Source organism: Pelodiscus sinensis, chromosome 21 (genome assembly GCF_049634645.1).
Source record: "Pelodiscus sinensis isolate JC-2024 chromosome 21, ASM4963464v1, whole genome shotgun sequence".
Classification (NCBI taxonomy): domain Eukaryota; kingdom Metazoa; phylum Chordata; order Testudines; family Trionychidae; genus Pelodiscus; species Pelodiscus sinensis.
The window spans coordinates 18,980,547-19,116,041 of record NC_134731.1 but is presented as its reverse complement, the minus strand read 5'-3'; the positions used below and the strand labels follow the sequence as shown (position 1 = coordinate 19,116,041).

At 58.3% G+C, this 135,495-nt stretch overlaps 7 protein-coding genes across 19 annotated transcripts; 5 read left to right on the top strand and 2 right to left on the bottom strand.

The window, feature by feature from the left end:
• Window positions 1-1,494: 1,494 nt before the first annotated feature.
• LOC112546933 (claudin-4-like) lies at window positions 1,495-31,007 on the bottom strand. The gene is made up of 3 exons (XM_075905072.1): window positions 30,891-31,007; window positions 23,680-23,769; window positions 1,495-2,547 (listed from the first exon to the last, which is right to left on the bottom strand). The coding sequence occupies exon 3, from the start codon at window positions 2,520-2,522 to the stop codon at window positions 1,878-1,880; it is 645 nt and encodes a 214-aa protein (XP_075761187.1). The 5' UTR covers window positions 2,523-2,547; window positions 23,680-23,769; window positions 30,891-31,007; the 3' UTR covers window positions 1,495-1,877.
• On the bottom strand, window positions 5,772-7,887 carry LOC102455494 (claudin-4-like). Its single transcript, XM_014577001.3, has one exon. It carries the CDS (start codon window positions 7,762-7,764, stop codon window positions 7,135-7,137), a length of 630 nt encoding a protein of 209 aa, XP_014432487.3. The 5' UTR covers window positions 7,765-7,887; the 3' UTR covers window positions 5,772-7,134.
• On the top strand, window positions 30,846-38,878 carry LOC142819288 (uncharacterized). 2 transcript variants are annotated; one of them, XM_075905071.1, is made up of 2 exons: window positions 30,846-30,934; window positions 34,986-38,878. In XM_075905071.1, exon 2 carries the CDS (start codon window positions 37,682-37,684, stop codon window positions 38,654-38,656), a length of 975 nt encoding a protein of 324 aa, XP_075761186.1. In that variant the 5' UTR covers window positions 30,846-30,934; window positions 34,986-37,681; the 3' UTR covers window positions 38,657-38,878. The 2 variants fall into 2 exon arrangements, with proteins under 2 accessions (XP_075761186.1, XP_075761185.1); XM_075905070.1 differs by lacking the exon at window positions 30,846-30,934 and adding an exon at window positions 30,974-31,081.
• Window positions 38,879-39,074: 196 nt separating this feature from the next.
• On the top strand, window positions 39,075-41,039 carry LOC102454797 (claudin-3). The gene has a single exon (XM_006119776.4). It carries the CDS (start codon window positions 39,229-39,231, stop codon window positions 39,871-39,873), a length of 645 nt encoding a protein of 214 aa, XP_006119838.3. The 5' UTR covers window positions 39,075-39,228; the 3' UTR covers window positions 39,874-41,039.
• Window positions 41,040-46,746: 5,707 nt separating this feature from the next.
• On the top strand, window positions 46,747-52,531 carry ABHD11 (abhydrolase domain containing 11). Of its 6 annotated transcripts, none has more exons than XM_075905068.1 (6): window positions 46,747-46,914; window positions 48,179-48,314; window positions 48,404-48,577; window positions 48,844-48,942; window positions 49,144-49,325; window positions 49,532-52,531. In XM_075905068.1, exons 1-6 carry the CDS (start codon window positions 46,838-46,840, stop codon window positions 49,668-49,670), a joined length of 807 nt encoding a protein of 268 aa, XP_075761183.1. In that variant the 5' UTR covers window positions 46,747-46,837; the 3' UTR covers window positions 49,671-52,531. The 6 variants fall into 6 exon arrangements, with proteins under 6 accessions (XP_075761183.1, XP_075761182.1, XP_014427362.1 ...); XM_075905067.1 differs by having other exon boundaries at window positions 46,758-46,914; window positions 48,772-48,942; window positions 49,532-50,507; XM_014571876.2 differs by lacking the exon at window positions 46,747-46,914 and adding an exon at window positions 47,343-47,549 and having other exon boundaries at window positions 48,772-48,942; window positions 49,532-50,507.
• A 2,609-nt stretch (window positions 52,532-55,140) lies between these two features.
• LOC102454294 (caspase-1-like) lies at window positions 55,141-67,726 on the top strand. Its single transcript, XM_075905066.1, has 9 exons — window positions 55,141-55,300; window positions 57,211-57,483; window positions 58,103-58,257; window positions 60,060-60,233; window positions 60,512-60,746; window positions 60,833-60,985; window positions 61,832-61,941; window positions 62,841-62,945; window positions 64,235-67,726. Exons 1-8 carry the CDS (start codon window positions 55,294-55,296, stop codon window positions 62,931-62,933), a joined length of 1,200 nt encoding a protein of 399 aa, XP_075761181.1. The 5' UTR covers window positions 55,141-55,293; the 3' UTR covers window positions 62,934-62,945; window positions 64,235-67,726.
• A 3,234-nt stretch (window positions 67,727-70,960) lies between these two features.
• Window positions 70,961-134,125, top strand: MTMR4 (myotubularin related protein 4). 7 transcript variants are annotated; one of them, XM_075905061.1, is made up of 20 exons: window positions 70,961-71,057; window positions 78,740-78,797; window positions 89,721-89,798; window positions 107,553-107,642; window positions 110,047-110,163; window positions 110,790-110,872; window positions 111,087-111,253; window positions 112,690-112,786; window positions 114,876-114,989; window positions 115,655-115,851; window positions 116,135-116,263; window positions 116,551-116,662; window positions 118,215-118,410; window positions 124,411-124,596; window positions 126,201-126,371; window positions 126,529-126,683; window positions 127,975-129,223; window positions 130,128-130,238; window positions 130,649-130,737; window positions 131,826-134,125. In XM_075905061.1, the coding sequence occupies exons 3-20, from the start codon at window positions 89,793-89,795 to the stop codon at window positions 132,001-132,003; spliced, it is 3,447 nt and encodes a 1,148-aa protein (XP_075761176.1). In that variant the 5' UTR covers window positions 70,961-71,057; window positions 78,740-78,797; window positions 89,721-89,792; the 3' UTR covers window positions 132,004-134,125. The 7 variants fall into 7 exon arrangements, with proteins under 7 accessions (XP_075761176.1, XP_075761173.1, XP_075761174.1 ...); XM_075905060.1 differs by lacking the exon at window positions 70,961-71,057 and adding an exon at window positions 71,168-71,396; XM_075905058.1 differs by lacking the exon at window positions 78,740-78,797 and having other exon boundaries at window positions 70,992-71,057.
• The last annotated feature ends 1,370 nt before the right edge of the window (window positions 134,126-135,495 follow it).

The following is a 135,495-nucleotide window of genomic DNA, read 5'->3' as shown; positions in this document are numbered from 1 at the left end:
GCACACCGGGAGGGGCGGCACGCTCCCCTGGCCCCTGCCCCCAGCACAGCCCCATGAGCCACCCCCTCCACTCTCCATGGGGCCGGATGCTGCCCCGGAGCCTGCTGATTGCAAAGCCCAGCTGAGAGCCCCGGGGGCCACTGCCAGACCTGCCAGCTGATGCCAAGAGGTCTGGGGGGAGCAGGCCCCCAGGGGCACCCAACACCCACCCGAGGGCTGAGGCACTGGGTTCTGGATGTACTGGCCAGCCTGAGCCCTCCCTCATGGACATGGCTGCCCAGGCCTGAGACTCACGGGGGAGGGTATTTCCTGGACAAGGCGCATTAAGCAAAACTCCCCCATCCTCTCTGCCTGTGCCACTTTCCCCAGCTGCTGGGGGCAGGGAGAACACAGCTGGTTGGGGGGAGAGGCATGGCGGTCACATGGGGGGCCCTGGGACCAGCCACAGGTCAGGTGGGATGAAGCAGCGAGGGCACAAGCAGGGACAAGATGTGTCTGGTTTCTACCATCTCCGGCTGGCTGAGGGACAATGTGTGGGGGTGGGCTGCAGGCGAGGGATATACGTGGGGGCTGCGTGGACTGGGCTGCAGGTGGGGGGATACATGTGGGGGCCAGGTGGGGTTGGCTGCGGGCAGGGGACGGGTGGGACGGAGTGCAGGCGGGGGACCGGTGGGTGGGCTGCAGATGGGGAACAGGTGGGGGGCGGGCAGGGGATAGGCAGGGGAGCTGCACGCAGGGGGCAGGCGGGGGGCAGACTTTGGGCGGGGGACAGATGGGGGGGCTGCAGGCGGGAGACATGTGGGGGGGCTGTGGGCGGGGGATGGGACGGGGGCTGCAGATGGGGGACAGGTGGGGGGGTGGGCGGGGGACAGGCAGGGGAGCTGCAGGCAGGGGGTGAGCAGGGGACAGGTGGGGGGGCTGCGGGCGAGGGACAGGCGGGGGGGCTGCAGACGGGGGACAGGTGGGAGGGTGGGTGGGGGACAGGCAGGGGAGCTGCAGGCAGGGGGTGGGCGGGAGACAGGTGGGGGGGCTACGGGCGAGGGACAGGCGGGGGGCCTGCAGATGGGGGACAGGTGGGAGGGTGGGTGGGGGACAGACAGGGGAGCTGCAGGCAGGGGGGTGGGCGGGGGACAGGTGGGGGGGCTACGGGCGAGGGACAGGCGGGGGGCCTGCAGATGGGGGACAGGTGGGAGGGTGGGTGGGGGACAGGCAGGGGAGCTGCAGGCAGGGGGTGGGTGGGGGACAGGTGGGGGGGCTACGGGCGAGGGACAGGCGGGGGGCCTGCAGATGGGGGACAGGTGGGAGGGTGGGTGGGGGACAGGCAGGGGAGCTGCAGGCAGGGGGGTGGGCGGGGGACAGGTGGGGGGGCTATGGGCGAGGGACAGGCGGGGGGCCTGCAGATGGGGGACAGGTGGGAGGGTGGGTGGGGGACAGGCAGGGGAGCTGCAGGCAGGGGGGTGGGCGGGGGACAGGTGGGGGGGCTACGGGCGAGGGACAGGCGGGGGGGCCTGCAGACGGGGGACAGGTGGGAGGGTGGGTGGGGGACAGGCAGGGGAGCTGCAGGCAGGGGGTGGGCGGGGGACAGGTGGGGGGGCTACGGGCGAGGGACAGGCGGGGGCCTGCAGATGGGGGACAGGTGGGAGGGTGGGTGGGGGACAGGCAGGGGAGCTGCAGGCAGGGGGTGGGCGGGGGACAGGTGGGGGGGCTGCGGGCGGGCGGGGACTCGCGTGGGGAGGTGGACCATATGGCAGGCGCTACAGGCGGGAGGAACATGCCTGGGAGAGGAGCCCTTGGACATTTCACACTCCAGCCGGAAGCCAGCGTCCGTTTGGCTGACAGCCACGGGCCCTGCGAGCACCCGGGCCGGGCAGTGCCCCTCACACGTAGTTCTGGAGGGCATAGCTGCCCAGGCTGGAGGGCTTCACCGCCCTGTACTTCATGGGATACGGCGCCTCTGGGCCGGGGGCGCAGGAGCAGCACAGGGTAGCTCCCCCAAAGGCCAGCAGGGCGCTGGAGGCCCAGCCCACGTAGAGAGAAGCCCCCAACTCCCTCTTCAAAGCCTCTGGCACCAGGGGGTTGTAGAAGTTGCTGACGATGGTGTGGGCCGACCAGGAGATGGGGACGAGCAGCCCCACCCCAGCCAGGATGAAGCCGGCCCCGGCGGCGACGGAGACCTTGGCCTTGGCTCCCCGGTCCGCCATGCACCGGGTGCACTCGGCCCCCACGACGGCCAGGAGCAGGGCGAGGAAGGCCACCACAATGGAGGCCACCACCAGGGCGCGGGCGGCCTGCAGGTCCGCGGAGAGATCCAGCAGCGAGTCGTAGACCTTGCACTGCATCTGGCCCGTGCTCTCGTACACGCAGTTCATCCACAGCCCCTCCCAGAACACCTGGGCCACGATGATGTTGGGCCCGATGAAGGCCGTCACCCGCCACATGGGCAGCGCGCAGGCCAGGATGGTGCCCAGCCAGCCCAGCACCGACAGAGCCAGGCCCCCCACCTGCACGACCATCAGTGCCATGGCTGCCGGGCCGTCACGCTGGCACCTGGGGAGACAGACGGGGGAAGGGCGGGTTAGCGACGCCCCCGCAGGCCCCCACTGAGTGTAGGGGTGAGCGGGATCAGTGCCCCAGGGACAGAGCTGCCCTCCCGCCGGCAGAGCAGCAGCGTTGCAACGGGTCCCCTCGCCCGCCCCGCCCAGACGGCAGCGGTTCAGCCTAGGGACGTAATAGTGGAGTCGAGCAGCCCATTAACCGATAGGCAAAAGCTTACAGGTTAATGCTAGAACCACGGGCGCGTCCCCTCCCCGCCCCTGCCAGTACATTTGGTAGCAGCCTGGCCAGCAGCCCGGCTCCGTCCCGGCTCATGCCGGATCCAGGACCTACCCCCGTTGCAGCTCTGCATTTAAAGTGTTTGAGGAGCCAGGTGGGCAGGCAGCCTGGCTCAGTTACAGCTTGTTCCGGGTCCAGGAGCTCAGTCGCCGCCCCCCCCCCCCCCCGCAACAGGGGCTGCTGCCCCCCCTCGCTGCTGCCTTTAATTCGGCTCCCCTCATGGACCAGCTCCCGCCTGGCACCCTGCACTGCTGCCTCCTTGGGCCACGCTTACTGGGACTTGGCTCCAGCTTCCGGACTGGCTGTGGGGCATTTGGGGGAGCAGGGGCCAGGCCGGTGGAGAAAAGTGACTGGCCGAGCCCACTGCCTCCCTATTCCGTTGCCCCTGGGTGGGCTCCCATCTTTCTACCCCCGGATACTGATGCAGATGTCCGGGGCTCCTGTGTGCGCATTCGCATCTTGCATTTATGCAGAGCCCAGAAAGACTCTGGAGCGGTTGTGGGGGGAGAGGCGGGGCAGGGTGGGGCTCTGGAGGGGGAGTGTGGGGCAGGGTTGGGTCTGGAGGGGGCGTGGGGCTGAAGGCGGGGCAGGGTGGGGTCCGGAGGGGGTGTGGGGCTGGAGGTGGGGCAGGGTGGGGTCCGGAGGGGGCGTGGGGCTGGAGGCGGGGCAGGGTGGGGTCCGGAGGGGGCGTGGGGCTGGAGGCGGGGCAGGGTGGGGTCCGGAGGGGGCGTGGGGCTAGAGGCGGGGCAGGGTGGGGCCCAGAGGGGGCGTGGGGCTGGAGGCGGGGCAGGGTGGGGTCCGGAGGGGGCGTGGGGCTGGAGGTGGGGCAGGGTGGGGATCCGGAGGGAGCGTGGGGCTGGAGGCGGCGCAGGGTGGGGATCCGGAGGGAGCGTGGGGCTGGAGGCGGGGCAGGGTGGGGTCCGGAGGGGGTGTGGGGCTGGAGGCGGGCCAGGGTGGGGCTCTGGAAGGGGAGTGGGGCTGGAGGCGGGGCAGGGTGGGGGTCCAGAGGGAGTGTGGGGCTGGAGGCGGAGCAGGGTGGGGTCTGGAGGGAGTGTGGGGCTGGAGGCGAAGCAGGGTGGGGTCTGGAGGGGGCATGGGGCTGGAGGCGGGGCAGGGTGGGGCTCTGGAAGGGGAGTGGGGCTGTCGGCGGGGCAGGGTGGGGCTCTGGAGGGGGTGTGGGGCTGGAGGCGGAGCAGGGTGGGGCTCTGGAAGGGGAGTGGGGCTGGAGGCGGGACAGGGTGGGGTCCGGAAGGGGTGTGGGGCTGGAGGCGGAGCAGGGTGGGGCTCTGGAAGGGGAGTGGGGCTGGAGGCGGGGCAGGGTGGGGCTCTGGAAGGGGAGTGGGGCTGGAGGCGGGGCAGGGTGGGGGTCCAGAGGGAGTGTGGGGCTGGAGGCGGAGCAGGGTGGGGTCTGGAGGGGGTGTGGGGCTGGAGGCGGGGCAGGGTGGGGCTCTGGAAGGGGAGTGGGGCTGTCGGCGGGGCAGGGTGGGGCTCTGGAAGGGGAGTGGGGCTGGAGGCGGAGCAGAGTGGGGTCCGGAAGAGGTGTGGGGCTGGAGGCGGAGCAGGGTGGGGCTCTGGAAGGGGAGTGGGGCTGGAGGCGGGGCAGGGTGGGGTCCGGCAGAGGTGTGGGGCTGGAGGCGGAGCAGGGTGGGGCTCTGGAAGGGGAGTGGGGCTGGAGGCGGGGCAGGGTGGGGCTCTGGAAGGGGAGTGGGGCTGGAGGCGGGGCAGGGTGGGGTCCGGAGGGGGTGTGGGGCTGGAGGCGGGGCAGGGTGGGGGGTCCAGAGGGAGTGTGGGGCTGGAGGTGGAGCAGGGTGGGGCTCTGGAAGGCGAGTGGGGCTGGAGGCGGGGCAGGGTGGGGGTCCAGAGGGAGTGTGGGGCTGGAGGCGGAGCAGGGTGGGGCTCTGGAAGCGGAGTGGGGCTTGAGGCGGCACAGGGTGGGGTCCGGAGGGAGTGTGGGGCTGGAGGCGGGGCAGGGTGGGGTCCGGAGGGGGCGTGGGGCTTGAGGCGGTGCAGGGTGGGGTCCGGAGGGGGTGTGGGGCTGGAGGCAGAGCAGGGTGGGGGTCCGGAGGGGGCGTGGGGCTTGAGGCGGCGCAGGGTTGGGTCCGGAGGGGGTGTGGGGCTGGAGGCGGTGCAGGGTGGGGTCCGGAGGGGGTGTGGGGCTGGAGGCGGGGCAGGGTGGGGTCCGGAGGGGGTGTGGGGCTGGAGGCGGGGCAGGGTGGGGTCCGGAGGGGGTGTGGGGCTGGAGGCGGGGCAGGGTGGGGTCCGGAGGGGGTGTGGGGCTTGAGGCGGCGCAGGGTGGAGTCTGGAGGGGGTGTGGGGCTGGAGGCAGAGCAGGGTGGGGCTCTGGAAGGGGAGTGGGGCTGGAGGCGGAGCAGGGTGGGGCTCTGGAAGGGGAGTGGGGCTGGAGGCGGGGCAGGGTGAGGCTCTGGAAGGGGAGTGGGGCTGGAGGCGGGGCAGGGTGGGGTCCGGAATGGGAGTGGGGCTGGAGGCGGGGCAGGGTGGGGTCCGGAGGGGGTGTGGGGCTGGAGGCGGGGCAGGGTGGGGCTCTGGAAGGGAGTGGGGCTGGAGGCGGGGCAGGGTGGGGTCCGGAGGGGGCGTGGGGCTGGAGGCGGGGCAGGGTGGGGTCCGGAGGGGGTGTGGGGCTGGAGGCGGGGCAGGGTGGGGTCCGGAGGGGGTGTGGGGCTGGAGGCGGGGCAGGGTGGGGTCCGGAGGGGGAGTGGGGCTGCAGGCGGCGTGGAGGGGGCTCCGGGGAGGGGAGGGGGGAGGGGGAAGGGGTGCCCCCAGGGCAGCCAAGCAAACGCGACAGGCCCGGCAGGCTCGGAGCAGCTGCAGTTTAATGTTGAAATCCCAATGGCGTCTACGGACACTTCCCACGGGCAGGAGGGTCCCGGCACAGCCCCCAGCCCAGTCAGGAGGCACCCCCCTCCCGGCCCCCTCCCGGCTCACCCCCCCCCCGGCACCTGCCCTCTTCCCCCCTCTCCCGCCCTCTGCTGGGGCAGCCGGCAGGTCTCCACCCGGGAGCTGCCTGGGCCAGTCTGTCTGCTGGGAGCCCGCAGGAGGCTGGTGGACCTGCCCGGGGCTGCTGCAGTGATACCCCCACCCCCGGGGCTCTGGGCGGCCTCCAGCCTGCTCGGGTCAGACTCGGCCGGAGGGGCAGTGGGCGGCCGCAGGCTCCGAGAGCCGCCAGGAAACACCTTCCCTTTCGGCTCTCGCTCAGCCTGCCTGGCCCTGCTCCCACCTCCCAGACCGGTTTGCCCAGCTGGGCCCTGCCATCCCGCCCCGCCCGGCTCACGCAGGAACCACAGGTGCAGCTAAACAAACAGGGCCTGAGAGTGGCGCACTGCAAACCCGGGGCAGGGCCGGCGGAGCCCCGCGCTGCCTCTGGGGGTGCTAAGAGCAGGCCAGAGCCCCGTTTCCACGTGGGGCTCTCCAGTCTGGCTCGGAGCTGGGAGGGCAGAAGCAGCCGGGAGTCCTCTGCCTGCTCAGCTCTGGGGACGGGGCACGAGCCACGTCCGGAGTGACACTGCCCCCGAGCAGAGCTTGCCGGAGCCCTGGGGAGCGCGGGAGACGGGTGCCTGCACGACAGGCCCACACAGAAACCCAGCAGCATGCCCAGAGCTTGGCACACCGCCACCCCACACATACCCAGCCCCACACCGCCTGCGTGGGCCCAGCGCTTTCACTCTCCTAAGCCAGCTCCCGCTGGGACCTCCGCCAGGCCCCCCGGACGGACCCGAGGCCTGGCGCCGGAAGGAGGCCTCCCCTCAGGCACAACCCCTGAGCCTGGCTGCAGCTTCCCCTTCCTCCGGAGAGGCTGGGCTCTGCTCCCAGGGACCTGTCCTGCCCAGCCCCTCCAGCACGGGGCGTGACCACGGACCTGCCACGTCTGTTACTCCCTGCCCCCGCACGCCTCTCCCCCCTTCCCGAGCGGGCACAGGGGGCAGGCCTGCAGGGGCTCACAGCACCAGCTGGCTTCGCCCGGGGGCTGGGAGCAATTCCAGGAGCTCTCAGTGCCCTGGCCACACGCTGCAGGGGCAGAGTCTTAGCGCCAGGCCTGGCAGCCGCTCAGCAGCCAGGGATGTGCCGGGGGCGCGTCTGAGCAGCCAGCCAGTCCTGCACCTCGGGGCTTCTGCTCAGGAGCCTGCGCCCCCTCCCAAGGCCCCTTCTCCTTCGGGAAGCTCTGTCTGTTCAGCCCCTGGGCAGTGGGGGAGAGCTGGGCTCAGGCAGAGCAGCGGGCTGGGGCTGGGCAGGAGTCTCTCGGGGAGCTGGGCCCCCGCGCTGGGGAGGCCCAGAGCCCGCCCGTCCCTAGACGTAGTTGCTGACCGGCCCCGAGCGCGCCGCCGTGTAGTTGGCAGAGTAGGGCTTCTCATTCTTGGGGGGGCAGCTGCAGCAGAGCAGGGACCCCCCAATGAGCAGGAGCGCGGAGCCAGCCCAGCCGATGTAGAGCGAGGCCCCCAGCTCCCGCTTCTGCGCCTCGGTGACCAGCGGGTTGTAGAAGTCGCGGATGATGTTGTTGGCCGACCAGCACACGGGGATGAGGATCATGATGCCCGAGATGATGAAGATGCTCCCGGCGACGATCGTGACCTTGGCTTTGGCAGACGCGTCCTCCACGCAGTTGGTGCATTTCCCGCCCACGAGGGCCAGGAGCAGGCCCAGCACGGCCAGCACGATGGCGATCACCACCAGGGCGCGGGCGGCCTGCAGGTCCTGGGGCAGGGCCAGCATGGAGTCGTAGACCTTGCACTGCATCTGGCCCGTGCTCTGCACCACGCAGTTCATCCACAGCCCCTCCCAGATGATCTGGGCCACCACGATGTTGTTCCCGATGAAGGCCGTCACCCGCCACATGGGCAGCGCGCAGGTCAGGATGGAGCCCAGCCAGCCAATGACCGAGAGGGTGATGCCCAGCACCTGCAGCCCCATCGAAGCCATCTTGCCGTGCGCCCTGCCTCGCACGAGCCCGCACGGAGCTGACGGGTGTCCCTGGCAGCCGAGGTGCAGTGCTGTGCGGCTGGACCATCCGGACGAGTTATACACCTCTCAGGAGGCGGAGTGTCACTCCCCCCGTACAACCAGTTCCCCAGGATTCCTGGGCTCTGCATTCTCACCACCTCCGAGGACTCTTCCCTCCCCACGCAGCCTTCCTGCTCCCCCTGCAGTGGAGGGAGGCTGCTGCTGGAGGCACACAGCTGGGCTGCCTTACAGCTCCCTCCATTGTCCTGAACAGGCTTTTCCCAGCTTCGCCCCAGCCCCCCAGCGAGTGGGAGACAGCGGAGGGAGCAGGCTCTGTGGGTGGAGGAAGCTTGAGGGGCTGGGGCAGGAGTCTGGGCGCCAGGCCCGTCTCTGCCACAGCCCCACAGTGTGATTTTGGCCATGTCACGTACGCCATCGGTGCCTCAGTTTCCCCCTCTGTAGAATGGTGCTCCCAGGGTCACTGCTGTGGGAGGGCTGGGCTTTCCACAGCTGTCACTGCTCTTGGCCTTACCACGCTGGGCAGCCCCTGCTGAGCACAGCCCAGTGTGCAGAGCAGGGAGCTGTCACCGCGCCCCACCCTGCCCCAGCTGACAGAGCACAAGCAGCCCTCGGCTGTCCCATGGCTGGCTGTTGAGAGCATCCGGGTGTGAATCAGGCCTCAGGGATACGGTGTCCCCATTGTGCCTGGTCCCACCCATCCCCGAGAGCCCCAAACCGGTCTGAGCTGCTGCAGGCCGGCCAGAGGGGACAGGCTAGGGCAGGTCCCTGAGAACGAGCACGGCGCACGAGGGCTTTCGTGGCTGTCACCACAGCAGCCTCCTCCCCTGCACAGCGGTGCCAGGCCCTGACTCAGCCCAGCCTCTGCTCAGAGCCTCCCCTCCGCACCTCTCCGGCAGGGCAGGGGGCGGAGCGAACTGGGGCCGCCCTGCCTTTCGCCTTGGGGCTGCCGGCCGCTAACCCAGGTGCAGGACGCTGGCCCTTCCCTGCCCAGCCCAGCTCGCCGGGCGCACGCCTGCGCTCTGCTGGGACGCGAGCGGGATCGGAGCGATGCAGCTTCGGAGGGGACGCGCCCTAGAGAGCCGCCAGCTGGCCAGGGAGAGCCGCGGGCCCTGGGGCAGAGTGGGCAACGGGTCTCTCCCGTGAGCCCTCACCAGCCCCACAGGCCCCCGGCCTACCTAGGCATTTGCACACCCCTCGCTGTGGCTTCAGGCCAGCCAGGACGGCTGCGTGGACCCGGGGCAGTTCCTGGGAGAACGCCAGAGCAGGGGCCGGGACCTGGGTCCTTCCCAGAGAGCCGAGCACCAGCCCAGGCATTCGGCCAGTGGCCACTTGTGACACGTGTCTGGAATCAGAGCCCCCCCCCCCATGCCCGCCCTGCCTCTCGCCAACTGGGACAGCAGCAGAGAGGTGTGGGAAGGGAGGGGCGGGGCGATCGCACCAGCTTCCCCATGCCTGGGAGTCTGCCCCGCCATCAACATCCAGGGTCCCGCTGGCCCCACTAGCTTTGCCACCCCCAGGGTCCCACCGCCGGCCCACGGCTCTGCTACCCCCCAGGGTCCCACCGCCGGCCTGGGGCTCTGCTGCCCCCCGGGGTCCCACCACCGGCCCGGGGCTCTGCTACCCCCCAGGGTCCCACCGCCAGCCTGGGGCTCTGCTGCCCCCCGGGGTCCCACCACCGGCCCGGGGCTCTGCTACCCCCCAGGGTCCCACCGCCGGCCTGGGCTCTGCTGCCCCCCGGGGTCCCACCGCCGACCCAGGGCTCTGCTACCCCCCAGGGTCCCACCGCCGGCCTGGGCTCTGCTGCCCCCCGGGGTCCCACCACCGGCCCGGGGCTCTGCTACCCCCCAGGGTCCCACCGCCGGCCTGGGGCTCTGCTGCCCCCCGGGGTCCCACCGCCGGCCTGGGGCTCTGCTACCCCCCGGGGTCCCACCACCGGCCCGGGGCTCTGCTACCCCCCGGGGTCCCACCACCGGCCCAGGGCTCTGCTACTCCCCGGGGTCCCACCGCCGGCCCGGGGCTCTGCTACCTCCAGGGTCCCACCGCCGACCCGGGGCTCTGCTACCCCCCAGGGTCCCACCGCCAGCCCGGGGCTCTGCTACCCCCCAGGGTCCCACCGCCAGCCCGGGGCTCTGCTACCCCCGGGGTCCCACCGCCGGCCCGGGGCTCTGCTACCCCCGGGGTCCCACCACCGGCCCGGGGCTCTGCTACCCCCGGGGTCCCACCGCCGGCCCAGGGCTCTGCTACCCCCGGGGTCCCACCGCCGGCCTGGGGCTCTGCTACCCCCCAGGGTCCCACCGCCAGCCCGGGGCTCTGCTACCCCCGGGGTCCCACCGCCGGCCCGGGGCTCTGCTGCCCCCCGGGGTCCCACCGCCGGCCTGGGGCTCTGCTGCCCCCCGGGGTCCCACCGCCGGCCCGGGGCTCTGCTACCCCCGGGGTCCCACCGCCGGCCTGGGGCTCTGCTACCCCCGGGGTCCCACCGCCAGCCCAGGGCTCTGCTGCCCCCCAGGGTCCCACCACTGGCCCGGGGCTCTGCTGCCCCCCAGGGTCCCACCGCCGGCCCGGGGCTCTGCTGCCCCCCAGGGTCCCATCACTGGCCCGGGGCTCTGCTACCCCCCGGGGTCCCACCGCCGGCCCGGGGCTCTGCTACCCCCCGGGGTCCCACCGCCAGCCCGGGGCTCTGCTGCCCCCCAGGGTCCCACCGCCAGCCCGGGGCTCTGCTGCCCCCCCAGGGTCCCACCGCCAGCCCGGGGCTCTGCTGCCCCCCGGGGTCCCACCGCCAGCCCGGGGCTCTGCTACCCCCGGGGTCCCACCGCCGGCCCGGGGCTCTGCTACCCCCGGGGTCCCACCGCCGGCCCGGGGCTCTGCTACCCCCCGGGGTCCCACCGCCGGCCCGGGGCTCTGCTACCCCCCGGGGTCCCACCGCCGGCCCGGGGCTCTGCTACCCCCGGGGTCCCACCGCCGGCCCGGGGCTCTGCTACCCCCGGGGTCCCACCGCCGGCCCGGGGCTCTGCTACCCCCCGGGGTCCCACCGCCGGCCCGGGGCTCTGCTGCCCCCCGGGGTCCCACCGCCGGCCCGGGGCTCTGCTGCCCCCCGGGGTCCCACCGCCGGCCCGGGGCTCTGCTGCCCCCCGGGGTCCCACCACTGGCCTGGGGCTCTGCTACCCCCCAGGGTCCCACCGCCGGCCCGGGGCTCTGCTGCCCCCCGGGGTCCCACCGCCGGCCCGGGGCTCTGCTGCCCCCCGGGGTCCCACCGCCGGCCCGGGGCTCTGCTGCCCCCCGGGGTCCCACCACTGGCCTGGGGCTCTGCTGCCCCCCAGGGTCCCACCGCCGGCCTGGGGCTCTGCTGCCCCCCGGGGTCCCACCGCCGGCCTGGGGCTCTGCTGCCCCCCAGGGTCCCACCGCCGGCCCGGGGCTCTGCTACCCCCCAGGGTCCCACCGCCGGCCTGGGGCTCTGCTGCCCCCCGGGGTCCCACCGCCGGCCTGGGGCTCTGCTGCCCCCCGGGGTCCCACCGCCGGCCTGGGGCTCTGCTGCCCCCCAGGGTCCCACCGCCAGCCCGGGGCTCTGCTACCCCCCAGGGTCCCACCGCCGGCCCGGGGCTCTGCTACCCCCCAGGGTCCCACCGCCGGCCCGGGGCTCTGCTGCCCCCCGGGGTCCCACCGCCGGCCCGGGGCTCTGCTGCCCCCCAGGGTCCCACCGCCGGCCCGGGGCTCTGCTACCCCCCAGGGTCCCACCGCCGGCCTGGGGCTCTGCTGCCCCCCGGGGTCCCACCGCCGGCCTGGGGCTCTGCTGCCCCCCAGGGTCCCACCGCCGGCCCGGGGCTCTGCTGCCCCCCAGGGTCCCACCGCCAGCCCGGGGCTCTGCTACCCCCCAGGGTCCCACCGCCGGCCCGGGGCTCTGCTACCCCCCAGGGTCCCACCGCCGGCCCGGGGCTCTGCTGCCCCCCGGGGTCCCACCGCCGGCCCGGGGCTCTGCTGCCCCCCAGGGTCCCACCGCCGGCCCGGGGCTCTGCTGCCCCCCAGGGTCCCACCGCCGGCCCGGGGCTCTGCTACCCCCCAGGGTCCCACCGCCGGCCTGGGGCTCTGCTACCCCCCGGGGTCCCACCACTGGCCTGGGGCTCTGCTACCCCCCGGGGTCCCACCGCCGGCCCGGGGCTCAGCAGCTGGGGCAGCGAGGAGCTTGAGGTGCTGGCTCCCCAGGCCTGGCGGGCAGGGCAGGGACGGGTGTAAGGGGGAGGCTGTGGCAGGATGGCCGGGCCCAGCCCCATGCGGCCTGGCGAATGGTGGGGCCACAGCTGCAGCAGCGTGACCCAGAGGACGCCCCAGGCCTGGCAAGTGCCCTCCTGCAGCTCCGCGGGCCCCGGCTGGGCCTGTGCAGCGCCATGGAGACCAGAGACGTCAGGGTGCTAGACAAGCAAAGCTCAGTCGCCTTGGAGACGGTCACACCCACCGTCTGCCGCGCCCCTTGGGTCACCGCCTGGCCACACGTACTGACGGGGAAGCAGAAACTCCCGGGCTGAGCTACGGCCTCTCAGCCTCCCCGGGCTAGTGGGGACTCCCCTCTTCTGGCGCCAGCTGGGGAGGCTGAGGCCTCACGCCTGCGCGCCCCCCCGCGAGGGCCGTTAGTATTGCTGGACACTGCCCCCGAGCACGCCCGACCCTGCCGGCGGCTCTCACCGGCCTGCTGGGCAGAGCAGCTGCCTGCAGCGATGCCCAGGCTGCACTCTTCCATCGGAGAGAGGCGATTTGCGCTAGTTGCGTATCTTTTCTCGATTCAATTTCGAAAGAGGCTTTTTTGAAATTTGGCGAGTCTACACGGTGCCAAATTTCGGGAACCAGGGCTTTTGAGCCCTCCCTTATTCCTCGCAGAACGCGGTTTACAGGGATGGCGAAAGAGCACGTCCGTTCTTTCGAAAAGGATGTGAAGAGTGGACGCGTTCCTTGGACACAATGTTGCTTTTGGGGGATTCTTCCAGTATCCCGAGGAAGCAACGCCGTCTGGACGCAGCCTGAGAGAAGGGCTCCTCCGGCCCAGCTCGGAACAGGGCCCAGGTCTCTCCCAGACCAGGCCGAGGCCCCGTCAGGACGCCTGTAAGTGCACCAGTGTCCGTAACCGCAGAAACAGGCTCTGACACGGTCTCAGCCCTAGCGAGCAGACAGCAGAAAGAGGGTTATGAAAGCAGCCACTTCCACACCGAGAAAGCTGCTCTTGCCGGCTCCTGCCTGCACATGCAGCCAGTTAGGGCCGGGCTGTAGCGGACGGGGTGTCTGTGTCGTGCCCTGCCTGCTTGGTGCTCACACGGAGTGAGCTGCTTGCATGCAGAGAAGTGCCAGGCTAGGCAGGCAGCTACACACAGCAGCCAGGCGACCACAGTGGGCACCCACTGGCTCCAGATGTGCGAATCGCATGCTTCTCTCGGCCTGTAACAGCTGGATGCAGCAGAGGTTGCAGAGCTAACAGGTGGCATTTACACTCTGCGGGTATCCCATAGAGTGGTGACAAAATATGCACAAAGAAACCTGGAGAAATTGTTGGATCAGTTAGTGTAAAACTTCTGAGCTTAGAACTGAATTTGGATGCTGTTTCAACCCTGGAACACTAGAACTGGAAGGACCTTAAGCGGTCATCAAGTCCCATCCCCTGCCCTCTTGGCAGGACCAAGCACCATCTAGACCCTCCCTGGCAGGTGTCTGTCCAACCTGCTCTGAAATATCTCCAGGGAAGGAGATTCCACAACCCCCCTGGGCAATGTATTCCAGTGTTTCACCTCCGAAAGGCAGGAAGATTTTCCTAATGTCCAAGCCAAGGTTGCATTGTTAGCATTTGTGTTGTGGCTAATGGAAGCTGTCCTTTAAGAACATGGTGGGGCACCTTATGTGTGTTTGTGTCTGCGAATGGCAGCAGCGTATAGCAAATGTGACCCATCTGTCCAGATCGGGCCTATGCGAGCTCCCCAGAGCGCAGAACAAACCTTCCCTTAACAGTCTCCTGCATGAAGAGAAGAGCCCATGGGGGACTGACAGACGCTGGGCACTGCTATGAGCTCCAGAGCCCTGAGCGAATGAGCATGCTCAGCTCTGGAGCCCATCTGGATCCTCTGTCCTGCTCCTTGGGCCGCAACCCTCAGTTATGTGCTGGGGTGGGTGTGACGTAGTGGGGGGTACCTTGCTGGTTGCTGGGCAGTGGGTTGGGAGTGACCTCCACTGGCTGCTGGCTGCAGCACGGCCCAGCAGGGCCGGGGATGAGTCATTATGCAAGGGGGCTTCGAACCTGTCCGACCAGTGTCTCCCAGGGAGCGGAACAATGGGAAGAAGGGGAGTGGAGCCCTGGCTGGGGGCAGGGCTGGAAGTGAGGGAGTTAGGTTTCTGGCTGGGATCATGGAGGAAGCAGCCTAGGCAAGGGGCTGGGATTTAGGGGCCCAGGCTCCCCCATCTCAAGGGAGGCTGAGGCATCCTAGGCCTGCCCTGGAACCAGATGACATCTGTGCTGTGCTGTATCCTGGAGAAGCAATAAACTCGCTCTGTTCTACTGGCTGGTGGAGTCTGTCCGTGCCATTACGGGGGTGCAGGAGACGGGAAAACCCCAACGCGCCGTCACAGTGGGAATCTCCCATTCTCCTGGCACTCGGCTCTCCAAAGGGAGTGCAACTGGTACCGAACCTGGCTCCGAGCTTTCTCCCAGCTGAACTGACTGGAACTGCATCTGCAGAGAGGGTGGGATCAACCTTCGGCCCTCCCGAGCGAAATGCAGGAGCCAAAAGCCACGTGGCTCTGACCTAAGGCTGGAGCAGACTCACGAATCCCCACGAGAGGGGACACGGCCCCGTCCCCAGAGGGGCGTGGGCAAGACATTGGTTAAGCTCAATGATCTTATTTTCATGATAAAACAGAGCAGAGCAGAAGTGAAAGTGGGGGCCCACCTGTGCCCAAACTACGGACCTGCCCCCTTGTGCCACCCCATCCCCCCAGGCTTCACCCCGCCTTGCCCCCAGAGGCCCCTCCCCTAGAGGCCCCTCCCCCACCTCTGTTCACTCCCTTCCCCTGATGCCCCCCCCTTATGACCAGTAAAAGGGAGGGCACTTTTAAAGGTGGTGCGGCCATAGCCCCCGCAGCCCTCTAGCAAGATGCCCCATCGGCCTGTGCTGGTGGTGGGGATTGGTGGGCAGAGCAGCATGTGCTTAGCATGAGCCTTCCGCTTGCTTGGTAGCTGCTAGCGGCCGGAGAGTAAAGAGATCACGGGGCGAGGCTCCACCCCGGGAAGTGACGCCCGGAGCCCGAGGAGCTGGGCGCCCCAGGCGTGGGAGTGACAGAGGGCTCAGGGCAGGTACCAGATGGGCCAGTGTCTGCGAGGTTTCCCTTGGGGGAGAAGGGAGGACGCTCCCTGGTCCCAGAAGTAACAATAACGCTTCACGCCCAAGTGAACCGTAAGGGCTCCCAACCCTTCCCCCGCCCACAGCCCAGCCCAGCCCTGGCAGCGCCTGCCTCCAGCTGCCCCCCGTCCCAAGCCCAGAGGTTCTCTCCCCTCCCCAGAGCCGGGTATGACGGAGCAGCGGCAAGAATTCGCATCAACGAGCTTGTCACGTTACTGGATTGTGAGGGGAGCAGCCAGATCACTGCTGCACCCATGGGGGGTGTTTGCCCCAAACATTGATACAACAGGGGCCATGTGAGGTGTCAAACGAAAGCTTTCCTTCGACTGGTTCTGTATATGCTAACCATATACTTGAATGTTATCTGGGTGTGGAATTATGAATCTGTATTCTGTGTCAATACTGGAAACTTCTCTGTTTCTGGCTGAGCAATAGACAAGGAATGCTCAGCCCATAGACATGCTAATGAGCAAAGCTCCCGGGAACAATGGACCTCTGAAGGCCAAAGACACACCTGGCCACTGGCCATGTGACTGTCTCCAGCTTGGAAGAAGCCAGGGGTGGATATAAATAGGCCATGTGGCCGACTCCATCTTGGTGCTCAGCTCAGTTCTTCATCCCAGATGCAGCCTTGCAGGGATCAACGAGCCAGAAAGAACTGTGGACCCATCCGGACATAAGATGTACACCAAAGACTTTTAAGCCAGCAGCTGTAACATCTCTGCTAGAGCCTGCATTGAGAACTGGGAGATTCAATGCATGTAACGTGTGATACTTTAACAACCTCATTCTCAGGCTTTTATTTCTTTTAGTAATAAACCTTTAGGCTGTGTCTACACTGCACCCCTTTTCCGGAAGTGAATCAGTTAAAATCAGGAATAAGGGATCTTTCGGAAAAGGCTTTATTTTCCGAAAGATCCCGTCTAGACTGGCGCTTTTCTCCGGCAAAGCCCCGAGCCAGAAAAAAGCGGCAGCCATGTTTATACAAATGAAGCCGGGGATATTTAAATCCCCAGCTTCATTTGCAATTCCGACTTGTCTCATCTGCATCCCTTTTCCGGAAGAAGGGTGCAGTGTAGACACAGCCTTAGAGTTTAGATTCTAAAGGATTGGCTCGGCGTGGTTTGTGGGTAAGATCCAGAGTGTAAATTGATCTGGGCTCTGTGGCTGGTTTCTTGGGACCAGACAGAACCTGTTTGGGGTAGGTGAGATTGGGTTCTAAGACCCCTCACCTGTGGGCAGGCCTGGGGCTGTTTGGGGCATGGAGAGAACTGGGGTGTCAGCAGCGGCGGATTTAGGGCAGGGCGAGCAGGGAGGCTGCCCCGGGCCCCGCGCTTCCCGAGGCCCTGCGCATGCACTGTGTCAAAGGGGGGGGCCCACAAAATTTCACACTCTCATCCGCCCCTGGGTGTCAGAGGGGTTTTGCTTGTGAGGCTTCAGGCTGGCCAGGCAGGCAGCTGAAGCGCTCTGAGGGTATGTCTACACTACCCTCCTAGTTCGAACTAGCGGGGTAGTGTAGACATACCCTGAGGGATTGGTTTGTGGCCTATTTGGGAAGGGGCTATAGAGAGCCCCGAGTTTGAGCAATTCACCCTGAGCGGACGCCCTTGGCAGTGCCCAGACCCGGCCCGGCCCGGCCAGAGCTGATCACAGGACACAGGTTGACTTGACCATCCGGAAGCGCAGGCCAGGTGTAACGGCGCGTTGGGGAGCCCCCCGTCCTCAGCCAGATGTGACTCCGCCAGCCAGTAGAGTACAACTGGGTTTATTGCTTCCCCACGATGCAGCCCAGCGCAGGTTTGATGCCAGCCCTAGTGCCCTTGGGGGGAGGGGCTCACAGGCCCCTGAACCTCCGACACTGGTTTTTAGCCTCCTTCCTCCATGTTTCTCCACACTCCGACTGCCCAGCTCCCAGGCCCTCCCCCAGCCAGGTACCGTCTCCACCTCCCTTCCTTTGTCTCCCCCAGGGAAGAGCCTTGTTAACTGCTGGGCTGGGCCTAGGGGTCTGGACCAGTCCTCACGTGGGTGACTCATTGGGAATCCCACATCACAGTGCAGCCAGGTGGGGAAATCAGGTCACAGAGCAGACAGGCCCCCCCCCCCACTCCGTCACATCTCCCCCCCTCCGAGAGCGAACTGAGCGGGGTCACTCCCCGGGGGCCTGGGGAAGGTCGGGCCCCCCACCGGGTACAGCACCGCCTCCCGCCCCCTGGGCTTGGGCCTGCCACACGCTGCCCTGCAGGAGCCGGCTCCGCCCTGTTCGGCTGCTGGATGACTTTGGGGCGCTGGCGCGGGCCCACTCTCTACAGTCGCACCAGCCCTTCCGCTTCCCTGGGGCTCTGCCCAGGGTCTCTGGCCGGGCCCACGAGCTCAGCGAGCCAGGACATTCCCACCCCCGACGCTCCATCCAGGGAGGCCTCCCCCTCCCACAACTCTCTCAGCAAGCCCGGGGGGCCTCCCCCGTCTGCACCCTGGCTCAGTTGGGGAGAACCCGGCAGACCCTCGGGGCCCCTCCCTGTGCAGACAGCAGGGGGGCAGGAACTCGTCCCAGGCCTGCGGATGCGAGTACATGAAGGCCTCCAGCATCTGCTTCGGTGTCCCCTGGCACCTCCCCACCAGCCCGCTGGGCCGGGCGCCATACGCTGGGGCCCAGGTGAGCTGGGCCCCATGCTTCTCCCACAGGCACCGGAGCAGGGACGACATGAAGTGGGATCCCTGGTCCGTGAGGACTCATGGGGGAACCCCACCCTGCTGAAAAGGGCCAGCAGCGCGTCTGCCATCGTGTCTGCCTCGCTAGCAGTGGGGAGCCACGTTCACTGCTACCAGGGTGTATTTGTTCCCCATCCAGGTCGCCCGGCCGACAGGCCCCACTATCTCTATTGCTGCCTTCCGGACAGGCTCCTCGATGGTGGGCCAGCGCCTCAAGGCAGCTTCCCCCCGTCTCGGGCTTTCCACACCCTCTGGCAGGAGTCGCAGGCCCAGTGGTATCGCTGCACTGACACAAATATCTGGCCAGTAAAAGACCTGAAGCAGCCTCAGCCAGGGGCACCGGATCCCCTGGTGCCCTGCGAAGGGGGTGCCATAGGCCAGATACAGCAGCCTCGGGCAATATTTTTGGGGAACCACCAGCTGCCACTGGACCCCCCATGTCCCCACCTCCTCTGGGGGAGCCATTCCCGGAAAAAAATAGGAGCTGAAGGATTGGCTGGGATCAGTTCCTATTGGCCGGTTGTTTCCAGCCAATAGGAGCTGAGGATTGGGCTGAGAGCAGGGAGATCACACGAAGCCCCCGCCCCAGAGCAGAGAGGCTGAAGGGACGGCGCTCGTGCCTGAGAGTCCCGGCGGGGGGTCCGTGGGCTGGATGCGGTGGCTTGACAGGCTGATGTAGCCCCTGGGCCGTATTTTGCCCAGCCCTGAGCTATACAAAGTGGAACAGCTCCAGCAGGCGAGACTGAGACGTGTCCGATAACTGGCTCTCCCCACGCACTGTCTAATGGAGCCATTATCTTAAATCAGGGAGAAATGCACTCGGCAGCGGGCGCCTAAGGGTTCTGAGTGGCTCTGCCATGAGCCCCTTTCTGGACGTGGCTCCTCTGCCCTTTAAAGTCCTGTCTGGGGAGACCAGGTACAATCCAGAATAGGAGTAAGAGCCCAGCTGCCCTAGCTCCTTGAGCGATCCGCCTGACCGAACTCTGATCTAACACCAGAACCAGCCATTGTGCCAGTGACGCTGTGCTGGAGAACAACATTCCTACTGGTTCCAGCTTAGACAAGACGCAAAACAGCTTTCATCCATGTGACAGCTTGGTCATGTTAGGTGAAATGCTTCTCAGACACTGTGTGCATTGATTAAACCCTCTGACTGACTCAGACCTCCAGGGACTTGTCTTTCACTAGCAAGTTACATCTAAGCGATTTGTAAGTCCTGCTGATTCATGAACTCACAGCTGAGAGTGCTAGGACAGAGAAACCCGTCACTATGAGGTAAGAGAAAGTTGGGTTTCATCACAGCACCAGTTACTTAGTCAGTGTTTCGAAGGGGTCCAGCTAGAAACTACACCGTCCCAGGAGAGTGACACAAAAAGATGATGACGCCTTCAATTGGCTAAGTTGGCTTGTAAACTAGAGATGTTCCCGCTCTTGCTGTAATTCATCTTTTTACAGAGAAACAAACGAGAAAAGCTAGAAATCAAGGCCTATTCTATGACCCTTTGGCTCCAGTTCTGGTGACATTCCAGAGACGTCAGAACAGATTCACAGTTCTTGTGTGCACCTGGCAGGTTGGGCTTCATGTGGGCCTATCGCGGGCATGGGTCAGAGCCTGGCTCTGGTCACGGGCCGGTCATTCTGAACTGAAAACTGACAGCCTCTGAGAGCTGAGTCATTTGTCTGATTCTAAACCCTGCTGCAAATTGTGTGGTGGGACTGACGGGGGCACTTCCACCCTGTGAACCACCGACAGACAGACCTGCACCTCTGGAGCCTCGCCTGCCGCGGGCTCTCTGCTCAGGCTGTGGAGAAGACTCATTCTTCCCATTGTAAATGCTCTCAGGGCACTAGCTGGGACAGCGCCCACCCAGCAGGCGTGTGGCTTACAATTGCTCTGGGATATAATCTTGATGGGGAGTTGTGACGGCGCGTTGGGGTCCCCCGTCTCCTGCACCCCCGAAATGGCACCAACAGACTCCCCCAGCCAGTAGAATACAGGTGGTTTATTGCTTCTTCAGGATACAGCACAGCACAGATGTCATCAGGTTACAGGGCAGGCCTAGGATGCCTCAGCCCCCCTTGACATGGGGCAGGGGTCTCGGCTTCTAAACCCCCCAGCCTTTGCTGAGGCTGCTTCCTCCATGCTCCCAGACAGAAACTAACTCACTCTCCTCCAGCCCTGCCCCCCAGCCAGGGCAGCATCCACCTTCCTTTGTTCCTCTCCATGGGGGTTAGCTGGTCGGACTGGTTGAGAGATCTCTTTGCATAATGACCCATTCCTGTCCTTCTGGGCTGTGGTACCGGCGGCAGCCAGTGGGGTTACCACAGACCCATAGAAACCAGCAAGTTCCCCCCCACTACGTCACAGTTCTCCCCCCTCCGAGAGCGAACTGAGCAGGGTCACTCCGCTCATGACCTAGGGAAGTTCGGGTCCTCCGCGTGGGAACCCGCCCTGGGGACCTGGGTGCTCCCCTTGACTCGGGCCGGCCGCGGCGAGGCCCCACATGAGCTGGCCTCCCTCTGTCCACTTGCCGCAACACTACAGGGGGACTGGCACAGGCCTGTCCTCGGGGGTCACACCCACCCTTCCGCTGGCCTTGATCTCTGGCCAGGGTCTCTCGGGCCGGGGTCATGAGCCCAGCGAGCCTTCTCTGGGCAGCCAGGGCGGCTTCCACACCCGACGCTCCATCCAGGGGGGGCTTCCCCTCCCATAACTCTCTCAGCGAGCCCAGAGGGTCCTCTATATGGGGTAGGGACCCCCAAGCTGCTTTCCTTCTGTCTTGGGCCTTCCCGCCCCTCTGGCAGGAGTCACAGGACTGGAAGTACCGCTGCACGGCTGCAAACATCCCCAGCCAGTAGAAGTGTTGGAGCAGCCTCAGCCGGGTGCGCCGGATCTCCCGGTGGCCCCCAACGGGGACGTCGTGGGCCAAATACAGCAGCTTGAGGCGATACTTTCGGGGGACGACCAGCTGCCGCTGGACCCCCCATGCCCTCATCTTCCTGGGGGGAAGCCATTCCCGGAACAGGGACCCCCGCTCCCACAGGAATCTCTCCTGGCCACCTCCTCCCAGGGGCTGAGCTACACGGAGGCCAGCCTGGTCCCTCAGCCTCTGCAAGGAGGGGTCTGCCTGCACCTCAGCCTGGAATTCAGCCGCTGAGGCAGGTATGGGGACCTGTTCCCCACCTTTACCTCAGTCCGGAGTCCCAGCCTGGCTGGACCCCGTGTCCACTCGGATGGGACCCTGAGGACTCTGCCGGGAGTCCTTCCCTGGATCCAGGTTGCCAGCCCACCGCTGGCTCTGGCTCCGGGTGGTGACTAGAGCCCGCTAGGACTCATGGGGCCACTCCTCTAGGTCATTCCCCATCAGCACCTCCGTGGGCAAGTGCGGGTGCACCCCCACTTCCTTGAGACCTTCCTTGACCCCCCATTACAGATGCACCCTGGCTACAGGCACCTTAAACGGGGACCCGTCTATGCCCTTCAGGATCAGCTGGGTGTGGGGTAGTATCCGGTCTGGGGCCACTATGTCGGATCGGGCCAGCGTCACCTCCGCCCCCGTGTCCCAGAAGCCCGTCATCTTCCTACCATCCACCTCCAGGGGTAAGAGGCACTCGCTCCGCAGGGGCCGCCCTGCCCCCACCCGGTACACGGAGAAATCCGCCTCCTGAGGATCAGACCTCCCAGGGGAGGTGCACTGAGCATCCTTCCCCTCTCTCTGAGCTGAGGTTTGCCTGCCAGCCCCTGCCTCTGAGGCAGCCTGCCCTTCCTCCTGCCCCAGCCAGTTAACCCTGGAAAGTCCCCGGTCCTGGGACCTGGTGCACTGAGCCCTCTAGTGGCCTTTTTGCCCACAGCGATAGCAAGTTAGGCTTTGGGCTGTCTCTGTCCAGGCCCTGGCTGGTTCTCTGGGGCACAGACGACCTGTTCCTTGGGCTCGCCTCGTAGTTGACTCCCTCCGTCGCTCAGCCGAGATCCGGTCTCTGCGCGATTCCCTTTCTCTCCGGGACTCCCGTTCACACCCGGACCAGCTCTCCGTGAACTCATCCGCCAGCATCCCGGCCTCCTGGGGGTCTCTGGTCTTCGGTCCTCTACTTCCAATTCCTTGATCCGCAGCTAGATCTCCAGCCGCCGCAGCTCTGCTGGGCTGGCCCCTGCCCTAGATGGGCTACAGCTTGCAGGCCTCCTGGGGGAAGCTGTCTCATCTCTCTGGTGGGTTCCAGCACTCCTCCCACTCTCTGAGCCTGACACACTCTCAGGAGGGGGCTGGCTGCTCCCCCTGGGGACAAGATCCTGGCCCTGTGGCTGGTCATTCTCTTCCAGCTGGGCAATCAGCTGGGCCTTGGTTGCTTTCCGCACAGGCAAGCCCCTCTCTCTGCACAGCCCCACCAGCTCTGCCTTCAAGAGTCGGGCGTGAGCCATCTGCCCGCTGGGCCCCTCGGTGCAGACTCACCAGTCTAGTGCTGCAGCGCCCCATGATTCCCCGGAACCGCTTCGCTCTGTCTCCAGCATGCCTGGCTACCGGGCTCTTGCTTCTACTGCGCCTTGTCGCTCGCCGCTGGAAGCTCCATTCACGGGGTGCAGTGCATCCCACCGCTGCCACCAGTGTGACGGCGCGTTGGGGTCCCCCATCTCCTGCACCCCCGAAGTGGCATGAACAGACTCCACCAGCCAGTAGAATAGAGGTGGTTTATTGCTTCTTCAGGATACAGCACAGCACAGATGTCATTAGGTTACAGGGCAGGCTTAGGATGCCTCAGCCCCCCTTGACATGGGGCAGGGGTCTCGGCTTCTAAACCCCCCAGCCTTTGCTGAGGCTGCTTCCTCCATGCTCCCAGACAGAAACTAACTCACTCCCCTCCAGCCCTGCCCCCCAGCCAGGGCAGCATCCACCTTCCTTTATTCCTCTCCATGGGGGTTAGCTGGTCGGACTGGTTGAGAGATCCCTTTGCATAATGACCCATACCTGTCCTTCTGGGCTGTGGTACCGGCGGCAGCCAGTGGGGTTACCACAGACCCATAGAAACCAGCAAGATCCCCCCCACTATGTCACAGGAGTAAATACAGAACCTGTAATTAAGGGCCCATAATTCTGTCCTGGAACCAGAATCATTGTACTGCCTAGCACAGGACTAGGACAAACGTTCCCTTTGGAGCAAGGTTGTGCTGAGGCCTGGCCTGCATCTCCCTGATTCCGCGTCTCGTTAATACTCGTGTTACGTTCCATTTGGACATCGTGAACATTAGCCGCCAGCCAGCTGCATTCTCCTTCCCGTCCCCTCTCGTTAGCCAGCCTCCCTCCCAGCCGCATCCCATCTCCAGCTTGTGCTGTAGCCCAGGCGCAGCTCCAAGGAGTGAGAACGCCAGTGGAGGGACCTGGCCAGTCGTGTCACAGGGATGCTCTTTCCGCCTCTCAGCAGCCAAGAGGGCCACTGGCAGGTGAGCTCCTGTCGCACCAGCCTCTGGCTCAGAGCACTGGGCATGGCGACTCAGGCCACTGCAGCCCCAGGACTGTCTCTGCATCTCCCAGGTATGAGGCCTTTGCGCAGGGTCCCTGGCGTTCTGGGCAGCAGGGAAAGTTTCCTTCCCGCCAGCCCTCCCAGTCCAAGAAACCTGCCCCTACAGAGGCAGCTGGCATGGCCCTCTGGGGAGCAAGTTGCAGGGCTCACCCCGCCCCCGCCCCCGCCCCAAGCAAGACAGTAAAGGAGTGTGTGGCTGTCTGCATCCTGCCCTCTCCCTCCCCCCCCCCCACGCCCCTCCTGGCCAAGACAGAGCTGCCATTGATGCTAAAAGCTGATTTACCTGCTGACTGTGGAAGAAAAGGGCCCTCATGAGACACAACAACAAAGCGCCTGTGTGTTCTGGACGACAGAGGGTCTAGCAGGCCAGTTCCTGAAACACAATCAGAGAGGAGAGGTTTACAGCCCCTGCCCAAGGCACCTTTTCCAGAGCCGGGGCCACCAAATGAAACTAATGGGCAGCAGGTTTAAAACAAATAAAAGCAGGGGCAGTTGAGGATTTTGCGGGGCCCAGGGCAGCACAATTTCGCGGGGCCCCCGGCGCATGCGCGGGGCTTCTTGAAGCGTGGGGTCCGGGGCAGCTGCCCCGCTTGTCCTGCCCTATATCCGCCATTGAATAAAAGGAAGTTCTTCACACAGTGCATAATCAACCTGTGGAACTCCTTGCCTGAGGAGGTTGTGAAGGCTAGGACTATAGCAGGGGTTAAAAGAGACCTAGATAAATTCATGGAGGTTAAGTCCATCAATGGCTATTAGCCAGGCTGGGTAAGGAATGGTGTCCCCAGCCTCTGTTTGTCAGAGGGTGGAGATGGATGGCAGGACGGAGATCGCTTGATCATTACCTGTTCGATTCCCTCCCTCTGGGACACCTGGCACTGGCCACTGTGGGCAGACAGGCTACTGGGCTGGGTGGACCCTTGGTCTGACTCAGTACGGCCGCTCTGATGTTCTCTTGGGTCTTCCCTGAGCCCCCCCCCCCCCCATGTATCAACCTCCTTCCTGCTCAGTGGGCACTAGCACTGGACACGGCTCCAGCAGCGATTGCACCACTGCCAAACGCAGAGGGAACGTCACCTCTCCCCCCACTGCAGCCCATCCCCACGGCGATTAGCAGGAGCTGCAGCGAAGCAGAGAGAAGCAGGCTGAGTGCACCTGCTGAACCCGCGGCTCCTGCGCTGCAGAGAGGGGGCGGGGTGACCGCTGCCGCCACCTCGTGACAACGCCCCCCGACCCCGAACCCCGAAGCTGCTTCCCTCGAGGGACACAGTGCAATGGGGAGGAGAGGCTAGGGCAGTGGTAGGGCTGAGGGTCGGGGACAGTGAGCCTCGTGCCTCCAGCCTGGAGATGGCCTGCGGGCCGGAAGTCCGAGACCCCTGCTCTACCTGTTACATCCCAGGACATCCCCTTAGCCGCCAGCCCCTCTAGCCACATCCTGGTGCCCCTCCCAAATGGCCCGTGGAGAGTCCAGGCCAGACTCACACGCCCCCCGCTCTGCAGTGCAGCACCGGACGCAGCCCAAGGGAGGCACCCGGTGCCCTGCATGGGGAAAGTGAGGCTCAGGGAGAGGCCGGAAATGCCAAGGGCTCTGCGCTGGCCCCTGAACCAGGCCAGTCTTTCTTCAGGGAGAACTAAGGAGGAGACAGAGCCCCGTCCCACCCCACGTCCCAGCATTCAGCCAGCATACAGGCTAAGTTCAGATCCCCGCCCGGCCTGACGGGGAGCCGCTCGCCTGTCTCCTCAGGAGTGCCCGAATCCCCAGGCCCAGGGACCTCCCTGGCTGGCCGGCCCTGAGCTCTTCAAACCAGTCCCTGGGCCCAAGGGAGCCTGACTGTGTAGCTCAGTGCTGGGGGGGTGACTGAGTTCCTTGTTCTGTGTGAATACTCTGCTATTGGCCCCTTGGGCTTTAGGGGCCCAGCCGCCCCCTCTGCTCCTTCACACGGGGCCTAGCGGGACCGGGCCTGGCACACGGCAGCCAGGGGAACTCCTGGCTTGAAGAGCTAGGTGCCAAGCGGCTTGGGAACATCAGGACCCCAGTGGCCTGGTGCGCGGCCCTCGGGGCGCTGCCGGAGTGGGGCTGGGCCAGACCAGACATAGGTGGGGACGCTGCTCTGGGAATGTCTGGCCCCATGACCTTCAGGTTCCTCTGTCCTTGGGTGGCTTTGTCACAGCTTCCCACTGCCCATAGAGGAGGAGGCTCCGTGGACAGCACCAGACAAATACCTGCCAGTGTCCCGCGCCCCCGGGCCTGCAGGAGGGCCAGCCAGGCCGCTAAGCAACACAGCCCCAAACAGGCCAAGAGCCAACATGCGGCAAAGAGCAATTCAGGAGACAGGCTGAGCCTGAAACAGCCAGGAGAGTAGGAGACAGCCAGCCCCTCCCTGCCCCCCGGGGCCCGAGTCCCAGGCAGGACAGCCAGCCCCTCCCTGCCCCCCGGGGCCCCGAGTCCCAAGCAGGACAGCCAGCCCCTCCCTGCCCCCCGGGGCCCGAGTCCCAGGCAGGACAGCCAGCCCCTCCCTGCCCTCCGGAGCCCGAGTCCCAGACAGGACAGCCAGCCCCTCCCTGCCCCCCGGGGCCCCGAGTCCCAAGCAGGACAGCCAGCCCCTCCCTGCCCCCCGGGGCCCGAGTACCAGGCAGGACAGCCAGCCCCTCCCTGCCCCCCGGGGGCCCGAGTCCCAGACAGGACAGCCAGCCCCTCCCTGCCCCCCGGGACCCCGAGTCCCAAGCAGGACAGCCAGCCCCTCCCTGCCCCCCGGGGGCCTGAGTCCCAGGCAGGACAGCCAGCCCCTCCCTGCCCCCCGGGGCCCGAGTACCAGGCAGGACAGCCAGCCCCTCCCTGCCCCCCGGAGGCCCGAGTCCCAGACAGGACAGCCAGCCGCTCCCTGCCCCCCGGGGCCCCGAGTCCCAAGCAGGACAGCCAGCCCCTCCCTGCCCCCCGGGGGCCCGAGTCCCAGGCAGGACAGCCAGCCCCTCCCTGCCCCCGGGGGCCCGAGTCCCAGGCAGGACAGCCAGCCCCTCCCTGCCCCCGGGGGCCCGAGTCCCAGGCAGGACAGCCAGCCCCTCCCTGCCCCCCGGGGCCCGAGTCCCAGACAGGACAGCCAGCCCCTCCCTGCCCCCCGGGGCCCGAGTCCCAGACAGGACAGCCAGCCCCTCCCTGCCCCCCGGGGCCCCGAGTCCCAAGCAGGACAGCCAGCCCCTCCCTGCCCCCGGGGGCCCGAGTCCCAGACAGGACAGCCAGCCCCTCCCTGCCCCCCGGGGCCCCGAGTCCCAGGCAGGACAGCCAGCCCCTCCCTGCCCCCCGGGGCCCCGAGTCCCAGGCAGGACAGCCAGCCCCTCCCTGCCCCCCGGGGCCCGAGTACCAGGCAGGACAGCCAGCCCCTCCCTGCCCCCCAGGGCCCGAGTACCAGGCAGGACAGCCAGCCCCTCCCTGCCCCCCGGGGGCCCGAGTCCCAGACAGGACAGCCAGCCCCCCTCCTTCTCCCCCGGGGGCCCGAGTCCCAGACAGGACAGCCAGCCCCTCCCTGCCCCCCAGGGCCCGAGTACCAGGCAGGACAGCCAGCCCCTCCCTGCCCCCCAGGACCCGAGTACCAGGCAGGACAGCCAGCCCCTCCCTGCCCCCGGGGGCCCGAGTCCCAGACAGGACAGCCAGCCCCCCTCCTTCTCCCCCGGGGGCCCGAGTCCCAGGCAGGACAGCCAGCCCCTCCCTGCCCCCCGGGGGCCCGAGTCCCAGGCAGGACAGCCAGCCCCTCCCTGCCCCCCGGGGCCCGAGTCCCAGACAGGACAGCCAGCCCCTCCCTGCCCCCCGGGGCCCGAGTCCCAGACAGGACAGCCAGCCCCTCCCTGCCCCCCGGGGCCCCGAGTCCCAGGCAGGACAGCCAGCCCCTCCCTGCCCCCCGGGGCCCAAATCCCAGGCAGGACAGCCAGCCCCTCCCTGCCCCCCGGGGCCCGAGTCCCAGGCAGGACAGCCAGCCCCTCCCTGCCCCCCCGGGGCCCAAGTCCCAGGCAGGACAGCCAGCCCCCCTCCTTCTCCCCCGGGGGCCCGAGTCCCAGGCAGGACAGCCAGCCCCTCCCTGCCCCCCGGGGGCCCGAGTCCCAGGCAGGACAGCCAGCCCCTCCCTGCCCCCCGGGGCCCGAGTCCCAGACAGGACAGCCAGCCCCTCCCTGCCCCCCGGGGCCCGAGTCCCAGACAGGACAGCCAGCCCCTCCCTGCCCCCCGGGGCCCCGAGTCCCAAGCAGGACAGCCAGCCCCTCCCTGCCCCCGGGGGCCCGAGTCCCAGACAGGACAGCCAGCCCCTCCCTGCCCCCCGGGGCCCCGAGTCCCAGGCAGGACAGCCAGCCCCTCCCTGCCCCCCGGGGCCCCGAGTCCCAGGCAGGACAGCCAGCCCCTCCCTGCCCCCCGGGGCCCGAGTACCAGGCAGGACAGCCAGCCCCTCCCTGCCCCCCAGGGCCCGAGTACCAGGCAGGACAGCCAGCCCCTCCCTGCCCCCCGGGGGCCCGAGTCCCAGACAGGACAGCCAGCCCCCCTCCTTCTCCCCCGGGGGCCCGAGTCCCAGACAGGACAGCCAGCCCCTCCCTGCCCCCCAGGGCCCGAGTACCAGGCAGGACAGCCAGCCCCTCCCTGCCCCCCAGGACCCGAGTACCAGGCAGGACAGCCAGCCCCTCCCTGCCCCCGGGGGCCCGAGTCCCAGACAGGACAGCCAGCCCCTCCCTGCCCCCCGGGGCCCCGAGTCCCAGGCAGGACAGCCAGCCCCTCCCTGCCCCCCGGGGCCCCGAGTCCCAGGCAGGACAGCCAGCCCCTCCCTGCCCCCCGGGGCCCCGAGTCCCAGGCAGGACAGCCAGCCCCTCCCTGCCCCCCGGGGCCCAAATCCCAGGCAGGACAGCCAGCCCCTCCCTGCCCCCCGGGGCCCGAGTCCCAGGCAGGACAGCCAGCCCCTCCCTGCCCCCCCGGGGCCCAAGTCCCAGGCAGGACAGCCAGCCCCCCTCCTTCTCCCCCGGGGGCCCGAGTCCCAGGCAGGACAGCCAGCCCCTCCCTGCCCCCCGGGGCCCCGAGTCCCAGGCAGGATAGCCAGCCCCTCCCTGCCCCCCGGGGCCCGAGTCCCAGGCAGGACAGCCAGCCCCTCCCTGCCCTCCGGGGCCCGAGTCCCAGACAGGACAGCCAGCCCCTCCCTGCCCCCCGGGGCCCGAGTCCCAGGCAGGACAGTCAGCCCCTCCCTGCCCCCCGGGGCCCGAGTCCCAGACAGGACAGCCAGCCCCTCCCTGCCCCCCGGGGCCCCGAGTCCCAAGCAGGACAGCCAGCCCCTCCCTGCCCCCCGGGGCCCGAGTCCCAGGCAGGACAGCCAGCCCCTCCCTGTCCCCCGGGGCCCGAGTCCCAGGCAGGACAGCCAGCCCCCCTCCTTCTCCCCCGGGGGCCCGAGTCCCAGGCAGGACAGCCAGCCCCTCCCTGCCCCCCAGGGCCCCGAGTCCCAGGCAGGATAGCCAGCCCCTCCCTGCCCCCCGGGGCCCGAGTCCCAGGCAGGACAGCCAGCCCCTCCCTGCCCTCCGGGGCCCGGAGTCCCAGACAGGACAGCCAGCCCCTCCCTGCCCCCCGGGGCCCGAGTCCCAGGCAGGACAGTCAGCCCCTCCCTGCCCCCCGGGGCCCGAGTCCCAGACAGGACAGCCAGCCCCCCTCCTTCTCTCCCGGGGGCCCGAGTCCCAGGCAGGACAGCCAGCCCCTCCCTGCCCCCCGGGGCCCGAGTCCCAGGCAGGACAGCCAGCCCCTCCCTGCCCTCCGGAGCCCGAGTCCCAGACAGGACAGCCAGCCCCTCCCTGCCCCCCGGGGCCGAATCCCAGACAGGACAGCCAGCCCCTCCCTGCCCCCCGGGGCCCGAGTCCCAGGCAGGACAGCCAGCCCCTCCCTGCCCCCCGGGGCCCGAGTCCCAGACAGGACAGCCAGCCCCTCCCTGCCCCCCGGGGCCCGAGTCCCAGGCAGGACAGCCAGCCCCTCCCTGCCCTCCGGGGCCCGAGTCCCAGACAGGACAGCCAGCCCCTCCCTGCCCCCCGGGGCCGAGTCCCAGACAGGACAGCCAGCCCCTCCCTGCCCCCCGGGGCCGAATCCCAGACAGGACAGCCAGCCCCTCCCTGCCCCCCGGGGCCCGAGTCCCAGGCAGGACAGCCAGCCCCTCCCTGCCCCCCGGGGCCCGAGTCCCAGACAGGACAGCTAGCCCCTCCCTGCCCCCCGGGGCCCGAGTCCCAGGCAGGACAGCCAGCCCCTCCCTGCCCTCCGGGGCCCGAGTCCCAGACAGGACAGCCAGCCCCTCCCTGCCCCCCGGGGCCGAGTCCCAGACAGGACAGCCAGCCCCTCCCTGCCCCCCGGGGCCGAATCCCAGACAGGACAGCCAGCCCCTCCCTGCCCCCCGGGGCCCGAGTCCCAGACAGGACAGCCAGCCCCTCCCTGCCCTCCGGGCCCGAGTCCCAGGCAGGACAGCCAGCCCCTCCCTGCCCCCCCGGGGGCCCGAGTCCCAGGCAGGACAGCCAGCCCCTCCCTGCCCCCCGGGGCCGAGTCCCAGAGAGGACAGCCAGCCCCTCCCTGCCCCCCGGGGCCCGAGTCCCAGGCAGGACAGCCAGCCCCTCCCTGCCCCCCCGGGGGCCCGAGTCCCAGGCAGGACAGCCAGCCCCTCCCTGCCCCCCGGGGCCCGAGTCCCAGACAGGACAGCCAGCCCCTCCCTGCCCCCCGGGGCCCGAGTCCCAGGCAGGACAGCCAGCCCCTCCCTGCCCCCCGGGGCCGGAGTCCCAGGCAGGACAGCCAGCCCCTCCCTGCCCCCCCGGGGGCCCGAGTCCCAGGCAGGACAGCCAGCCCCTCCCTGCCCCCCCGGGGGCCCGAGTCCCAGGCAGGACAGCCAGCCCCTCCCTGCCCCCCGGGGCCGAGTCCCAGAGAGGACAGCCAGCCCCTCCCTGCCCCCCGGGGCCCGAGTCCCAGGCAGGACAGCCAGCCCCTCCCTGCCCCCCCGGGGGCCCGAGTCCCAGGCAGGACAGCCAGCCCCTCCCTGCCCCCCGGGGCCCGAGTCCCAGACAGGACAGCCAGCCCCTCCCTGCCCCCCGGGGCCCGAGTCCCAGGCAGGACAGCCAGCCCCTCCCTGCCCCCCGGGGCCGGAGTCCCAGGCAGGATAGCCAGCCCCTCCCTGCCCCCCGGGGCCCGAGTCCCAGACAGGACAGCCAGCCCCTCCCTGCCCCCCCGGGGGCCCGAGTCCCAGGCAGGACAGCCAGCCCCTCCCTGCCCCCCGGGGCCCGAGTCCCAGACAGGACAGCCAGCCCCTCCCTGCCCCCCGGGGCCCGAGTCCCAGGCAGGACAGCCAGCCCCTCCCTGCCCCCCGGGGCCCGAGTCCCAGACAGGACAGCCAGCCCCTCCCTGCCCCCCGGGGCCCGAGTCCCAGACAGGACAGTCAGCCCCCCCCTGCTCCCCCGGGCCCGGGGTCCGGCCGGCGCGGGGCTGGCAGGGCGGGGCAGGCTCCGGTCACTCACCGGAGCTGGGTCCGCGGGCAGCGACTCTCGGGGCTCGGCCGCAGGTGCGGCGGGGAGGGAAGCGGGGGCGGGGCGGGGGGGGGGGAGCGGTCTTCGCGGCCCCGATTGGGCGCCCAGGGGAGGCGGAGAGGACGCGGCGGGACCCCGCAGATCGACCCCGACCGGCCCTCGGGGCACCGCGGAGCCCCCGTGTGAGCGGGGGAGGAGGGGTCTGCACCCCCGCGCGGCTCTGGGCGGGGGGGGGGGGGGAGTTGCGGGGACTGGCCGGGCGAGGCGGGGGGGTTGGAGTTCCGGGGATCCTGGTGGGGCGGGGGGGGGGAGGTTGGAGTTGCGGGGATCCTGGTGGGGCGGGGGAGGGGTTGGAGTTGCGGGGATCCTGGCGGGAGGGGGTTGGAGTTGCGGGGATCCTGGCGGGGGGGGTTGGAGTTGCGGGGATCCTGGCCGGGGGGGGGGGTTGGAGTTGCGGGGACTGGCCGGGGGGGGTGGAGTTGCGGGGATCCTGGCCGGGGGGGGTTGGAGTTGCGGGGACTGGCCGGGGGGGGGGGGTTGGAGTTGCGGGGATCCTGGCCGGGGGGGGGGGTTGAATTTGCGGGGACTGGCCGGGGGGGGGGGTTGGAGTTGAGGGGATCCTGGCGGGGTGGGGGTTGGAGTTGCGGGGACTGGCCGGGGGGGGGGTTGGAGTTGCGGGGATCCTGGCGGGGTGGGGGTTGGAGTTGCGGGGACTGGCCGGGCGGGGCGGGGGAGGGGGGTGCGTGCGGTGGACCGGGCTCTCGGTTGAGAACCGATACCTGCCCCCGTGCGTGTCCCTGACTCAGGGGACAGAGGTCCCGACACCGGGACTCCCAGGGTGAGTCACCGCACCCAGAGCAGCCGCTTCCTTCCCGGCAGTTTCTGTGGCCCTGCGGGGAAGTCCCGCAGCCCCAGGCTCCTGGGATCCTTCTGGTCCAGGGGCCTCCCGCCCTCAGAGCCACCTGGGCGCAAGAAATCCAAAAATCAGGAGCCAGGCCTGCCAGGTCCTGCTTTGGAGTCTCTCTCCCGACTGTCACCTGCTGGAGCCCTGGGCCAGCCTGTTTCCTGTGTCCTGTGCCCTGTGCCTGTGTCTGTGTCCTGTGCCAGCCTGTTTCCTGTGTCCTGTGCCCTGTGCCTGTGTCTGTGTCCTGTGCCAGCCTGTTTCCTGTGTCCTGTGCCCTGTGCCTGTGTCTGTGTCCTGTGCCCTGTGCCTGTGTCCTGTGCCAGCCTGTGCCCTGTGCCTGTGTCCTGTGCCCTGTACCTGTGTCCTGTGCCAGCCTGTGTCCTGTGCCCTGTGCCTGTGTCCTGTGCCAGCCTGTGCCTGTGTCTGTGTCCTGTGCCAGCCTGTGTCCTGTGCCTGTGTCCTGTGCCCTGTGCCTGTGTCCTGTGCCAGCCTGTTTCCTGTGCCTGTGTCCTGTGCCAGCCTGTGTCCTGTGCCCTGTGCCTGTGTCCTCTGCCCTGTGCCTGTGTCCTGTGCCTGTGTCCTGTGCCAGCCTGTGCCCTGTGCCTGTGTCCTGTGCCAGCCTGTGTCCTGTGCCCTGTGCCTGTGTCCTGTGCCAGCCTTCAGCGCCACCCAACACAGAGCCCTGGGGAAGCGCAGGATCCTCCCCCTTTCTTCTCCTAGCCCTAACCGTGGCCCAGTCCTAGGGTAGGGAATGGCAGGGCTGGTGGGGACCAGCCCCCTGCCCCCACGGCAGGACTGGGGATTATCTAGAGCAGCGTTTCTCGAACTGGGCTCCCCAAGGGCTCTCCCGGGCTCTGCCGACGCACTGATCAACTCCTCCCCCTCAGTTCCCACCTTCCCCAGGCTGAGGCTGGCTCCCACCTGGTCTGCTTCTGCTTGGTGCACAGAACCTGTTGCCAGGTCTCTGGGACTGCTCTGCATAAGGCTGGCCATGGAGGCTCCGCACGCTGTCCCTGCCCAAGTTGCAGCTCTGCAGTTCCCATTGGCTGGGGACCATGAACACTGGGCACTATGGGGCAGTGCCAGTGCCTCCCTGGACACTCTTGCACCTGGGGGCCACAGGGACCTGGCCATCACTTCCTGGGGGCTGCAGTAAGGCCACCGGACCCTGCCCTCCCAACTCCCTGCTCCCAGAGTCCATCCTGTACTCAGACTGTCTCCCAGAGCATCAGAGCGGCCAGGTGGGGTCAGCCCAAAGGTCCATCCAGCCCCGTGTCCTGTGCCAGGTGCCCCAGAGGGAGGGAACAGAACAGGGAATTGCCCAGTGAACCCTCCCCCGTGACCCATTCCCAGCCTGTGACAGAGGACAGGGACACCCTCCCTGCCCGCCTGCCCAATAGCTGGGCCTGTCCTCCACGGATTTATCTGGCTCTTTTGGAACGCCGGGCAGCGCTGCCTGGCTGGCTCCGGGGGCTCGCTGAGGTGAGCTGTAGCTGTTCCTGGCAGATTTAGCAGGCGTCCCAGCCCAGCTCCTCACGCATGCAAGGCCAGGCTTAGGACCCTGCTTCGGCAGTACCGAGTGCAGGCTGGGGCCATTCCAAATGGAGATTGCTCTTCACCCTGCAGCAGAGCAGGGCAGCTAGGTCACCTCTGCCTTCCCCAGCAAACTCCTCTGCTTTCTCTGCTCTTGCATTCCTGCCTGCCGCAGACACGGGCAGGGACAGTGCCAGGATGCATGGAGCCAGGGTGGCAGCAGCCAGAGGATGCTGCCCGGGGCTGTGCAGGCCCTCAGCATGTCGGGTGTCTGGCGGACGCTGACTGAGCAAGTGCAGGTCTGACCTCTGGTGCGTTGGTTTCCTTGCCCAGAGAGTCCTTTTGGTGAAGGTGCTTCTCAGGGAGCAGAGAGCTGCTGCCCTCCCAGGAGCCAAACCCAGCATGCAGCCCCCGCCTTCCAGCTCAGGGGGCCCTTACTGTGGCTAGAGCAGTGCCGGGCAACCTACAGCCCATCGGGCTTGTCCACGGGTGGCCCACGAGACACTGTGCAGGGCTGCCAGATTTCCGTCCGTGTGGCTCCTGAAGTGACACACACGGAGAGCCAGGGCACATGCAGGGAGGCTGAGTGCACACGACACTGAGCGCCCTGCGCTCCCTCTGCAGCCGACCGTGGCACTGTGCCGAGTCAGTCGGCACCCCCACCTTCTAGGGCGCCAGCCCAGTTGCAACATGGCCCTGTCCCGGGAGGCCCTCTGGGTCACCACAGCCTTGCTCCGAGATGAAGAAGGCCACGCCTGCAGCCGCTCGCTAGCCAGGGCTGCCCATTGCTGCTCAAGGCCTAGGGACACTGGAAGTGCCTAGATAGACAGGAGGCTGAGGGTCACTCACGTTGGGCTGGAGACTCAATGGAGCTGGAGACAAGGCTCCAAGGAGTCAGCCGGCGCCTTGCCCCTCAGCAGACGGAGCAGGAGTCATCTGGGCGTGCAGGAGGCTGGCTGACACTCTGGCTGACACACTCCTGCAAAGTGTGGGTCCCATGGACCCGCTCAGTGCTCACTGCCTGACCCAGGGCATGAAGCAGAGTTCTGGCCCTAGGGACACCTGATTGCATTGCCTTCATGCTGGCGGGAAAGGGGGCCGGCGGTTCCTCCTCCCGTTGGAGACTGGCCAGGTCCGCGAATGGGGCAGTGAGTAGGAGAGAGCTGGGAGACAGTTTCTCTCTGCTGCCCAGAATTTGGGCTGAACCCTCGAGTATTGTGGGTTTTTAACAGGTCTTTTTGCTATGATCCTGGCATCTCTGGAGGGAGCAGCGCAGCAGGGAAGGGAAGGGAAGAGCTAAGGGGATGGAGGCCTTTGCTTGGAGACCCTCTGGTGGCTCTGCCATGTGATTTCTGACCTTTCAAATGTTTGTGTTCTTGCCACATGGTTACAGCTGTGGGACATGCCAGGCCGTGCCTCTAACTGAGGTTACATAGACTTAGCTGCATCTGTTAAACCCAAGGGCAAAATAAATAGAGTCCTGCAAATCCCTGGATATCTACTTTATATCCATGAGTATCTGCAGCTCACGAATACAACTGTTGTATCTAGAACCCTGCAAATGTGCAGATATCCGCTTTTGAGCTGCAGCGGTGGCTATCCACAGATCATTTTTGCAGTTTGCGGATACCAATTTGGTTTCTGTGCAGGGCTGTAAAAAGAAAAACACGGGGACAGAATAGAGCCGTGAGGATCTCCTGAAGAAGAGCAGCTGTAAATCCCAGTGCCCCGCAGTCTTCACTGACTCGCTGCGGGGCTGCCAGGATGAAGCCAGCAGGCCGGAGGGAGCAGGGAGCGAGCTGTCATTCAGGACAGTGCTCTCAGGAGAGTGGGGCCCGGGAAGCGTGCCTGCGCTGTGCACCGGGATGCAAAGGGAGCCAGCTGCTGCCTAAGTGCACCGGGCTGGTGGCAGATAAGGAACAATCCGTGTGTGTATAAGGTGATAGGACTGTAATCTTAAATAAACGGCCTTCGTTTTGGACAGCATGTTAAGTGCAAGATGTGATAAAGAACCACAGAAATTAAACAAATGCCACTTTAATACTGCTAAACCAGTCAGTACAGCGCCTCCTGCTGGGAGATCCCCCACAGCACCTCCTGCAAGTACAGGCTGAGCTGTGGGCTTCCCAGGCTGCCTGTCCTTCCAGCGGGGAGAAGCAGAGACTGGAGTTTGCGGCTAAAATACTGAGAGTGTTTGGAATTAGGCAGGAGCTCCCATTCTGCATGAAACCTCGTCATTTCACACAGTGATTCTGCATTGGAACAAACCCTCCCAGCTTCCGACTGTCCCGTGGGACTGAGGGGGGAGGGGGCAGAACTTCCATTTTGAAACATCGAAACGGTGTTCCTTATTGACGTGCCAAAGCTGCATGGCCCAGCCTGCCCACCTGGTGGCCTTTGGAGTCACTGGAAGCCCTGACAGCCGTGGCTGGAGCCTTCGTCTGGGCCCAGCTTCCAAAGGCTGGGGTTTGCCGAGCTGGAGCTGGGTAGCTTGCAACAGCCTCTCCAGGATTCCCCAGGAAACCCTCTTCACACTGACTGTCCCAAAAGGCCCCTCTTGCCAGGCGCGTTTCCATTATAACTGTTGGAACTGCCAGGCCTCCGACTGGCGCAGCGGCGCCCTGCCGAGGCCACGCACATGCCTGTCCCACTGTAACGTCCTTATGTCGCAGGAACTTGCCGCCTCTCATGTCTCCCCCGAGTGCCATTTTGCTGCCCCACTGAGCAGATATTAGGCTCCCAGTCCTCCTCCCTCTCCCCTCAGGCTGCCTCTCCTGCACCTCTGGCGCTGGGTTTCCAAGACAGTCTGTCTCTCTCCCACTAGATCCTCTGTTGACCTATCTGTCCCCGATCTGGATGGGGCATGGGTGCTGCCTCCACCAGCCTCTTCCCGGCTTCTGTCCAAGGAGCTGGCTCCAAGATTTCCTGTGCCCGCTGGCTCCTCTGGCAGTGGCTGGATGTTCCCTGCAAACCTGGAGCACCCTTCCTCTTCTGATCAACAGAATAGAGCAAGTCAGCTTTGTCCTCCCCTGGGGTGCAGCTGCCTTTCTCCGCTGAGCTCCTGCAGCCGACTTCTCCAGCTGCTCTGAACTCATCACACCCTGTCTCCCTTCACTGTTCCTTCCCCAAACCACTCAGAGCTTCCGCTGCGCTTTTTCCTTCTGCCACACATGCTTCGAGAGCCATTGGCACTAATGCAGGCCACACGGTCACAGCCCCACGTGTCACTAGCTACGGCAGTGCACAGTCACAGCCCCACGTGCACAGTCACAGACCCCTTGTGTCACTAGCTACGGCAGTGCACAGTCACAGCCCCACGTGCACAGTCACAGACCCCTTGTGTCACTAGCTACGGCAGTGCACAGTCACAGCCCCACGTGCACAGTCACAGACCCCTTGTGTCACTAGCTACGGCAGTGCACAGTCACAGCCCCACGTGCACAGTCACAGACCCCTTGTGTCACTAGCTACGGCAGTGCACAGTCACAGCCCCACGTGCACAGTCACAGACCCTATGTGCACTTCTCCCACCAGCTGTGGCAGTTTCAGGGCAGCTGTGTCTGTATCCATTCCACAGTCCAGCAGTGGCTCCAGCTCCCAGCCATGCCCCCGCTGAGTCCAGAGCAAGTTTCACTCCCTCCTGACTAAGAGCCAGGCCTGAGAGCTGTTCCCATTGTGACAGGGGCTTTGTCACGCTGGATGACTAGGCGGGAGCTGCCGTAAGGGCCTTTTCTAGCATCCTGTGTGATCAGGACTGGGCTCTGCTTGGCATTGTTGCCGGTCAACGTGAGTTACTCCACATAAGGTGCCTGGCTCCGGCTCTGCGGCGAATCCAGCGGCCTGTTAACACCTGGCCGTACTTCAAGGGGGCGAGATGAGTTTACCCCCAGCAAAAGCTGCAGCTGCAGCCCACCCTGACCAATGGGGATGGATCAGCCCATACGCCTGCTTGACCGGGGAGTTGTCCGGTGCTTTCCTCTGCCCTGGGGCGTCGTGCCCGCCTCACCCTCGTGTGGAAATGCCGCCAGTTTCTCTCCGTGCTCTCACGCGTGTGCAGGTGGCAACTCCTCGTGCTGCGGATGAACCAGCCGTCCTGCCTTGTGCTTCAGAGCGGTCTGCCTGGAGATCCGCTGCCTGGCAGGGAGGGAAGCTGCGGCAGGCCTCCAAGGTGGCTGGCTAAGCCAGGGAAGGACAGGGCCCTGCCGGGTACTTGTCTGCCCACCGAAAGGTGCTCAGGACGGGGATAGAGCTGGGCTGGGGGGCGGGGAGGGGACAGTGCGTTGGCTTGGTGGGAGCAGCAGGCACATTAAGGACCCAGCCTGGGGTGCGCCAGTGACGGGCCCCTATGAGGAGAGCAGCTCTGCTGGCTTGGCTGGGGGGTGCTGGGATGTGGCCTGGGGAAGGGCAGGGAAACAGTCCCCATCTGTCCCCAGCCCAGCAGTTAGTCCCTCCCCCCGACTCCCTGCCCTCCCATTGTGCTGGAGCTGCCCAGGCCACCTCGAACAGAGGAGAGGAAGCTGTGATTCCGCTCAGCCCGGAGCGAGGGTCTGGTGTGTCCACCCACACCACTGGGGCCACCGGGCACCCCCCAGCGCAGCAGGGCACGAGCCGGGCCTGGCTCCTCCCACCACTGGGGCCGCCGGGCACCCCCCAGCGCAGCAGGGCACGAGCCGGGCCTGGCTCCTCCCACCACTGGGGCCGCCGGGCACCCCCCAGCGCAGCAGGGCACGAGCCGGGCCTGGCTCCTCCCACCACTGGGGCCGCCGGGCACCCCCCAGCGCAGCCAGGGCACGGCCCAGGCCTGGCTCCTCCCACCACTGGGGCCTCCGGGCACCCCCCAGCGCAGCCAGGGCACGAGCCGGGCCTGGCTCCTCCCACCACTCGGGCCGCCGGGCACCCCCCAGCGCAGCAGGGAACAGGCCGGGCCTGGCTCCTCCCACCACTGGGGCCGCCGGGCACCCCCCAGCGCAGCAGGGCACGAGCCGGGCCTGGCTCCTCCCACCACTGGGGCCGCCGGGCACCCCCCAGCGCAGCAGGGCACAGGCCGGGCCTGGCTCCTCCCACCACTGGGGCCGCCGGGCACCCCCCAGCGCAGCAGGGCACGAGCCGGGCCTGGCTCCTCCCACCACTGGGGCCGCCGGGCACCCCCCCCCCCGGGCAGCAGGGCACGGGCCGGGCCTGGCTCCTCCCACCACTGGGGCCACCGGGCACCCCCCAGCGCAGCAGGGCACAGGCCGGGCCTGGCTCCTTGGCTGTGTCCGTATGGACTGTGCGTGGCCCCCAGCGACACAGGCGGGGTTTGGTGCCAGGGGAAGCCTGAGGCGCGGATGCTCGGGCGTGTGTCCGTGGGCCTCGCCAGTCAGCACGTGGCCTTGTCTGTACGGCCTCTGCTTTGTCCCTGGAACGGGAGCAGCCACTAAACGCAGTGTGTCCCACTGTGCCCTTTGCCAGCCCACTGGGACGACAGCCCAGGCCACTGGCCTCCCCGGAAGCACAGGCTCCGAGTCCCCAGCACTCTGGCTGCCAGCACCTGTCACGGCCTGGCCACGAAACCAGCAGGCTGGGACCCAGCACGGGTTTCCAGCTCCACCCCTCGCCACCTCCCGCTCGCTCCTCTCTCGCCAATGCCATCTCCGTAAACAAAGGGGAGGGGGGCCAGGGGCCGGGGAGCCGGGAAAGGGAAAGTCGTAGGTGAAACCCCGCCCCCGTGTGAGCAGGGCTGAGGTAATGCAGCCCAGCCCTGGCTCCGCTCCCTCATATAAGGCAGCCACCGAGGCAGGTGCCCTGAGAGCGGATCCCACGCAGACGGCGACAGGTGCCTGCAGGTGCCACCCGCTCAGGAGTCCTGCTCCCGTCCCGCCGTTGCCGTAAAAGCAGCTCCTGCCTGGCACCATGTCCATGGGGCTGGAGATCGGAGGAGTGGCACTGTCGGTGCTGGGCTGGGTGGGCACCATCCTGTGCTGCGCGCTGCCCATGTGGCGGGTGACGGCCTTCATCGGGAACAACATCGTGACGGCCCAGATCATCTGGGAGGGGCTGTGGATGAACTGCGTGGTGCAGAGCACGGGCCAGATGCAGTGCAAGGTCTACGACTCCATGCTGGCCCTGCCCCAGGACCTGCAGGCCGCCCGCGCCCTGGTGGTGATCGCCATCGTGCTGGCCGTGCTGGGCCTGATGGTCGCCCTCATCGGGGCGCAGTGCACCAGGTGCGTGGAAGATGAGACCACCAAGGCCAAGATCACCATCGTCTCCGGGGTGGTCTTCCTGCTGGCTGGGATCATGACCCTCATCCCCGTGTGCTGGTCGGCCAACACCATCATCCGCGACTTCTACAACCCCGTGGTGGTGGACTCACAGAAGCGGGAGCTGGGCGCCTCCCTCTACGTGGGCTGGGCCGCGGCAGCTCTGCAGCTGTTCGGGGGGGCTTTGCTCTGCTGCTCCTGCCCCCCCAAGGATGACAAGTACGCGCCAACCAAGGTGGCTTACTCTGCCGCCCGCTCCACCGGGCCCAGCTACGACAAGAGGAACTACGTGTGAGGGAGGCCGCCCGGCACCTCTCCCGCCTGCCCTGATCCATTCAGCAGACTGTCACGGCCTCCCCACCCGCTCTCGGGAGCCCTGAGGACCCCAGGGGGACACTGGCTGGCCACTCACCGGATTCTGACTGTCATCCCAAGGGCGGGGTGGAGGAGGAACTGTTCTGTCTCCCTCAGTGCTGCTGGTGGGGCAGCAAGACCCTGGCTAAGACTCTGTTTTGGTTGTGGCTGCTTTGTCTTTGATCTATTGCTCCCCAGCTCTGAGAACCCTCATCCCCGCCACTGGGCTCCGCCCCTTCAAACCCAGCCGACACCTCCAGCGGGCGGCTTGGCGGACGCGCTGCCGGAGACTCGGACGCAGGCGGGAGGGGCGGGTAGGTAACTAAGGGCGAAGAGGTGTGCGCACTCAGAGTGCTGGCACCAGGCCCTGGGTGGCTGGACCCTCCTCTCCCTGCTTCCCAGATTTCTCTGTGGCGCTGCTAGGAGCACTCCCAGCCCCCTTAGCGCAGTGGGGCACGCCGCGCAGAGTGGAGCTGAAAGGGCAGAGGCGGGCGGGGCGTTCCATGTCCTGCCCCCCGCGGGCTCAGCATTCCTGAGTCAGCAGTGACTTGTGCCCCACTGCTCTGCGCTGGCCGCAGGAGAGGCGTGGCACTTGTGGGGCCGGTGCCTGGCACGCCACTGCCCACCAGGGAGAGAGCTAAGCAAGCCGTATCTTAGCAGCCAAGGCCGAGGCTGGAGAATGGGGGAGGGGGAGAAATCCGGCAGAGGCTGTGGAGAGGGTCCTGGGAGGGGGGGATCCTTCTGCCAGCCAAGAGCACTGGGTCAGTACTGAGCTGGGCGGCCCACAGACTTGATGCCTGTGTAAATAAGGGTGGTTTCTTGTGCCTAGAAGAGATTTTTCACCATGGTTTGCTTTGCAAAGGAAGCTGTTGCTGGCACATGCAGCCTCCTAGCACCCACCGGCACTGCCGGGACCTAGGCTTGGCCTTCTGGGGGCTGGAGGCAGGTTCTGTGGGGAAGGAGAAGAAGAAAGAGCCTCCCCCCTGCCGGCGCGCAGCCCGTCGTCTCTCTGGGCACCTGCCTGCGCTCCCTGCTCCACGCGAGACAGTCCTGCTCCCATTGCTTTGTACGGGTTACATTTTTCAATAAAACTGTCCGGTTCAGTAACAGCCGAGTGACGTGTCCTTCTCGAGCGTCTGCAGCACCGTGCTAGGGATCAGTCACCCCCCCGGCGGCAGCCCGGGCCCCAGCTACTGTCTGGAAGGGCAGGGGAGAGCCAGCCACCTCAGGGGACTTGCTCCCTCCCCCATGGATCTGCCCTGCACGCTACCTTGGCTCACTATCCCCCCTGAACCCCGTCCCTAGCCCCTGCCCAGTGAGTGCACAGAGGGGGGCCATTCATGGGGGCCAGCTCCTGGCCGGGGGGGGCTCAGGGACTCTTCCAGCCAGGCACAGTTCACAGTGTCCTGCTCGCCTTGCCGAGGTGGGGACAGGTCTCTTCCCCGGTGGGGGAAGGGCCGGGTTGAGCAAGCTGTTTGCATTAGCTGCTTGCCAGCAGCACAGTGCGTGTGTGGGACCGGCCACGCCCTCCTACCTAAGCACAGGCAAACCTGCCCAGCCCAGGGGAGCCCTGCAGAGGGGAGGCAGGTGTCTGAGCACCCAGGACAGGGCTAGGGCTGAGGGGGTCCTGCTCCCCCCTCTCGCTCTCAAGCCAGCTTGTCCTGCCCTGCAATCTGGAGTTGAGCCAAACCTCCGGAGCAGCAGGTGCTGAGATCAGGCCCTGACCGGCTACGTCCTTCACCCCGTGCGGCATGCAGCCACCCCCTCAGGACGTGACTCTCCTTTGCCAGGCTGCGGAGAGCCCTTGGGGGGAGGGGAGAGTCAGGAGCCCTGCACTCTCAGAGGACTCGGGGGGAGGGATAACTCAGTGGTTTGAGCATTGGCCTGCTAAACCCAGGGTTGTGAATTCAACCCTTGAGGGGGCCACATAGGGATCTGGGCAAATCCGTCAGGGATGGTGCTTGGTGCCGCTGTGAGGGCAGGGAACTGGACTTGATGACCTCTCGAGGCCCCTTGCAGCTCTAGGAGATGGACTGGGCAGAGACCAGCTTGCGTGCCCCCAGGAGCTCTGCCATATGCTAATGGATTTGGTGCTCACCTGGCTCTGCTTCCCCACAGTACTGGGCAGGCCCACCTGCATGCCCAGTCCTTTCTCCTTTCCCCTCCTAGGAAAGCCAGCAGCATAGGTGCCTGTTGTTTGGGCTGACCTGGTACATGGCTTGACGTGAGCCCTGGGCAGGGGGAAGCAGTGTTCTTCTCCTGGGCCCAGCACCACCATTAGCCCTGGCTGGGAAGGCGCAGACCTTCAAGCAACTTGGCCCCTGCCCCGGTAACTTTCTGCTGTGGGGCCATGGGGCTCGGCCTCTCTCAGAGGAAACTCAGGACACCATGGTCAGCTTTCAGCATTGCTAGTTGGGATCCATAACAGCAGTACAAGCAGCAACACCAGCCTGGTTGGTTGCACTGCACAAGCCTGAAAAGGGCTGAGGTCCCAGCTGGCAAAGGGACTTAGCCACCTGAATCCCAGATGCATGACTGCAACCCACAGAACCTCAGCTTGACTGCCCCATGTCCCACAGGCACCTACATCAGGGTTGGGGAAAGCTGTCTTGACACCTGCCTCTGGGCATGCTCAAAGCTGCCTCCCTTTGGGTACCAGGGAAGACAGGCAGGAGCATGATGCCCATGCCCTGCTGAGCCTGAGCTGGTAGGTTTGCCACACTGCAATGGGGTAGTCTAGTCTAGCAAGCATGGCATGGCATGGCATGGCCCTGAGCATGCGCAGTGCCAGGGCCCCTCCCAAACCCCTCTGGAGGAACAGGTGCCTCAGCGCACTCCCCGGAGTGCCAGCTCTTTCCCTGCCAGGGCGGACCATGGGCCTCCTACCCTCAGGGGAGGCGTTAAGCACAGGGCTGGCGCACTGGGATGGGGGTCCAGCTGTCTCTCCTGCCAGAGCTTTTCCACTCTGGATACATAATTGCTGGACCCTGCATCTCCCGCCTCCTAGGAAGGTGCCTGGTCCAACAGCCTCCGGAGCCCTTCTCTCGCGCACGGCCCCAGCCGCTAGACAATGATTTCTCCTCAGTGGAACACAGCGGTGCTGACCCATGGGTGATCCAAGGCTAGTGCACCCTTGGGGAAAAATTGGTGGGTGCTGAGCACCCCTGGCAGCCTTGGGTCTGCAGGTCAGTAGTTCCCCTTCCCACCCACCCCAAGCAGCTGCTTGGTGACATAGGTGAGGAGGGCGGGCGTAAGGGAGGGTGGGGTGTGGCCTTAAGGGAAAGTATAGAGGGGGTGAAGGGCCTGGGGCAGAGCCCCCCCGACAATGGAAGTCAGCGCCTGCAATAGAATGTCACCAGCAGAGCCTGAGGCAGCTCCATGGCAGACTCCCCTGTAAGCCGTGGTTAGCGCACGCTGCTGAGAGGTGCTCAGGTCATTGTTTCTCCCCAGCAGGCAGAGGGGGGACTTGAAGAGGGATCTCCCCCTTCTCCCCAGCAAGTGAGGGGAGAATTACACCTGGGTCTCCCCAGCCCATGGGCGTGCCCTAGCCACTGGGCTACAGGTTATGACAGGGACAACTCCTCAGTCCGACTTTGTTGGGCCCCGCAGGGGCAGACGAGAGAGGCAGGAGAACACCTCTCTTCACCAGGTGTCTGGAGGCCTACCGCGAGGTGTACACATGCCCAGCAGCCCAAACCAAACCAGGGGGTGTGTACAGTGAATATTTAGCCATTGAGCAATGTCAGGTGCCTGCAGGGCTGGGCAGCAGCCAAGCAGGGGCTTGAGGATGGCACCTAATTTGCTGAGGCCCAAAGGTTCCTCAAAGGTTCCCAGACAGGGCAGGTCTACACTTCAGCCCGGATGGAATGAGAAGTGCAAGGGGAGTCAGCGGGAGAGCCTCATGTCAGCACACACCGCGAAGGAGGGCGATGTGCGTACCTTAGCGTGCTCTCCCCGTAGTGCAGAGACACCACATTGCTCCACTCAGCACTGCAACACCTAGCCCTCAAGCAGCCTCTGCTCCGTGGAACCCCCAGACCCAGACGAGGGGCCCAGCCCCAGATCCATCTGGGAGCAGGAATCATGGGGTGCAGGGCCCCAGTGACCCTCATACAGGACTAGGGACACAGACATGAGAGTTCCGCTCCGGGTACAGAGAAGGGCAACAAAAATGATTAGCAATATGGGCAGCTTTCATGCGAGAAGAGAGTAATAAAACTGGGACTGTTGTTCAGTTTGGAAAAGAGATGACTGGAGAATGATGACAGAGGTCTGTAAAATCATACACAGCATGGAACAAAGTGAATAAAAGTGTTATTTACCCTGTCCCAGAACACACAAACCAGATCACCCAATGACTTTAATAGGCAGCAGATTTATAACAAACAAAATGGGAGTTCACACTCGAGTCAATCTGTGGAACTCACTGCCAGGGGATGTCGTGAAGGCCAAAAGCATAACTGGATTAAAAGAATATTTAGGTAAATTCATGGGAGACAGGGCCATCAATGGCTATTACCAATAAGGTCAGGGACACAACACACCCTATATTCTGGATGTCACTAAACCTCTGGGTGCCAGAAACTGTGACTGGACAAGAGGGGATGGATCACAGGAAAACTGCCCCGTTCATTCCCTTGGGGGCACCTAGTATTGCCATGTTTGGAAGCCAGACTACAAGGCTACTGGACCTTCAGTCTGACCCAGTACGGCCATTCTGTTCCTACAAAAAAGTGTTCACATAACGGAGCAGCCAGCGGATGAGGAAGGTTTCCCATGGTAGGCACAAACAGGATTCCCCAGCCCCAGGCTGTGAGCAAGTGGTACTGATTCACCCCATAGGCCTCAGATGAAGGCTGGGGAAGCAGAGGGGTGCAAGGCCTGGGACAACATCTGCCTATTCCCCAAGCATCATCGCCCCTTTCCCCAAGCCCCTGCACTGCAGCAGAAAGGTTTTGTGTTGAGAACAGGAGCAGCCCTGCTTGCTTTGGAGCGAGTTATCCCAGTCTAGGCAACTTAATACTAGAAGTGTGGCCCCAAAGCCTGGCTCTGAGTGCTAGGTGGGAGACAAAACCTCCAAAAGCTGGACAGCTGTTTACAGAGGCGGGCCCAGCCCCAAAGCCCTGCCTCAGAAACCACCCACCCAGCAGATCCTGAGCCATGAGCCCTAGCGATACACTGGGGACCTGGGCAAAGGTCACAGAGCTAGTCTGGAGTGGCCCTGTGCACACAAAGTGCCCAGCCCTGTTCCCTCACAGGGCCTGGGGCCTTGGTCCCCTCCCCGCTCCTGGTTTTATGGCTTGATAGCCTCATAAACCCTGCCAGGCTCCACCTGCTTAGCTTGTTTCTCACTCTGCTCTCCTCAGCAAACCCTTGAAGATGATTAACACAGGCCCAGCCTCAGAGGGCCAGGCGAGATGGTGGGCAGAAAAGGTGGCACAGCACCCAGCCATGCTGGGGGAGCATGGGCAGGAACAATTTCACACAGATCCAAGGCTCCGTGCCACCCACGAGCTGCCAGCAGGAGAGGGGGGGAGACTGGTGGGGCAGCCAGTAACTGGCAGGGCTGGAGAAGGGGGCCCCTGGCCAGGGCAGGGAAGAAGAGGAGGCACCTGCCCAGGGGAGCTGGGGGGCTGTCTCCCCTTCCACACATGCAGGGCAAGGCCGGCCAGCGTGGGGCACCCCCCCACAATTCACAGAGACAGAGACTGGCCCTGCAGGGATGGCCCCTGGGCCCCCACAAAGGGGAGGGGTGGCACCCTGCCCTCAATGCCCTGGGCCTCATGGGGGGAAGTGGGGCGTTGCCCTGGCCCGATCCCTGTGGGGGGGGCACTGTCCTGGCCCTGATCCCTGTGGGGGGGGCGCTGCCCTGGCCCTGATCCCTGGGGGGGGCGGTGCCCTGACCCCGATCCCTGTGGGGGGGGGCGCTGCCCTGGCCCGATCCCTGTGGGGGGGGGCGCTGCCCTGGCCCCGATCCCTATGGGGGGGGCGCTGCCCTGGCCCTGATCCCTGTGGGGGGGGTGCTGCCCTGGTCCGATCCCTGTGGGGGGGGCTGCCCTGGCCCTGATCCCTGTGGGGGGGGGGCGCTGCCCTGGCCCGATCCCTGTGGGGGGGAGGTGCCCTGGCCCCGATCCCTGTGGGGGGGGCGCTGCCCTGGCCCGATCCCTGTGGGGGGGCGCTGCCCTGGCCCCGATCCCTGTGGGGGGGGCGCTGCCCTGGCCCCGATCCCTGTGGGGGGGCGCTGCCCTGGCCCTGATCCCTGGGGAGGGGGCGCTGCCCTGGCCCTGATCCCTGGGGAGGGGGCGCTGCCCTGGCCCCGATCCCTGTGGGGGGGCGCTGCCCTGGCCCCGATCCCTGGGGAGGGGGCGCTGCCCTGGCCCCGATCCCTGTGGGGGGGCGCTGCCCTGGCCCTGATCCCTGGGGAGGGGGCGCTGCCCTGGCCCTGATCCCTGTGGGGGGGCGCTGCCCTGGCCCGATCCCTGTGGGGGGGCGGTTCCCTGGCTCCGATCCCTGTGGGGGGGGGGGGCGCTGCCCTGGCCCGATCCCTGTGGGGGGGGGGGGGGGGCGCTGCCCTGGCCCTGATCCCTGGGGGGGGCGGGGCGCTGCCCTGGCCCAGGCGTTGCCTTGGCAACCGAACAAAGGCGCCTTGTGCGGCCGCGCCCTGGGGCAGCGAAACCCGCTTGGCGTCACGTGATCGATACCGGCGGCTGCGCGCGCCCCCGGCGCTCCAGGGCCTGCCCGACTCCCTGGGGCCAGCGCGCGCCACCTGGCTCGAGCCGCAATCCCAGAGGGTGGGCGTGGCTTGTGGAGCCCCGCCTCGGGATCGCGCTGACTCCGCCCCTACGTGAGGCGGGCCCGCGCAGCCGGTCGGTCACCTTGGTGACCGCGCCCCGCCTGGTCCCAGGATGCTCCGCTGCCTGCGGCGGATCCGACCGCCCTGTGGGCCGCGCGCCGCGTCCGGCTCCAGCGCCGCCCCCCCGGCGTGAGCAGCTCCCGCACGGGGCGGGGGGGCTGGAGGGGGCACCGGGGGCTGGGTTGGGGGGCTGGAGGGGGCACGGGGGCCTGGGTTGGGAGGTTGGAGGGGGCACAAGGGGCTGGGTTGGGAGGTTGGAGGGGGCACAAGGGGCTGGGTTGGGGGGCACGGGGGGCTGGGTTGGGGGGCTGGAGGGGGCACGGGGGGCTGGGTTGGGGGGCTGGAGGGGGCACAAGGGGCTGGGTTGGGGGGCACGGGGGGCTGGGTTGGGGGGCTGGAGGGGGCACAAGGGGCTGGGTTGGGGGGCTGGAGGGGGCACTGGGGGCTGGGTTGGGGGGCTGGAGGGGGCACAGGGCGCTGGGTTGGGGGGCTGGAGGGGGCACTGGGGGCTGGGTTGGGGGGCTGGAGGGGGCACAGGGCGCTGGGTTGGGGGGGCTGGAGGGGGTACGGGGGGCTGGGTTGGGGGGCTCGTGCTTGAGGCAGGGGCTGTCACTCCCTGTCACGGTGGCAGGGCTGCTGGCACAGGCCATGGAGGCAGCGTCAGTCCATCAGCACATCCCTGAGGGTCTCTCCCTCTGCTGGGTGGGGAGCTATGTCCTGGTGTGACACCTTCCTAGCCAGGCTGGGAGACTGTCCTGGTGCAGGTAGCCCAGTGGAGAGGCACTTGGCAGCTCCATTTGCCTAGCAGGCGGGATCTGGGAGATGTGACTGCAGTTGGGGTGTGGAGGTGACTTTTTCTGAGCTGCAACATCTGCTCCACAAGTACAAACCCTGGATATTTGCTCTTAAAAAAAAAATCCATCTAGTCTGTGGGCAGACTGCCAAAAGAGAGGTGCTGTCCTGTGTTCCCTCTAGGCTGCAAGGCAGCCCAGCTTCACAGGTGATTCACGGACCGGCTGCCTTTCGCCTTGCACTGCTGCCTCTGATACAGAGGCAGTAGTGCGGGGTGGAAGCAGCCCATGTCCAGGGGAGATCTGAGCTCATGAGCCTGCCTAGTTCCTAATACACTTTAAATACAGAGCTGCAGCATTGCTAGACCCATTGCAAGCCAGGACTGAGCCAGCCTGCTAAAAAATTTACTGGGGGGGGGGGAGGAGAGAATGCATGTAGTTTATAGCATTAACCTATAAGCTTTTGCTTATTGGTTAATCAGTTAATCAACTACACTATTACATTCCTAGCCATGTCCTGAAAAACTCAGACATATGGTTTGTTCTGGACCTATGTACCTAGTCCAGCCAGTCCAGCTTGGCTCATTGCTCCTGTTTTGCAGGCCTCTGCCCCTCTCCTACATGGTGTTTGATGGGCCTGCGCTGCAGCCCCCTCTCGTCTTCTTGCATGGCCTGCTGGGCAGCAAAGGCAACTTCCGTGCCATTGCCCGGGCCCTGGTGCAGCGGAGTGGCCGCAAGGTGAGTGCGAGGGGCGGAGCCAGGGAAACCAAGGGCCTGAACACTGGGCCCTCTCTGCTCAGCTTCCAGCAGCTCCTCTTCCCTGACAGGTGCTGACAGTGGACGCGCGGAACCATGGCGAGAGCCCACACAGCCCCGTCATGAGCTACGAGGCCATGAGTTTGGACGTGCAGCGCCTCCTGCGCCAGCTGCACCTCCCGAAGTGCGTCTTGGTCGGCCACAGCATGGGTGGCAAAACTGCCATGACACTGGCGCTGCAGCAGGTATGGGCATGTGCAGAGTTTGGGGCAATAACTGCTGCTTGGGGCTGACAGGCCCTTGAGTAGGAGCTTCTCAGAACTAGCCTTTCTTGGAGACATCTCTGTATGCGGAGCCCACTGACGGTTCTTTGCTCTCCTCATGGCCCCGAGTAAGGCTCCTGCGGGCATGGGATCCCTACACTCGCTTGTGTCCTCAGCCAGATCTCGTGGAGCGCTTGGTGTCTGTCGACATTAGTCCCACAGAGAGCGTGACTGTGACGGATTTCCAGGCCTACATCGCTGCCATGAGGAGAGTGAGCATCCCGGCCAGAATCCCCCGCTCCACAGCACGCAGGCTAGCAGAGGATCAGCTGAGTCCAGTTGTCCAGGTAAGGTAGCCCACGAGGAGCCCTCTTCTCCCCTTCCCTCCCCCAGAGTGAGAGCACACCACCCCAGAGCCTGGCAGCCCTAGCCAGAGCTTTTCCATCCTCATGCCCTCAGTCCTGGCCCTGGTGCCTGCCTACAGCTCAGTGGGGCTTTCACTGTGACCAGTACATGAGACCTGCTCTGACAGGTCACTTTCACGGCAGGTGTCAGCAGTAAGGCAGTTCCTGCTCACCAACCTGGTGGAGTCTGAGGGCCGGTACACGTGGCGGGTGAACCTTGAGGCCATTTCCCACCATCTGGCCAAGATCATGGGCTTTCCTGTGTTCCATGCGCCTTACCCAGGACCCACTCTCTTCCTAGCTGGATCTGACTCCCCCTACATCAGGTGACTCTCTGGCTCTGAGACCCACAGCTTGTTCCTTCTCGCTGCTGCTGCGTACGCAGAGCGGTGGAGTGAGCTGCAGGCTCCCCAGCTGGAGGGGGGTGTATATGGAGGGGAAGGGATCCCAGTGTGAGTCCTGAGCTGAGCTTCTTGGATTGGGCATTCCCAGCATGAACCCCTGTTCTCTGGTGCATTTTTTCTTCCTGCAGCTCTGAGGACTACCCAGAGATTGAGCGTCTCTTTCCTGAGGCAGAGATCCAGTATATCCCAGGTGCTGGCCACTGGGTCCATGCAGATAAGTCCCAAGAGTTCATCACTGCTATCTGCAACTTCCTGCTAGTGCCATAGAGCCGCTTCCTGTGCGGGCTGAGAGAGCAGGATTCCCAGGACTGCCTGCTCCTGCACCACATCGTGAAGGACATGGGGGTGCCCCTGTCCATGAGCCAGGCCTTTGGGACAGGAGGCTCGGCACCTGGCCCATGCACTGTAAGACAGGCTAGAGCTGAGAGTGAAGCAGGGCCAGGATCTCTCCCCACCCTATGCAGCTGGAGATGCTTGTCTTGGCAGGCTGGGGCAGAGGCTTCCCCAGGCCACTGTGCCCTTCTGCATGCACCCCCCTGCATGTTAGGGCAGTGTCTTAGGGCTGTTCCTGTTCCCAGCCCCCTTCCCCTCCCAGCCTGTCCCCAGCGGTTTCCAAGCACACACCGGCTCTTCACTGGGCCGTTTCTCAGGATCTCTGAGCTCTAGGGTGGGATCCCAGCGTGTGACTCCAGCCTTGCTGGAGGATCCTACCCACCAGAGACTGGAACCAGAGCTCTGCCTGCTCTTGCACTGCCTGTCTACGTAACTCTGGGACTTTGTACAGTACGGAAAATAAGGCCCACTCAACATGAAGGCATCTGACCCTGCAGACAAGACAAGGAGAGTGGAGCAGCATCGCACCTTGCTGGAAGGAGACTCTTCTTTCCTCACAGCACGAGAACCAGGGAACGTCAATGGCTTTAAAAGTCAAGAAACCCAGCTCAAAGGAAATACCTTGTCACTCTCCCCACTCCCCCAGACTGGCACTCACTGCCACAGCACATCACGAGGGCATGTATCTGCAAAACAGGAAGTTCCAGTCCCATAATGGCTAATGGGAAGAGTTTTGGAAGGGAAATAAAATCCTTCTATTTCAAGGCTTAACAGGCCTCTAACCATTAGGGATTAGGATGAGATCTTTACAGGGATGGGTTATGCCAGAGATGCTACTGTGGGGATACTGCACTTGCCTCGGGAGCATCTGATAATGGATGGCCACTGTTCGACCCAGAGTCTGGGCTAAATGGGCTAGCCTGGCAATTCCCCTTCCTCAAGCTCCTGAAGGCAGTCCAGGTTGGGCTGGGGTGAGCGTGGCTTGGAACAAAGGGTGCACTGATCTTGCTGTTTCCCGGGCTCTGCAGCGATGGGACTTTGGTTCCAAGTTGCTGGAGCGGAACATGCGCCGCACAAGAGCAGCAGATGCCTCCTGAGGATTGATTCTAAACCAGAAGGGGCCATTTTAACGTTTAGTCTGGCTTGCATAGCACTGTCCAGAGAACTTCCCTGCAGATCTGGTAACACATCCAAGACTGCTTTAAAAATTCCTTTGGTACATTGTTCCAGTGGTGAATTCCCCTCACTTTGAGAAATGTGCACCTTCCCTCCCGTCTGAATGTCTCCAGACATTGGCTCTCCTTTTACCTTTCTTTGGTGGGGTACCGCAGATATCTGCAGATCAGATGCAGATATAAATGTTGTGTCTGCACAGGGCTCTAGCTGTATACCACTGCCTCAGTCTTTGTGTCATCTGTAAAGCTTGTGATTGTTTCCAGATCACTGATAAAAATGTTTAGTAGAAGGCCAAGAACAGATTCCTGCGCAGCCCCTCTAGAAACACATCCGCTCCACGACGCGTCTGGTTAGTTACAGTTTGAAATGCCTCAGTTAGCCAGTGTCTAACTCATTTAACGTATGCCATTTTCCTTTCATGTTCTCCTTGATCCATCAGTGCCAGGTGGTACTAAGTCACACCCTGTACACAAGTGTGTTGCATCAACTCTGTCACCTTGATCAACCACACTTGTCATCTGAAGGTAGCTCTCCAGTCCACTTGAGGGGATCTGGGTTCCACAAGCCCCTGTTGCTTGGTGTAGATTATTACCCTTCTTTAACTCTTTTTAGTGATCAAATCCCACAGTAGCTGTTCCAGTTTCTGGCCTGGGATCGACGTCAGGCTGATGAGCTTATAATTACCCAGATTGGCCTGTTTACCCTCGTGAATATCAGCCTGGCAGTGGCTTTCTTCCACCTTCTGGACTTTCTCCAGGGCTTACTGAAGCTCAGGATCCAGTGTGCATCCTCTTGGCTAAAAGCGCAGCCTGACCATTCCTGCCAGGCTTGGAGACTTCCTTAGGGAATGCCCAGCTCCTCGGGGGGGGTCCTGTGTCCCAGTCCAGACTCCTCAAGCCTCCCTTCTCAGCCCCAGGTCAGAGAACAGGCCGGCACAGGAGGAGGGGAAGGTAGAAGCCACCCTTGGTGTCAGTGAGGTGAGTGTGGGGCCAATGCAGCAGAGCTTGCTGGTCTCATGGAGCTCCAGCGGCTTTTCCTTCTCTGCGGTGATGTATTGGCCCCTGCTTATGGGAGTGGAAGAGCTTTAGTGGCCTCAGAGCAGCAGTATCTGCTGTGCAGTCACAGGTGCTTGGTGCAAGCCTGGGAGCTAAGAGGGGAGGGGCTTGCAAGGGGCTGGGAGCAGGCAAGGAGAACTGTGCCTGAGGGACAGCGAGCTCCCAGTGTGACGCTGGGCTCGGGGAATCTTGAGTAGGTGCAGGGAGGTAGCATTAGCTCTGTATGGGGCACTAGGGAAACCAGCTATGGTGTCCGCCCGTCAGAAAAAGTGCTGGCGATTGGAGATGGTTCATAGAAGAGCCCTAGTAACGATCTGGCATCTGGAAAACTGCCTGGAAGGACAGGACTAGGCCATGTCTGCTATGGGGACTAGAGCTGTGCCAGCGTACTCCCATAGTGGAGACACGACCTGCAGTGACGGGCAGGGCTTTTCCATCCCTGTACCGACAGTAGGTAGGCTACAGAAGCCAGCTGCCATCAGCCTTGGTGCATTTACACTTTCAACCTAGGTGTGCTCAGCTTCAGCCAGCGGCTGTGGATTTTCTGCATCTCTGTCATCTTACCTCAAATGCAAACCAGGCCTGAGGAATGTCTGTCTGTCTGTGAGAGCTGGGAGGTGGTCGCGCTTGTACCTGCCCAGCGTGCATCTCCCAATGGAAGGGCTTTGGCTTAGCAAGCAAAGGTATAAGAAGGGCCAGAGGCTGATGCTAGACAAATCTCCCAGGAGAGAAGGGACATGCTTTTCCCGGTGAGGTTAGTTAGTCCTTGGTGCAGAACACTTGGGGGTTCCTTGGCAAAGATCTGCTCCGGCTCCTGCAGAAGTTCGGGTCTCGCTGGGTGGAGCACTGTGTCCTGTTCTACAGGGGCTCAGGTGAGAGGGTTGGTCGGTTCCTTTGCCCATTAAAATGCAACTCCGGCTTTCAGTGGCTTCTGGTGCACTGGCAGTTTACTAGGGCGCTGTGTTCGGAAGTAACGGGGCCTGGGGAGAAACCTGCATGGGCAGGAAACCCGCAAATGAGCTTGACTGGAAGAAATCGGCTACTGCAAGGTGGGGCAGCTGCTTCTGAGGGAGCCTGGTTTTCAGAGGTCACTGCAGCTCCCTTTTGACTTCAGTGTGAGCTCAGCACCTCGGAGTTCAGTCCCCAAAGCGAGCAGCAGCTTCGAGCTGAGCTTGCGGCAGGAGGGAGCGCTGAGTGCCAAAGCCCACTTGAGCCACGGCCCCGTGGATTCAGGGAGCTGGGGAGACTGGTCTGTGCCTGTGGGAAGAGGCAGCGCAGCAGCCTGTGGAGCTTCAGGCAACTGGTAAATCATTTGGGACAAAGAGCCGGTAGGTTGGGCTCTGAGCTGTGATGGGAGCAGGGCTGGTGCCCTCCGAGCTGCTGAGGGAGGGGGTGTTGCCTTGCATGCGTTGGAACTGAATCAACAGCCCTGCATGCTCAGAGCAACTTGGGTGAAAGGCCGGGGCGGGGAGAGGGGGGCTTGGGGTAGGTGAAGTCCCTTTCAGTTGCCCCAAGAGGAAGTTAGGGAGGAACGTCCCTTGGAGTCAGCTGACTTGTCCAGCACACCCCGGAGCTGGGGCAGGAGTGTGTCACTCTTGGGCATGAAGGAGAAGGCAAAGCAGACAAGTAACCGGTGCCCAGAGAATGGCAGGAAACCAGCACGAACGAGTTTCCTTAAAGGAGCCCCAGGCTTTGTTTTCCTTGGCAGCTGTCCCAGCATGGCTTCCCCGGCCAGCCAGCAGGTGACAGTGGTGCTGCCCAGAGCACAGGCAGAGTTAGAGCCTTGCAGCTGCCACGGTTCATTTCACTGTTGCTGGCTTTCCTCCCTCCCCGCCCAGCAAGGGAGCCTGAGCGCCAGCCCCACTGGTACAGAGCTTGCGAGACTGAAATCAGCCTGCCTGGTTCAATCCGTGGGCCTGCCTGCACCACGGTCCAGCTTGTGTTTGCAGCCAGGCAGCCGCGTGTCACTGCCTCCCCCAGACTCCAGGAGCTGGGATGCAAGGGGAACACCGTATCCCACGAAGGGGTTGGCACGTGTCCTCTTGGCCTTCTGCTCCTAGGGCTGGTTGCTGTGGAAGGAAGGGCTGCAGCCTCCCCCGGCACAGCTTCCTGGCACCTGGCTGAGATCCCCTGGGCACCAGGCCTCAGCAGCCATGCTGTTCACCTGGCCCAGCTCCTTAGCCTCTTTGGGGCATGGCCTGTGCCCCTCCCTCAGGGGAGGAAGTGGGAGCCAGAGGATGCTGGACGAGCCTGGTGCCGTTCCCTCTCCCCTCTCTAAATGTGGCTTTGCTTCATGGGGAGGCGTGGCCCTGGTGCTGCAGGTGCACAGGCAAGGAGCTAGCTTGGGGGGGGCAAGGAAGGGACCTGCCCAGAGTGCATCCAGGGCTGGGGAGAGCCCAGTGCCCTTGTCTCAGCATTGTAGCAAGGGAGGGTCGGGCTGGACACAAGGAAAAACGCCCTGCCTGTCGGGGGTGACACGAGTAAATTGCCAGGGGGCTGTGGAATCTCCATCCCTTGGGATATTTAAGAGCAGGCTGGACACACACCTGTAGGGGATGGTCCAGACCAGGGGGCTCCAACCTTTTTAAGCACAAGATCACTCTTTGAATTTAAGTGCAAGCCAGGATCTACCTCAACCCCAAAGACCCTCCCCTGCCTCCTTCCTGCTCCTCCGGCCCCGCTGCTGCTCGTTCCCTTCCCTCTGCATCCTCACTCACTTTTATCAGGCTGGGGGCAGAGGTTTGGGGGGCAGGAGGGATTCAGGACTGGGGCTAGTGTTCAGAATGCAGGCTCCAGCTGGGCACCACTTACCACAGGCGGCTTCTGGGTGCTGCAGGGGGCAAGGGCAGGCTCACCCTACCCTGGCTCTGCACCACTCCCAAAAGCAGCCCTGCCCCCCTCTGCTCTGTGGAGATGGGGTGCAGGGTGGAGGGAGGGGCACCCTGACATCAGCACCCCCCTTCCTCTTCTTCCCGTGCCCTGCACAGCAAGAAAGAGGTTCCGGAGGCGAGGGGCAGCCCCAGGGTACCAAGGCGGAGCAGCGCGGCAGTGAAATGTTGGCACTTGACAGCCTCCCAGACAAACCCCTCAGGATCCCCTGCCACAGGGAGATCCCCTCTGCTGACCGGTGAGACCTGGCCGGTGCTGGGTCCTGCCGGGAGGGCAGGGGCCTGGCCTGGCCGACCCGAGGGCCCTTCCAGTTCTCGTGCTGTAGAGTCCATGGAGCCGGGCTCCTCCCCCCGCTCCAGCCTGGCGGGAAGGGGAAGAGCAGGGGGGGAGGCTTCGCTTTCACTTTCTTGCAGGCCCGGCCGGGCGGGCCCTGAGCGATGGCGGGTGAGTGAGGGGCCCTGCGCAGCCTCTGCAGACGCAGGCTTGAGTTCCTGCGCCTGCCTGGGCTGGGGGGCTGCTGGGCTCTCCCCCATTCTTGCCCTTCCCCCTGCCTGGGGCCAGCCTCCTTCCCACCCCCCATTCCTGCCCACTTAGCCTGCTGCCCCCCATGCGTGGGGCTACCCCCTCGCTGGCCCCCCATTCCTGCCCACTTCCCCTACTGCCCCTTCTGCCTGGGGCTACCCCCCTTGCTTCCCCACCCCCCATTCCTGCCCACTTCCCCTACTGCCCCTTCTGCCTGGGGCTACCCCCCTTGCTTCCCCGCCCCCCATTCCTGCCCACTTCCCCTACTGCCCCCCATGCCTGGGGCTACCCCCTTGCTGGCCCCCCATTCCTGCCCACTTCCCCTACTGCCCCTGCTGCCTGGGGCTACCCCCCTCTCTTTCCTGCCCCCCATTCCTGCCCACTTCCCCTGCTGCCCCCCCATGCCTGGGGCTACCCCCTCGCTTTCCTGCCCCCCATTCCTGCCCACTTCCCCTGTTGCCCCCCATGCTTGGAGCTACCCCCCTCGCTTTCCCGCCCCCCATTCCTGCCCACTTCCCCTGCCTGCTCCCTCATCTGTGGGGCCAGCCCCCTCCCACCCACCCTTGCTGGCTAACACCTTTCCCCCCAACTCCATGTGGCCAGTCCCCGGGTCCTGCCCACACATCCTGCCCGGAACCAGCCCCCCTCCCATTCTGTCCAGCCCCCCCCTTTCCCCCGCCTGCTCCCTGGCAGAGAGGCGTCTTCCAATGGCCTAGTGCTGGCTGCACAGGGCGTGGGGCATGGCCAGCACTACGGACGTCAGTGGCTATAACTGCATGGCTGGCTTGTGAAAAATCCACACCCCATGCAAAGTAATGATGCCTACTCCCCCCCCACTGCCCGTGAGAGCCGGTCCCGGCCTCCCCCCGCCCCATGGCCAGCGCTGGGCCCGTGAGAGCCGGTCCCGGCCTCCCCCCGCCCCATGGCCAGCGCTGGGCCCGTGAGAGCCGGTCCCGGCCTCCCCCCGCCCCATGGCCAGCGCTGGGCCCGTGAGAGCTGGTCCCGGCCTCCCCCCGCCCCATGGCCAGCGCTGGGCCCGTGAGAGCCGGTCCTGGTGGGAGGGGTCTGTTAGGTGGGGTCCAGCTGCACAGGTGTGGCAGTGAGGCGGGTTCAGTCCTCTGGCTCTCGCCGTGTGCGGGGTGCAGGAGCGTGGCAGAGCCTGGCCAGCTCCCTGCCCCCCCGGCAGGCAGCAGAGGGAGCAGTGTCCCTGCTGCGAAGGAGCAGACAGGCCCTGGCCGTGTGCAGGCCTCACGGTGCCTGGAGCATGTCGCCGGGCTGCGTCTGGGGCTTCGCTGGTGCATCGGCCGCGCACCCTGCCCCTTGCCCTGCACAGCCACAGCCCTCCCGCTCCAGAGCTGGCTTCCTGACGCGCTGCCATGGGCGGCCGCTTCTCTCATCGCCGCTCCCTGGCTCCCCAGGGCGTTTAGCTGCTTCGTTCCCTGACGGGAAATGGCTGTTACCACCCCAGCTGCTGAGGGTGAGCTCCACGGCGCACGACACGGCCGCTCCCACCGCTGCCCCGGGAGGTCTGGAACAGTCCTTCCCGGCTGAGCAGTGAGCAGCAGATCCCACTGCAGGCTCAGTGGTGCCCGACTTTCGTCAGGCTGGGAACCGGCAGGGCCGTGCGGCTGCAGGAGAGTGTCCCGGGCCAGCCCCGTGCGGGGGTGCGTGGGGCTGTGTGGGAAGGGGGGTACGTGGAGGGCTGTGCAGTGGGCGTGGCTGTCCTCAGCTGGGCGCTCGTGGAGCCCCCGTGTGAAGCAGCTGCCCAGTGGCCGGGTGCAAATGCCTCGTGGGCTGGCAGGGCCCAGGGGCTCACGAGGCTGCTCTCGCAGATCGGCAGCTCGGCAGCGTGCGGACCAGGTTCGTGGAGAGCGTGAGCAAAGCCGTGATCAACTCCCTCCTGGACGACCTGCTGGAGAAGCAGGTGCTGAACGAGGAGGAGGTGGAGGAGGTGAGAGAAAGCCACAGCAAGAAGAGTGACCAAGCCAGGTGTCTGATCGATGGGGTGAGGAAAAAGGGAGCCAGAGCCAGCGAGATCTTCATCCGGTGCCTCTGCTGCAGAGACGTGCACCTGGCCAGTGACCTGGGGCTGGCAGCCCCCTCGGGTGAGTGGGCCACAAGGGTTGGTTCTTGGCTCTCGTGGGGCAGTGCACATGGGACACCTCACGTGGGCCCTGGCCTTTGGGAGCCCCACCGCAGGCAGGGCTCTCCCCCTCCAGGCGTCCGACTTGCATGGGCTGCTCCCGGGCCATGTTCCCCACTCGCTGCAGAATGGCAGAGCCGTTCTCTCTGCAAAGGCAGGCACTGTCTGCACTGGGTTCCCAGCAGGGAGCCAGAGAGAGCCCCCTCCTGCCCCTGGGCATCAGCAAAGGACGAGCAGCGAGGTGCGGCACGGCCCCACCAGCGTCCTGCAGGGAGCTCTCCCCTTGGAGCAGGGCCAGGCAGCAGCTGAGCCAGGCCCCAGATGCTGCCCCCTGGGGTACCCCGGCGCCGTCCCGGGACCCCGTGCTCCCAGACGGACATGGCAGCCGGGGGCAGGGCACGGTGTTGGCTCCACAGACCGGGGGATCCTCCCCACAGCGGACAGCCTGGCCCTGCCTATCTCAGCCCCCAGCAGGCAGCCCCGCCCTGCTGCTTCCTCTCTCCGGGACGCCGGCTGTTCTGCGTTTCTCCCTGGGCCGCTCCGGGGGATTCAGCTCCCGGCTGCTAACTGCCTCCTCTCAGCTACCGCAGGGGTTCCAGTGCCACAGCCAGGGCCGGCCCCCCAGGAGAACGAGCCAGGGTCCACCGCAGAAACCCAGCCAGCGCCATGCGAGGGCTGGATCCGGCCCTGCCCCCCGGAGGACGTCCAGCGGATCCAGAGGGAGGAAGCAAAGGAGGTGGGCTGGCCTGCTCCCGGGGGGCTTCCCCTGCCGGGTGTGTGCGGGGAGAGCCCAGAGCTCCAGCACGGCCTGCTCAGATTGTACCCCCAGCACCGCAGTGACCGTGCGCAGCAGAGCGCCTTGCACGACACCCTCCCTGACCCCCCCCAGAGCCCTACGCCGTGCGCAGCAGAGCGCCTTGCACGACACCCTCCCTGACCCCCCCCAGAGCCCTACGCCGTGCGCAGCAGAGCGCCTTGCACGACACCCTCCCTGACCCCCCCCAGAGCCCTACGCCGTGCGCAGCAGAGCGCCTTGCACGACACCCTCCCTGACCCCCCCCAGAGCCCTACGCCGTGCGCAGCAGAGCGCCTTGCACGACACCCCCCCTGAACCCCCAGAGCCCTACGCCATGCGCAGCAGAGCGCCTTGCACGACACCCTCCCTGACCCCCCCAGAGCCCTACGCCGTGCACAGCAGAGCGCCTTGCACGACACCCTCCCTGACCCCCCCAGAGCCCTACGCCGTGCGCAGCAGAGCGCCTTGCACGACACCTCCCTGACCCCCCCAGAGCCCTACGCCGTGCACAGCAGAGCGCCTTGCACGACACCCTCCCTGACCCCCCCAGAGCCCTACGCCGTGCACAGCAGAGCGCCTTGCACGACACCCTCCCTGACCCCCCCAGAGCCCTACGCCGTGCACAGCAGAGCGCCTTGCACGACACCCTCCCTGATCCCCCCAGGGCCCTACGCCGTGCGCAGCAGAGCGCCTTGCACGACACCCTCCCTGACCACCCCCAGAGCCCTACGCCGTGCGCAGCAGAGCGCCTTGCACGACACCCTCCCTGATCCCCCCAGGGCCCTACGCCGTGCGCAGCAGAGCGCCTTGCACGACACCCTCCCTGACTCCCCCAGAGCCCTACGCCGTGCGCAGCAGAGCGCCTTGCACAAAATGCGCCCCCTGTCCCCCGTCTCCCCCCCCTCGGGCCCTACTCCTTTGTGCGGGTGGAACCAGAGATGCGGCTGGTCTCAGCAATGTGACCATGTTGGATTTTGGCTGCACGGAGGCTCTGCTTGCTGCCTCTTCCTGCCAGCTACCTCGAAGCACTGGCAGCAGCATGATGCCCCGGGGTTGCTGTCCCTGATGCCAGAGCAGCTGCGGAGTGTCGGGCAGGAAGATGGTTCTGAGCCCTTCCTACACCACCTGAGTCGCCAGGAGGAAGCTGCGCTTGTGTGTGACTTGTGAGGGCGCTGCAGGGGCTGTGTGGCGCCCAGCCCCGTGCGACGCAGGCAGGCTGGTTTCGTACACACGGCCCACGAGCGGCCTCATGCGCCAGTGGCCCCTAAAAACACAGGAGCTCCGGGGGGCAGGCAGCGCTTCCTGGGGTTCTCGGCAGCCTCTGCCCAGTCAGGCCCCGGACGCCGCCAGACGCTTGCGTGGCAGTAACGCTTCCTGACGTGAGCTCCACCTCGCTGCGCAGACACGGAGACCCGGCTGGAGCCCAGCTCGCCCGCTCGGCCAGGGCCCGGCTGTAGTGGCCCTAGTGTGGACAGACTCGGACGGCGACTGGGGCCAGGATGACTCAGACCCTCTCCCCTCAACAACAGCCCCCTGCGAGGGTACTGGTGGGGCCCTTCTTCCTCCGCAGAGACCCCACTGCCTCCGGAGGGGCGGGAAGCGGAAGGGGGTTCCTTGGTCGTTCGAGACATGGCCTCTAACCTAGAGATGTGGGCACCGAACGGCTCTGTCCTGCCACGTGCTCTAGCCCGCAAAGTGAGGGCTGCACCGCGGCCGGCCCAGTGAGTTTCCCTTTCTTACAGATCTATCCCATCCGGGACAAGGCGACACGAACCCGCCTGGCCCTCATCATCTGTAACGTAGAGTTCGAGCATCTCCCCAGGCGGGGCGGGGCCGACGTGGACGTGAGTGGGATGCAGAGGCTTCTAGAGGGGCTGGGCTACAAGGTGGAAACCTACTGCAACTTACCCGCCCAGGTACAGGATCTCCCCACGCCGCCAGGGACTGGCCCCGGCCCCTGGGGAAGCTGCTGCCACCTTGGCTTGGTTCATTCCTGGCTCAGTTCCCCCTTGGCAGGGCCTTGGGGGTGGGGTCCTCCTGGGAGCTGGCAGGAGGGACGGGAACACTGTCTCCAGGGAAACCCTCCGGCCACGCGGGCGCTAGCTGCTGCGCCCCCAGTCCCACTCCAGTGGGGCCCCCGGACTAGCATCTTTCTGGCTGTTCTCTGACCCTGCTGTCCCCGTGTCGCGCTCAGGACATGCTGGCAACGCTGAAGCAGTTTGCTGCTCGGGACGAGCACCAGACCTCGGACAGCACCTTCCTGGTGCTCATGTCCCATGGCGTCCGGGCAGGGCTGTGCGGGACGAAGAGCCACGGCGGGGCCACGGACATCCTTCCCGTCGACACCATCTACAGCACCTTCAACAACAAGAGCTGCCAGGCCCTGCTGGGCAAGCCCAAAGTGATCATCATCCAGGCCTGCCGGGGGGGTGAGCTCTGGGCCAGGCGGGTGGAAGGGCTCGCGGGAAAGGGCACCGGGGGCTGCCTGGTGTGTAACTGGTGCCCGTGTTCCCAGAGAGCCAGGGACACGTGTGGGTGAGCGACTCCGCAGAGCTCCCTGGAGATGGTGCCAGCCCTGCGCCATGGCCCACCGAAGAGCTGGAAGATGATGCCACCCACCAAATCCACGTGGAGAGCGATTTCATCTGCTTCCACTCCACAACGCCAGGTACCTGCTGCCAGGGCGCAGGCTGGGGCTGGGGCTCTGCTGGGACGTGCACCCTGAACACCCCGGTCTCCCCGGGGTCCCTCCCAGCCCCCCGGCCTCCTCCTGGCCAGCCCTCGGGGCCTCGTCCTCCCAGCCACTCGCTGGGCTTGGAGGCACTGTCCTCCCCTCCCCACATCAGAGCCTGTGTGGGGGGCTGCCCTGTGCCCTGCTCAGGGGTTCCCAGGGCTCTGCCCTTGGCCCCTTTCCCCTTGCTCCCCGGACCAGCTCGCAAGACTCCGCTCCCCTTTCTGCCCGGTGGCTCTCAGCTCTCGCCCGGCTCTGTCCTGTCACCCTGCGCACGGCTCAACCCAGAGCCCTTCCCCTTCACCGTGGTCGACAGCCTGTGGGGCTGTGGGCCTGTTTCCGACCCCGCCCTCTCCCTCAGCATCGCCAAGATCCTTCTTTGCCTTTCAATCCCTCCTGCAGCTCCCACGGCAGCCCCCCAACAGCTGCCCCAGCCTCCTCTGGCCACCCGGCTCCTCCCTTTGCCTCTAGCCCGCCCAGAACCCAGGGACAGAGCCGCCTTCCTGGTCCGTCCGCCCCATTGCATCCCGCCCCGGCTCCCTGTCTGCCGTCCCATCACCTTCCTCTGCCCCAGCTCCCGGGGGCGGGGGGTGCTGCCGAGTGGGTCTGTGCAGTGGGGGCAGGGACTGGTGAGGCTGCTGCAGAACCCCTCAGCTTTGCCCTCCTCTCTGCTTCACTTCTGCCTTGGTGAGAGCCCTTCCCCCCACCTCTGGGGCCTGTCTCAGCCGCGAGGAACAGGGCCACCCTGCTCCATGGGACATAACAGCCTTTTGCTCCCCACAGACACCGTGTCCTGGAGAAGTCCGAAAACTGGCTCCGTCTTCATCAAATGCCTGATAGAGCAGCTCCAAACCAACGCCTGGCGCTTCCCCTTGGAGGAGATCTTCCGAAAGGTGGGGCTTCGGGGGCTGCCCTTCCGGCTGGGGCCTGGGAACGCGACCCCCGCTGCTGCCCCAGACCCAGGCTGCTCGCCTTCCCCCCGGGCGTCTGGAGGGCTCTGGACGTGCGCCAGGGCTGCCTGAGGGGGGCCCAGCGCTTGTCCCCGGGGGATTGGCCCCACACAAGACAGGGCACATTGGAAGCACCTGCCCCTGGTTGTGAGCTAGGCACCAGGCTCCCTGTGCCCTGCCTCAGGAGATGGGGGGCCAAAGGATGGGCCCCCCCAAAAGCCCACACAGTTAGGGGGGCCATCTAAGTGAGGTGATGGGAAATGCCACTGGAGGGGTGCTAAGCCCCATCCTGCGCAGAGTTTGGCCCCTGGCCCCACGGGGGGGCCTGCCTCAGGCGGGGGGCTGCTCCAGCCCCACAGTGGGGGGGCCTGCCTCAGGCGGAGGGCTCCTCCAGCCCCATGGGGGGGGCCTGCCTCAGGCAGGGGGCTGCTCCGGCCCAGCAGCAGGGGCAGGTGTTCGTGTCCCAGTGGCGGGCAGACGGGCCTCCCAGGCCGGATCTGGCTCGTGGGGAGAGGAGCCGGCAGTGGAATGCGCCCGTAACCGTGAGTCGCTGTGTGCTGCAAAGGCAGGACAAAGCAGAATCAAGTGCAATGTATTCATCTTATTTTGGGGTCATGCCCGATTCCAGTCCTGTGGCCCACGGAGATGACAGAGGCCACTCACCAGCCAGGGTTGCCCGTGGCTGAGGTAAAGGTGCGGCCTGGCTATGATCATTGCCACGGGGAAACCTGCCCTGGTGCTGCCTACTCTCTCCTTTGCTCTTCAAGGCCCCTGCTTGTTTGGTGGTCAAAGTGCTGCCAAGCCCAGGGACTGGGACTGATCTCCCCTTCCTCCCTGCTCAGGTCCAGCTCTCCTTTCAAAATTTTCCTCGTCAGATGCCCACAAAAGAGAGAACTACCATGCTGAAAAAGTTCTACCTGTTCCCCGGCCATTAGGACAAGCCCACGGTACGTATCTTGTTCTGGAGTCTCAACAGACACTGCCACTAGGGCCAGGAACTGCACGTTTGCGTAAGGGACGGGGCTCTCGGTCCAGACGGGGCCTGGAAGTCGCCTTCCGTTCTCAGGCCCAGCCTGCCAAAGATCTGGCAGAGTTAGATTCCACTTCAAGGCAGCTTCTCCGCTTGTGTTATTAGGGCTCAAGGCAGCTAGGTCTGAACCGAACTAAACTCGTCTCCCCGTGGACGGTGGCTGTTCGAAGGGAAAGGCCTGGACAGGCAATTTCTAGCAGCCAGAACCAGGAGCAGCTCTGTGCTGGAAGCAAAGCACGACACTGGCACCGAAAGGCCTGTTAGTTCCAGGGAGGCACCAGGGAGCCACAGGTCACTAGCGAAGCACAATTCTGCCCTGAGACTTGCACCTCTCCAGGAAGGAAGAGCAGAGGGAAACTCGGCATCTGGGGAGTGTCATTTCAGTCCCTCATGCAGCAATGCAATTCACTTTACACAGCTCGGTAACCCGCTCCAGAGCCCTGGGACGCTGAGCAGGAACCGGTGGGGGGAGGATCATCTCAAACAATAGCTTTGCTGAGACGAGACCAGGAAGCGGGTGCAGAATGTCTGTGTATAATCCACTGGGAGATTTTACACTCAGCTGTGATGATCTTGCCCTGGGCTGGCTGGGACGCTCCTGGGGATGGGAGGCTGGTGGGAGGGTCAGGAAGGAAAGCAAGCGATCAGAGCAGTGAGCTGTGGGAAGAACTCTGCTTTTAGCTGCTGTAATGGCGGGGAGCAGGTGGAGGTGACACGGATTGGAAGGAGCTGGGCCCACGGCCGATCCCAGGCTTGGCAAGAAATAACAGTTGAGATTCATGGTGGAGAAATGTAGAAAATTCCTTTGGTGACAAACCACCTGAAGCCGACCCTCCCCAAGAAGTGGGGCTGCTGAGTGGGAGCTTGGGCCGCTGGTGGACACGGGTTGTGGGGCAGCGAGCCAGCGAGTTGCATTAAACTCAGACCGCAAACGACAGAGCAGGGAAGCTGGCTCTCCATCCCGGGGGGGTATTCCTGGCACGGCCTGTTCTGGGCACAGCATCACCAGCACGGCACTGACTGATTAGAGAGGTTCCCAGAAGAGCCCAGACTGCTCATTGCAGGGGAAGGCACCCAGTGCTCCCCGGTGTAGACTCTTCCCACCTCCTCCCCTCAGCCAGTCCTCTTAACCCCACCCCCAGCCCTCTGATCCTGGAGACCAGAGGCAATGGCCCCTTAATTGTCACTCTTCTCTCTCCTCTCCAGATATGGCAGAGCATTTCCTGGGGGCCCAGCCTCAGTCAGCAGCTCTCCTCCTGCCTGCGTCTTCCACCTGTAGCTTTCCTCTGAACAAGTACCTTCAACTTCTCAGCAGCCCCTTCCCTGGGGCGGTGCCGCCCGCTCGTGCCGGGGCTCCTGCGGCCGCCCAAAGGACTGTCTGAAATGCGGAGTCGCAGCCTGGCAGACGCTGCAGAGCAGGCAGCCCCCCGGCTGCAGCACAAAGCCGATTGTTTCTCAGAGCTCTGCACCGGCAGCCCCCCAGCACTGAACTGGCTCTTCCAGCAAGAGACACCCGCAGCCCCACGGCTGTCAAGACCCGATAGCATTGGCCTCCCAGAGATCAGGGTGCACTCTGATCATTCCCTCCGAGTCCCCGGGTGGGCCGGTCAGTGAGTCTCTGCAGCCAGGGCTGGCCCGAGCCATTTTGGTGCCCTGGGCACCAGGCGGGTGGCGCCACCCCCGAGGCACACGGCCCCACCTCTGGGTGCACAGCGCATGCGCGGGCCTGCCCCCAGGGTGCGTGGGCGGACGCACGGCGCATGCGCTGCCCAGTCAGCCCGGCCACTGCCGATGGTGCGCAGCCCGGGGCCGTCCGGTGCGGGCTGCCTGACCGTGCAGGGGCCTGTGCCCGCGGGGAAAGGGGTGCTGCTGGCCAGTGCTGCGGGGGTTAACCCGACCGGTGCCCCCCCGTAGGTTAGCGCCCAGCTAGCCCATCCCTTAGTCCGGCCCTGACTGCAGCGTCCGCCTTGGTAAATAACGAGTCTGCCAGGCGGGTTTTCAGAGGGAAGAGCCCCGGCTTTTGTCCCCTGCCCTCTGCATGCAAAGCCTCTGGCCTGGGCTTTCCCTGGCTGGCTGCCCCAGCTGAGGGTGGGTTCACAGGTGGTGCTGCTTTCACTGGGCCTGGAGCCTGTCCACTTTGGTCTGACTGATGGCAAAGGTCCACCCAGCCCGGTGTGTGGTCTGCAGACAGGGGCAGTGCCAGGTGCCCTAGAGGGAGTGAACAGAACAGGGAATCACCAAGTGATCCCTCCCCATCACACATTCCCAGCCCCTGACAGACAGAGGCCAGGGACCCCTCCCTGCCCAGCCTGGCTAATACGCACTGATGGACCTGCCCTCCATGAACGTATCTAGTACCTCATGAGGATGCAGGCTGACTGGCCACCACCTTCCCACAACTCCCCAGTGCCCTGTCCCATACGTGCAGAGTCGTACAGCAGCCCAAAGAGCCCCGGGCTACGCACCACTCACGCTACGGCCCACAGGGGAGCGCCGTGTCTTGGGCAGGGCTTTGCAGGGCAGCTGCTCACAGCCAGGCTAGACTGACCCACTGCTCAGATCTGGGTGCTAACGGGCAAACTCTGGGAAAACTCATCTGCTGAACTCTGAGGGCAGCCAGCAGCTGGCTCCTGATACCATCTGGGATTCAGCCCCCCCGGAATGGGAGGGACCATGTGAACTGAACTCACTGTAAGAACAGCCACACTGACCTCACTGAGTCATCCCCATTCGATGGCAGCCAGGCTGGCCCCTGCGATTTCCCATCCTCACTGGCTGTTCCTTACTCAGGGATAATTCTCCATAACCCCGGGGCACACTCTGCCCAGGGTGGACTCCAGTGCCCAGACTGCAAGTGGCCCATGAAATTTGGCATAATGCCTAACCCTCCTTGCAGGAGGAGTACCGGTCGTTTGAATTAGGAGCTTTAATTCAAACTACCTAGTCCTGCCTCGTGTAGCCGTGGGCAGGTAGTTCGAACTACGGGGCATTTTAAAATGGTGGCGCCCGGGAACATGCAAATGAAGCCCGGGATATTTAAATCCTGGGCTTCATTTGCAAGTTTGAATGCTGACATTAGCCACCCTAGTTCGAACGAGGGTGGCAGTGTAGACATACCCTGAGCTACTTCTATGGCTGGGGCAAGGGAGTAAGAGCACGTCTATGCTTACCAGAAGATAGACGCTCCGGAGGCAGATCTTAGTTTGGAAAAAAGAAGATTAAGGGGGGACATGATAGCGGTTTTCAAATATCTAAAAGGGTGTCACAAGGAGGAAGGCGAAAATTTGTTCCTCTTGGTTTCTGAGGACATGACAAGGAGTAATGGGCTTAAAGTGCAGCAGGGGAGGTTTAGATTGGACATTAGGAAAAAATTCCTAACTGTCAGGGTGGTCAAATATTGGAATAAATTGCCAAGGGAGGTGGTGGAATCTCCCTCTCTGGAGATATTTAAGAACAGGTTAGATAGACATCTGTCAGGGATGGTGTAGACGGAGCTTGATCCTGCCTTGAGGGCGGGGGGCTGGACTCGATGACCTCTTGAGGTCCCTTCCAGTCCTATTATTCTATGATTCTGACATTTGATTGGCGGGAGTAGTATGGACTCCTAAATTGAATGCTGAGGGCAGCTCCTGCTGGCATCCAGTACTCCTCCTTTTGCAAGGGAGTAAGGGAAGCTGAAGGGAGCGTTTGCTCCCATCTGCCTCCCACGCTGTGTACGCGACCAAGGCTTGGCTTAAGGTAAGCCAACCCCAGCTACGTATTTTGCATAGCTGGAGTTGCGCACCTTAAGTCAACCTTCTTGGTCTAGTGTAGACTTGGCCTAAGTGACTCCTGGGACCAGAGCTATCCTTACCCTGCTATTGCGCTGTTCTCTAGGCATTCTCTCTCTCTGATTTCCATTTCTCATCTTCTGTGGTTATGTCAGAGCTGGATTTACCGTGTCCTTGTAAAGCAATGAGTGTAGAAAGGGAGTGGCAGTTTGTGTGGCTTTTGGAGACAATAGGGCCATTTTAAACAGTTGTTTTCTGGGCTTGTGAACACCTCTTCACCTGGACTGTTTCTGGCCGTTTGTGCCCTCATTTCCAGAGATGCCAAGAAGCAGCAATTACGAACTCCAACTCGTAATTTCATAAACTCCATGGAAACAGGGACTATTGGGATCTTCTAGTGTGTCCTCCTGTAAAGCACAGATCAGAGACCTGCCCTAACACAATTCCTAGAGCAGAGTTTTGAGAAAAACAACCAGTCTTGGCTGAAAAATGGTCAGTGATGAAAAATCCACCTGGACTCCTGATAAGTAAGTTGATCCAAGTTCAGCTGTGGGGACTCAGCCCTCCTAGAAATCAAGCCCTTGATGCCTACCATCCTGGTCTGATTGTATTCCCAAAACGGAACTAGGACAACCATGAGGCTCCATGTGGAATATTTTTACTTGAAAGGCCATTCCCTCAGGGACAACGATATGGTACAAGGACAGCCTCCTCTGCAATGCAGGCTCCGGAGCAGCCCCCACTTGGTGCTATGGCAGTAATAGCCCTGAACTGGCAGGTAAATCCCCACCTCTCTTAACCCACTTCTGCTGCAGCACCTGAACGGTGATCACAGTCCATCATTTCTGCCCGCCAGGGGCTGCAGCAAGGAACACTAGACATTGACTAACCAAATTAAATTCAGTGCCTGCTAAATCAACGGCATAAAGTGTGAACTGTTTATTTTCATCCTTCTTCCCCCCCCTCCTCCGACGTCTCACCAGTCTAGCAAAGCCTGACCAGCATTATCAATGATTTCCCCAACAACTTGAGCTGTTTCTTATGATGATACTTTAATTTTCCTAACTTGCAAAGCAAACAAACAGTGATTGATACTGAACAGGAGGGAGAAAGTCCCTCCTCACAGTGAGCTGCATTAGCTGTGGAATGACGCTGCCAACTCAGTGGGTGTGTCTAGACGACATGGCTCCGTCAATGGCATAAGGGATCTGACGACAAAGGGAGCTGGGGGTCGGCTGATCCCCGTCTAGACTACCGCGCTGTGCCGACAAACAGCTGATTGGCACAGTGCAGCGGCCATTTGAGGAAAATGAAGTGGCGATTATTTAAATCACCGCTTCATTTTGCTGTCTGGTAAACTCATCTTTGACGGAGCCATGTAGTCTAGACACACCCAGTGGTAGAATCTGTGCTAGTCAAGTGATGTGAGGTGCTGGGAAATGCACTGCAGAGAGTGACCCCATCGTGGTCCTAGAGCTGGGACACATCATAACCAATAGGCTTTGCCCATCCCATACCTACTAATCTTCAGAAATGCTAGTTCTCTCAAGTCTCTATCTCCCAGTGCTGCACATACATCCATATATGCCACTGAAAGGCGGCTCCCACTGTAGAACCCTGCAGAGGGAAAAATGTTGGCAAAGCTCACTGGACAAACCCTTATGGAAAGGACTATGGGATCCAAGTGCCAGGGACTATAGGGTCAGATGACTCACCAGTACACAGTAAACTTGTCTCCGAGCCACTAAGCCAATGATGGCTGGTGACAAAAAGCTGCAAAAAGAAAACATCTGGCCACTGTATTGCTTTGCTGTAGGTCAGGAACATCTAATCTGTGGCCCTTCAGGCTACATCTACATTGCGCATTCTTGCGCAAGACATGCAAATGAGGTGCAGCAATGAATATTGCCACCCCTCATTTGCATACCTAATAAGCTGCCATTTTTGCACAAGGCACTTTTGCGCAAGAGCCGTTCTGCCACTTATTTTTAGGCAGAACGGCTCTTGTGCAAGAGGGGGTTTTTGCGCAAGAAGGAGCAGTGTAGACAAGCTGAGCTACACCCTCCATTTTTAAGCCTCTGAGGGCATGTCTACACACACAGGCTACATCAGTGGTCCCCAACGTTTAGAGGCTCCCGGGAGCCCAGGAGGTGGGGCCACTCATGCGCCGGGCGCCCGGGGGCACGCCAGGGGACTGGGATGCCCTTGCACCCAGCGCCGGTGTGTGCCTTAGGGCCGGGGCTGGGGCCGCCCGAGTGCGTTGTGCCGTGGGCCAGCGCTGCCGCCACAGCCACACGCCTGGGGCTGGCACCAGCGCCGCTCGAGCACCGCGCTCCTGAGCGCCCGCATGTGCCCCGGGCCTGGGGCCACCCGAGCGCCGCGCACCCAGCGCTGGTGCGTGTCACACGCCTGGAGCCGCCGCCTCCCGTGTGCCGGGCCAGCCCAGGTTGTCGGTGGGCGCACACGAATGCCTCGGCGGGCGCCATGGCGCCCGCGGGCACTGCGTTGGGGACCACTGGGCTACATCTACACTGCAGGCTTCTTGTGCAACAGCACGTCCACACCTCAAAGTGCATCACTTTTGTGATACGCTTTTGCACAAGAAAGCGTCCACACTGCATGGATGCTCTTGTGCAAGAAAGCTCCGATGGCCATTCACATAATGGTCGTCAGAGCACCTGTGCTTTTTTGGATAGGCTCTTTTTGTGCAAGAAACCCTTGTGGAGTGTCCACACTTGCCTTTTGTGCAATAGCTATAGCGCAAAAAGGAGTTATACCTCATAAAAGGAGGTTTACCTACACCGGAAAAAGCCCTCTGTTCTTCTGTATTACTGCCGCTTTACTTGCAAAAAGCGCATTTGAGGTGTGGACCCTCCGCAGGTTTTTGCGCAAAAACCTTGTAGTGTAGACATAGCCACAGTACTGCAACTTGCAGTGGTGGGAGGGAGTTCTCCTATTGGCATAAAACGCCACCTCTGGAAGTGGCACCAGATTTGTCGACGGAAGCAGCTCTCCTGCCCACATTATGTTGCTTGGTGAGAAGAATATTCATGTTCCGGAGCTGACGTCTACACTGCAGGCTTCTTGCGCAAAAAGCTTTTTGAGGAAGAGCTCATCAGCAAAAACTTCTTGCACAAGAGTGTGCGTCTACGCTGCAAGGATGCTGCCTCGCAAGAAAGCTCTGGTTGCCATTAACAGAACGGCCGCCAGAGCACCTGTGCTTGATTCGATTGTTTTTTTGTGCAAGAACAGCCTTGCTGCCTGTCCACACACGTCTTTTTGCACAATAATGCTTGTGCAAACAGGAGTGACTCCTGCACGCAAGCCTCCCTCCTGTCCAGCAGTGGAGCGTGTCTGAGGTGCGGCCGCTCCCTGAGTTTCCTGCCAAAGCTCCGCGGGGCAGCCCTCCCCTAGGTTTTGCGAGTACAGCAGGCAGCGTGACTAGCCTGAAGCAGCGCCCCTCCCCTGAGCCCCCCCCCCTGCAGGCCCGCTCTGAGCCCCCCACCCCCTCCCCTGAGCCCCCCCCTGCAGGCCCGCTCTGAGCCCCCCACCCCCTCCCCTGAGCCCCCCCCTGCAGGCCCGCTCTGAGCCCCCCACTCCCTCCCCTGAGCCCCCCCCTGCAGGCCCGCTCTGAGCCCCCCGCCCCCTCCCCTGAGCCCCCCCTGCAGGCCTGCTCTGAGCCCCCCGCCCCCTCCCCTGAGCCCCCCCTGCAGGCCCGCCCCCCGAGGCCCCCGCAGCCGGGCGAGCTGGGGGGGCCACAGGCAGGGGCAGAGCCACGTGCGCGGGAGGGCGGGGCCGGAGCGAGTCTCCAGTCGCACTGTCCACCCGCCCTGCAGGCCGGGGGCGGGACCAGGCCTCTTGAGTGACATGAAGACCGTGCCCACTATGCTGCCCCCTCGCGCGGCCCCGGAAGTGCTCCGTCCAATTCCGGTGACGTAGGCACGCAGCAGGCTGAGCCGCCAATGAGCGCGGGGCCTTGCCGGGGAGGAGACGGGTTTCCATTGGCTCGCGGGGGACGCGCTGTGATCGATCACTGGACGTGCCCCTATGTGATCACGCCCCTCGGGTTGGGACCCCCGATAGGCTGGCGAGGCGGGGGCGTGTCCAATCTCCGCGGGCCTAGGCTGGGCGGTGCCGCGGGCGGGAGGAGACTCCACTCGTGATTGGCTCGCGGCGCGGCTGGCGCTGATTGGCTGGAGCGGCAGGTTATGCGCGCGGAGGAGTACGCGGCGGGGCTGGAGTGGTGGAGACGGACCGCGGTGAGACCTTCGCTCTGGGGCCAGTCCCCCCTCCCCCCAGCGCCGCGCGGGCCTACCGCGGCCCCGCCCCCAGGCCCCCTCGGCACGTGTCCCGCGGCGCGTCCGCGTGCAGGCCGCGTCCCCGGCAGGCGGAGCCGTGCGCGCGTCCCCGACACGCCCCCAAGCCCCGCCCCTCGCTCAGCCCGGCCCGTTCTCTAGGGCGGGGGGCTTCTCTGCGTCCGGCCCGCCTCGGCCTGCCCCTCCCCCCGCCGGGGCTCGCGCGCTGCGAGCGTCCCGGGGCCTCCGCGGGGGCGGCACCGCCACTTGCCCTGCGGAGACTGGCCGGGAGGCCGCTTCCAGGTGACCTGGGGAGGGGCTGGTGTGCGGAGGGGGAAGGTGAGGTGGGGGCGAGGTGAGGGGTGGGTGTGTGGGGGGGGCGGGGGGAGGGGTGGGTGTGTGTGGAGGGGCGGGGAGGGGTGGGTGTGGGGGGGCGGGGGGGTGAGGGGAGGGGTGGGTGTGTGTGGAGGGGCGTGGGGGGTGAGGTGAGGGGTGTGCGTGGGGGGGTGGGGGGGTGAGGTGAGGGGTGGGTGTGTGTGGAGGGGCGGGGAGGGGTGGGTGTGTGGAGGGGCGGGGGGGTGAGGTGAGGGGTGGGTGTGTGTGGAGGGGCGTGGGGGGTGAGGTGAGGGGTGTGCGTGGGGGGGTGGGGGGGTGAGGTGAGGGGTGGGTGTGTGTGGAGGGGCGGGGAGGGGTGGGTGTGTGGAGGGGCGGGGGGGTGAGGTGAGGGGTGGGTGTGTGTGGAGGGGCGTGGGGGGTGAGGTGAGGGGTGTGCGTGGGGGGGTGGGGGGGTGAGGTGAGGGGTGGGTGTGTGTGGAGGGGCGGGGAGGGGTGGGTGTGTGGAGGGGCGGGGGGGTGAGGTGAGGGGTGGGGGTGTGTGGAGGGGCGGGGGGGGTGAGGTGAGGGGTGTGTGTGGAGGGGCGGGGGGGTGAGGTGAGGGGTGTGTGCGCGTGGGGGTTGTGTGTGTAAATCTATGAGCCTGGGCTCCAAGAAATGCTGCGGGTGGCAGCTGTAATCGTGGCACTTGCTCCAGTAGCCAGTTTTAATGCTTTGAGGATCCTAGCCGGGAAGGGTGGGTGCAATAGCTTCTTTTGTTTACTAAACATGCCCTGGGGTTATGTCAAAGATCGTTTTAGTTTGACCCAGTGACATGGGCTGAATAATGCGATCAATTTCAGACACATACTGAAACCACATGCAACTTCTTTGGGGGCCATGTTTTGTTAAGTGTGTGGGTGGTTTATATAGCAGTGTGGGCTAGGGCTTGTGTAGAACTGTAGTGGGGGGAAAAGTTGCCTCCATTCTGCTAAGAACAGAGAACGGTGGAAGTGAGCCCTGTCTCCATGAGGGCAGCTGCATATGCTGGTTCAAACTGGGTTTTTCAAAGACTAACAGCCAAAGAATGGATTTTGATGTAAAATAGCTGTTTGTAAATGGGCTCAGGGCTTCTGTCTAATCTAGCAAACAGACAGACCTTCTGTTTAAGGGGGAGCCCAACTCTTGTGGAAGGGTTGGAAAGACTTTGCCCTGCTCAGACTCAGTAAGACTGCTGTGTAACCTCTGGTAAGCAGTACCATGTATGTAGGGACTCTTATTGCGTGATATGGCCTTTTTTCTCTGTAATGCATTTGCCCTAAGAATAAATACTGTTTGCTTTGTGAAGACTGGTTGGTAACTAGCATGCACTTCTGAAACTGTAGAGAAAGTGTTAACCACAACTACTTTTACCCAAGTCAGAATTGCTGGGAAATTGCAGTGACTTGCACAGGGATTGCAGTTTAACCTCCTGATTAGAAAGGGATGAAGACTTGCATCTCTCCCCAAGAGAGGTGACAGTTGAAACCCTGAAACCTTAAATAAATGCTCTCAAGGAAGTTGGTGGGGAGGAGGCATTCAAAGGTGTAGTTGCTCCTGGAACTGATATTTCCATCTATGGACTGTTGGACTGGAACTATTCAAGGGTCTATTTTGGTGGAATAGGTCTGCAGGACTTCTAGTGCTTCTCCTGCCACTCCTGCTCTCCCTGACACATTTGTCAGGAGGCCCAGGTGTATCTAATTTTCTGTGTCCCAGTGCCTATTCACTGACGTGCTCTGATACTTTTATGCCATTAGCTCAGAAAGCATGTTGTGTGAAAAGTAGAAACTTGTTCCCTGCATTCACTGAGTTCAGTGGGTGCACTTCCATTGAATGCAGTGGTCCAGCACCAGAGAGTGGTATGTTGGAAAGTGCATTGAGGGGATATGTCCCCTTCCTTTCACTCTGTCAGATAGTGGCAGGCAGTTAAAGATAATTTTTAATACTTATATACAAATGCCAAAACAAATAATTGCAGGTGAACTAGAGGCCTTGTATTTAATGAGGATATTGATGAAATAGGCATCAGAGAAACTCGGTGGAATGAGAATAATCAATGGACACAAATACTAAGTTACAAAATATATCAGAAGGGCAGAATAGGTTGTGCGGGTGAAGAAGTGGCACTGTATGAGAAAGAAAGCATCAGTATCAAAAATCTTATAAGTCGAACTGAACCATAGAGTCTCCGTGGATAATAATTCCATGCTTGAATAAAAAGAATATAGCAATAGGGATATATTCCTGACCACCTGATGTTTATGATAATAGTCTCCATGAAGTGCTCAGAGATTAGAGAGGTTATAAAAATAAAAAAGAAACTCTCCATAATTGGCTTGGTACATGTCACCTTGGTATGGGAGGCAGAGACTGATTTTTATGAGCAGCTAGTCCTGGAACCCACAAGGGGGGAGAGAATTCTTGATCTAGCCCTACGTGGAGCACAGGATCTGGTCCAAAAGGTAAGTATATCTGAAATGCTTGGTAACAACATAATAAAATTTAGCATCCCGGCTGAGGGGGAAAACACCAAAACTGCCCACCACAATAGCATTTAATTTTAGAAAGGGAATTTCTCAAAATGAGGAAATCGGTTAAGCAGAAATTAAAAGGTTCAGTGCCAAAAGTGTTATCCTTACAAACTTCATGGAAACTTTTAAAAGATGCCATAATAGAGACTAATCGTAAATATGTACCCCATTAAAAAACATCGTAAGAGAACCAAAAAAGTGCCACCCATAGCTACATCGTAAAGGAGAAGCAGTGAGAGACCAAAAGGCACCATTTCAAAAGTGGAAGTTAAATTCAAAAGTGGAAAATAGAAAGGAGCATAAGCTCTGACAAGTGAAGTATAAAAATATAAGTAGGAAAGCCAGAAAAGTGTGTGGGGTTTTTTCCCTGGAGTTTTTAAGTACAACACAAGCAGGCAGCTTGCTAACTGGCCCCTGGGGTCACTGGATGATCAAGATGCTAAAGCAGCGGTTCCCAACCTTTTCCAGATGGGGACCCATTTTGACAATTCAGGACGACTTGGTGACCCAGGGCAATTGAAAAAATGTGTGAATGGCTCCTTAAGAGACACCTGGTGACCCATATTTGGGTCCCGACCCATAGGTTGGGAAACCCTGTGCTAAAGGAACACTTAAGGGGAATAAGGCCATTGTGAGAAACTAAATGACTTCTTAGCATCAGCCTTCATGGCTGAGGATGTGAGCAAGATTCCCCAATATGAGCCATTCTTTTTGGGTGACAAATCTGAGGAACTGTCCCGGACTGAGGTGTCCTTAGAGGTGGGGATATGAAAAATTAACTGGTAAGCATCACTCTTAATGGGTAACGCTTACTGGTTCCAGTTAACCGAAGGGAGCATGTTGTGGACAAGGGTTGTCTGCGATGTGCCCGGGCCCTCCATGGACTGGGCCAAACTTGAGCAGCCCCTGAGTGTGGCCAGGGGAGCAGGGCGCTCTCTGCCTGTGCACCCTTTAGTTGGTTAATCAGTCAAACATGTTTAAGCAGTTATCTAATTAAATGGGATTTTACATCCCTAATTAGCAGATGGTTTAGAACACATTGGAAAATTAAACAGTAGTAACTTAGCAGGATCAAATGGCATTCACCCAAGAGTTCTGAAGGAATTTAAATATAAAATTGTGGAACTACTAATGGTGGTATTTAATGTATTGCTTTAATCAGCTTCTCTATCATATGACTTGAAGGTAGCTAATGTGACCCCAGTTTTTACAAAGGCTCCAGAGGGAATTCTAGAAATTATAGGCTGGTAAGCCTAACTTCAGTGCTAGGCAAAACATGGGTCACAAAAAGAGCTAGATTGATTCATGGAGGTTGGGTCCATCAATGGCTATTAGCCAGGATGGGCAGGGAGGGTGTTCCCAGGCTCTGTCAGAAGATGGGAATGGGTGACAGGGTGGATCACTGGATGATTATCTATTCTGCTCATTCCCTCTGGGACATCTGGCACTGGCCACTGTTGGGAGACAGGACACTAGGCTAGATGGTCCTTTGGTCTGACCCAGTCTGGGTGCTCTTATATGTAGTATCTGGGCAGCACTGTCTGTAGAACTTGTCATACTAATAAGGTAACTTCTCTTCCATTTCGTTTGGGTGGGATTTCAAAATTGAAAAGACTGGACTGATGCAGGTGATTGTTGTTTACAGTCTTCCAGATCCCGTGGGGTACCCTGTTTTGACAGGTTTGATCAATTCCATGTTGTCAGTGTGGGTTTAAGAGAAGCGGCATGTAGGCCATCTCACAGCTGCTGTACAGGCATGATTGGCTTTTGCAGTCTTCTTGTCCCTTTGGTGGCACGATGCATACTCCTGTGGTGGTTGAAGAATCTTATTATAGGGGCATATTTGTCTCTTCCTTTCCCTCCCTCTCCCCGTTCCCACAGCATTACGATGGGTGAAAAATGCTGCCTCTTCCTATCCCTCTTGGGAAGTTGCTTGTTTTATGTGTGTGGCTGGTTACTGACTCTTGTGTGGGAGGCCCTCTGGGAGGCCCCCTGCTACTGCCTCTCTGGAGGAGTTCCCAGCGTGTGCATGCTGCACCAACCCACTGCAGGAGATGAGTCTGGCAGTGGCATCAGTTGGCTTCACAGGTTTGTCAAGGTGTCAGTGGATTCCCTACAGCAGCTGTGGCCAACCTGCAGCTCGTGAACTGCATGCGTCTCTTCTCCCCCCCCCCCCCCCAAAGTGCAGCTTGTGAAGCCTCCTCCTTGGCTCATGAAGCCACCGCTGTGCCCCTAGAAACAGCCCTGGGTTTTCCTGAGCTCACTGGGTGCTGGGGAGCTCCTCTGTGCTATATGCACAACTATTTTGGCTCTTTGCCTGTAACGAGTTGGCCACCCCTGCCCTACGGCCTATGCTGTCGTTGGCCTGAGTCCGTCTGTTTATTTAGCAAAGTATCTGAGGCAACAGGTCAAGAAGTAGGTCGCTTAGGAAGCCTGGCCAAAAGCTCCCCAACACGGGATGGATTGGAGCAGCTTGTGGCTAACATCTCGGGCTCGGGCTAGGGTTGGAGACAGCTTTTTGCCAGCTTTTCTAGTGGTCCAGGTGTTCATGGATGCATGTTGGGTGCTTTGAGTTGGTGGGGCTTCCTGATCGACTACTATATGGCCTGTTTGCTTGGTTATATTGAAGTGTGCAAAGTCCAAGGTATGAGGGTGCTCTTTGGGCATTCTGATTTGAATGGAGAGTCTGCTTAGTTACTAGTCTTTCTCTTCGTTCGGGTAGCTTTCAGGGTATTCATGGAGAGGAGTAAGGAGATTTGCATAAAGCTAAGGCACTATCTGAAAACCAACTTGTTCAGGCACTAGTCCAGTAGTCTCATTCAAGGGGTTTGTAAATCACTGCTAGTTTACAGCAATGTAACTTTCACAGAGAAAAGTAGAAAATTTATGTAATGTTCTGAGGAGAAGGCAGGGTGAACAAGTGAGTTTCTAGAGCTGGGTCAGTTAGTCACATTTTCTAGATCACATACTTTGCTGTACTGTTGTACCGTAGCTAGGAGGCAGTGAAACTTTTCCATTTCTAGTCCACTTCTGAGGGAGGAATTTGAACAACTCCTCCACCAGTACCTTACAGGAGCCTGTTAGGATGGTGTTGGCTTGCCTCTGCCCCTCCCCCCCCCCAAACATTCTCCCCACTTTGTTTTCCCTCAAGTGCACTTTGTGTAACTGATAGGGGTATGGGTGTGTGTGGGGTGATCCAATTTGGCGAGGCTATGCTCACTGCAAGGAGAGGCAGAGGTAACCATAACTAATGGGATAATTTGAAGCTGTTAAAAATCCACAGATTGTACCAGGAGCATTACTAAGGACTTTCTGCTTACAGTAATGCACTGTAGATTACCAACTCATTAACCTTTGTCAGCTTGAACATGCTGTGCAGTTAGTACCAAGTGAATTGTCAGCGAGAACAAAAGGGATTACAATGAATAGACTCTCACTTCAGAGGAGAAACTCTTCCTGTGCTTGACTCTAAGCCCAGCTCCGCTCTTGCTGTCCTGGCCTTTGCCTTTCTTCTGCTGGACATGCTCCTTGGATTCGATGTTCTGTGGCCAGAGCTTTCTTCACTGAGTCTATCCAGAAGTGGGGTTTCTTCACCTTGGGGGCCCTCACTTGCCCATTAGCACCTTTGGACTGCAGTCCTGCAAAAGACGTCCTGACAGCTCTTCGCTCTGCTCTCTTGCTCGACATCCTTTGCGGGTGGCCTTCCTAGTTACTGTTTCGGGATCTGTTTTCACGTAATTCAGCTTTCTGATCAATTCTCTCTTTCACCAGTGATATTTCCTTTCTGTTATTTCCCTTCTCTTAACAGTGCTTGCTTCTCCTGACCTGAAACCTTCCCTATCTCACTTCTAGTCACCTACTTTTATTCTTCTGTTGTTCTTTTCTCACCTCACCTCCTACGCAGGCTCCCATCATCCGCTAGCTCACCACTGAGATTCTTCTCCTTTTCCAATAGCTTTTCTTCCCAGCTGCCCCTTCCGGTGTTTCCCTCGCCTCTTCCCTTGCTACATTGTCCTGCATTTTGCTTCATCTTCCCTTGCTGTTTGTGTCTCTCCAGGACAGCATTCTGTGCTGCTGTATCACAGCCACAGCAGGTGTGAGTGCCCGAGGGAATGATAATGGCCCCATATCCCTGGCTTTTTGGAAGGTGCATTGCAATGGCTGTGTGCAGGGACTCCCAGCAGAGTGGCTTGTGATTCACTGGGCGAGCATCCAGACCCATTATGTATGTACCTTGTGCGCTGTGTGATCATGAAGGGTGAAACTCTTATCGCCATTATTATGAGCACCATGAGTCTTCTCTTGGGACGGTTTCTTCTCCCCCTTAAGGCAGGGCCGTCTGGACCTCAACTTCCTATTCCACTACTAGTTGGGGAGGCACCCGATTTGAATACTGGGCTGAAGATATGTGCCTTCCTTCCTTCTCAGGGAGTGTGCAGTTTGTGTCCATTAGAAAGTCATAGGCATTTCCTTGCCTGGAAATGAAGAAACGAAATTTAAGACAATTATTTTTAACTAGAAAAAAATTACAATGGAATTAAAATGGAATTGAAATCTTTGTTTTACTTAATATGTGGTAGTCACGTTGGTCGTATGGGAGTGCCTCCCAAGTAACTAAAAACTAACACATAATTGCAAAAAAGCTACAGAAATATTCTCTCCCTTCCATGCTTGCAGTTATCGAGGGAAGTTAAGTCAAAGGGGTGGAAATGCTTCTGGATTGTAATGCATAATTTTTCACTGAGATATTCTGTTTTGCAGGAAAATGCCATCCTGTCTATAATAAACTTCGAGACATCTAAAAGAGAAGTCTCAAAAGGTAGTACTTACTATGTTTTATGTATTATTACTTTTCCATTAATACATGAACCTAATAAATAACCATATCCGTAACCCCTGACACTTGCTTAAAAAAGATGCTCACCTTATGACCAAGCAAGAAACAAATCTACAGAAGTTTTTCATTTGTTCCCCTCTGACCTCACCTGTTCCTTTACAGTTGTTTCTCAGGGCTGCTCCTGGATCAGCACTGATTCGTGTTAGGGGCTAAGAGCAAATACACACTCTAGCCTTCACTGTTGACAGACTTCTGTGTTTTGTGCACCTTCCAACTTAATGTCCCCAACAGCTAAACTAATAATCATTCCCGCCCCCCATCCTGAGAGAGCTATCATGATTGTCCATTGGTGGGTAAGGTACCTTATCTTTTGCAAGATTGGGCTTGGCTTCCACTGACTAAGTAAATATTCTGTATTAACTCAGAGAAACATTCCCTCTCAGTCCTCTGCAGGAGAGTCTAAAGGAGTAGGATTTCTCTTAGGAGGATCAGCTGATAGGCATCAAAAGGCATTGCTATTTATAAGCCAATCTGGGGCTGCTTTGATTGCTTATTACAGCCTTTCCTGTGGTTCGGCCCCAGCTGGGCCATATAATACTGATGTTTGATACCGAAACCAAGGAGCGGAACTTTACTTTCCATCTGAATGCTTCAGTTTCTGAGAGCTTCAGTTTCCTACTGTCTTGATGCCATTGATTTTTACCTCCCAGCCCCTAGACACTGAGCTGTCTTAGACCAGGGTTTGAGAACATGGTGATAACGTAGGTTCATGTGAAGTTACTCATCAAGTTGGTGTTGGAGCCTCGTGTCCTGTCTCTGTTCTTCCCACAACTGCATGCGCTTTCCTGGGAGGACCCTTCTGTCTGTGCCCAGAGTCCAAAGGTTCTCGGAGTCCTGTTTGGAGAGAACTAGCTCCCCAGGAAAGTCCACTCTGCTCTTTCATCTGATACTAGTGTGTTGGGCTATGCCACTATGGACAATCCCGTGTTACAACAATATTGGGATCTAAAGGCTGGATCCAGGGTGCCTTGGAGGCAGAATTGCACCATGGCCTGCCTGGGGTCAAGAGTGGATTTGATATAAATTAAACTGATTTAAGTCACTAGTCAGGAAGACTTGATTCCATCATGGTTTTCTACATAAAAGTGCATTCTTGGTGGTTGTTGCAACCATCTTCGCAGCTCTGAGGTAGATGTGGGTTTCATTTTTAGAAGGTACACACTATACATTTTTAAATGGTGATTTATTTTGAAAACTTTTAGATGAGTTCTACAATTATATCAGAAAATGGATGATTATTTGGTTTGCCAGAAGTAACTGAAACCTATTTATGAAGTCACTGGGAGGTGAACTTTCTACAGTGTAACCGGTTAATCCATTAGTCTTTGGAGGGTTTTCTTGTCATGCTGTATTAAGAGGAGAATGTCACCAGACAGACCTTTAAATTGCTTTATTAACTACTGCAACAATGGATATATGTTCTGGATTTTTTTCTTCAACAACTAACATGTAATTATATAACAAAACAAGCATATGAATTGTTAGTTAAACATTCAAGTTTTTTAAAATCAGGTTTGTTTTGTTAATTGTTTTTAATTACAATTGGTTAAATATTAAAAAAAAAACAGATCAACTCAAGTCAACATGAGAAACTTAAAATATTGGTTTCTGAGGTTAACTCAGTCGTCTTCACCTTCATTTTTCTGTTTGTTCATAATCTGGAAAAGGAAAAACAAGTTTTCTTGCTTTTTTTGGGTCTCAAACAATTTCTCAATTTGGAGTGAATTAATGCAAAGGAAGAAAATATTCTTTCTACACCGGCAGAAGAAGCTACTGCTGTTAAGTGAGATTATCGCTTTAACAGTCTCTGAATCCAAGTGCTTAAGGGGGACTTCCACCAGTTCACAGGTATGATTTGCTTTAAAACATCATGAGCAAACACATATTTCTTGTATCGGGGGTAGCCGTGTTAGTCTGAATCTGCAAGAACAACGAGGAGTTGTGTGGCACCTTACAGACTAACAGATTTATTGAAGCATAAGCTTTTGTGGGCAAAGACCCACTTCGTCAGATGCATGTATTTCTTGAATGCTTCAGCCATAGCTCTGAAGTTTATTTTGGTTGGCATTACGGAGGGATCATTGCTGCATGCCCGTGTCATAGCCAACTCCTTCAGCAGGTAGTTTGACCCTAGTAACGAGTAGTGAGAATATTTACAAGAAAATGAGCTGGAGATCATGCTTCTCACATTCCTTTTTTTAATGCTTGTAATTTAACGTTGTTGTTGCATGTTTCTCTTGTCAAAAGCTCCCTCAGTTCCTCCCGCAATTTCAAAAGCATCAGCTATAAAATCGAATCCCCATTTGGTTTTGATAGTTCCTTGCACCCCTGAGCTAAGTGCCATTTAAGTATTTCTGATCCTGCCCTTCTTTCCAGAGGGCAATGAAGTCCTGAATCACAGTATATCACCAGGGTGAGGAACGAGGCAGAACTGGTCAGTTGTCAGGAGTAGGACAGCGGTGTGTAAACATTTATCAAAATGCAGAATCACTGTGCATCCCAGCATTTCAATAGGGTAGGAGGTGACATTTGGTCAGGATGGGTCCAGAGAAGTACAGAGGCAGGCAGGCAGGATGACACTGGTTGCCAACTAAGCAACAAGGGATAGTAGTAAGAGGATATGGCAAGTGTGCATCCGTGGCTCGGGATGAAGATGCATCCACATCTGCTCTGTTATGGGAAAACTCACCCCTCAGCTCAGTGACTCCGTTTCCGATGTTTCAACCCACTTTGGGTGGTTCCCAGCCAAACTATTGCATGGAGACCAGGCACTGTAACACAGAATACCTCATGACAATCTGCAACAAATGTCAACAAAACAGCTTGAAAAAGTCCCTTGGCCCTGAAAGCAGAAGTGTCTGTTAAGCTGTGAAGTTCCTGTTTTCTGGGGAGGTTGCATCTTTTGCTGTGAACTGTTGCTGTAGTGTGAGAGTCTGGACAGAGAACCTTTGTCTCAGGCCATTGGAGGTGCTTTTCTTCAGGAAGGGTAATGCAGCAGTTCTGACCTCTGCCAGGAGAGTGAGAGGTGTTGGCGGCTAATGTTCTGGATTGGATCACTGGAAAGCCCCAGTTCTCTGTGCTCGGGCAGAGCCCATCCCGCTCGTCCCGACAGAGCCTCTCTATAGTGAGTCCCGGGGGATCCTTCGGGCAAGGTGGCAGCAGATGCTCCAGCAAACTCTGGTCCTGCAGGTGGAGTCAGCCCATCCGAATCTCCTTCCTTCTCAGATAAAATTGGTAGTGAGCAGGCCTGCAGCGGGGGGAGGGGCAAAGGAGGCAAGTGCCCCAGGCCTGGCAATTCAGTGGCAGTTGGAGCCCAGGGCCCTTTAAACCACTACTGGGCAGCGCTGATGGCTGGCTGGGGGAGGCATGGTGTGGTCTGAGTGGTGCTCTGTGCTGGCTCCCCCCCAGCCACGCCCATTCCACCTCAGGCCACGCCCCTTCCAGGGGTGCAGAGCCAGCCCACCTGCTTGCCCTGGGGCCCAGCAATTCTGTCTGCCCCCTGGTGTGGAGATGGCAATGAACATTGCTCCTAATGGACTCTAGTCAAAACTGGGTTGGAGGGTTCAGATACAGAAAGGGGCATGGCCTGAAATCTTGGCAGGTTCCCCTAGGATTATGGATGTAATAGTGTAGTTGATTAACCAGTAAGCAGAAGCTTATAGACTACATGCATTTCCTCCACGCCCCCCCACCTTGCCCGTGCATTTTTTAGCAGGCTGGCCAGCAGCCCAGCTCAGTCTTGGCTTGTGATGGATCTGGGAGCACGGGACCCCCCCCCCCCCCCACCACCACACACAGACAGGAGCTGCTGCCACCCTGCGCTAATGCCTCTTTATCGGGGCAGCAGGCAGACGGTCCATGATGGGAGCTGGTTTTTAAACTCCAGTGTGGAGTGGCAGGGGGGCTCCTTGGGAGTGAGGGTGGAACGCACTGACTGCCAGCCCTGCCCCCAGGAACTATAGACTAGTCGAGTAACTGATAAGAATTCTATTCAGTGAACTGATATTTAACATCCCTACCTGGGATCTAAGGCTTTCTTCGGGGATTGGTTATGGTTGGACAAGAACAGCAGGACGTGCCTGTCCATCACAGTCCAAGTCAGCCGCTAGCATGAACAACAATGACGACAGTGTGGTGCCCTGCAAAGTCACAGAGCAAGAGAACAGAACCAAAGCATGTGATGTAACATTGTTCCTGTTTCTGTGCAGAGAGTGAGATACCAAAACCAGTTTCCATATGCCTGCCCGGTGTGGCCATCAAACCTGTGAGCTGTGCCAGCTTGGCTAGTGCTGCAATGTCAGGAAACAATGTGGGCTCCTCCTTAGACCCTCCATCGTAGCTGGGGAAGCCAGGGTACAAGATTTTATGAACATTTGTGGCACACTCACTGCATTAAAGGTGCCTGTTTGGTTTCACTATCATGATTTCAAATCATGGAGTGTGTGGCTCCAGCACTTCCTTTCCTTTCAGTACATCTGGACATGTAAACTATGACCACCACAGCCATTCTATTTTTTAGGACTTGCCATGTCAGACAAACTAAGTTAAGAAGTTAAAACCTTTTAAAACTATCTATGTAGAATTGACCTTCATATTTGACACCATCTCCCTTCTATTGAACAGACCTGAACTGGTTAACATAAACCTGGCTTTCCTTACATTCAACACCCTATTGACATCAAAAGCTAAGTATGGGACACTTCCAGCACACTCAGCCTCATTTGCACTGGGACTACAATTGACATAACTTCCCCCTCTCTGTCCCTTCTTATTGTGAGGGTCCCCTTTTTTCCTCCACTCACAATCATCTCACCTGAAGAAGTAGATTTTACCCACGAAAGCATGTACTAAGCTCATGCAGTCCAATTGTTCTTGGACTGCATTGGAGACAATTTTTTATTTCAGAAGGTTGAGAGCACTACTGTGGGGAAGCTGTTCTTGATTTGATTTTAACAAATAGGGAGGAACAATCAGTTTCACACATACAGAATGGGAAGTGATTATCTGGGAAGGAGTACAGCAGAAAGGGATCTAGGGGTCAGAGTGGACCGACAGCTAAATGAGTCCACAGTGTGATTCTGTTGCAAATAAAGCAAACATGATTCTGAGCTGCATGAACAGAAGTGTGCTGAGCAAGACACAGGAAGTCATTCTTCCAACTCTACTCTGCGCTGATTAGGCCTCAGATGAAATATTGTGTCCAGTTCTGGGCACTAAATTTCAAGAAAGATGTGGAGAAATTGGGAAAGATCTAGAGAAGAGCAACACAAATTGTTAAAAGTCTAGAGAACATGAGCTATGAGGAAAGACTGAAAGAATTGGGCTTGTTGGGTTTAGAAAATAGAAGACTGAGAGGGGACACAACTTTCAAGTACATAAAGTTGTTACAAGGCGGGGGGGGGGGGGGGGGAATTGTTGTCCTTGGCCTCTGAGGATAAGACAAGAAGCAATGGGCTTGAACTGCAGCAAGGGAGGTTTAGGTTGGACATCACAAAAAGCTTCATACCTGTTGGGTCATTAAACGCTGGAATAAATTGCTGAGGGAGGTTGTGGAATCTCCATCACTGGAGATATTTAAGAGCAGGTTAGACCAGTGGTCCCCAACCTGTGGAGGTTGCCGGGCGCCAGGGGGCGTGGCCGTTCGCCTGCCGGGCGCCAGGGGGCGGGGGCGGGGCCCCCCCATAGCTGCGCGCCCGGGGCCGGCGCCCCCTCCCCCCCAAGCTCCGCGTGCCCGGGGCCAGCGCCTCCCCCCTCCAAGCGCCGCGCGCCTGGGGACTGCGCGCCTCCCCCCTCCAAGCGCCGCGCGCCCGGGGCTGGCGCCCCCCCCTCCCCCAAGCGCCCGGGGCCGGCGCGCCCCCCTCCCCCAAGCGCCCGGGGCCGGCGCTCACCATGTGCCTGTAACCGGCTCCAGCACTGTGCATGTGCCACGTGCCCAGGGACAGGCCAGCCCCGAGCACGTGGCGGGCGCACACGAATGCCCCCGTGGGCACCGTGTTGGGGACCACGGGGTAAGACAGACATTTGTCTGGGATGATCTAGATGGTGCTTGGTCCTGCTGTGAGGGCGGGGGACTGGACTTGATGATCTCTCTTTGTGCGCTTTCTGCCCTGTATTAACTGCAGTAATAACTTTTTGTGCACGTTTATGCAACTAATCGTGTGTGTTCACTTCATCGCTTCATGGCTCTTAGACATTTTAGAGCAAATGTGTTCATGTAAGATTCCTTTTTTGTGGTAGCACCAACTCTCCAGTCATTGACTGGGCCCCTCTTGTGCTAGGCACTCGAGAACCCATGGGGCGTTGCAACTGCAGCTGGGGCTGCCACAACCCCTGGCTGAAGTGGCTCCGTCAGACGGGGCTTACAGCTGGGTTCAGTGATTCTCAGTGGGGATGTGAGGTTTCCAGTTTCAGTTAACCGGTAGGGGCTGGAGCATCTCCCTGACTGCGGTAGGCAGCGGCTGCTTCAGCACTGCAGGACCCACCCTGGGCGGGTGGTACGCTAGCCGGCTGGAGCAGCCTCTGGGAGCGTCGCAGGCAGGACTACTCCAGACCGGCTTGGGTGGGTGGGGGCGAGAGGGCGTGCTTCCCCACTGCCACTCAGTGGGTTAACCAGTTAAGCATTATGTATAACTGGTTAACCAATGAAATGGGATTTTACATCTCTAGAAACTTCTCAGTAACCATCCATGCAAATTGTTCTAGCATCCCTGCTACAAACCCCCCCCCCCCCCAAAATGGTTCCTGTCCCCAAACAGTTTATTCTGTGCCCCATGACGTTAGTCAGACCTAGTAATGGTTTAGGAATGTTCTGGCACAGAGCCAATGGTAGAGATGTTCCTTTTCTTTCCATTTTTTGTGTTTATTTCAGCACTGCCTAAACAGAAACCTATGAAATCTGGTCTGATGCTGCACCACGTCTTGTTTTACAGACATTTTTCCAGTAATGCGGTATGGCTGCCTTACACACGTTGCCAGCCAAAATGCATGAGTCAGGCCCAAAAAATCATTAAATTTAAAAACAACTTTTTTCTTTACCTTCTGGTTTCTGACCCAGTAGGGTTTCCTCAGGTCATATTTTCAGGCTTTTTTTTTTCTTGCAGTCAGAAGGACTGATACTACTTAATGAAAGCAAGAGGGTCATATCATGGGAAGTTCATGCCCAGGATTGGTATTAAAACATCAGATATTGCAAGGCTCATAATAAATCATGCATGTTTACACTAAGGCTGTTGTATAAGCAAATTGTTACAGTGCCAAGAGGATCCGCCTTTTAGTTTCTGTAAGTCTGAAAACTGGATCTCAGTGCAGGGTTGGAAACATTTCATGGATAGAGCTGTCTCAGAGCCCAGGTGCTGTCTAAATGTCAAGTCTCAGTGGTGTCTGGTGAGAAAGCAAGGTCTTTGCAAAGGGTATGTATTGTTCTTCCTCCAGAAACTAAGTGGGCCTAAATCCATGGTACTGCTTTGTTGACATGAAAGCGCCCAGGACTTCCTGTTGAAGTGCACATGATGATGGCTTAGTGCTTGTGAGATCTGGGCAGACCCTTGCTCCAGGAGCGGCAGTCTGAATGGCTTGACTCTTCTCTATAGCTATCCTGAGCCTGATGAAGCCCTTTCCCTGTCCTCAAATGTCCTTGGTTTCTGTGGCTCTGGACTGTTTCTACTCAGCTCGAACCTCAGCCAGAAGGGCTAGAACCGGCAAAGCTGGTGACTCTAAACCTGCTTCTCTTTTGGGTTCCTGTAACCTACTGGTGTTTCCATAGCTGCTGATCTGAGGGTGAGTTAAAGGGAGCCGTCCCCTAGCTGGGGGCCTGGTAGTGATGGGAGAGCAGTGGCGCCAAGCGGTTGTTTTGCATGTTCAGAATCTGTAGTGGCACAGGGCCCCTTGGACGGACTCTGAGGCTATGTCTACACTGCAGGGTTTTTGCGCAAGAAGTCTTTTGTGGAAGAGTTCTTGCACAAAAACTTCTTGTGCAAAAGCATGTCCACACCTCAAAGCGCATTTGCTTTTGTGGTGCGCTTTTGCACAAGAGAGCGTCCACACTGCATGGACGCTCTTGCGCAAGAAAGCTCTGATGGCCAGTCGCAGAATGGCCATCAGAGCACCTGTGCTTTTGCCGATAGGGATTTCTTGTGCAAAAACCCCTCTGGAGTGTCCACACCTACCTTTTTGTGCAATTCCTTTAGCACCAAAAGGAGTTATGCCTCGTAGAAGGAGGTTTACCTACACCAGAAAAAGCCCTCTGTTCTGCCGTATTACTGCTGATTTACTTGCGCAAAAGTGCATTTGAGGTGCAGACGCTCTGCAGGTTTTTGCACAAAAACCTTGCAGGATAGACGTAGCCTGCTTGAGTACCCTGTGGCTGGAGCGTTCTTCTTGCTCTGTAGAAGTGAGCAAGAGTCCCCTTCAAGTCTGGGCAACTTCTTAGCCTGAGCTGTCTGACTTCCTTGTTGGGCTGTGATTGACAGGACACTGCTACTGCTGTTCGTCCTGCACTGACAGCAAGCTCGGCGCTCTAAGCAGCAGACTTCATTCCCAAGCCACGGTGCCTAGAACAAGCAAACCTGAACAAGGAGGCCCTCTTTGTTACTGCCACTTGATGCGCCACCATCACGTGCCTGCCTTGCCCTGTGCATTACATTCATAGTCAGAAATTCCAAGGCCAAAAAGCACTGTTGCGGTCACTTGGTCTGGGCCCCTGGATAACACAGGCCAGAGAATGTCCCAGCTGCTCCTCTGGGGCTAGAACATTTTTTTTAAATTTAAGAAAATAAATCGTCTTGATTTTAAAAAAGGCCAGTGATGGAGAATCCATCAGTAGTTCTAGTGGCTACTTCCACTCCTGGTTAAACATGTGCAGCTCATTTTCAGTCTGAATTTGTCTTGTTTCAACTGGAAGCTGTTAGATTGGGTTACACCTTTCTCTGCTAGCCTGAAGAGCCCAGTATCAAATATTGGTCCCCAAGTAGTTATTTATGGACGGTGATCAAGCCACATCTTAAGCTTCTCTTTAAGCTAAGTAGAGCAAGCACCTTGAGTCTACAGAAGGTTTTCCAACCCCTTACTCATTCTTGTGGCTCTGCTCTGAACCTGCTCCAATTTATCAGTATCTTTGAATAGGGACACCAGAACTGGGCATCAGATCTCAGCACCAGTGTCACGTACAGCGGTAAAATAACCTCTCTGCTCCTGCAGGAGAGTCCGTTGTTTGTGCATCCAAGGGCTGCAGTAGCCATTTTTGCCACCACATGATGCTGGGATCTCATTCAGCTGATTCACCATGACACCTAAATTTGAGTGCATGCTTTCTGGGATAGAGTCCCTCATTCTGCAAGAAACCTGGATTTCTCTTAGTGACCTGTCCTGTTGATTATTTACAACTCCCCCAGTCTGTGTTATCTGCAAACTTGCAGGAAAAACTTAAAAAAAAACCAAATAGTCTGGTGACACTTTGAAGACTAACAAAACATGTCAGTGGGATCATGAGCTTTCGTGGGTACAGCCCATTTCTTCAGATGACCTGAGTGTTGGATGTAACTCTGGTTGTGAAGCTTTTGAACATGCAAACTTACAGTGACTTTTGTTTTCCTCCAGGTCCTTGTGGGGCTAAGCCCTGATCCCTGGGAGACCTTTCTAGAAACACACCCTGTTGAGAATTATGATTGGAGAACCTTCGGGGGTAGCCGAGTTAGTCTGTTACAGGAAAAAACCCGCAAATGGTCTGGTAGCACTTTATAGACTAACAAAACATGTAGATGGGATCCTACGGAAGCTCATGATACCATCTACATGATTGGAGAACCATCAGTTAGGCAGGCTCCCTTGCGGGCACTTCAGTCCCTTGTCAATGCCACTGGGCTTGGCAGAATTCACTTTCTCTTTCATGTTGTCTCCTGGCTGACAATGCAGGCATGACTGTCCGTATGCTGGGGCTGCTCTCATGGCTTCACTTGTGCTGAAAAGGCTCTGCCAACGCTAAAGCCTTCCCTTTGTGCAGCCAGAGATGACCCGCCCCTCGACTAAAAGCTCCCGTTTGCTCATGGCCACCTTGCTTGCTCAGTTCAGGTCTCTGATCTTGAATCTGTCTTCAAACAATAAAACATGCTTTCCAGATCCACAGTAGCTTTCCACTGAGCTGGGGAATGCCAGAGCTAAAGTGTCTTTGTGATAATGCCTCAAGCCCTGAAAACTGCCTGCAGTGTTGTTGATGAAGTTGTAGAGGCCAAGTCTTTCGAGGGCCTGGGGACTTTGCCTAACAAGGCACCTTCAGGAGGCCTAGTTTTCAGTTGCAAGTGCTCAGCACTTCCTGGAATTGGGGACCCTTTTATGGTATTAAGTTTGGCTTCCCAAATTGTACATCGCTCTCAGGAATCATAGTCTGGGCATTTTAAGATGTTCCTGCTGGGACATTTCAGTGTTTTTTTTATTTTTCTGCTCTTAAATGTGTCTAACCAAGGCTGTTCCTTTTTCCTGCTGGCTGCCCAGAATTGGGAGCAGCCCCCAGTGAAAGGGAAAGGAGTAGGAAGGGACCAGCCCTGCCCCTCTGTTTGGGAATGGACAGAGTTCTTCTGCCTCAGTGCGTCAGGGAATGAACATTCATTTCCAGTGTCCCAGGAGAAGCAATGGCCCTTGAGATGGGTGGCACAGTGAGAGGCTGTTTGCATGGACAGAGTGGTGGACCTGCAGAGATGAAGATGAAGTCAGATAGAGGGTCATGGTTACAAGTGGATAGCTTATTGTGCTCTTTTTAACCTGACTCATGCTAATTCTTTTCTGGACTCACCCTGCAGTACCATTACCATCCACTCACAGCTTCTGTATGGCTCTCTGTTCTCTTCGCTGCAGGTGAGTCTGGCGGCAGATAGAGGGAGAAAAGAGTCTGGATTTGGCCTGAGAGGTCTGGACCCAAGCCTTGTGATGATGGTGAGTACTTTCTCTAGGCTCTCTGCCTATGCCTTTGGTCCATCTCCTTTGCTCTCTTCAGAGTTTTACTCTCTCTCCCTGCAATAGTGGGGAAGCTCCACAGTCCATGCACCTACCATCAGTGTCTTATGTTCCAAGCTGTGGCCATAGCGTCTGAAATAGGAACCAAATTGCTGGGGAATGGAGTGAGAATTAAATTGAAGAAAGTTATCAGAAAATAAGCCTGCGCCCCTGCTTGATGACACCTGTGAAGATGGTGTTATCTGGCAGCATTTGTGTGCTAGCCCAGGCCTCTGGGCATTAGAATTTTCCCACCTTCATCACTGGAGGGCCTAGGATCCTAGAATCATGTAAAAGGCCTCTTGGCTCTGGGAGTGGATGGTTAGGTTGCCATGTTGCTTTGAGGAGTGATGTCACTCCAGTAAAGGTAAGAGCTGGTTTCCTCCTCATCTGAGATTATATCCTGGTGGGAGGATTTCTCTAGCCATAGGATCCAGGTAGAATAAGGGCGCTAGCCCTGGCAACTAAGAGAAGAGTGTGTGCACCTACGGCTATTTCATGCAGAATCTAGTTGCTGGTTAGTGCACTAGACAAGTTGTGTTGGTAAAGCCATTGGGCTCTAGAGAGCTACCATGGACTGACTCTGGGGGTGAACCCAGCAGAGCTTGTGAATCAGAAGCTGTACAGCTTTTCTAGCAAGGCGGCTGAGTTTTGCGTGCAGAGCAGGGATGGGGAACCTGCAGCTGGCCTTGAACTGGCCCATGAGGCTCAGGGCTCCTGCCCCTCAACCCCCGCAGTGGGAGGAGAAGCTCAAGGGGTGGGAGGTGAGGGTCTTTCTTTCTCTCTCACAATTGGCCCCCAAATGATTTTACTGTGGGTCAGTGGCCCCCAACCCACAAATAGTTCCATGCCTCAGAGATAGAGCTTGTTAGTAGTAAAATCCAGGTAACCAGAGATGTACCAGCTCATGAGCTGCTTTGGCAAAGCCTGTGGCAGTGAGTTCTGACTAACACCAGTTATTTCTCCTCCTTTTTTAAAAAATCCTTTCAGAAAAATTTGCAAAATTGAAGTACTAAGATTCCTGTTTTTCTTAAGATACGTGTATGTGTGAAATACAAAATGTAAAGAGAAAATGGTACATAAATTTACAGTTTTGTCTTCAAATAAAAGACACTGTGAATCTCTCTTGGAGCAATACTAACTCTGCTGCACTGCACTTGTGCAATAGTTTGGGTTTCTAAAGTGGCTGTTAAATGTATTGCAGTCTTGCCGTGAATCTAGTTTCTCCATAGATCAGATTGGCACTAGTTTCTGTTAGGTGTGTGTGTAAAAATCAGACTTTTATTGGGCTGGGTTGGAACTTTGGGAGATCAGAAATGAGAGACAGGTGGGTGAGGCTTCTAATATTGGCAGAACTAAACCAAGCCATTTCAGTCTTCACAAGTCCTCTCCAGGAAGACTTTTTGGAAAATTGGCGAGGAATCCTGTGGCACCTTCTAGACTAACCAAAGTGTTGGAGCATAAGCTTTCGTCGGCAAAGACCCATTTCGTCAGATGCATGCATGTTTCTGGAAAATTGACACTAAATGATATGGTTGAGAGGGGAGGCTTCTTAAAAGGGTTTTCGCTTTCTGTAAAGGTTTTGTGTTTTTTGGCTGCTCATATCCCAAAATAAAATTTCCAAGTCTTCTGCTGAAGTCTCACGACTTGCCAGGCCTTCCAGTCTTACCTGACAGGACATTGTGTATCAGTGATGATGGACAATACAGTGGTAATGTTCTATATCCAGGGGTGCACACTCTTCTCCCTAGTGCCAAGAAGCCCTCCTGCTGTGGGACTTCTGTGTAGAACATTTGATTATTGTGCAAATGTCTTACCTCCCAGGAGTGCAGTAGGATTGAAGGAGTTAAGTAGGAGTTAAGGAACCACCTCAGCAGGTCGTTTCAGGGTCACAGGTGGTTGTGAACTCAATCTTCCAATGCTGAGGTTTTCCCTATTCAACACGAGACTCAACAGGAAGTGCCAGCAGTTCTGCTCCTTCCAGAACCACAGCCTGCGATCCACTGTGGATGCATTCCTCTTCATGTGGGGAGATTGTCCGCTGTCTCCCTTCCCACTCATACCGCTCTTAGACAAGGGTTCCCTCGAGATCAGGGGGAGACGGGCTCAGGTCATATTGATTGCGCCAGCTTGGGCTCCTCAATATCAGTACAGATCTCCTCTAGATGTGTCCATAGAGATCACAGTCACCCTACTGTTCTTCCTGGACCTTCTGACACCTGTGGAGCCTTCGACAGCCAAACCTGGAAAGGCTGCAACTTAGAGCATAGAAGATACCGCTCATCTCCGACTATCTTCTCAACCTTAAACAGCAGGGCCTGTTGGTGTCCTCCATTAGGGTCCATCTCGCCGCCATATCTGCTTTCCACCTGGGTACACAGGGTCATTTGGTGTTTACCAACCCACTTGTTAGCCAATTTTTAAAGGGCCCGGACAGGCTCTACTCTCAGGTCCTGTTCCTCCTGGGGCCTTAACTATGTCCTTTCCAAACTTATGGGTCCACCATTTGAACCATTGGCCGCTTGTTCCCTGATCTGTCTCTCTCACAAGGTGGTTTTCCTGGTTGCAGTAACTTCTGACAGAAAGGTGTCTGAGACTGATGCAACTGTATCTGCATCCACCCTTCCTTCCAAAGGTGGTCTCCAATTTTCATATGAGCCCAGATATCTTCCTTCTAGTATTTTACACAAACCGCACTCTAGCACTAGAGAACAGTTTCCATTCCCTTGGTGTGCGTAGGATGGTCTCTTACATTGATAGAACAAGACCTTCAGGAAGTTGACTCAACTATTCATAGTGGTGGCTGACAGAATTAAAGGCTAGTCTATATTATCTCAACACATCTCATCCTGAATAGTGTTCTGTACCAGGAATGCAGTGGCCTCACAGATATGCCATTGGCCCCACTCACTGCACCCACTACCTGAGCCTAGGCTTTTTCCACAGTGTTCCTCGCTCAGAGCCCTACCCAGGAGATCTGTAGAGCAGCGACCTGCTTTTCAGTACGCACTTGCTGCACACGACGCAATTGCACAGACATAATCAAGGGGTTGGAGAGTTCGTCTTTCAGATTCCAAGTGGTAAACTGGGAACCATGTCTATTTTAACCTAGGAAGTAGGACACAAGTTTACAAGTCTCCAGTCTGTGGAAAAAGGGGGGAGAGTTATTTTTTTAGTCCAGTACAAGGAGTAAGGGGATGAAATTAAGAAAGGGACAATTTAGGTTGAATGTCAGAACTTTCCCACCTGTGAGATCAAAGAACTGGCAGAATCTCCCAAGGGAATTGGAGGAAGCTCCCTAGTTGGTCTCTTAAAATAGGAAATGGAAATTATATCTCTGGCTCAGTCCTACGGCCCATACTCCTGCAAATTGGCAATGATTTCTGTGCCTTGCAGGTTCAAGTGCTTGGAGAGCAAGCATTAGCAAGTGGCTCTATTAGTCATGCATGCAACTATTGTCCTATTAGAAACCCTCTATTGTGCTCCACTGCAGCATTTTCAAGAACCCTCCCTGGTCTGAAAACCAGTGCATTGTGAGGCCAGAGGAGAATTTCTTGCAAAGCTTGAAGAAAACGAACCCAGTCTTTTGGAGCTGAGAAATGGAAATATACTTTTCTGTGCCCCTTTATTGGGAAGCGGCTTGGTTTTAGGGCTGCAAACTCTACGGACCAACATGCTTTGGGAGCGAGGGCTGAGATGAAATTGAAGCAAATGTTGATCCGCTTGAGTAAATACCCACCATTTTCTCAAGTTACAAATTGATTCTGAATGAAGAAACGCTTTCCCTGCTGGACTGTGGCATGAATAAAAGTTTTTGATGTGCTGGGGCAGTGATCTGGATAGTCACTCTTTAGAGGGGGTGGAGACCTCATGGGAAGTGTAGGGGTTCAGGGGTGCGTTCACCCCCTCTCTGGGGGAGAGGGGGGTGTCTGCGAACCCTCTGCCCCCTCTTCAATCCCTTGCCTGCACTAGGGGGTCCCGGGTCTGGGTGCGATCACCCCCTCCGAGGCAGGAGGGGGGGGGTCAGTGAACCCTCTGGTCGTTACCCGTCCAAGCGGAGCGAGGCGCCGGCCCCTGTCCGGGGTTCCCTTTCCCCCGCGGGGTTCGCCTTGTAGTTTCTTTCCTTGGGTCTTTGGGAGCGGTTTGCTCCTCCAAGGGAGGGAGGGGGACCCGGTCCCACCCTCTCTCCGGGTCCCAGCCCGGGGCCCTAGATGCTGGGGCTGGCTGGTGCCCCGGCGCGGTGGACGGGGGGGAAGGGCGAAGTCACTCCGCCCTTAAGCTCGTCCACCTACGGCCGCCAAAAGCGCCCTGCCCCGGGCTCCTTCCTCCCTCCAGGTACCTCCTGTGAATCGCCCCCGGTGCCCCCGGCCTACCCTGGTTCGGCGGTCCGTGGCGTCCGGAGTTCGGGTGAAGTCTCCGGGGCGGGTTCTCTAGGTCCGGTCCGTCCCTGGCTGTCCCGTTCCCTCCTGGCCCTGCGCGGCGGGGTCCGTCCGCCGTCCGGCGAGGGACTGACCGATCGCCAAGGGCAGTGGCTGTCCTGGAGGCCCCGGGATCAACTCCGGGCGGATAGCCGGGCGGCACGGCGTTCGGACTCTGTCCTGCGGTGGAGGAGCGGCCCCCACCACTGCGAGGAGCCTCTCCCCCGCCCCGCTGGCGGCAGGCCCCTTTGAATTGGCCCACCGCGCCGGCCGCCGCCCGGGGCCCCGCCCCTTCCGGGCACGCCCCGGCATGCAGCCTAGCCCAATGGCTGCGTCCCTCCGCCCCGCCCCCACCGTGCGGGGCCTCGGGGGACGGGCCGTACTTGCGTTGCTGGCGCAGGCGCGGTGGTAGCGTCCCCGTCTGCCTCTCCCTCCGGCTCGCGCTGGGGGAGCCCCGGGAGGTCCGGACCTGGCCGTCAGCCCCCGGCCGGCGGGGGCTCCGGCCGCCCCGCCCCCAGGTCAGTGACAGCCCGTCACACCTCCCCCCCCCCTTACCGCGGGGTTTCCCTCGTTCCCAGCAGGCTCGAACACCCGTGAAAAACGTCCGCGTTTTGGTGTTTTTTCCCGGCTCGATATTCCACGTCGAATTGGTAAGGCTATAGTGCCATATACCAGTGAGTTAGGCGCGGATTCGAGTTTTCATGGAATTTAATCACACTAGTGGGGCATGGTCCGTAATCAGTTTAAATTTATTGCCCCATAGGTAATACCTTAGGGCCTCGATGGCCCACTTCACCGCCAAAGCCTCTTTCTTGATCGTGGCATAGTGTCTCTCTCCTGGTAGGAGTTTCCGGCTCAAATAAAGGATTGGATGTTCATCTCCGTCATAGTCCTGGGCTAGTACTGCCCCTAGGCCGCATTCAGATGCATCTGTGTATAAACAGAATGGTCTTTCAAAGTCAGGCTGCCTCAACACTGGGGCTTGGACTAACCTGTGTTTTAATTCGTGGAAGGCCTGCTCGGCTTGTGCCGTCCACTGTACCCTATTGGGGTGGGCGTCTTTGGTCAGCTCCTTCAGGGGGGCTGCGATCGTGGCGAAGTCCGGCACGAACCGGCGGTAATATCCCACCAATCCCAAAAACCCCCGTACCTGCCTCTTCGTTGACGGGGGCGGATAGTCCCGTAGGGCTTCCACCTTCCCCAACAGTGGTTTCAGTTGTCCTCCTCCCACAGTGTAGCCCAGGTATGACACCTCCCGCTGGGCAAAGTGGCACTTTTTGGGGTTCGCCGTGAGGCCCGCCTCTTGTAGCGCTCGCATCACGGCTTCAAGATGTTGGAGGTGTTCCGGCCATGTCACGCTGTATACAGTACCTGGTCCATGACCCGCTGGAAGGTCGCTGCTGCCCCGTGGAGACCGAATGGCATCCGTCGAAACTGGAACAGGCCGAATGGGGTCGCAAACGCGGTCTTTTCTTATCCTGGGGGTTCAGCGGGATCTGCCAATAGCCTTTCGATAGATCTAAGAGATATACTTGGCCCACCCCAGGCATTCCGCCCTTAAGCTCGTCCACCTACGGCCGCCAAAAGCGCCCTGCCCCGGGCTCCTTCCTCCCTCCAGGTACCTCCTGTGAATCGCCCCCGGTGCCCCCGGCCTACCCTGGTTCGGCGGTCCGTGGCGTCCGGAGTTCGGGTGAAGTCTCCGGGGCGGGTTCTCTAGGCCCGGTCCGTCCCTGGCTGTCCCGTTCCCTCCTGGCCCTGCGCGGCGGGGTCCGTCCGCCGTCCGGCGAGGGACTGACCGATCGCCAGGGGCAGTAGCTGTCCTGGAGGCCCCGGGACCAACGCCGGGCGGATAGCCGGGCGGCACGGCGTTCGGACTCCGTCCTGTGGTGGGGGCCGCTCCTCCGCCGCTGCGAGGTGCCTCTCCCCCGCCCCGCTGGCGGCAGGCCCTTTTGAATTGGCCCGCCGCGCCGGCCGCCGCCCGGGGCCCCGCCCCTTCCGGGCACGCCCTGGCGTGCGGCCTAGCCCGATGGCTGCGTCCCTCCGCCCCGCCCCCACCGTGCGGGGCCTCGGGGGACGGGCCATACTTGCGCTGCAGGCGCGGTGGTAGCGTCCCTGTCTGCCTCTCCCTCCGGCTCGCGCTGGGGGAGCCCCGGGAGGTCCGGACCTGGCCGTCAGCCCCCGGCCGGTGGGGGTTCCGGCCGCCCTGCCCCCAGGTCAGTGACAGCCCGTTACAGGGAGCATGCAAAGGTCTCGGCACCTTGTGTGGTGTTGGTCTTCACTAATGCCTGTAGCATTAACCTGCTTTTATAACGCAAATGTCAGATAGTCATTGCAAAGCCTGACTGAGCCTAGAGGCTTCTAGTTGGGATGTTAGCAAATGTTTGTGTGAACGTGTAACCACTGAATTTTGAGTGCCCAGTTCTGCTGGAACTCCGCTAGAGAGATGATTCCATAACAGTCTTGCTGGCTAATAATCAGCTGAGCTCAATTTCCCTGCACCTTCCCCCAAACCATATAGACATGCTGAGCCAGTGCTGATTCCCTGCCCCTGCCTTCCTCCCTCCCTTTGGCTGTGTCTACACTGGCACGATCTTGCGCCAAAGTGGCCGCTCTTCTGCAAAAATTTGCTGCCTGTCTACACTGGCCGTGTGTTCTTGCACAAGTACACTAACGTTCTCATGTATGAAATCAGGGCTTCTTGCACAAGAACTACGATGCTCCCACTCAGGAATAAGCCCTTTTGAGCAACCGTTCTTGCACAAGAGGCCAGTGTAGATAGGCAGCATGAATTTCTTGAGCAAGAAAGCCCTATGGCTAAAATGGCCATCGGCACTTTGTTGGACAAGAGAGTGTCCACGCTGCCATAGATGCTCTTGTGCAAAAGCACAGCTCGCACATGGAAGAGTGGACGTGTTCTTGCACAAGAAACAACCAGTGTAGACATAGCCTAAGAGTTTCCTCACATGAGCAAAATGAATTTTGTGTTGTGCACCGGTATTGAGTTCATGTGGCTTGTTTGGATGTGCCACCCAAGTTATTAATAAATATTTGTAAACCTCTACCTTTTCCCTCTGCTGCCATGTCAGCTCCCCTGGTGCCTGCTGCCCCCCGACTCCTCACCCTCCTCTGCTGTCCTGACTCCTGCTCTTCTCACTGTCCTCAGCCCTCCTGCGACCTGCCCCCCTCCACCAGCCCTTCTCTCCTCCCTGTGCCCACTCCTCCAGTAGCCCTACTCTGTTCATGAGCTACCCCTCCTCATCCCCTCTTCTAACACCTCCCTCTACACACCTGCCCTGCCTCTCTCCTCTGATGGTGGTCCCTCCACTGGGCAGGTGTCTGCCCAGAATCCCCTGGCACCTGCACCTTCTCTTACCCCTGCACCTTCCTGGTGCCTCCCCCTTCCCTCACTTCCCCTACCCTCTTTGCTCCATTTTTCCCTGATGCCCACCACTCACCACCCTCTGCCCCCATTCCCCTCATGCCCCTCTGCCCTCTCACATGACTTGCTCCATCCCTGCCTTCCTCATGCCCACCCCTTCTTTCAAGCTTTCTCCCAGCACCTCCCCTCGCCCTTCTAGCCCCCAATGCCCTTACCCTCCCCTCCCAGCATCACCCTGTCCTCCTCCCACTGACACCTCCCCTCCTGCCCTTTTCCTCATTGTCTGCGCTTGGCCCCCTGGCGTTTGTCTCTCCTCCACCCCGTCCCTTTGGTGCAGTGGTCCCCAACCACTGGAGGTTGCCGGGCACCAGGGGGGGTGGCCGTTCACCCGGCGGGCGCCAGAGGGTGGGGACACTTGTGTGCCCGGGACCGGCGCCCCCCCCCAAGCGCCGCGCGCCCGGCGCCCCCCCCCAAGCGCCGCGCGCCCGGCGCCCCCCCCCAAGCGCCGCGCGCCCGGCGCCCCCCCAAGCGCCGCGCGCCCGGCGCCCCCCCCCAAGCGCCGCGCGCCCGGCGCGCCCCCCCCTCCAAGCCCGGCGCGCCCCCCCCTCCAAGCCCGGCGCGCCCCCCCCCCAAGCGCCGCGCGCCCGGCACCCGCGGGCACTGTCTTGGGGACCACTGGGTGCCTTCCCCTTCGCACAAGCACCTTCCTCCCCCAGCCCTTCCCCTTTCCCTCCCCCTCCCCCTCCCGTACCTTCTGCCTTCCACTTTGTGGGGCCGGAGTCTGTGCTCTGTCCCCGGACTCTGAAGCCGCAACTCAGCCATGCGGCGCATCACAGCGCCCAGCAAGTTTAAAATCCCGGGCTGTGACGTTATGTCACGTCCGGGCGTCTCTCCACCTGCTGGTTTGAGCGCGCTGCGCAGGACAGCAGCAGCCAGCCAGGGGGAGCTCAGGGAAGGTCGTGCATGGCAGGGACGGGTCTGGGTCCGGTCCGGGGGAGAGACGCTCTGGGGCCGGGATGGGAGGACGCGCACGTGGGGTCGGGTCCAGCTCCAGATATTGCGGGAGCATGGGCACCACAAGCCCACAAAACTCGCCGCCCGTGCCTCTGCTGGCTAGCCGGCTCTCTCGCTCTCGTTTTTTTTTTTTCAGAGGGGGCGGGGGAGCGCCGGCTCCTCGCGGAACCCCTCGTTGTGCTCCGTGGAACCCCAGGATTCTGCGGAGCACCAATTGGGAAACACTAGTGTGATGCCTGAGGTTGTGATTCCTTGGTGAGCCTCCCTATGCTTGCTAGAACTGAAGATGTTGCTGGTTGTGGCTTTCCAGTTTTGCATCTGTGAATCTGGCACGCAGGCGACTCGCCACAAGAGAGTTTGAAAAGAACTGCTCGGAGCAGTATGTTGTACCAAACAGCGATGCGACTTTCACCCATGTACCGGCACCTCCATAGAGGCTGTAGAACTCCAGCGCTGGTGTGTGGCTAGCCAGAAGTTCCCTTTCAGTCACTGTTGAGAGGCTCTGGGCAGATGGAGTACTTCTCCACAGAACAGTTCGAAAGACATGTCATTCCCGTTCTTCCTGTCTTAGTCTTGAAACTGCTGGCTCACAAAATTTCAGCAGAAAGTTTGTGCACTCCTTGGTGTATGCTACTGCTGAAGCGGGTGCTTATCTCTGAAGGGCTGGGGAATGCACCATGTTGTCCTTTTCCAGTTGAATTGTCAAACTTGAAGTTAGCTGAGAATGACTTGATGTTTGAAGGAAGGGAAGTAAGAAGCTGGTTAGATCCTTGTAATTGGTCATTGAGCTCTGACAAGCACTGAGCAATGTCACCCATCAGCACAAGGACACGTGGCCACAGGTTTGCTCTTCATTTCCATGAAAAGTTTCACTTCGTTCCTCAGTTCATAAAACTGCATCAGCATCACACTTCACAATAATAAACCAAACAACCAGACTCTGCTTGAAGATCTTTCAATAGCTCTTTGAACAGTTCAAAGATCATTTACTTTCAACACTGCTGTCAGCATTCCATTGTTCAGTCGCATGCCCTGGGCACGCAGGCTCTCTTGGGAAGTGATGCAGTGACTTATTTGGATCAAGACCAACGTGATCCATTTCTTTCTTGACTAAGGTAACCCATCCCTTCCGAGATCCACCTGTATCTTGAATACCATCAGTAGGAAGACCCTGAATTTTTCAAATAACTGAAGCCTGTGCTCAGGTGACAACCTTCTCAAAAGTGTCTTCACCTCTGATGGAATCACGCGTTGATACTGACAAATGCAAGTCCTCTCGAATCTCAAAACCTGGTGTGATTCCTTGCAGGAAGAGAGCCAGCTGGGCTGTGCTTTGTCTCAGCAACAACCAGAGTAGAACTCAGAATCAGCTGCAGAATCTTTGAGACATTTCAATCTCCAGAGCCGTATCCTGAATCCGATCTGACACTGTCCTACCAGATAAGCTCATGCTCTCAAACAATCCGAGAGTCTCTGGAGCCAGTAAAGCTGCAGTTGCATCGATGCAGTCCTTTACAAACTCCCCCTCTGAACGAGGCTGAATTATTTTTTGCTGTAAGTTCACTCCTCGACCAATGTGTTTGCATAACATGTCCATCTTCTTTTGTGGTTTTGTGAAAATTGTTTGCTGTGTATTCAAATTCTTTAATTTTTTCCGCACACGGCTCTCCTTGATATTAGTCACATTTGATGTGTTTTGTGTTGTCTTTCTAGGTTTGCATTTTTTCCAGACAGAAATTGCTTCTGTGTCAATCAGGCAAATGGGATTGATTTTCACCTCCACAAAAAGTAGTCACTTGTCCATTTTTCATTAAAACCACAACACTTTCTGTCTACTTCTTTTCTTGTAGAAGCCATTTTTAATTTGAAAAGGGCAGGAATCTTTATCTTACATAAAAATGGTCATACTGGGTCAGTCCAAAGGTCCATCCAGCCCAGTAGCCTGTTTGCCGACAGTGGCCAGCACCAGGTGCCCCAGAGAGGGTGGACCGAAGACAATGATCAAGTGATTTGTCTCCTGCCATCCCTCTCCAGCCTCTGACAAACAGAGGCCAGGAACACCATTCCTACCCGCTGGCTGATAGCCTTTTATGGATCTTCAAGCAGCTACCTGAATCACTGCATCTGCAGTAAGGACGCCAGCATGTGCTCAATGCTATTACAGAAAGTGAAACAGAAAACAAACCCCCAAACCACTGTTGCAGCCACCCCAGCCAGAGCAGAGCCTCGGGGGCCGTGTCCACCAGTTCCTGCTCCAGCCACTCCGCTCTCCTCAGCTGTGTGCAGAAGAACAGGATGGGAGTAGTGTCTGGCTGGGGGTGTGCCCTGTATCTGTCCAGCTGCCTGGTCCTGCCTGCTCTGGCTGCCCCAGGCACAGAAGAAGTTCGGGGGCTTGTCCTACTACTGCCTGGTCACCTGCTCCTCCCCGCTGCAGCCACCCCACTCTCTCCGCATGCCTCCTGACATGCGATGGCAGCAGTGTCTGGCTGGGGTGGGTGCTGTGGCTACCCAGGCAGGGAAGGCGCTTGGGGCTTGGCCTGCTCCCATCCTGCTGCCTGGTGTGGATTCAGGCTGCGAGTGCTTCAGGCATGGAAGGGGTTCAGGAGCTTGCCCTGCGGCTGCCTAACTGCCCAAGGTGGCTCCCCACTCCAGCCATCTCTTCTGCGCGCCTCCTCCCCTGTGCTCAGGCTGGGGGCTGGAAGCAGTGTCTGGCCCCAGGTTCCCCCCACCCCCGCTTAGCCCACAGTTCATTTCCCCCATGCCAGTGCCCTCGGAGTACCAGGCCAGGGCCGTTGGCATGGGTTGTGGCCGAACATGGGCCTGTCTTGCACCGAGAAGGCCCCAGGCCCTCGCCTGCTGGTTCCTGCGTGGTCTCTAGCGTGTCAGCGGTGGTGCTGGGAAGGGGAGGGCTGGGGCCTGCTAGTGTGCAAGCCAGTGGGAAACGCGCTCAGCATGGCTTGTGGCAGGCGCTAAGTCTGGGTCGTTCATCAGCCCTGTGGAGAGGTGACGGGAGGTAATGGTGGGAGCACAACGCTAGGCCTGTCACAGCTACCGGGGTGCTGCTCTGCCCCCAGTACCGCTGCATTGGAACGGCAGCCCGAGGCCTGGCACAGATGCGGGGCCTGTAGGCCGATGCTGGTCAGACTGATTGACAGGTGCCCCCGGGCTAGCTCCCAGGGAAATGTGTGGATGGGGCCTGTGGGCTCAGGCAGTTCCTGGGGGGGTCCATAGCAAGAGGAGGCTGTGGGGGGGAGAGGAGCGAAGGCTGTGAGCAGTGGGGAGCTGCCGTCCAGGGAGGTCTGTGGGCTGGGAGCGGGGCCAGGCCCTGTGGGGGGAGGGGCTGAGGGTGGGCGCACAAAGCAGCTGCCAGCTATTGTTCCTGCGCATTCCTGCACACGCTGTCTGGGTCGGTGGCAAGGGCAGGTGCCGCTGGGGCGTGCTGCAGGCCGGGACTGCCTTTCCTGCAGACTCCTCTCCCCCAGCTTGCAGCCTAGCCAGGGGGGCTGTGCCTAGAGCCGTGTGTCAGCAGAATCCCCTCTTCAGGGCTGGGGAGGGGGAACTCTTCTGGCCCTTTGCTGGTGTCTCCATTTTCCATGCAGCCTGTCAAGGAGACACTCAGATGGCAGGGTCTGCTCTGCTTCCTCGGGAGGTAGGTGGAGTCTCTCCCTCCTCCTTCCCTCCCCCGCTTCCATTGTCAGCGGCGGCAGCCGCACCAGCAGGCACACCTGCTGTAGCCGCTTGCGGCAGGGATGCCCCTGCCCTCCGTTGCTGGCGGGGAAGGCTGCGCTAACCGGGTGTGAGCGTCGGAGACGCTGCGGGCAGCAGAGGAGGGCAATGCTGCTTGCGTGCGCCCAGTCCAGCCGCCGCCTCTGGAGATGAACATGAGTCTGCCGGGCCGCAGCTCCTGCTCCATGCTCAACTGCTTTGTAAGTGCCGCCTCCTCTCCTCCCTGTTGTCTGCTCCCTGGCCGCAGGCAGGGCTGCAGGCCGGGCTTGCGCGCTGGCTCTTAGCCTGAGGCAGGGAAGGGGCAGCCTGTCCTTGGGGTGGGCGTCCTGCAGCTCCTCTGGGCCTGCCTAGGCTCCGTATGCTGCTCTCACTGTGCCTAGCTGCTCTTCCTTGGGGCAGGAATCTGCCCCCCACTCGTCCCGCGCGCTCCTGGGAGTAGCCCCGGCGTTCCTGCAGCAGTCTGCTCTTTCCCGAGGCCGCAGCTGTGCCAAGCCCATGGTCGAGAGCCGGTCACGGAGGCCAGAGGGAGGGTGCTGTGCTGCGCAGCCGCCCAGCCGGCCCCAGGCTGCAGCTGGAAAATTACAGTATGACAGCAGCAGGTACCAGTGGGGAACCCCGGAGTAGCCGTGCCTGCTGCTGTGGGGGATCCCAGTGCTCCCATTCTAATGACGTGCCCTGCAGGGGGCCTCCCCGCCCCGGTACATGTCCGCTGGGAAATAGGCTGGCTGCTCTCCTGTCCCGTTCTGTGCCCAGGGTGCGCCCCCCCCCCCGGTGTTACATAGTGGGCTGCGTGTCTGGTACCGCAACCCAGGTACCCCCTGCTGTGAGCTGGCATGCTGCAGCCACCTGGCCACGAGCCCTGTTCCTGTCTGTCCTCTTGTGTGATGCTGCCGCCGCCTTGCCGTGCGCTTCCTGCTTTATCACCACTTGGCTCCCAGCGAGCTGGGCCGGCGCTGACTGCCGGCTTGCAGGCTTCTTGCTCCGGTGCCCTAGAGCCTCTCCAGGTAGCCCTTTGCTACTGGCGAGCAGTAGGGTGGAAGCCTGTGGAAGTCTCCCTGTTCTCTGCACCTGGCACCTGCAGCCTGGCTGGTCACTAGGGAGTTCCAGGGAGTTGGCTTCCCGCTGGGAGTCACGCCAGGGTTTTATAGTGTCACCAGACAGGGGCCATCGGATCATCTAGTTTGATCTTCCCCAGTGACCTCTGTGTGGAGCCCAGAGCATTTCACTGTGCCCGGGGGAGAGCAAGGGAGCCTGAGGTGCCCCCGATGGCCCTGTCCCTGTACAGACAGGGAACTGATCAGGCGAGATGTGCCCAGCTGATTCAGACCCTGTGCTGCAGAGGGATAGACACAGCCCTGGCCTAAGGTGTGAACTCCCTAGCCTCTGTGCAGACTGGATGTGGGAGGGGCAGGGGGATTCCTTTCCATCCCTAGCTCTGGTAATCAGCTGGGCTCTAGCATGTGACCAAGACACACTAGCCAGGTGACTAGAAAGGATTCTCTGTATCCCTTCAGAGCGCTGGTCCAGCCTGCCTGGTGTCTCTTCCCAGCTGCGGAGAATCCCTCATGCTGCAGAGGAAGGCAAAATAAACCTTGATCTATGTAGCCAGTAGTGCGTTGAAAAAGCAATGCCTGCCTGACCCCTGCAGACAGCTGGCTGGCTGAAACCTTGCCGCATGGCACTGGATTAGTCACTATCTTCATGCAAAACTGTAGTGTTATCAGCATGTTGAGGGCAACGCAGGGCCCAGGAAGGAAGGGGATGAGTATGGGGACCCACAGATCCACATGTTACAAGGCCAGGAGGGGTCACCACAAGTGCTCAGCCCAGCCCCGGCTGCAAACAGTTTTGTTGCTGGGTTAGAGCATCTCCTATAAGTGATGGGAAGAGGGGGAACATGGCTCTCCGAACTGGCTTCATGCCAATCCTGAGCTGGTTCCTTAAGGGAGCCCTTGTGCGGTGGGCTGCAGCACTCTTCACAGCCTTTTTGTGCTACCCAGACACTTGTGGTGCTGCCTTTGTGGCTAGGAGTCCTGGGACTTACTGGCTGCCACGGTGGAGATCTGATGGCCCTACGCCATAGACTGTCTAGCCATGAACTAGAACCGGTATTGCTAGCAGTACTGGTCATTCCGTGCCCGGTGGGTGTGTCTGTCAGGACAAGCCGCTGTTTGTCAGGGGCTGGGAATGGGAACAGGGAAGGGATCACTGGCTGATTCTCTGCTCTGCTCACTCCCTCTGGGGCTCCTGGCACTGGCCACTGTGGGCAGACAGGACGCTGGGCTGGATGGACCTTTGGTCTGATCCCGCCTGGCCACTTGGATGTAGGCCTGGCCTTGAGCAAACCCCAAGGCCTCTGTGTGTGTGTGAGAGCACTAGGAGTGTGCTGTGCACGTATGTTCGGGTGACCCAAGAGCAAGCGTGAAAAATCAGGCCAGGGTGGGAGATAATAGATGCCTCTAGAGACAGTCTCACCTACCAGGACTCTCCCTGTGAAATGGGGACACCTGGCCCCCCTGGCACACATGCATGTGCACAGTGTCCTGCAGGGAGAGAGGTGTGTGCAATGTTCTGTGCGTTGTGGAGAGGCACATTCTGGTGATGGGCAGGGGGAGAGAAGTTTTAGGCCCTGTGTGGGGGGGGCGGGGGAGGAGGGGGGTTGGGCCTGCATTCTGTGCACCACAAGATACTTTGGGGACGTTCTGTGCCAGAAAATTCTGCACACGCTATTTTAAAATTCTGCCGATTGTGTTTGACAAAATAACTCGTCGTAATTGTGCCAGTTTCAATTATTTTGGTAATCTATTTCAAAATGCCTGTTGGGCAAGTATGTCTGTAACAAAAGATACTCACTCTCTGTGTCTCCCCTCCCTCCCTCCCCCAGGAGCAAAGCGTGAAACTCCTGTGACAACCTAGTTCTGTTTCTCTGCCCTTTCTCCTCTCTCCCTGCCCCCTGCTAGAGCCCAGCAGCAGAACCAGACACCCACAGCCCCTTCTCCCCAGAGCCAAGTTTTGGTTTGATGGGTCACTACACCAAACACCCATATGCTCCGAGCCCAGCTATGGGGCCCTTTCTACTCCTGGGAGCCCAGGGATCCAGTGAGAGAAATAGCCCGATGCGTGCACCCAGGTGTGTGTGGAGATTCCCACACGATGCCATCTCCTTTCCTCAGGGTGTGCTGGAAAAGAGGCATGTGAATGGTTAACTAGTTCCCTGGGAGCAGCCCCGCACCTGTGGTCTGTGAGGTCAGGAGCCGGCAGCCAGCCCCTGCAGCTGATGGCTGGGAGCAGGCGCCCTGAGGGCTGCTCCAGCTGGGCTGGAGTGGTCCCCTGTCCGGGATCCAGCTTAGTTGGTTAACTGGTTAATTGGGATTTTACTTCTCTACTGGAAACAGCAGCTCTTGGCAACCTCGATCACTCTGCCCCTCCCACCACAGTGTCTGCTATGTGATAGCTGGGCTCTGCTTGATTCTGTGGCCCATGTCTGTGAGGGAAAGGAAATTCTGCGTGCACGATTAATTGTGGCAAGTGAGCTAAGAAATTACAGAGCGGGTGTGATGTGTGTTTACATCCTTATAATGTGGCCAATCAGTAGGATGCTGTAGTCTGTCAGACTAGCCTCGTGCTAGATTTCATGTTTCTTCCCCAAAAGGCTCAGGGACAACAGTATTTTATTTGTTGCACACTTTTGTTTTTTGATAATTGCGATAGTGTATTTTATCCAAACCTAGACCTCACTCATGACCAATAAATAACCCAGTTTGAGTGACCGTAGAAGAAAATTAATTACAAAGATAGGTTTCAGTGAAATAGTGATAGAAATGTAGCCGTGTTAGTCTGGGGTAGCTGAAGCAAAATGCAGGACAATGTAGCACTTTAAAGACTAACAAGATGGTTTATTACAGTGGTCCCCAACCATTTGGGGTTGCCAGGCGCCAGGGGGCGTGGCCGTTCGCCCGCCGGGCGCCCGGGGGGGGCGGGGCCCCCCATAGCCGCATTCCGGGGGCCCGCGCCCTCCCCTCAAGTGCCGCGCGCCCGGGGCCGGTGCTCTCTCCCCTCCTCCCCCAAGCGCCGCGCGCCTGGGGCCAGCGTTCCCTCCCTCCCCCCCCCAAGCGCCGCGCGCCCGGGGCCGGCGCTCTCTTCCCCCCCTCCCCCAAGCGCCGCGCGCCCGGGGCCGGCGCTGGCGCTCTCTTCCTCCCCCTCCCCTAAGCGCCACGCGCCCGGGGTCGGCACTGGCGCTCTCTCCCCCTCCTTCAAGCGCCGCGGGTGGTCAATCCAGGGCGCCCCCAGGGCCGGCGCTCACTGTACGCCACGCACCCGGGGCCGGCTCTGGCTCCGGCACCGCGCATGCGCCACGTGCCCAGGACCAGGCCAGCCCTGAGTACTTGGCGGGCGCCGACAAATGCCCCCACGGGCGCCATGGCGCCCGCGGGCACCGTGTTGGGGACCACGGGTTTATTAGATGATGAGCTTTCGTGGGCCAGACCCACTTCCTCAGATCTGAGAAAGTGGGTCTGGCCCACGAAAGCTCATCATCTAATAAACCATCTTGTTAGTCTTTAAAGTGCTACATTGTCCTGCATTTTGCTTCAGTGAAAGTTAGACTTCTAAACTGCTTTTCTCTCAAACTGTTACCCTGTCCAGTTAATATCTGCATTAAAAAAAAATGTTCTAAGGAATCAAGTCCTTTAATGGGAGAAGAGAAATAAATGCCATTTTGCACCATTTAAAAGTGAGTAAAAATTAGGGCTAGATTTCCATGTGTGATTTGGGGTTCCCAGTTTGAGGTACCTTAATGGGGCTTCTGAGAATCGGGTCTCTAAGAGTTGTATGTGAGCTTGAAGATGCTACAAACATGCTCATGTTCAGCAACTTTCATGGAGCTTTCCAAGTTTCAATCTTGCATCATCTAATTCCAGACGTTTCCACTCGACCTAATAAATGAGTTAGTGCAAGACTTTCATTGAGCAGCAAAGCTATAACACAGTGGGAGTTAGTCCATGATGTCTGTGAGGTACTTTAGGTTAAAAAAGTTACTTTTCCAGAGTGAGAGGGACCCTGCTTTTCCAAATCCATAGCACAGGAGCGCTTTCTCCAGATACCCTGAAACTGCTCCAGCCTTCCCTTGCCTGAGTGTGCTTTCTGTTTGCAATGCAGGGTGAGGAAGGCCCTCCTAGTTTGGAGTACATCCAGGCCAAGGATTTGTTCCCTCCCAAAGAGCTGCTTAAGGAAGAAGAGTCTCTACAGGTAAGGATGTAATACGAGAAACCTCCATTGTAGAACGTAATCCCAGGCCACAGACTTGTAAGTGCTAGAGGTCACCTTCAGAGTAGAGGCTTCTTCCCTGAGCTTGCAGGCTGCTGCCACATGGCTACTGTGTGCTCCTCCCAGCCTTCCTCTTCCTCCACACCCAGACCCGCATTGCTGCGGCCACGAGGTGATGGGAGCGTAACTGAGGAGCTGTTCTGGCCATGCTCCTTTCCGCTGTGCTGTCCGCGAGGGGGGTGAGTGTTGCAGCAGCCTCAATGGTGACTCTCTGCTGCTGGAAGACCCTTCCAGGCCACTTAGGCTGGTTGTAAGGACAGGCTGGGCCAGTGTGTGATGTATGTGACTTTGCCGTGTGCGGAGGTGCTGGAAGCAGAGAACTCCCTGAAGAGGTGGTGCTATGGCCTGATGCTGTGAGCAGAGCTATTCGATTCTCCACTCCCTTCTGGTCCTGTGTGCCTGCTGTTCTCTCTTGTAGCAGGAGCTGCCACTCGCAGCTCTTATTCCTCAAGGCCTTTGCTGTGGATGGCAGTGCCGGGCAGCACTGCAGTGGTTGCTCCTGAGCTGAGCAATGGCTAAGGGGTTGAAAATGGAAGGCCCTGAGAAGAGAGGGATGGCAGGGGTTTGATCGTGAGGGGGTTTGGAGCGACTGGTCTGCCTCCATTCTGAGAGGGGCATGTCCTCGAGCAAACCCTGAACAGCGCCTGGCCTGGTGCCACCGTGGCTTTCTGCAGACAGACCTGCCGTTCGGTGTCAGTCAGTCCCAGCACAAGCTCTCAGTTGAAATGGGGTGCAAAGGGACACGTCCGCTTACGGCCAAGATGGCTTCAATGGGTTAGAAATTGGGGCAGGTGCTCTCCCTGTGGGTATGCTCCACGGTTCCCCCTTTGATTTTTACAGCCTTACAGGCCTGTTTTTAAAAAGCTTCTCGTTCATTTGCTGTGTGAAAGAGCCACACAAACATGGGAAGCAGCAACTCTGACCAGACAGACTGTCCAAAGCAGAATTGCAATAGTTTTACCCAGTCTCTGTCAGGTAAAATCTTTGGTATTGCATGAAACTCTTAAGAACACAGATTTCAGATAGAAGTGGTGTTTGAGTTGCTGGTGCCCTTTAAAGGTAACACACAAATAATGTAAGAGGGGAGACATTTTTAATAACTTAAAAAATGCAGAGAGCCAGGAAATTCAGTGTTTGGGCAGCACTCATGTAAGCCACAAAAAGATCTGAAATTAAACATACAGAATATCTGTCAAATCCCAGGGATTGGAGCTGGTTAAAGTGTTTGCAAGGAAGAATAAGTCCTTGTATGGCCCAGTGATGTGAACATTGACTACTTCATGTTTTTGTGCAATTTGCTCACTGAAGTCTCACGTGGCGCCTGTTCTGTGATTGGATGTCCTGGCTGTCAGAGCGTCTCTGCCTTCACAAATCTTTGGGCTTTGAAGCTCTATGGGGAGGGAGAGGAGAGCCCAGTCTTGGCCAATGGGAGGCTATTCTGGACCTTTGCATCCCCCCTTTTGCACAAGATGAATATGACACCTAATGGTGTCCATGGCCTCCAGGGCTTAAAATAGCTGCCTGAGGAGGAGAGGGAGGAGCCTAGTTTATGGCCTGTCCGTCAGTCTTGCGTTTCCATTTCTGTCGCTGGCCACTGAAGCGATTATGTGGTTTGTGCACGGTCCTGTCTGCAGAGAGCTTCCTGGCCTGGCTCTTCTAAATGCTGGAGTCGTGGCCAGTGGGTCTCACGGGTCTCACGCTGCAGCCATGTGTGCGTGATGCTACAGGGCCATACGCAGGACTCTACGCAGTCTGGGGAGCTGGTTCAGTTGGGGCTCCGCAGACACCTTGCTCCCTGTTCGGGGACACACGGAAAAACCTCCAAGCAAGTGACCCTTTGCCTGCTGCATGTGCTAGTGCTGTGTTTACTCTAAGAAAGCCAGTGATTTTACATCCCTCTCCTGGCCACCCACACACCTTGCTCCAAGCACACACCGGTTCAGTGTGCACAGGACCGGGGCACCAGTGCTTGGGGTACAAACAGCTCCCCTCCAGCTGTGTGTGTTCCTGGACAGGTGAATGTGAGGGCCCAAGCATTGTGGAGTCAAACTGCGGGTCAGTCGAGCAGCCTTGCCTGTGAGCACGCTGCCACCCCGTTGGGTGCCACGTGCCCTGTGGGGTCCCACACGGTGCACTCTCAAGAGGTGAAGTCAGTGGGGGGGGGTGCACCGGGCCTGGAGATACCCACGGGCATTGCTGTGTCCTGCTGTTGTTGTGGGGAAATCGCACTGAGATGGCACTGGCAAAACTGGCGCTTGTCCCCATTGCACATGGAGCGCTGGGCAGGCGTGTCTGGCAGCTGCCCCGACTCTCTTCCTGCTTGCAGGTCCCGTTTGCTGTGCTGCAGGGGGAGAGTGTGGAGTATTTGGGCCGTGCGAATGATGCCGTGATCGCCATCTCCAACTACCGGCTTCATATCAAGTGTAAAGACTCCGTGATCAGTGTAAGTGTGGCCCTGTCTTCGGGGCGTCTGCTGCCAACTTCCGTGGTCTCAGCAGGCCTTGAGTCATTCCGGTAGGGGCCTCGTGGCCTGTGACACGAGAGCTGCATGTCGAAGGAGGGAGGCAGGCAGGCACAATGCAGTGCTGTTAGCAAGCCACAGAAATGTTGTTCCTCCCCTTGGCAGGGTGAGGACCTCTGTGCTGGCGTGTGGGGACACTCAGACCTCTCTCTTGTAGTGACAGAGAGAGAAGTTCTTGCAGATCAGGCAAGACGTGGTGATTCTGTGACTGGTGCCAGGACGCATGGCCCACGCTGCTGAAGTTGGAGGCCTCCTCCCTCAGTGCCTTCATTCCCGTTTTCCTGCCGCCCGTGTCTCTTCTGCAGCTATGAGCTCTGGGTGCTTGCTAAGCTGTGTCCAGGGAGCTTGTGCTTCAGGCACCCTGTTGTTCTGTCCTCCCTGGCCCTGAGAGAGGACAGGGTGGGGCTTGAGGGGAGACTCTAAGGTGCAGGTCATGAGCTGCCTCACCTTGGGATCCTCTTTGCTCTGAGAGCCTTGGCTGTGATATCCAGTGCAAGTGCCTGGCTGGGGTTTTTGCTGCCATGTGAAGCTGCGTCTTTCTCTTCCAGGTGCCTTTGAGGATGATGGAAAGCGTGGAGAGTCGGGACATGTTCCAGCTTCACATCGTCTGCAAGGACTCCAAAGTGGTCAGGTAGCTGCTCTGTTCCCTCCAGTGCCACCGTGTGACACTGCTCTAGCCTGGGGGAATCCCTGCCCTAGCCTGTACGGCTGCAGGGCTCTCAGGTCTCTGTGTGAGTGTGGCTAGCCCAGCCTTCCCTTGGGACACTTAGAGCCCCGGGGTCTTCCCAGGGAGGCTGCGTCTGCCTCTCCTCCTCCTGAACTGGAAGTCTGACTCTGCCCTGCAGGTGCCATTTCTCCACCTTTAAGCAGTGCCAGGAGTGGCTGAAGAGGCTGAGCCGTGCCATTGCCCGCCCTGCGAAGCCTGAAGATCTGTTTGCATTCGCCTACCATGCTTGGTGCTTGGGAGTCTGCGCCGACGAGGGTGATCAGCATGCCCATCTGTGCCACCCAGGTGAGTTTCCAACCAGCCAACAGTGTGCTCCTCTCCCTTCCCCCAGCCTTTGAGACCCAGCTGTGTCCTCTTCTCCTGGGCGTTCCTTTCTGGCCACCATTTCTCCTCCTCTTTACCTCCCTGTCTCTCTTGGCTTTTCATCTGACCCTAAGGTCGGCTGCCCCTCACAGCATCAGCGTGCTGAGACACGACAGCCCTGCCCAGCCGAGAGGGACTAGCGAGAGGGGATCCCACCTTTAGTGTACGCTCTCTTCCTTCCCTTAGGCCTGTCTCTTAGAAGCAGGGAAAGCAAACCTCCGTAAGAACTGAGCAACAACCCAGCTCTGTCCTTGCCACCAAGAACATAAGAGGCCACCTGATTACATCAGTTTTAAAGTTCCAGATCTAGGCTGGGGATCTGTGTTCCTAGTGGCAGACTCTCAATTCTAGAACATGCCTCCCAGTTGGTCTGGCTCTGGGGGCTGAGGAGAGAAGTTTGGAATTGCTGTATTTACTTCGATGGAATAAATGGGCCCACGGAGTGAAAGGTTTTATACCACAACCCTGTTACTTCCAACATGAGAGAGTTTTAAATAAGACTTGGTGTTTGTTACTGGTACCTCAACCTTAGTGCCATGGCGCACATGCTAGGAGACGCATGCAGAAGTTTAGAGATGTAGTATTAGACTAGACTACACTACACAAGAGAGAACAAGGCCAAACAATTCAAGCCCTTTTAGTGGCAGTTGAATGATATGATACAAGGGAGAAGAACTGCAGGTGATGTGTTCACAAGGGAATGTGTTCTACAGAGTGATGGGAGAGAGACGGAAACTGTGTGCTTGTACTCTGGCTCCCCACACAGCTGAAAAGCAATAGTGTAGAAGTCATTAGGCAAGATGCTCTTTGCAATAAGAGTGAAGATGGGTGGGACCCTTTGCCCCACACTGTAAATAAGGCAAAGAGCTTGATAATGGGTGCAACAGGACAGAACCCGAAACACAGTGAAGCAGAACAGCCAGAGTTGCACTAGATCAAAAGGGGTAGAAACCCTCTTTTCCAGGCACGAGCAGAGCCAGCTTCTAACGGGGGTCAGTGAGGAAACCTGCTTGGAGCAGGTTATTCCATGATTGTCCACCAGAGGACTTCTCACACCTTCCCCTGGAGCGGCTGCCACTAGCCACTGTCAGACAGAAGAGAGTGGATGGTAGCCTAGGCTGGCGGTTCCCATGTCTTTGGTCTGTTCCTTGAGATGCCTTGGCACCCTGTGGAGCTGCCAGTCTGTCCCCAAAGCTCTCGGAGGAGCGAGCGTAGCATTTGGAGAAGAGCCCGTCCCACTGGGTACAGACCCCTCTGGCCTCTTGCTCCTCCAGCCCTGTAATGTTGCAGCTGCAGGTGTAGGTTTTCCTCAGTTGTGTCCAGCTCCCAGCAAGTGTGCTGTGCCTGTGCTGTTCCAGGAGACCATGTGAAGTTCCGGTTTGAGATGGAGCTTGTGAGGATGGACTTCGACTTGCAGAATGTCTGGAGAGTTTCTGACATCAACAGCAATTACAAGTGAGTAGCCTACCAGCCAGCTCCCACCCCTTGGCCCACGCAGGGTAGTGTACCAGGCATCTCCCCAGCCCTTTCCACACCCTGGCTACTAACCCACACGACAGGGCAGGATGCCAGCCATAGGTCACTCCTCACCCTGGGTTATGGGATTGGAGCAACATTGCACCTAAGCTAACGGGTAGCGTAAATTGCAAGAAATGCTGATGCATGCAGTTTACAGTGTGGCAGGCCTGGTTCTTCCATTCAAAGTGTTTCTGTTTGAGAAATTCCCATCCATTCTGCTCCTTTTCTGATCTGGAATGCACGAGTGCATGTGCTCAAAGAAACAACATTGGTTCCTTATGGTAATTGTGGCTCTTTGAGACATGTTGCAATGTGTATCCCACAACCTACCCTCCATCTCCTCGACCTCAGAACAGAGGGTGGCCAGGGCACTGTCCCCTCACGTAGCCAGGGCAGGGTCTCTGCCTGCCAAGTGTGAGCACTGTCCCTACCCGGGTTCTGCTAGGCCACATTCTCCAGCTTCAGTGTGCTGGGCATGAACACAGCGAAGCAGAGTCCGTGTCTGCATTGCATCCGACAGAGCCACAGTTAGGCTGCGTCTAGACTGCAGGCTTCTTTTGGAAGAAGCTTTTCCGAAAAACTTCCGAAAGAGCACGTCCAAGCTGCCAAAGCGCATTGGAAAAGAGATCTGCTTTTTTGAAAGAGCATCCACGCTGAATGGACGCGCTCTCGCATGTCAGCTGTGGTTGCTATGGAGGGAATGGCCTCCTGGGTACCTCTGCTTTTTCCTCTTCTTCCGAAAACTCCCTCTTCCCCGTTCACACACGGGGCTCTTTCGCAAAAAGGCTTCTTCCTCGTAGAAAGAGAATTACCAACGCTGGAAGAACCCCTCCGTTCTTTCGATTTACTTTCGGAAGAACGTGATAGCAGTGTGGGTGTAAGTGAAGATTTATTTTCAGAAAAACAGCCGTTTTTCCCAAAAAAGCCTCTGTAGTGTAGACGTACCCTTATAGTCCAGTACCTGTTTTCTTTTACCTCATGTCAGTCCCCATTACCAGCTGGGGTCTGTTTCAGCCTGACTTTCCCTTAACTTCTGACTCCATAAAATAATCACTTCCCCTCTGAGTCAAGCCTGGTGTCTCGCAGCTTGCACTCGCCCACTCAGGCCGTTTAGTTCAGAATTTGTCTGCTTTTTGCCTTCCTGACTTCAGCAAACTGTAGTCTATGGCCCCAGGCCTTACAAAGCTGACTGCATTTGCCTTGTGTGTGAAAACAGTCCCCAGCGATTGCAGAGACTGACCATTTACAGTGGCAAAATCCATACTGAGTGCTGAAGCATCGTCATTGTGACTAGAATGTCTGTGAGCTGCAAGGGGCGAGTGTGCTCTGTAAATGCCACACCTGCAGGCCTAGCAAAGCGAGTTCTAAGTTCTGCCTGTGCTGGTCGTCATGCTATTGCAAATGCCTTGCTCAGAGTTAAACCCGCCTGTTGAAAGACTCTTTCCTGCAGTGCTTTGTACACGTGTAACCCACTAGTGAGTTACGGGCCCGCTGTGTGTCTGCACGACAGAGTTAGTAACAGCCCCAGGGCTAGCACAAGCTGTAGCAGCTCCTGCTTTTAGCTGGGGAAGTCCCTGCTTCAGTCTCTGGCAGGTTGGCCAAGCTGAGGGCCATCCTACACTCAGTTCTGTGGGACTCTCAGCTGATTCCAGTGTACCAGAATCATATTCCCTTAGTATGTTTTCACAAGTCATTGTATTGATTAGCCATTTGGCTTCTCTTTGAATTACCACATTCAGATATTATGGAAAGTGAAATATGCTTTTTCCAATTCAGATGTAGCTCTTGGTTATTAAATTAGATTAAAATCCCTTGTAGGGGGTCCCATTCGCCCAGTTTTGAGGGCCACCTTTGGCTCTTCTTTCCTGGCGCTCCTAATTCTGGATGGAAAGAACCACCCATAGACCTGTGAACTCTTAATCAAGTTCAGACAGGCCTGAAAGTCTCCCCTGGTGTCGCTGCATAAATACGAGGGACATAGTCTCATTGCTGGGCTCTGATTTACACCATGTCACTTTCTTTCTAGGCTCTGTACCAGTTACCCTCAGAAGCTGCTAGTTCCTGTCTGGATCACTGACAAGGAGCTGGAGAATGTGGCTTCCTTCAGGTCTTGGAAAAGGATCCCTGTAGTTGTGTACAGGTAAAAAACCAAGACTCTACAATAGCTGCTCTGCTACTCCTAGGCCACTGTACAGACTCCCATGAATGCAGCCCCCTGGCTCTGGCTGAGGAATTGGAGAGGGCGGGTGTGGTGTCCACGGTGCAGCAAGCACTAATGGCTATCTCTGGGGCGGCCAGCCAGCTGAACTCGGACGAGGCCTGGTTTTGCTTGCTGTTACTGAAGCACTTATAAATCAGGCCGTGTGCCACCTCGCTCTCTGGGTGCTTTCCGAGCCTGACAGCAAATTGGGATCCCAGTGAGAGCCTGTAAGGGCGAAGCACCAGTGCATCTGACGTGTACAGCAGTTCCACACACGCTGCCCTTCGGGGGGTGCCGCTGCACGTCAGACTCACAGGAACTTCTCTCTCCTGCTCCTGCCTTGGGATTCCCCCGGAGGGATCAGGCCTGGGGGAGGGGCACTACTGGAGCAGGGTAGTGTACAAGAAAGAGGCATGTGGCTGTCCTGTCTTTCTGGCCAATGGCCACACTGGCTGGCATTGTGCCAGAGGCTGTGACAGTGACTCCTGCCGCCAAGTTTGGGGGGATGTTTCCTTTACCATAATTAGCTGAGAGTTTCAGGCCTGGTCTTGGCCCGTGGGCTGAAAACAAACAGAATTTTGAGCAAAAATGGTTGTTGTCCTCAGACACCAGCCCAACGGCGCAGCAATCGCACGCTGCAGCCAGCCGGAAATCAGCTGGTGGGGCTGGCGCAATGCTGACGATGAGTATCTTGTGACCTCCATTGCCAAGGCCTGTGCCTTGAACCCTGGAACAAGGACAGCCAGTACAATTCCCCACAGCGGCGCCAGCGAAGGAGCGGAGCCCTGCGACACAGACTTTGGTAAGATGGGTCGCTCCCCTCTGTTTGCTTCCCAGGCTGGGCTGGGTCCCGCCCGAGGGTGCATGCAATGCTGGACAGCTGTTTCCTGGGGCTGGGAGTTGGGGTTGTAAGGTGGGATTTAAAAATGACACCTAGACGAACTATTCAGGCCCTGACTGCACTGTGCTGGGCAGGGCTTTACATATGTCCTTTGTCAATGTCTTGCTGCACTGTGAAAGGCTTAAGGCCCAGATGGGAGGAGTTGTTTGTGTGTGGGGAAGTTCAGCCTGTCCTGTCTCTGCAGATTCCTCGCTGACGGCATGTTCAGGCGTGGAGAACGCAGCCGCCCCACAGAAGCTGCTGATCCTAGATGCCAGATCCTACACCGCGGCTGTTGCCAACAGGGCAAAGGGAGGGGGCTGTGAATGTGAAGGTATAAAATGGCTCTCAGGCAGCTTCGTAGCTGACCTCATAGCATTTCCCTGCTTGGGCCCCTTGGCTGCAGTGTAGACTGGGGCTGTCGTGCCGTGTTTCTGATCCAGATACTGATTTGTGCTGGCCCCTCTTACTTGCTAATGTGGAGGGCCACCTCCCAAATTACCATGAGGCTGCCCGCCCTAGGACAAGTGCCCAGCTGCTGCACATTGAGCTCCCAGGAACCGGGCAGGCAGCGTGGGCGTGAGGGGCAGCAGTGCCGACTTTCCTGTCTGTTGTTTTCAGAGTATTATCCAAACTGTGAGGTAGTGTTCATGGGCATGGCCAATATCCACTCCATCAGGAACAGCTTTCAGTACCTGCGTGCTGTCTGCAGCCAGATGCCAGATCCCAGCAAGTGAGTACTCTCCTGTCCCAGTGTGCTCTGATACCAGTCTTCCTGCTTTCTTCGTTCCCTCCCATTCCCCCGAGCCAGGTCGCCGGCTTAGCAGTCAGAGAGGTGGTCTCGTGGGCATGTTTACAGAACTTGAGCCTTGCATTTCCTGTACTCCAGGGATGAGGAACCTTTTTGGGTCAGGGCCATTCAGTCAGGAAAAATTAGTTGGGGGCCAAAAACAAGGGAGAGCTGGCCCCCAAGTGAAAAGGAGAGAGCGAAAAACCCCTCCCAGTCATGGCCCCAAACTGAAAACGGGGGAAAAAAAATCCCTCACTCCCCTCGAGCTCCCAACTCCGTAGTGGTTGGGAAGGCACCAAGGTTCAGCACTTACCCCTTAGTGCCAGATTAATTCTTCTGGGGGCTCAGGGCTAGAATATTTTGTGGGGCCCCTCGGGCTCTGGGGTGGGGCCAAAAATGAGGGGTTCAGTGTGTGGGAGGGAGCTGCCAGGGAGCAGGGTGGGAGGTAGGGTGCAGGAGTGGGCTGGGCGTGTGGAATGGGGGCAGGGGATTGGAGTGCTTACACGGTGTGCAGCCCCAGTGGGGCACAGGTGGCTCTGTGCTGCCCTGCTCCCCCTCCCCCCCACTGTTGCCATTGGCTGCAGTTCCTGGCTGACGGGGGTGGAGTCTGCAACAGATGCTTTCCTTCAGGGCTGCTCTCCCAGCCAGAGAACATAAGAACGGCTGTACGGGGTCAGACCAAAGGTCCATCTAGCCCAGTATCCTGTCTGCTGACAGTGGCCAGCACTAGGTGTCCAGAGAGGGTGGACTGAAGACAATGATCAAGCGATTTGTCTCCTGCCATCCCTCTCCAGTCTCTGACAAACAGAGGCCAAGGACACCATTTTATCCCCTGGCTAATAGCCTTTTATGGATCTAACCTCCGTGAAATTATCTAGCTTCTCTTTAAACTCTATTATAGTCCTAGCCTTCACCGCCTCCTCTGGCAAGGAGTTCCACAGGTTGACTACACGCTGTGTGAAGAAGAACTTTCTTTTATTAGTTTTAAACCTGCTACCCATTAATTTCATTTGGTGTCCTCTAGTTCTTCTATTATGGGAACTAATAAATAACTTTTCTTTATCAGCCCTCTCCACACCACTCATGATTTTATAGACCTCTATCATATCCCCCCTCAAAAAGAAGAGGAGAACCAGCAGCGCACAGAGCCATTTCCTCCCTCTGCCCCGCCAGGCAGAGCCAGTGGGCTGTAGGTCTCCCATCCCTGCTGTAATCTGTATTTACTATTGGGACATTGTTTTGCTGTACTTGGGGTATGCCATAAGCGCACCATTCTTCTGGGAGCAATGGAGCCCTCATGGCTTCTGTAACCAAAAAAGTACGGTTAAGGGGCTGGATTCTGGGGTTTTCTTCTTGGTTTGGTTTGCTCCCCCTGCGGGAGCTGGTGTAAACAAGGCAGTACTATTTACTGAGGGCTCCAAAGAGTCTTAGGATAGGAGTGTCCTGTAGCAGAGAGCTAACAGGCTATTTGTTTGTCTTTCTACATACACTCTAGCTGGCTTTCAGCCTTGGAGAGTACCAAGTGGCTGCAGCATCTCTCCATCATGTTGAAGGCAGCAGTTCTGGTCTCAAATGCCGTCGACCGAGAGGGGCGCCCGGTGCTGGTGCACTGCTCAGATGGCTGGGACAGAACCCCGCAGATTATAGCACTGGCAAAGATACTTTTGGACCCCTACTATAGGACCATGGAGGTACCGTACAGCAGTGCTGCTCTGTTAATTGAGCTTCTTTTAACAAGCTGCTTGTGCCTGTGATAAGTCTCGGACGGAAGCAGAAAAGATTATGGAATGGAATTGCATTTCACATTTGAGCTGCTCTTCAAAGTGCCACAAGGCAGGCTATAATTACACCTGTGTCCCCTCTGATCTCTCAAGGAGACTCCCATTAGGCACTCGATGTCTCCGCAATCCCTCTTGGGCAGAGATTCATGTCTCTCGCCCTCCTGACTAGGGATTAACTAGTTAGTTTAATCAGCTAATCGACTAGTCGATGGATTTTCCATTGACTAGTTGATAAGCAGGGGTAGCTCCCAGCCCGGAGAGCTAACCCAGCTGTGGCTCTGCCTTTTAAATGTATTCAGAGATGTTAGGCTCTTCATGCATTTAAAAGGCTGAAGCGCAGCGGCGGGGGGGGGGGGGGAGATCCTGCACGAGCTGGGACAGTTGATTCCCGGCTCACGCTGGGTCTTCCTCCCCCCTCTCCCCCCCGACTGCACACTAGCCCTTTTAAATGTATTAAGAGTCAGTAGGCTCTTCATGCATTTAAAATGCTAAAGCACAGCGGGGGGGGGGGGGACCCAACTCAAGCTGGGCCAACCGATTCCCACGTCGGGCTGGGCCCCCCAGCTGTGCGCCAGCCATAAGTATAAAAAGGCTGGAGTGCAGTACAGGACCTGGCACAAGCTGGGAATCAGCTATCCCGACTCACCCCAGCTCCCTCCTGCTGTGCTTCAGATTTTTAAATGTATTAAGAGCTGGCATGCTCTTAATATATTTAAAAAGTAGAGGCACAGCATCTGGGACTGGGTGCGAGCCAGGAATCAGCTGATTCCCGGCTTGCGCCCGGTCCTTGCTACTCCCCTTTCTTCCCTGCCCCCCGCAGAGATGGTGCTTGAGTGAACCGGCTTTTAAGCTGGCTTCCCCACTGGCACCGGCTCCTAGAATCATAGAACCATAGAGTGGAAGAGCCCTCAGAAGGTCATCAAGTCCAGCCCCCTGCCCTAGGCAGGACCAATCCCAACTAAACCCAGCTAGGGCTTTGTCAAGCCGAGACTTAAACACCTCTAAGGATGAAAACTCCACTACTTCCCTAGGGAACCCAGCCCAGTGCTTCACCACTCTCCCAGTGAAATAGTTTTCCTAATATCCAACCTGGACCACTCCCACCACAACTTGAGCCCATTGCTCCTTGTTCTGCCATCTGTCACTCCTGAGAACAGCCTCTCTCCATCCTCTTTGGAACTGCTCTTCAGGAAGTTGAAGGCTGCTCTCAAATCCCCCCTCACTCTTCGCTTCTGCAAAGTGAACAGACCCAACTCCCTCAGCCTCTCCTCATAGGTCATATGCTCCAGCCCCCTAATCATTTTGGTTGCCCTCCGCTGGACCCTCTCCAATGCATCCACATCCTTTTTTTAGTGGGGGGCCCAGAACTGGACACAATACTCCAGATGTGGCCTCACCAGATCCAAAAAAAGGGAATAATCACTTCTCTGGATCTGCTGGCAATGCCCCTCCTAATGCAACCTAAAATGCGATTAGCCTTCTTGGCTACAAGGGCACACTGCTGACTCATATCCAGCTTCTCATCCACTGTAACCCCCAGGTCCTTTTCTGCAGAACTGCTACTTAACTGGTTGGTCCCCAGCCTGTAACAATGCTTGGGATTCTTCCGTCCCAAGTGCAGGACTCTGCACTTGTCCTTGTTGAACCTCATCAGATTTCTTTTGGCCCAATCCTCCAATTTGTCTGTGTCACTCTGGACCCTATCTCTACCCTCAAGCATATCTACCTCTCCCCCTAGCTTAGTGTCATCTGCAAACTTGCTGAGGGTGCAATCCATCCCCTCATCCAGGTCATTAATAAAGATATTAAATAAAACCGGCCCTAGAACCGAACCTTGGGGCACTCCGCTAGAAACCGACCGCCAACCTGATGTCGAGCTGTTGATCACTATCCGCTGGGCCCAGTCTTCTATCCATCTTACCGTCCATTTATCCAATCCACGTTCCTTTAACTTGCTGGCAAGGATGTTGTGGGAGACTGTATCATACCTTGACTTGAGCAAGGATTTTATCACATCCACTGACTTTCCCATGTCCACAGAGCCAGTTACCACATCATAGAAGCTAATCAGATTGGTCAGGAACAACTTGCCCTTTGTGAATTCATGCTGACTATTCCTGATCACCAGGGCTCGCTGAGCGTCAGCGAGCCCTGCTCGCTTTCTGCACTCTGCGCATGTGTAGATTGCTCTGCGCCAGCTCTTCCAGGGTGTAATCTGCTCGCCACGGGCAAGTAATTACATTGTTTGTCGAGCCCTGCTGATCACTTTCCTCTCTTCCAAGTGCCTCAAAATGGATTTCTTAAGGATCCCTTCTATGATTTTTCCAGGAACCAAGGTAAGACTTACTGGCCTATAATTCCTTGGATCGTCCTCCTTCCCTTTTTTGAAGATGGGCACTACATTTGCCTTTTTCAAATCATCCGGAATCTCTCCCGGTCTCCACAACTTTTCAAAGATAAGGGCCAAAGGCTCCTCAATGACATTTGCCAACTCCCCCAGTACCCTCGGGTGCATTAAGTCCAGACCCATGGATTTGAGTATATTTAGCTTTTATAAATAGTTCCTAACCTGTTCTTTACCCACCAAGGGCTGTTCACCTCCATCCCATACTGCATTTGTCTGGGAGCTGACTTTGTCCATGAAGACAGAGGCAAAGAGAGCATTGAGTACTTCAGCTTTCCCCACATCATCTGTCACTAAGGGTATGTCTACACTACCCTCCTAGTTCAAACTAGGAGGGTAATGTAGGCATACCGCACTTGCAAATGAAGCCCGGGATTTGAATTTCCCGGGCTTCATTTGCATAAGCGGGGAGCCGCGATTTTTAAATCCCCGCTGGTTCGAACCCCATGTAGTGCGGCTACATGGGGCACAAACTAGGTAGTTCGGAATAGGAACCTAGTCCGAACTACCTAGTTCAAGCCCCGTGTAGCCGCGCTACACGGGGTTCGAACCAGCGGGGATTTAAAAATGGCGGCTCCCCGCTTATGCAAATGAAGCCCGGGAAATTCAAATCCCGGGCTTCATTTGCAAGTGCGGTATGCCTACATTACCCCGCTAGTTCAAACTAGCGGGGTAGTGTAGACATACCCTTAGTTACCTCCTTCATCCAGTAGGGGTCCCACACCCTCTCTTATCATCATCATCATCATCATCATCTTGTTAACATGCCTGTAGAAACCTTTCTTGTTACCCTTCACATCCTTTGTCAGTTGCAATTCCAATTGCACTTTCGCCTTCCTGATAACCCCCCTGACATTTTTGAGCTATACATTTAAACCCCTCCCTAGTCATTTGTCCAAGTTTCCACTTTTTGTAAGCTTCCTTTTTGTGCTTAAGTTCACCAAGGATTTCCCCTGTAAGCCAATCTGGTCTCCTACCATGTTTGTGTCTCTTGCTACGCATTGGGATGGTTTCTTTCTGTGCCTTCAATAAGGCTTCTTTAAAATACTGCCAGCTGTCCTGGACTCCTCTCCCCTTCATGTTAGCATCCCAGGGGATTCTGCCCATCAGTTCTCTGAGGGAGTCAGTCTGCTTTTCTGAAGTCCAAGGTGTGTATTTTACTACTCTCTTTTCTTCCTTGGGTCAGGACCCTGAAATCTACCCTCTCATGATCACTGCTTCCCAGATTGTCACCCACCTCCACTTCCCCTATTAGTTCCTCCCTGCTTATGAGCAGAAGGTCAAGCTGCGCACGGCCCTGGTCGGATCCCTCAGCACTTGTACCAAGAAGTTATCCCCAACCTTCTCCAAAAACTGGATTGTCTGTGTACTGCCGTATTGGTCCCCCAACAGATGTCAGGGTGATTCAGGTCCCCTACAAGAACCAGGGCCTGCGATCTGGAAGCTTCTCTCAGTTGTCCAAAGAAAGCCTCATCTCCCTCATCCACCTGATTCGGTGGCCTGTAGTAGACACCAACCACAACATCAATGCTGCTGTTTGCATCTCTAAACTTAACCCATAGACTCTCAACAGGTTTTTCTCCCTCTATATACTGGAGTTCTGAGCAATCATAGTGCTCTCTTACATATAGTGCAATTCCTCCTCCTTTTCTCCCCTGCCTGTTCTTCCTGAACAGTCTATACCCTTCCATGACAGCGCTCCAGTCATGCGAGTCATCCCACCAAGTCTGTTATCTCAATTAAATCATATTTCTTGGACTGGGCCAGGGCCTCCAGTTCTTCCTGTTTGTTGCCCAGGCTTCTCTCATTGGTGTACAAACACCTCAGATAACCAGTTGATCGCCCTATCTTCTCCATTCGAATCAGGGGTCCTCCTTTCTTGCTCGTTCCTCTTTGCATTTCTTCCCAGTATCCAACTTTCCCACTCCGCGCGGGTTTTGGTCACCCTCCCCCAACAAACCTACTTTAAAGCCCTCCCCGCAAAGATGCTCCTTCCTCTCTTGGTTAGGTGGATCCCATCTCTTCCTAACAATCCTTGTGCCCAGAACAGAGTCCCATCGATGAAGAATCGAAAGCCCTCTCTCCGACATCACCTGCGCAACCGCACATTTACTTCCTCTAATAACGGCGGCAAGGGTGGGGGAAGTGACTAGTCATTTATATCCCTACTCCTGACTGTGGTTGTCCAGGCTGCTTAGTTCTCTGCATACACTGTGATATTTCTAGAAATCCATGCCTCCTAAAGGACAGTATGTGTACTTGTATGCAAGTATGTGTACCTTGCTTTCTTTCTAGAGTCTATGATTGGTGTAAGCAAGCACATTGATTCTTAGGGTGAAAGCATTATAAAGAAAATATATTAAAAACATTACAGGAAACATGAATGCTAAAAAGCTTACCAAAGGTCCCCCCACTCCAATTTGGGCACTGACTGGTATGTGTCAGTCCTTCAAAACTCAACTGGATTTTCACCATGGTTACCAGTTCATATCCGTCTCAGCTCGGGCCTTTGATTTTGGCCCCTTGTAACTAGTGATCAGCAGACGATGGCTCGCTTCTCAGGACATAGTTTCAAAAGGCTGGGTTTTTGCATAATCAGAGGTGGGGAATTTGCATTCATGTCCCAGGAAAATCACTCCCCACCTTTTGTTCCAAAAGTTAATTCTTGTCTGGCATGTTGTTTAATAAAGTCCTTTGAACCCCCAGCTCTCACATTCGTCACATCTCCCTGTCCTCCTCGTCCTGAAAAGTTGCATGCAATCTTGGTCCACAATATTACATAGTAAACCATTAATTTAAAGCAGTGGATCCGAAAGATATTTTAACATAATTCTGGAATATCTGCCAGTGATATTGTAGGAAATTGCCATATCTGTGTCACAATTTCTGAGAGCAGCCTGTGCTGGGGAGTGGTTTTCCCACATATTCTTCAGTGATCTATAAACCACTCAATTGTGATACATTAAGCCAGTGTTTTTCAACCTTGATTAAAAAAAGTGCCCCTTTAATAAAAAAAAAGTACCCCCAGTACCTACAGTCCCCCAGTACCTACAGTTTTCAGACACACAATTTTTTTTCTACCATTGCAACACATTTGTTTAAACAACTTAATTGTAGCCAGGCGTGCGATGAAATTTGTGGGTGTAAAAAGTACAAAAATAATAGTGCTGTAAAACTTAAAACAAAAATTCAGTTTTCTCCAAATTTCAGTTGTTGATGTAGCCCCAGACTTCTCTCGAATTTCCCTAATGGTACTCGTACCAGTGGTTGAGAAACACTGCATTAGGCTGTTTGGCTTTAGGAACCATGTCTTTATCTTTGGATGCTAGGGTTTGAAAGTCTCTGTTTAGTGCTGTGAGAGAGGCCTTGTCCTTGCATAAAGCCCAGTATCCACCAGCTTTCATTATACTTTGCTTCTAACCCTAACACAAGTGCAAGAAGCCCCCGGAGCTGCCTTGCCCTGCTGGGTACCCAGCACTGCAGTTAGCACTTTTCTTTGTTGACAGGGTTTTCAGGTGCTGATTGAATCAGACTGGCTCGATTTTGGTCACAAATTTGGTGATCGCTGTGGGCACCACGAGAATGTGGAAGATCAGAACGAGCAGTGTCCAGTGTTTCTTCAGTGGCTAGACTCCGTTCATCAGCTGCTCAAGCAGTTCCCCTGCCTGTTTGAATTTAATGAAGCTTTCCTGGTAAGAGCTGTGCAAGCAAATACCTCTTTATTTCTTTCTAAATATGAGCTCGGGCACAAGGACAGCTAAGGAAAAGCAAAGTGGACTTAGGCAAACGTGAAAGATGTTTTATTATGGCTTGGGTTTTCTAATGAGGTGTCTGAGGAGGAAAGGAGAGAAAATGCATATCATTCCGTCAGTGAGGCATGTAAACCATGGAGGTTGGAGTAGGGAGCTTTTGCATCAGTACAAATCCTTACCTAGTTAGATTGATTCTGGTGGCTGCACTGTTAATACTGCCAGTTGATGTCCCTATTTGCTTGCTTGCCTGTAATTGCACTGCTCAACCTAGTTCTGTTGTAAGGTTTTCGTCTGTTCTGATGGAACTTTCGTGGTGCCTGTGTTCCTGCTCGCAGACTTAGCTGTTACTGGGAATTGTAACCCTGTAATGGCTTTCCATATTGATAAACACCACATCATAGTCTTTAATCAACTTTTCCATCCTTATACATGTTTGACTGCTCTTCATCCCAATACACACACACCTTCCTACCTATTTCAAATTCTGAGTTTGTTATAGAACTACTAGAATGGTTTTGCTCATTTTTGCCTGCTGGCTTGTATTTTAATGGATGGTCATTCTTTTGTAAATACTTTCTGTGAATAAGTTGCACTCAATTCCCAACTTTGATTTTAAAATTCATGTTTTGCTCCTTGATTTCCAGTGTCCCAAATCAACCTATTGAAGAGTAACTGCAAATTTAATAAAACACCCAGCAAAGAGCTCTTGAATTTTTTTCTCTATATATGAATTAATTTGATATAGTTTGCTTTTTTATTTGTTTGCATTTTGTGCTGAAAGTGACACATTCTTGTAAAATGGTTGATTTGATTGCACAACATTGTTCCCGTCATGCTTGGACAGCCTTATGATGTATTCAGTTTCAACCATGTTACAAACACATCTACTCTCTGTACATTTACACTTGCACTGGTGTAAGTATTTTTAAGTAGATGCATTTTAGTTCTTCACAGCTTGTTAATACTTTCATTTGGACAGGACAGCACAGCTTTGCTAAGCCCTGCAAATGTCTGCTGTTGCATGCAAAGTCAAGTCTTCTTGCAGTATCCTTACTTTAATCTCATTGTCAGTTGCTTCATAAAGTAGTCTCTAATTAGTCCATATGTTAATTGTTCAAATTGATTAAACTTAATTACATAGATCTGAAAGAGCCAGTTTCTTGAGAAGAATATGCCTTTCCTGAGTGACATTCTGACCTGAATTGCTGTACACGTGACACTGCTGAATGACTGTGTAGCAATTTGCAGTCCCCTCATTCTCATTGGGATGTGTACTTCAGGGCCTGCCATGTGGAATAATTTCACCTTTCCCACTGTCTCTGCAATCCCACTTTGTTTCCAAGAGAATTTGGAAGCACTGCAGCTGCCGTCTCCCATTCTCTGCCAGATTCCCTTCCAGCCTGAGGGATCCAGGTGGCTTCATTTGCTCCATTTCTGCTAAAGCCTTTGTTAGGAAATAAGGATCTGAGACGCAGCAGTGCTAAGTGGGGTGGGAGTTTCTTCTCAGAGGCCCTGGCAATTGTTCTTTCCTCTTGGCGGTGCAGGTGAAACTGGTGCAGCACACATATTCCTGCCTGTATGGGACTTTCCTGGGCAACAGCCCCTGTGAGCGAGAGATGCACAACATTTACAAACGCACCTGCTCAGTGTGGTCGCTCCTGAGAGCTGGCAACAAGAACTTTCACAACCTCCTCTACATGCCTGGCACCGAGCAGGTGAGTGGGAGCCCATAACCCAGCTGTATGGGCTTGTGGCCAGCAGCCAGGACTGGCTGGGAAGGGTAGTTGGGTTGGAGGGAAGGGAGGCTGGTTTGCCTTGGATGGGAAAGAATTTCCCTTCTGTCCTGCCCCTCAGTGTAAATGTCTCCTGCAGGTGCTGCATCCAGTGTGCCACGTGCGAGCACTACATCTTTGGACAGCAGTGTACCTTCCAGCATCATACCCCTGTCCTCTTGGGGAGGAGGGCATGGACCGTTATCTGCCCCCGGGATCCCAAAGCCAGGAGTTCAGTGGCAGATCTCTGGACAGGTAGGGAGAAAGGAGGACCAGTCCTGGCCTCCCTTTCCACCATTGTCCTGAGTTTCTTTCTGCTTCGCTTGCTGACGACACAGACCCCCCCCCCCAGAGAAGCACCCAGCACCATGGCTCTGAAAAGACAAGATCTAGAGCAGGGTCTCTCAACCTATGGGTCACCATTACATTTCCAAAGGGTCGCCAGGTGTCTCCCCACGTGGCTCTTAAGGAGCCAGTCACTCACTTTTTTTGAATTGTCCTGGGTCACCAAGTCTTCCTGAATTGTCAAAATGGGTCCCCCTCTGGAAAAGGTTGGGAGCTGCTGATCTAGAGTGTCCTGAACATGCGTGTCACCCCTCTCTCCAGGGTAGCCTTGGGACACCTGGAAAGGAGCGCCCAATTCCTTGCCATAATAGAGATTTTTTGATTGCTCCACTAGAATGTGCCTGGGGTGGCATTCCAGCGGTGCAAACATTAACAGGTCCTCAGGTGCAAGGGAGGGGGACAGGTGCCCAGACGTGGTGCTGGCTGCACTAGGAAAGCCTATTTCTCTCCCTAGCAAGCAGCGAGAGGAAATTTGTGTGACAGTGACTAGCTGACCTGTGTGCACTCGGCCTAATTCTCATTCTGCCTTCACCTTCACACCAGGGGAAATATTAGCAGAGGTTCTTGGCTGGTTAGACCCCTGAAGTCCCAGTTGTGAAGTGAGTAAAGCAGGGGTGGGATCCCTTTTGGGGCTGGGAGCCACTGACCCACAGAAAAATCAGCCGGGCTGCACACACATGAGACACAACCACAACAAACCCCCCCCAAACCCCACCCTCACTGACGTAGTGCCCCAACTGAGGAGACACTCCCCACGTTACCTTGCACACCAGAGCCTGGGGCCCAGCCTACTAGATTTTGTGTGTTCCAGCTCCATGGTGGGGCAGCAGGGGGGCAGGAGTTGCCAACGCAGGGAGAGCCCTGAGCCTCGGACCAGATCCAGACAAGCTGGGGGCCAGGCCTGAGGTTCCCCACCCTTTGATTAACCCAAGAAATGGCAGGCAAAGAACCCAGAACCAGTGCCCCCTTTTGACATGTTTGCTGTAAATCTAAACTCCAAATAATGCAGCCCTTGTAACTGCTCTCTAGTCAAACCTCGGTGCATCCCACCCTTAGTCAGAACCCTCGCCATGCATGTTGGCCACTTCCCTTCTCCCTGTCTCAGGCAGCAAATGCCCCGGTGGCACAGAGCAGCAGGGGCTGGGATTTTTGTCTTAAAAGGTCCCTCTCCAGAGCCTCCGGCTTTGTTTCTTGGCTCCAGGTTACCAAAGACAAGGTCTATGGACGACCTGCTTTCTGCCGGTGACTCCAGCAGCCCGCTGACCCGTACTTCTAGTGATCCAAACCTGAACAACCACTGCCAGGAGGTCAGGGTGGCCTTGGAGCCCAGACATGGCAGCACAGAGGACACTGGGCTGCACCTTGAGGAAAGCAGTGTGATGGCCATGGGAGAAACACAGCAGGTGCCAGTGGAGCCGGGGAAAACTCTGCCCCTGAAAACCACGGCAAACGCCAACAGCCGCACTGATCAGCAAGCGCACTGCAAGCTACCCAGGGGCTGGGCGCCTCCGCCAGCAAGCAACATCTTTCTCGAGACAGAAGTGGAGCGCAGGGTGAATCCGGAGGCTGTGGATGGCATCAGTCCATCTTCAAACCATCGTGGACAGGAGAACTTATGCAGGACTTGTGTCAAAACTGGGGAGCAGCTTGATTCCTGTCCCTATAACCCTTCCAAAGCAACTGGCTTGGAATCCAATGGAAGCTGGAATGTTGTGAACCACCCTAAAGACACCCTAAATCCTGCAGTGGGCATTCCCAGCCAGGACGCCCAAGCAGCAAGTGTCTCTTCTCAGAACAGCCCAGGCCCCACGCCAGGCATGCTGCATCACCACAGAGACACTGGCAGCGGTGGGCACTGTGAGGAAATGGGCCAGGTGGGGACGGTGCCGCTGGAGCAATGGCAAAGGCCCATTTCCCAGAGCCAGACCAGTGAGTTCTCTCTCCTGGCTTCCAACTGGGACAGTTTCCAGGGGATGGTGATGTCACTCCCCAATGGGGAGACAGTAACCAAGCGGCTGCTTTCCTACGGTTGCTGTAACAAGAGGGTGAACAGCAAGCAGCTGCGGGTGCCAGGGCTCTGTCTAAGTAGCCAGTGGTCTCCAAGAGAAGGTGTGAAACCACCAGTCTGCTCCGGCCATCCTAGCGCACATTGTGCAGGTCCTGCAGGGAAGCCAAGCCGGCTGTGGTTACCCTGCCATGTGAAGCAGGTGTCTGGCTCCAAGCATGTGCCACAGAGCAGCCCTTCCCCTGTGCCTCCCCTCTATTTGGATGACGACGGGCTCCCCTTCCCCACAGATGTGATTCAGCACAGGCTGCGGCAGATCGAAGCCAGCTACAAGCAGGAAGTGGAGCAGCTGCGTAGGCAGGTGCGAGAGCTCCAGTTAAGGCTGGATATACGTTACTGCTGTGCCCCCCTGGCGGAGCCCCAGATGGACTATGAAGATGACTTTGTGAGTAACAGCCTATCAAGTGCCATCTCCCACAGTATCTGACCCACTGGTGAACTGGGACATCTTGCTCGCCCCTGATTGCATGGGGAGCATGTGATGCCAGGCTCATGTGTTCTCTTACCAATCACTTCCTGTTGTGTGCAGGTTTGATGCTTATTAAGATAATGATTCACTCCCCAGCTCCTTGGGTTCTACATTCCCCTTGCCTTTGCTTCCCAGGAGAGAACGGAGTTCCTCCTCTCCGAGATACCACCTCCTCCTGGCCTTCGCTCTCCTAGGGTATGTCTAAACTACATGGCTCCGTCGATGGAGATTCGGCTGATCGGCAGAGGGAAATGAAGCCGCGATTTAAATAATCGTGGATTCATTTCAATTTAAATGGTTGTCGCGCTCTGCCGATCAGCTGATGATCAGCTGTTTGTCGGCAGATCGGGGCAATCTGGACGCGCCGCGGTCGATAAGGAAGCCTTTGTCAACTGGCCTGGTTTCACGAGGCATACCTGTGCCAGTCGACAAAGGCTTCCTTGTCGACCACGGCGCGTCCAGACTGCCCCGATCTGCCGACAAACAGCTGATCATCAGCTGATCGGCAGAGTATGGCAACCATTTAAATTGAAATGAAGCCGCGATTATTTAAATCGCGGCTTCATTTCCCGCTGCCAATCAGCCTAATCTACATGGCTCCATCAACGGAGCCATGTAGTTTAGACACACCCCTAGCGCCCAAGTGTGCTATCATCCAGTCTTCCTTTTATTTCCCAAGACCTGAGGAATGACACTGGGGAGCAACAGTGTCTCTTGCTCCTTTAGGAGCCATTTTGAAGGGGTGGGAGCAGATACTTCCCTTTTGGTCTATTCTGGAAGTGGCTGGTTGGCTTTTGTGACTCTGGCTTTTTCTCTGCAGACCTGTCTAAAGGAATCGGACAGCAGTGACACCGAGGACTTCTTCTCTGATCACAGTGAGGACTGTCTGTCTGAAGCAAGCTGGGAGCCTGTTGATAAGAAAGAGACTGAGGTACATCTGTGCACAGCTGCATATGTATCCGGGCAGGGGCTTTGTCTGTTTGAAGGTGATAGATGCTACAGGATAGGATGGACACTCTGCTCAGTGCAGTAGTTCCTGTTGTGCAAGCTCGCAGGATTGGGTCTTGGCTCCCTTGCGAGGTAGGCTGTAGGAGGATGTGGGGGCAGGCTTTCCTGGGGGCAGTTCCATGCTCTTTGGTGGTAGGTGAGGTGTAGGTTCACCAGGCTGTGCCTCTGTGCCTTGCTTTGCAAACCAACCACATGATTCAACGTGCTTTATGTCCCAGTATCATGCTGAGAGTTCTACTCCGGTCTCAAGATGTCCTCCTCACGGTACTGTTTTACAGGCCTGTTACAGGCTCCTGAGGTGAGGTGCTAATGAAGGCTGTTGTTGTTCTTTAGGTCACACGCTGGGTTCCAGACCATATGGCATCACACTGCTTTAACTGTGATTGTGAATTCTGGCTAGCCAAACGAAGGCACCACTGCAGGTAAAACTCATACCTGTTGCATAGCTCCATTGTTCTTTTCTATCTTCTCCCCAATCCCTGAGGGTACTTCTACACCGCAGGCTTATTTCAAAATAAGCTTTTCCAGAATAGTTATTCCCAAATAGCTTATTCTGAAATAGCATGTCTACACTGCAGGGAAGCATCAAAATGAGTCCGAGGCAGGCTTCCCTAATGTAGTCGGACTGTCTCGATTTAGTGCCCCAGGAGGCACTGGGAAGGAATAACTTAAAATGGCCCTGGTGAGGGGCTATTTCAAAATAGCAGAAATGGAGCATCTACACGTGCCTTATTTCAAAATAGCTATTTCGGAATAAGCGTTATTCCTCATAGAATGAGGTTTGCAGATTTCAGAATAAGCCATACATTATTTCAAATTCATTTTGAAATAACGGAATGGCTGTGTCGACGCTCGCATTGTTATTTTGAAATAATGCTAGTTACCTCGAAATACCAGTGCAGTAGAGACGCACCCTAAGTGACCAAATCTCTGTTCTTCCCTTTCTTGTCTCCTCGGACCTCCCAGCAAAGGCTCACTGATCACAAAGGGCAACACATGGAGGGAGACTTTGGAGGGGCATGTCTCCCCCCTCCCCCCAACACTATGGGCAGGAGGAACACCATGGAGAGGTGGTCATGAGGCCGGTGCCCCCGTGTCCCTCAGCAGTCATCCCTGCTATCCAGCCATCCTCTTACATACTTCTCCTAAAGTTGGGGCTGGACCTGCTTTGAGTAGGGGATTGGACTAGATGGCCTCCTGAGGTCTTTTCCAGCCTTAACCTTCTGTGATTCTTATCGTTGTCCTGGGGTCTCTGATTCTCCCTCTGGCCATGTCTACACTAAGAATGCAGATGGTGTTTAAAAACATGTCAGCTAACATCTCTTAACTCCCACATGGTTGAACATTACTGCAGACAGGTTTGAATGCCTTCAAGACCATGCTGGATGGTTGTTTGGTCCTAGACTCCGTCCCTTACCCCCAGTCTCTACGCAGCCTTCTTTTTTATGGAGATGTCACTTTGTCCCATTCCCCACTATCACTACTCTTTACTTTTATTACCTCTTAACAGGAATTGTGGGAACGTGTTCTGTGCTGGCTGCTGTCATCTGAAGCTGCCCATTCCTGATCAGCAGCTCTACGATCCAGTCCTTGTCTGCAACTCATGTTACGATCACATCCAGGTGTCGCGTGCTAGAGAGCTCATGAGCCAGCACCTGAAGAAACCTATCGCCACAGCTTCCAGTTGAATGCCAGACAGGGACGCTGGCCATGCCAAGCCTTTCTGCTCACAGATTTGAGGGACGGCTCTGCCTCCCCTGTAATGGTGAAGGTCTTTGGTGCAACATTTGAACACCAAAGTCAGATGCACTGTTCTCAGCAACCCTCCTTGATCCCATATCTGTCTGAAGCAGAGGAATTCAGATGAAACAGTACAGGGGGCCTATCTTGGTACCAGCGCACTCCTATGCTGGTCTGAAGACTTAGGGCTAAATAGGAGACCACAACCTCTTCCTCCTGTGGGTTGGAAAGTGATACTTCACAGATACTGCCTGTATAAGTACCCCCAAAGCAATAGGTGTGTTTAGACTCAGACTCTTCTTTCCACCGTACAAAAGGCAGTTTGTAGAAGAATGAAAAGGGTGGGTTCTGAACGGTACCTCTGTTCTGTGTCCCTTCAGAATATCTCCACGTACAGGTTCTGTTGCTTCTCTTTCCATGGAGTTTGATTCAGACTGGCTTTGTGGGTGAGGGGTCGGACCTCTAGCAATCACTGGGTTAACCTCTCGGGTATGGAAAAGGAATTCCTTCTCTGTGAAGACAAGGTGGGGCTTCCCTGTGAGGCCAAGCAGATCTCTGCCATTGTCCAGGTCCTGCAGAGAGTGGTGAATGCACTAGACTGTGCCCCTGCAGTACGGTGTGGAGAGACCCATTTGTTCTCTTCTTGCTCTGCCTGTCTACTTTGAGTCTCTTGCAGTGTCACAGCCTGGTGCTAACACAGGAATGCCCCTGATTCTGTCCTCGTATAGAAACATAACTTGTGTTCCTGTGCTGCTGCTCCTCCTCTTTGCTGCCTCCATCTCCTCCTTTTCCTCTTGCTCTTTATCCTGAAAACTTGACATCTTGAGGGTAGGCCGTAGTGTGGTGTGTTACCTCCTGGAATGTGCTATTTGGTGTGCGTGAGGGTTTCAGTCCAAATGCTGCTATATATTTCTGTGCACTTAATGTAACCCGAAGAAAGGAGAATGAAGCATAGAAACCAAATTGGGGGTAGGGAGAAAGCCGGCCAACAGAGACTGTACAGTCTGGTTTTTTTCACTCTAATATGGCACTTAACCAAAAGATACAGTAATGGGCATGGCATGCAGCATCTGCACCTGTGTGACAGAAACAGTCTCTGGTTCATTCCAACACCACTTAAGAGTCTTTTTGTGTCTGCTGTATGGAAGCCATAACTTTAGAATTGCCCATTTTGAGATCTGTAGTTAATGCCTCTCCGTTACTTCCATATGCTTCACACCAAGCATCCCAGCTCATTTGAGGGAGAGCTAACTAGGATACAAGCTTAGGCAGATGTGAGTTACAAGATGAAGATTCTGCTTTTTTCTTGGACCCTTTTGAGAAGTGTTTGATGCTTGGTTCTTGAGAAAACTGGAGGTATGATGGTGGGTGCAAAGAAAAGAGTATGGAACTGTGGGCATTTTTGTAGGTGGGTAGATTGTTTCTTTCCATCTAAACAAAGAGACCACAGATATCCTACTGAATATGAGTCCTCCCTGTCCAGTAAATAACCAAACACTAGGCTATTGAAACCATGTACTGACCTCCCAGTTCTACTTGTGAAAACCAGTGGTTTTCAAATTTCAGTTGAAGGGATAAAAGACAAATTCATTTCCTGCACTTTTACATTTCATCCTCCCTGGTTTTGTAAATCCAACAGTGAAAGCAAAGCTAGAATCCTCTGAAGAGACTTTATCTGCTTAGACTGTTTTGCTGTTCCATACTGAGGGCAAACAAGAGGAATGGGGGAAGGGAAGATATACTTCTGATTCTCCCCTTCCTGGTGTCTTGTTTTATTTCCATCTGTGGCAGACAGTGGGTTTAAGACACTGATCTCTGGTGAGAGCACAATTCCGATTTGGTCTAACTTTCCACAGGTGAAAGTGACTGCAAACAATTAAGGCAGCAGAGGGTCAGGGCATGTGTACCTGGATGTTTTGATTCAGACATGGTTAATCTAAACTGCTTTCAGCTCTTGTGGGTGTCAATGTCACAATGTGCTGGCCAAAACCTCCCACTCAGTTCAGTAGCGTTGTGACAGACAATGTGCTGTAAGACTCAATACATTTACAATAAAATCTCTATATTAGTGCTGCTGTGTTTGGCCCTGTTCTTTAGTCTGGATTCCAGGGGTTTCCATATAAAAATTAGGGCTGTCAATTAGTGGATGTTAATGCCTGCAATTAATGCAGGGCAGAATTAACTGTTAAAAAATTAATTCGGATTAATTGCAGAGGTCAGCAAACCAGCATGAGCTGCTCTAGAGACCATCTCTGGTAAGGTGCAGTAATGCAAACCGCCACCAGAGGGCGCAAGGAGAAACAAAGCAGCCAGAAAGGAGGGGAAAAAACCCTGAAACTGTGGTTCCAGCTCCAGAGGAGAAGTAAACAAGAAAAGTTAAGACCCTGATACCCTCTCTCTCCCCTCCCAGGTGCCCATATTTTTTTTTAAATAAAACAGCCCAGGGGGGTTGCCCAAGATGTCCCTTCCTCTCCCAGCACGGCTCACCCAAGCCACCCTCTCTCTGCCTCCTGGGGCTGGGACCGACCCTCCCCCCACATCTAATACTGGGGCTGAGTCCCCCCCCTGAATTCTGCACTGCTGCCCCCATCCCTGAGCCCCCCATAACTCTGCACTGCCCACGGCAGAGTCTACCTCCCTCCGGCCCTGTGCCGCCCACCGCTGGGGCTGAGCTAAAAAAGGACTCTTTTGAATAAGACACAAATATATTGATTATATAGAAGAATTTAAGTTCTTCGAGGAGTGTCCCCGGGGGTGCTCCACCTTAAGTGCTTCAGTGCCGCTGAGCTCGAGGTTGGAGATTGTGACAGTAGTACCCCTGGCCAGCCACACGCACAGAGAGTCTGCGTGCGCATTCTGAGGAAGCGACTGTGCATGTGCGGGCAGCCTCCCTCCTGGGCAGCCTCCCTCCTTAGTTCCTTCTCTACTGCCATCAGCTGCGGTCACTGATCAGCAGTCTTCCTTCAACTACATCTTTCCTCTGTACTTACCCAAAAATTACCTCAGGAATTCTTCCTAATAGCTATAACCTAACTCTTCAGACAGTCTAGTTTCTTCTTTTAAAAAAAAAAACAAAAAAAAACACACCACCAAAAAAACCTGAGACAGCGCTGGACAAGCGTGAAAAGCCACACGCTAAGCCTGCACAGTCCGGCTCTCAGAGACATGTCAGGCTCATCTGGGTTTAAAAAGTGTACGAGCTGCAGGCTATCATTTTCAATTTCTGATGGGCACACGGTGTGTATTCGCTGTCTGGGTGAACAACACCTCCCTGACAGTTGCCCACAGTGCCAAAAGCTCACAGCTGAGCCAGGAGATCGAGGGAGCTACAACTGAAGCTGCTGTAGATGGAGAAAAAAGCTCAGTCAACTTCTGATCTAAAGCAATCCGCTCCTCCCAGACAAATATCATCTGGGACAGAGTCGAAGGTGGCGGCGCAT

Coding starts and splice junctions, on each gene's coding strand:
- LOC112546933 (XM_075905072.1), bottom strand. CDS start 2,522: ATGGCACTGATGGTCGTGCAGGTGGGGGGCCTGGCTCTGTCGGTGCTG.
- LOC102455494 (XM_014577001.3), bottom strand. CDS start 7,764: ATGGCTTCGATGGGGCTGCAGGTGCTGGGCATCACCCTCTCGGTCATT.
- LOC142819288 (XM_075905071.1), top strand. CDS start 37,682: ATGAGGAGAGCAGCTCTGCTGGCTTGGCTGGGGGGTGCTGGGATGTGG.
- LOC102454797 (XM_006119776.4), top strand. CDS start 39,229: ATGTCCATGGGGCTGGAGATCGGAGGAGTGGCACTGTCGGTGCTGGGC.
- ABHD11 (XM_075905067.1), top strand. CDS start 46,838: ATGCTCCGCTGCCTGCGGCGGATCCGACCGCCCTGTGGGCCGCGCGCC. Junction 48,315..48,403: donor TGCAGCGGAGTGGCCGCAAG/GTGAGTGCGAGG, acceptor CTTCCCTGACAG/GTGCTGACAGTGGACGCGCG. Junction 49,326..49,531: donor TCTGACTCCCCCTACATCAG/GTGACTCTCTGG, acceptor TTCTTCCTGCAG/CTCTGAGGACTACCCAGAGA.
- LOC102454294 (XM_075905066.1), top strand. Junction 60,234..60,511: donor ACTGCAACTTACCCGCCCAG/GTACAGGATCTC, acceptor TGTCGCGCTCAG/GACATGCTGGCAACGCTGAA. Junction 60,986..61,831: donor CTTCCACTCCACAACGCCAG/GTACCTGCTGCC, acceptor TGCTCCCCACAG/ACACCGTGTCCTGGAGAAGT.
- MTMR4 (XM_075905058.1), top strand. CDS start 71,007: ATGCGCGCGGAGGAGTACGCGGCGGGGCTGGAGTGGTGGAGACGGACC. Junction 111,254..112,689: donor TGCCCATCTGTGCCACCCAG/GTGAGTTTCCAA, acceptor GTGCTGTTCCAG/GAGACCATGTGAAGTTCCGG. Junction 116,663..118,214: donor CAGATGCCAGATCCCAGCAA/GTGAGTACTCTC, acceptor CATACACTCTAG/CTGGCTTTCAGCCTTGGAGA.